The 144179-nt window shown below is 40.6% G+C and overlaps 8 protein-coding genes across 13 annotated transcripts; 7 read left to right on the top strand and 1 right to left on the bottom strand.

The window, feature by feature from the left end:
• Window positions 1–11199: 11199 nt before the first annotated feature.
• On the top strand, window positions 11200–56218 carry flrt1a (fibronectin leucine rich transmembrane protein 1a). Of its 2 annotated transcripts, none has more exons than XM_019259568.2 (3): window positions 11200–11855; window positions 37561–37765; window positions 51875–56218. In XM_019259568.2, exon 3 carries the CDS (start codon window positions 51952–51954, stop codon window positions 54010–54012), a length of 2061 nt encoding a protein of 686 aa, XP_019115113.1. In that variant the 5' UTR covers window positions 11200–11855; window positions 37561–37765; window positions 51875–51951; the 3' UTR covers window positions 54013–56218. The 2 variants fall into 2 exon arrangements, with proteins under 2 accessions (XP_019115113.1, XP_010738468.1); XM_010740166.3 differs by having other exon boundaries at window positions 11201–11851.
• Window positions 56219–73270: 17052 nt separating this feature from the next.
• On the top strand, window positions 73271–78042 carry zfpl1 (zinc finger protein-like 1). Its single transcript, XM_010740165.3, has 8 exons — window positions 73271–73497; window positions 74897–75004; window positions 75111–75222; window positions 75324–75517; window positions 75614–75692; window positions 75780–75971; window positions 76478–76601; window positions 76696–78042. The coding sequence occupies exons 2-8, from the start codon at window positions 74903–74905 to the stop codon at window positions 76880–76882; spliced, it is 990 nt and encodes a 329-aa protein (XP_010738467.1). The 5' UTR covers window positions 73271–73497; window positions 74897–74902; the 3' UTR covers window positions 76883–78042.
• Window positions 78043–84245: 6203 nt separating this feature from the next.
• Window positions 84246–86558, top strand: LOC109138662 (tight junction-associated protein 1). Its single transcript, XM_019259546.2, has 5 exons — window positions 84246–84292; window positions 84515–84676; window positions 84851–84917; window positions 85091–85195; window positions 85439–86558. Coding segments are annotated over exons 1-5 (1149 nt in total). The 5' UTR covers window positions 84246–84290; the 3' UTR covers window positions 86252–86558.
• A 2384-nt stretch (window positions 86559–88942) lies between these two features.
• On the top strand, window positions 88943–92943 carry rom1a (retinal outer segment membrane protein 1a). Its single transcript, XM_010740163.3, has 5 exons — window positions 88943–89165; window positions 89412–89645; window positions 91322–91752; window positions 91834–92080; window positions 92337–92943. Exons 2-5 carry the CDS (start codon window positions 89496–89498, stop codon window positions 92538–92540), a joined length of 1032 nt encoding a protein of 343 aa, XP_010738465.2. The 5' UTR covers window positions 88943–89165; window positions 89412–89495; the 3' UTR covers window positions 92541–92943.
• A 2014-nt stretch (window positions 92944–94957) lies between these two features.
• On the top strand, window positions 94958–105639 carry frmd8 (FERM domain containing 8). 5 transcript variants are annotated; one of them, XM_019259571.2, is made up of 11 exons: window positions 94958–95290; window positions 96530–96628; window positions 96722–96889; window positions 97240–97341; window positions 99543–99601; window positions 99749–99915; window positions 101641–101850; window positions 101968–102091; window positions 102188–102337; window positions 102871–103099; window positions 103188–105639. In XM_019259571.2, exons 2-11 carry the CDS (start codon window positions 96538–96540, stop codon window positions 103298–103300), a joined length of 1413 nt encoding a protein of 470 aa, XP_019115116.1. In that variant the 5' UTR covers window positions 94958–95290; window positions 96530–96537; the 3' UTR covers window positions 103301–105639. The 5 variants fall into 5 exon arrangements, with proteins under 5 accessions (XP_019115116.1, XP_027129452.1, XP_027129451.1 ...); XM_027273651.1 differs by having other exon boundaries at window positions 96536–96628; XM_027273650.1 differs by having other exon boundaries at window positions 94958–95275; window positions 96536–96628.
• A 1173-nt stretch (window positions 105640–106812) lies between these two features.
• vps51 (VPS51 subunit of GARP complex) lies at window positions 106813–114312 on the top strand. The gene is made up of 12 exons (XM_027273814.1): window positions 106813–107006; window positions 107078–107291; window positions 108905–109034; window positions 109123–109269; window positions 109367–109586; window positions 110076–110988; window positions 111088–111303; window positions 111441–111524; window positions 111646–111780; window positions 111867–111988; window positions 112820–112907; window positions 112993–114312. Exons 1-12 carry the CDS (start codon window positions 106954–106956, stop codon window positions 113251–113253), a joined length of 2583 nt encoding a protein of 860 aa, XP_027129615.1. The 5' UTR covers window positions 106813–106953; the 3' UTR covers window positions 113254–114312.
• Window positions 114313–114598: 286 nt separating this feature from the next.
• Window positions 114599–124914, top strand: tm7sf2 (transmembrane 7 superfamily member 2). The gene is made up of 11 exons (XM_010740160.3): window positions 114599–114675; window positions 116180–116262; window positions 117168–117364; window positions 117480–117534; window positions 117948–118142; window positions 119482–119585; window positions 120889–121008; window positions 121097–121265; window positions 121739–121819; window positions 121951–122073; window positions 123608–124914. The coding sequence occupies exons 2-11, from the start codon at window positions 116190–116192 to the stop codon at window positions 123766–123768; spliced, it is 1278 nt and encodes a 425-aa protein (XP_010738462.2). The 5' UTR covers window positions 114599–114675; window positions 116180–116189; the 3' UTR covers window positions 123769–124914.
• A 5019-nt stretch (window positions 124915–129933) lies between these two features.
• cnih2 (cornichon family AMPA receptor auxiliary protein 2) lies at window positions 129934–143487 on the bottom strand. Its single transcript, XM_010740159.3, has 6 exons — window positions 141851–143487; window positions 139368–139436; window positions 134426–134473; window positions 132716–132828; window positions 132491–132634; window positions 129934–132376 (listed from the first exon to the last, which is right to left on the bottom strand). Exons 1-6 carry the CDS (start codon window positions 141929–141931, stop codon window positions 132349–132351), a joined length of 483 nt encoding a protein of 160 aa, XP_010738461.1. The 5' UTR covers window positions 141932–143487; the 3' UTR covers window positions 129934–132348.
• Window positions 143488–144179: the final 692 nt, after the last annotated feature.

A 144179-nucleotide genomic window follows, 5' to 3' on the forward strand; every position in this document is an offset into this window, starting at 1 on the left:
TTTATTGATATTACTTTACAAAAACAGAATCCTTACTCAAGGTTGAGTTTTTCCAGCTTTGTCTGGAGCCTTCCACCACATTTCAGCAGATGAATATGTTCAAGTATTTATCTCATATATTTGAGTTGGCAGGACATACAGATGCAGATGTTCCATTTATTTATGAGCAATAAAATGATCTTTTCTCTTTAAAGCAGCTTAGAAAGTGACAATTTTTCATGCCGTGGTGTGTGTTTACACGCTGTAACAAGTTAAGCCGACATATGTGAGGAGTCGTGCAGTTAGTGAGACGTTTACGCTCCAAAACAAGCCACAACTCTAAAAACTATGAGCGTGAATATAAAAAAATCAATATTTCTTGCTGCTTGAAGAGTCTTTTGATCACAACATGCTGTTTAATTTTAATTGTAAATTAAGTATACCTGAATAAACTCATTTTCTGATCACCAGTTAAATAATCTATAGTGTCATGGTTCCCAAAGTTTTTTAGATCCATTCAACCCCTGACATAACATGCATGCTCTGTTTTCGGATTCAGTAACACTCTGTTATATTGTTTTATATCAAAATTAGTTCAATAATATATTCTCAATCCACACAGGTGCTTTGCAGGGTAAATATTTAACAATTACAGCATTTAAAAATCCTCATATGTTCCATGTACTTAGCTCATATCTACTACAAGGACAAACTAAAGGCTTAGGGCACTGTCACGGGACATGTGAGGATGCTGCTGCTGCTGCTGTTGTTGTTGATGTGGAGAGAGAGATCAAAACCTGCAGGTCTGCCTCCACTGACAGCTGGTTTCAGATTCAGTCCTGTCAGACCGCGTTGAGGGCTGCGATGTGTCAGCCCTGTCGGACCGTGTTGAGGGCCTGATGTATCATCATTTCTCTCTGCTCGTCTGTGGTCATCATATCTTTCATCCATCTCTTCCTCTAACCATCGTTATTCCTTCTGACTGCTGAGCTCCCAGGGCCGGGGAGAAAAGCGTGTCGTGTTACTATGGCAACCGGTAGTGACAGTGACAGTGAGTTGTGCAGCATTTCTGCATATTAAACAGGCTTCATAAGGTGTGATTTTGATATATATATTTAACTTCTTTTCCTGTTTTGAAGGGTAGAAAATGTAGTCAATGCAGCTAAATGTCACAGATTTTTTAATGAGGTGAAGCCTCATTACATTGAGGTGGTATATCTTGCGGCCTGCCATTAAAGGCATCCCAGGGTGCGCCCACTTTGAGAACCGCAGACGCTTAATGGAGACTGAGTTCAGTTCTGACCTGGAAGGAACTGTAACTGTGAGTTAACAAACCAAACGAACCTGTAGGGGAGCAAAGAAACTTCTCTCTCTCACCTGCTGTGATGCATACTGCTGTCCGCTGATGTATGAGGAAAGAGGATTTCCTGTTAACACTCACTCACACCCCCCCACAATATGCATCCGTGGTGATTTTGTCTCCCTTCCCTGCCTCCAATAGTTCTGTCCCGTATGTTGTGGGACAGAGTAAGTCAGCTCAGCGGTGTGGAAAATTAGATCATTAATTGGGAATCATCAACAAGGAACCTTTGATAAGTAATTTAGCAAGTCTTCAGCGGTTGCGGGGGGGATGAGCTTTATGCTGAGAATAACTCACCATCTATAGTCTATTAAAGGTTAAGGTTGCCAATATTTTACGTTTGTTATTGTTTACAAATCCAATTTAAAGACCAAACCAATAATGCTTATTCTCTGTCATTGTTCTTTGATTTTCCTACCCTAGCTGTTAGCCGCAAACCCATTTATTCCCACTGAGGGCATAATTCATATTCATGTACATCCATTCTTTAAAACAGCTGGGCACTGCCGTAGCTGTAAGCAAATGTCACTCAGGCAGGAGTAAACAGTGCATTTGTCTGGGGACTATTTCCACTTGTGGATTAATACACGTTCATTCATGCACCAGACTGGACTACTGTAACTCAACTGCAACACCTACACAGACATGCAAGAAGTAAATAGACACCTTCATTCAAATTCAAATTAAAGGTGTCTATTTACTTCTTGCATGTCTGTGTACATATATTTCCAAAGTTCTCACCCCCGTACAGACCCCAAAAAGATTGTCCCATCTTGAAGAAAAAAGGCTGGGGACAGGGCGTCTTGGCTGTACACCATTAGACGAGCTGATGGTTTTAAGATGCACCTTAAGACCTGCTTTTATTTTCTGTCTTTTAACAATGTTCAAACTGTATTTCAGTGTGTCTGTCCTTGGTGCCATAAAGTACTACATAAATGAAATCAACTTGAACTTGGCACAATAATGAGTGTTTACAGCAGCAGGACTGTGAGTGTGCAACTGACTTAAAATAAACTACAGTGGCCATGTTCACGGTAACAAAGAAACATGTCACCCAGTTGCTCATTAATGTGTTTCCTTTTAAACATTTGAGCTCTTCTTTGCACAGGCGAATAACATCCATCAGACACAAACAATATTTGTCGAGGACGCCATTGTTGGTTTTTGGTGTTTTCCTGGGGTTTGTTCAAAAAAATTAAAATATCAACAGACATATTTTTGGCCCTCCAACATGCGGCGGTGCCCAAACACCTACTTAACCCTGAGTTTCTTTGCCTTTCACTTCCTCTCTACCTCACTCGTCCTGCTGTGCCAGCCGGGCCCCCGTGCCAAGAATACTTCAAATCTGTCTCTGTGGGGTACAAATAATGGCTGCGATGTGGATTTAAGAATGTGTGCCTCTGTAAATATTTGGTTGTGCCTTGGTGAGTCCCCCGGGAGGGGGGATGCCACTCGGTATGGTGAAATAACAGAAGACTGTAGACGGTAACCACCACCCCTCCCCACCTCGATTGTAATCTAAAGGAGTCCAGCCTGACAGTAATTCCTCTCCCCCCTGGCAACACCAGCGGGAGGAGGATCCCGGGAGTATTTAGTGAAGTAGGAGAAACAAGGACGGACGAAATAGAGACCGACGTCAGATGTATGAAAAAAAAGAAAAAATGAAATTACCCACAAGGACAAACAAAACATACAGAGCTGTTAGGATTTATTAGCAGGTCATGTCATTTTAGTTGAGTTTGACAGCTGCTCCGGGTTTAGTTGAGTGGTCTGACTCAGTTCATCTAGCCAAAATGACTGTTATCACGCTGTAATGGATCGCTACCCTTTGCGGTGCTGTTAGATGGTGTGTTGATTGCATGAATGGGAAAAGAGGATATTAAAGTCTGGAATGAACATTTTAACTCTTTCCGTCCCTCTTTCCACGCTTGCTTTATTATCCAGTGATAAAACATATTTCTTTCTCCACCCGTCCAAGTGCTGATTAACGTGGTTTACCCATCTATTGCGTATTTTATGTGCCTCCGACTGCTGGATGAATGGTTTAAAGGGAGAACGAACATTGAAATGTGAATGACAGAGCGGAGACGTGATTGTGTTTATGGTTTGCGGCCCTGCTGAAAGGTGATATGGTTGGAAAGCACATTATTATGGCTCTCACAAAACCCATTTATTTTCACATGAATGTGAAATATCCAGCAGTCCTTTGAACGTTACATGTTTTTTCTCAGTTTTATCTCACTGTTTAAAATTGGATGATGTGACAGGTAGGGACGTTTCAACTCCAGTTCTTTAATCTTTATACTGTTACGTTTCTGAATATGTAAATGTGTTTTAAGATGAAGGAGTCTTTGAGCCATTTGTAGTAAAACTGGCTGTGAAACGTCCCACTGTAGCGAGCTTCACAGACTGTACGCTAAATTTATTATCCACAAATTGTTCTGTGATTGTGTTTTATGATGTACTCGTATTGGATCTTGAGGGTTTTTGTGGAAATTTACTGCAATGATTTATACCTTCTTTTTTTTTTTTTTTTGCAATTCCTGGGTTTACCTAAAGGCGTATAAAGAAAATATCAAGAAACAGCATCTGAAAAAAAAACCACACTCAGTGTTTTTCACATTCTGGACACAAGATTGATCTGCCTCATCTCTCTGCAGCGTTATGTTCCCGTTTAATGGCGACATCACACTCGAGGAACGATTGGCTTCCGACATGTACAGTAATTATTCATCAGATGAGCAGAAGTTTTTGTACTGAAGCATCCGCGAGGTAATGACTCCGCACTGAAATGAAAAAGTGGGAGCCAAAATGTGTATATGGCTTGTGTTGTATTTGTTTACATCACTATCATTTCCGATAACTGGCACAGGAGGGGGAGTGGTTGTGTGGTTTCACCTTATTTTACCTGAATATTTTCGTTACATTATGCCAAGTTAAGTTGTTTGTTGTTCTTGTTCTTTCTACCATAAAACGCTTGATAGTGTCCATGCGACATATAATATCACAACGATCATTTGGAAGAATGAATTGAATTATTTTGGTGACACGAGGCCATGCAGAGGTTTTGTCGTTACATCTGGGCGTTCATATCTATTCAGAAACCCAACAATTGGTGACAGTGGCAAGGCAAAACAGTGAAACGAGCAGAACCCAGTTCATTGGTCGTAATAAGGAAAGAACAAACATATCCTGATCCAAGATTCTTTACGGTGGAGCTGGAGGCGAGGGTGATCCCATCTGGACAAACTAAATATCTTTAAATAAAGATTTTTGTTTTAGAATTGCTTGCGTCCCATTACAAGAACTTCAGTTTTTCCCGGGTTTAACATCAGAATATTGCAGGTTAACCAGGTTTTTATGTTCTTAAGGCGTGCTTGGGGTTTAGCTAACGGACTGGTTTCATCTGGCTTGATCGAAGAATATAAATAATAAATCTCGGCATTCGAAAGCCCTGAAAAATCTTTTTTTCCCAATGAGCAAAGTTCAAGCTGTTCTGGTTATCACACTTGACAGATTTGAGTCAGGCTTGTTGTCAGTCACACAGTGCTGATGAAGCAGATTAGTTTATTTCTTTTAGTGTAATCAAACCACATTTTGACGGGATTTCAGAGACTGTGTGGAGATTATTAGCCGGGGGGGGAAATGGGTGAGAAAAATAGGATATTGGATTTTTTTTTGGGCTGAAAGAGGTCGATGTCTGAGCCTCGTAGCCTTTTGTCTGATGACCGTTTAGCCTCTGGGGCCAACGGACTTCCTCTGCAGTCAACCTGATACACGAGAACGGTGAGAAACACATTTCTGCTAATCTCCATAAACAGACAGGTCTATTACGTGCATATAAATGCAGATAACTTAAAAAAAAAAAAAGCTAAATCATCATCAGACGATAGGCGACATGTTCCAAGATAAAGGTTTTATTTTGTAACTCTTCTCTCTCTGTTTCGTATATTTCTACTTCCTGCCTTTGTTGTGTTTTCCCACCATTTTCTGACTCTGCTCCACCCTAATTTGTTTCACCTGTCCCTCGTTAGTTTCACCTGCGTCTAATTGTCCTGCCTTGTGTTATTTAGTCTGATCGTACTGTGTCTGTTGCACCATCATGCTCTTCTCCAGCTACTAGTGGACCACTGTTGACTTGGATAACTTGTACTTTTGGACTTGCAGTTTGCCAACCATGTAGTCGGTCATTAAAGTTACTTTTGTTCCCCTCAGCTTTAAGTGGGGCCACTCTCACAGCTGAATTCATCTGTGAGACAGAAGGAGGGTAGTCTCATTGTTTGGGGGAGTAGAGGAGGAGGTCTTTGAAGGAGAAAAGTTGCTCTAAATATACTGTATATTATATTTCTATGCCCGCATGTGCCCAGTTTTTAGTTCCACTCCTAAAATGCACATCAGTATGTTTATATATTTTATCACAGACCGTAGCAAAAAAATTGTAGTCACGTGAGTCTGTCTCAGTTGGATAAAAAGTTTGATAATTAAAAAAAAAAGAAAGAATTGAGCTTACTAGACCTCTGTAGCCTGCTACTTACCTGAGGATAGCGGCATTGTGGGTAATGTAGGCAACAAGGAAGAACAATACATGGATTAAAAAAAGAGGATGTCTGTCAGTCATGTGTTGATTATGGAGTACTCTTGTACTAGGTATAAAGTATAACATTATTTTGAGGTATTGCGAAAGGGTGTTGGATTTTTTGGCTTTTTTTTTTTGTTGGTTTATTTTTGTGGAACAAGATTCAGGCCTGATTATTTTCATACAGTTCCAAATTGTTGTTTTGAATAGATTTATCACGTATTGCTACAAATTGCCATCCAATTTGCCTTCCCCCATCCTGCCTCTTTCAAAGGAAGCCAAACTCAAACCAGGTCGCACTTAACATGGCGTGTGATGACCAACAACCCGGCGGTATCACTTAGTCTGCCCTAATTACCGAAGAGACTTGCCAGATGAGCCGACTCTTTGCCAAATTTGTGTGGTTTCATCGTTGACATGTGTGACCGGTGACAGATGCGGCCTATTTGTTGAAGTGCACATGATAATTCTGAAGCAGAAACCAGCTCTCTCCTCCCCTGTGGTCGTTAAAAACTGCAACTCCAACCAACGTCACATCGACGTCTTCATCGTCAGTAGTCGGCTTCATGTTCCCGGGCAACAGCACAATCTGTGCCTCTATTATATTATCTGTAATATCTTCATGTCTCACTCTGCACTATGGTCTTGCCTTTAAAGCACTAAAAAATTCCTGGTTTCTTCAGTCAGTGTTTTTCTATTATAAATGGTCATTTCAGCCGCACAGGAAGATTTGTTGCATTCATTGTCAGGCCCCTGCGGCTTTGACTCTTGCACTCCTACTAATGGTCTTGCCTTTCTGTATTGTTGCCCGTTGAAGAATTTAAGCTTATTCTACATTATCTGCAATTTGCCTTCTGTCTGAACACAAGCTAAATGTAAATCAGGCCCGCCTAATTTGGAGAAGCCTTTACGGTTTATCAGTGTTTGTTTTCTGCATGACAATACAGTCCGGGAAGATGACACTGCATTTAACGTCTCTGTCAGTGTAAAACTCTTCACGCAGACTCAATTTCTTCCTTGAATATATCTCTTTAAGACTTCCCGCGACGCAAAGATTTGATCTGTGCTTTCTTTTCCACTCCGACTCTCGTTGCTGTCGCAAATTGCTGTCAACAGCAGCATCAATATTGCACTTTCATACTGGTATGGATGGAGGGGAGTGTTCCTCCGCCAGCTGCTACAGTTCAGCAAGCTGTTTTTCTTGGGTATCTTGACATAATTCTTTTTGTGCAGTCGTCATTAAGGTTTTGTACATTGCCTCACATACTTTCCAAAAAGTCAATAAGAACCATTGTAGCTGTTGTGAGGCCGCTGTATGAATGTAATCAATGCCAGTTTTCTCACCAGTGTTCACAGCTTCAGAGGGCCCTATAAGTTAAGAAAACACAGGAGTGATGCACTTTTGCCTTGTAAAGACTCACTGTTTGTGGTGAATCACACCTAGAACCAGTCAGAGACCTGTTTACAAGACGAGAAGTGCAACACATTGGTGAATTACTACCCAGTCACAGATGACAGCACAAACTACCCTTCACTCCTCTGCTTCACACGGTCCACAGTCTGACCCGACATGAAGACAATCATCTGTCAGCTGAAGGATGATGGTGATTACTGGACAGTAACGCTGCAAATGGTTCTCAGCTACAAACAACACACCCATGAACATATTTTTTTTGTTGTTTTCCACTCCCTCCATTATGGAGCAAGCTAAAAACCCACCATTGACTGGAAGAAAATGTGCAATAAAACCAACGGCGATGGCTTTTTTACGTGTGCGTAAGCCCTGTAGAAGTTGTCTCCAACTGCATTCTGTAATATAACGTCCATATGCTCCTTCTCTCTCTCTCTCCTCCCTCGTTCTCACTATCTGCTTCTCTTGTTTTCCCACTGGGTGGAGGAGCTATAAATTAAAGTGGGGAATTACTGCTAACTGTTGGAATAAATTAAGGCGCTTTTGCGTCTGTAAACACCGTCTGACTGCGTAATTACACTCCCACTCCCACTGAGACGCCGTGGAGAGGGAGGATAAGGGAAGAAATGCAGCATAGATTGAGAGCATTGGCAGTGGTAGAGAGAAAGCCCGAACAAAATGTCACAAGGGAGGTCAGATATTAGATTCTCTGAGTCCTGAACGCTGGCTGGGCACTCCCACAGATTAGAGGAAGGGGGGGAAAGGTGACTTTGAACATCATGATCTCAATCACTATATTGGTCACTGCGTGTTAATGATACAAAGCAAAACACTGCAAACTACCTCAAAATACCGCTCCACAGGACACGACTCTCTCTGAGTGATGTCTCTGGATTATTGGTTGCGGATTTACATATTTGAGCGATTGCAGAAAATGTATTTAACATCAAGCTCTCGCTCAGGCTGCAATCTAATTACAGCGAAGCCCTGTTAATGACAGATCACATTTAGCTGTACAATAGTTTAATGGATGGACTGTCGGCCATAAACCAGAGCTGCATGTGCACGGTAACGTCATTAGACCCCCCCCCCCGACCGTATAGACCACCACAGAGTCTGAACACTTCTGTACACCTACATCAGCTGACGACGGCGAGTCAAACAAAGTTGTTGACATAAGCCGGGTAAAACACAACAGGCGTAGCCGTCCTCTCAGTGTTTCAACATGCAGCGTGGAGTCTATAAAGGCTCAGCTCACCTTACTATTTGTATAGCAGCTGTAAAAAAAAAAAAAAAGTCAACAGTCAGCCTGCAGAGCTGCTGAGATGTCTGGAGCTGCCAGTGTGACTGCAGCAGTGACTGGACCTATTGATAGTTTGGATGCACACAGTGACAGATAGCTCCTCTGATGGTGTGGTGGTGTATTTCTGAGGATGCACTAGTGTTGCAACTACAAATGTCTGTAGAAAAAATAATCTGTCACAACATTTGTGTGACATCGTGGCAGGTTAATGAACAGGTCGGAGGTTTTTTACTTCACGGTACACATCATTCAGACGAGGATTACGATGTTGCACATTCCTGTGCATACTAGATATCGATGTACTTTTACTCTGCTTCGTCTTGGTCTCTGACAAAGATCACTAAATTGCCTTTTGAACAAAACTTAAAAGGGTAATTGGTCCTATGTCTGATTTGTTTAACATCTACTCTGATAAGTTGAGTCATTCCAAGAAAGTGAATACAGGAGATGAGACTGTTTGTGAGGAGTTGTCATCCAAATCTTCTGTAATATAATTTGGCTACCCGATCCAGTGGTCCCCATCCTTTTTCTATCCAACAGACGACCCCCCTGACTAAGTGACATATTTCATAAAAGATGACAACTGATAAACTGCAATTAAACCTAATATTTAATGAAATAACTGCAGGAACGTGTGAAGATTGCCTCAAAAATGAGTTTTCCTGATATTTTTTAGGAACTAAACAATTCTATGTGTGTATTATGTTTTTATTTTTGTGTTGTGTTTCAGTGCAGACCTCTTTGACCCGTCTCTCTCCTCCGGCAGTCATGTCTTTGTCTCCATTATTCATGCAACATCTTGTCCACACTCCACGTCACACTCATGCATACTGATAAACACCTCATCGTTTCCTTTGCCTTTTGTTTATTTTTATTTTTTTCCATTTGTTAAACAATAAATTACTTTTATTTTAGCCTTTAGGCTGTTTACCAGAGAGTCTCTGTGAATATAGTTTGTGTTCATATCTTCACTGTGCCCTTAATCCTGTGAGAGTTTAAGTTTATATCTTACAGGATAATCTAAACTTTAATAAAAGCATAATTTAAATTCTGAGGCGTCTCAGACTGTGTCAAACTTTTATCAGCACTTAACAAGCAAAAGCTTTTGGGAGTCTGCCTCTGCACCAAAACTCTCCAGTAATCTATTTACCCAAATAGATCTTTCAAATATTAGCCATACTATACCTTTTGTATATAACACCTGGTCCTGGTCTTGACTACAACACTGCCAGATACTTCAGGCATCAAGTGAAGAGACAAGGCCCGTCACAGGGCTGAGAAACAACACCTCAAGCAGGTTAGTTTAGGTTACAGGCCTCCTCGCCTTCCTCTCTCACACGTGTAGGTTACGGCCTCAGACGTAACAGCGATTCATTCCTAGAGAAACACTGACATCAATTTGATGCACACAAAATTACATCAAACGCACTGTGAGCACAGGAGTGCACGACGGTAGCTGCATTTTTTTTTATTTCTCAAGGTCTTGCTGAATCATTAATGTTCTACGCTGACGCGCTGCATTGTAATTATAGGAGCCAGTGATCTTTGCTTACATTTTTTGCCTTTTATGTATAAAATTCTGCTTTTCTCTACAAATCACGAGCCTGGCTTTTCACTGGAACATGATTGAGGGGCGTAACACAATATCAAAACTGCACAGATGGCATATTTTTGCACGTTGAAACGGTTCAGAAAGACTGTGCCACACCTAATCACACCAGCTGATTCATGGTGGAGCTCCCACGCTGACAAGTGTTGGGTTTTTTACTTTTGATGCACAACTGAAATGTAAGCAGCTGGTCTGAGCTCAGCCCCACCGGTGGGATTCACAACACTCAAAGTCCTCACCTCGCAAAACGTTGAGGAGGGGAACTCGATTCCTCCCACAGCGAGCTGTGGTCCACATCACTCTGGGGACTGGAACAGATGCCCAACCAATTTGAGGACCACTTTGAAAACACTTTGCTGTCAAGGCTCGGACTAACGGTGCCATGATTGGACAGAATCATAACCTGCCCAACATGCTGTGCAGATCAGAGTGGAGCTCTAATTAAAAAAACAACAACATCCATCAGTCTGACAAAGAGGGGCGAGAGAGAGACTGAGACCAGCAAAACCTGTGGGGAACTGTGCAAAATGCAAGTGCACAGAGACTCCCTGGTGATGCTGTTATTAATCCACAAGGGTGGATTGATAGATGGATGGATGCAACATGTACAAGTCCAAGCTCAGTGAGATAATCCGAACCTGTGGGGAACTGTGCAAAATGCAAGTGCACAGAGAGCCAGAGTGAGTTTATTGATTCAGATAGATAGGCGGATAGATGGATGGGGGAAAAAAGAGGAACAGCTGAGTGAAAGAGAGACAGAAAGAGAGAGAGAGAGAGAGACTCGGGGAAATATGCATCGTGTCTCAGTGTTATTCAAATGACATACAGAGGAAAGGCTTTCACAAGCCTCCTCCTCCGTCGCCTTTAATCCTCTCCATCCTTTTTACGCCTCAGTCTTTCTCTCCTCTGCTCCTCATCTCCAGCCTCAGCTGGCAGCTCTCTCTCTCTCTCTCTCTGTCTCTTTCAGGAAAAATAAAATAAAACGTCTCCTCTGGTGGGCACAATTTATTCAGTGCAAATAGCTGAGAGGCAGCAGAAATTTGCACACACAAAAAAAAGAAAAGAGAGAGAGAGAGAGAGAGAGAAAGGTGCGCGGATGAGCAAGCACCGGACCGGTCCGGCGACTAATTGCCATAATAAGGCGCACAAGTTCGCCAGCGAGTCAGGCACGTTTTATTTCTCCGTATTACCATGTAGCCAGTGCCGCAGCGGGGAGATAATCGGGCGGAGGGAGCAGTTACAGAGAGGAGACAGAGAGAGAGGAGGAGAGAGAGGAGGAGAGAGAGGAGGAGAGAGAGAGAGGAGGAGAGAGAGAGAGAGAGAGAGAGAGAGAGGAGCTGGCAGCACATGATCACACAGGCTATCCAGTCACCGATCAACTGGAGCATTCATAATTGCGCTGGCGACAACATATGGGAATACAACAAGGCGAGATTGTGGTCACACCTGCCTTTTTGGAGGACACCGGAGGACCAAACATACACACACACACATACACACACACATATACATACATACACACACACACACACAAAGGGCGTCCAAATCTGAGGGGACTTTGCATCAAACACAACCGAGAGAGGAAAAAAAGCGTGGCAACCGAAGACCATCCGGTAGGTGAGCCTTGATTGATGTGCGCGGACTGCCAATATGCTCTCCATCATCCGATGGAAGCCCTGAAATAAATAAATAAGTAAATATTTAAAAAAAAACACCCCCTTTTTGGTGTTTTAATGCGCGTTCGCTTTTTTTTTTTTTTTTTTTAGTCCAACAAGTAGGCTATTATTTGGCACATTTTAATTTTTTTTGGTGCTCAGTTTGTGGCACGGTTTGAGAGAGATAATAAGATCTGTCTGTGAGACAATGCAATCGCCTCTTTGCAGGGGGGAAAAAAAGCCACTTTGATTGAGGTGGCTGTGGATATGTGTCTGTCAGACATATTTATATGTGTATATATAAGATGTGGATTCTGGTTTAGAGGGGCCCAGTCTGGATATAAATTCAAACAAAGGCGAAGACACAACATAAAAGCTACATGGATTAGGCATTGATTGGCGCAGGTCTTCATGCAAGAGAGAGGGAGAGAGGGAGAGAGCAGAATATTAAAGCATGTTGTAATGTTTGTCACATTGTAATCTGCATTTGATGGAGCAAATGTTTGTATTTTAGTCACAATTAGGTGCAGAATGTATGTTCAGTCTAAACGCAGGCCTGTTCACATCATCATATCTCGCTGCTTTTCTGCTATGAATGAAGATTGTAAAGTTGCTAAGGTGAGTTCTGGATAGAACCCACATACCCTCCTCCCCTCATTGCCAGGTTTCCATTGACTTATCTGACTTGTGGACAGAATTACTGCATATATTACTCCTGCAGCAGTGCCTCCCACCGTGCACGCCTATTAAATTATCATTAAGTTGGCGAAACACACACGCCAAAAAAAAAAGAGGAAAAAAAAAAGCTGAAATCAACAAAACATGCCTTGAATCTAAATGTGGAATTGAAATATAGGATGATCAGAGGTGCTCCTGCGTCCATAGCTCGCTCTAATAATGCAGCCGATGAGATAAATTAGTCAGGTTTCATCATGTGTCATCAGATCAAAATGAAGAACGTTCGTCTTCTTGCTGTGGACCAAACGTAGGTGTTCCAGCAGCTCTAAAGGAAACCAAATTTCAAGCATTAGTGTCTGATTAAAAAGGATTTTAATAGGTGTTGACCAACCCAACACATCCTGTGTGTTGAATAATCAGGACTGAAAGGTAGATTTGGCGAGTGATGAGGACGCGTATTGAGACATATGTGCTTCAATAACTTCTCACCTTACAAAAAAACAGATGGCATCGCCAAAGGAATTCATCTTGAGAAAGTTGGAAGAGACATTCTCGGTTGGACTAACCCCCACTGACACGCTGGCACCGAGGCCTGCGTCTGGCAGTAATGATGGCAGTCGTGGTGAATGGCCTCCCTGATTACATTGCTCAGTCTTACGACTTACCCGTACCTTTTTTTTGTTTTTTTTAAAAAGAGATCCCTCTTGTTGCTCTGTAACTACGACGCTAACGCTGCAGAGTGTCGCTGAATCGATCTGCGTGGCTCCATCATGCATCAACGCTGTAAATATGCAAGCAATTGAGATTTGCAATTGGATGTCCAGCTCGGGCACAATGCAGCCTCTTCCAGAGCTATTAGACGCTCGGCCATTAACGCGGTTATTGAATGGCGCGGCTTTCCAATTCATTCATTTGTAGATGCAGCAGGCACATTATAGTCCAAGGTTGTTTTGTAGTCTCAGGTCTTTTCAGGAGTGTCTTTATGTTTGTTGATTTGAAGTGGTAGTAAAGGCAAAAATACAGATTTTTGCATTTATTTGGAGAGCTTAATACCCTGTGCAGCAGTCCTGTTGGATTTGTTTATGTTGCTGTCCAGGTCTTTCACAATGAAGCAACTGATGGTAACATTTGTATGGCTGCAGCACCTTCCTGGCATTAAAGGAAAGCATTGAAAATCAGTGTATTGTGTCAGATGATTAATGTCTTTAGTAAGCAGCTGTGTAATAAGGAAGATAATGTATAGGGAGCCATTCATTATTGCATTTTGCTTAGAGGTTTACTTTCAATAATGACCAGCTTGCTGCAAGCGTGCTTTCTTTACTTGGCAACCTGTAGCAGATCAGAGACTCGTGTTGTTGCTGCCAGTGATAGGCCAGTCCCGAGTCATTACCGCTCGTTTCAATTGGCTGTGAATGCAAGGTAACATTACTTACTGACGTTTGACTTATTGGATGTTATTGACGTTTGACTGACGTCCAGATCATTTGGTCCTGATTGCAGACGGATTAGTTTCAACGCGTCACGTCACACAAACACAGCTTTCTCATGGAGAAATCATTCAAAAAAACAGGTCAGAGAAGATGCTGCATCAAGGATTTTACAGAGGCAACCTTAAAGATCCGTTGTGCTGCAAGCCAATTCAGATCTGCTTCATGACATCCTCCTCACTTTGTACCATCACAGGCTGCTCAGTGTTGCCACGAAACAACCTCACAAAATCAGACAGAAATGGTGCAACTTCAGCCCAGCAAAGCGAGCTGCCCTCAGCCACCGAGTACTTCTTGCTCACGCAGGGAATATGTGAACTTCCTGTCTATAAAACATAACAGCATAGCCATTATATTCATGACAGCACAGTCATTATAGGAATGACAGCCTTCCCGCTACCCATTGTTGCCATTACAGCTGAAAAATTGATGGTTTGCAGTGTCTGTGTTGGGCAGTAGGTGGAAACTTGTCAGAACAGACGTGGAGGTGGACTGAAGAACGGGATTAAAACAGCTTATAAAAATTAGTTTAGAGTGATTTTGACAGAAAGCACCTTAAGTGATTGTATTGACTCAGATTGTTAATTGTAAGGGAAGTCATTCCAAGAATGCTAGTGTTATTTTCAGTGCCACAGTGTTAAAACAACACTGATTAAGGAGACGCAGGAGTGCCAATTAGTACTACTGTATAACAAACTGGAAGATGTATGTGCATGAAGCCGGGCGCACGATCAATTATCTGCTGCAGGGAAACATTCGCAAAATCTAATATTATATATGAAAAATAAATCACATTTTAAGGTGAAGGTTTAGACTTGAGCAATACCTTTCCCATTAAAGAAACTTACAGTCTTCCAGCGACCTTTCAGCCTCTTTTTAGAGATCTAATTTCTGCAAAATCTCCAGTTTGTCATATTTTAAATGGATTTTGCACCCAACTGTTTTTGCTCTTTTAATGAAAGCCGTTCCTGAGCCACTTGCTCTTTTTTTTTTTTTTTTGCAGCAGCAGCAGGGACAGAAACACAGTCCCTCTCTTCTTCGGTGAAAGCATTAGAGGGGAGGAAAGGAAGGGAAAGGAAAGGGAGGGCTTTCTGGAACCAGTAGAGCCTTTGGTGTTGTACCCTTGCCACAGGCCTGCGCTGAGCTGGACAGCCTCTATCTTTGGCCATGACCACAAATTAATTAGTTGTACATTTGCAGGGTAAACAGCACGTTGAACTACTGCTGACAAAACCGAGGTTCATTGGATCAGTGTTAGTCGGCTGGCTGGGAGTCCAAAGAGTGTCAGCTTGTGTCAGGATGTGTCTCTCTACCTTAACTCCATCTCCATAACCACTTACTCTCCAATCACAGCATCCATCCTGCTCGTTTTCTATCATCATAAACGCTTTCATTCTGATGATGAACACCTATTAACTAAATTTACATGTAAATTAAGGGACGTCTTCTTTGTGTGACTTTTTGAGCAGCCATTAGTGTATTTCATTGGAGGAAGAGTTGGCAACACTGTCTTTCGTGGATTTATCAGGACATTTATTGTAAACTTTCTGCCATCCCGTGCAGCAGACGCCTGAGTTTTATGAGTGCTATTTATTTGGCAGAGTGGGAATGGCGATATCAGCACATGCACTCCAAAACGAAATCCTTCCAAGGCAAATAAAACACAAATGGACACGAAAACATTTCCGATTGTTCCTTAATTGCTGTTGATAGTTGTAATGCTGATTCCAAACTAGCATGGAATATAACACACCTATCAGTCAGTGTTATCCATCAGGAAGTTATAAATACTTTGAAAAGTATGTAGTGGTCACGGTAAGGCTCCGTTTCATGCAAGGTTATTCATATTTTTGGGTTTATTTGGAGTTTTTGTAACATTTTGGCTGTTTAACTGTCTGTAGATATTTAACAGATTATCTACAGCAGGGGTCTTCAACCAGGAGTCCACGACCCCTAGGGGGTCCACAAAGGTACTGCAGGGGGTCCGACAATTTTTGTCATAATAATTGCCAATTTTCACCAAAATAATAGTGAATGTGAGTGTGGAGATATTTGAGAAACTACAAACAACGGAGGCATTTACACTGCAATTGGATGAATCAGTGGACATGTCCAAAGAGACGCAGCTCTTGGCATTTAATAACCAACAATAATTATGCGTAAACCTTTTTTTTATCATCATAAACACATATAGGCTAATAACCCAGTATATAAATTGATTAATAAGATGAAATAAAAGCTGAATAAAGTAAATATAAAAGTTATTATAGGCCAGGCTCCCTGTTCTGTTCTCGTCCAAGGGGTCCTTGGGTTGATCTACAGAGTATCTGTGATAATTCATGAACATACTAAACGACAGCGGTGTGATATCAGAAAACAGTTTTTGAATCTCGAAGGATACTCAGCTGCAGGTGTACTATCCAAATAAAGTGTTACCGAAGAATTTGTGCAACAGCAGCTCAAACTCGGCCATGTCAATCAATCAAAGTCAGCCTCTTCTCTACATTGACTTTATTTCTGCAACCCGAGCATCAAATTTAACAACCATCTAACAAAAACAAGTATTTTCAGGTGCTGTGATGCATAAAAAGGTTTCCCAGAGTAGAAATGTAATGAAGTCGAGCATAATTATCACTTATTACACGATGCATGCATGTCATTAGTGCTGGAGCTCCTTAGAGTCTGTTTTGACATGTAAAGATTGTAGACATTTGGATTTGATTCGACACCAGACTGTTGCGAATGTTGGTGCATTAAATCACTTAATTTATCATGATTATTTCCACTTCTATATAATTAATAACATTAAACGGCACAAATCAAACGCATTGTGAACATGGTGGGTGGTTAAGTGCGACGTGAGCTCAGTGTTGTACCTGCACTCGCTCTAACAGTCGGCCCTTCAGTTCTATCAGATTTTCAGGCTTTGGTGAATATGTAAAAAAAGGAGTTGCAAGGTCGCAATCCACATTTAAAAAAAATTGAATCTAAAGCCAGCACAGGTGCACAGATGTGAGATTGGCAATTTCATGATATGACTAAAAAGACCAGACAGGAACTGCTCTCCCTCCCCTGCTATGCCTCAATCTTTCTGTGTGTGCAGTGCATATCTTTCCCTGATTACATCAGCTGTGGTGCAGATACAACCATTAACTGTGGTTTGGGGCTGTAGAAACATGGCTTCCTGCATTAATTTAGTCTTTTTTGACTATTTTGAATGCCAATTTTACTGAAAAAGAACAAACTGTCTCAGCCTTTAAGACAGAAAGCTGCCAGTTCCTTCAACGGTGCATGCAGAACACTGTGACCAGTTTACCCACACTGTAGATGTGAGCTCCGCAGATGAAAGCAGTGTGAGGACATGGGGTCATAGCTCCATCGACGTTGTCCAATATGCGGCTTTACTTTTGAAATTTGGTGTCCTAGAGTCCCTGGATTGAATTTCCAATAACAATAGTCGTGTGAGCAGACATCAATAGCTTGAAGCTGCTTGTGAGAGTGTGCCGAGCTGGAATACAATCACAATTCTTCTGTCTCCAAAGAGCCTGTGTTGTTCTACCACAGGCAATATCATTTCCTCCTTTATGCATTACACTGCCATGTTGAGAGACTGGGGAAAAAAAGCAAACTAGGTCCTCACTCAATTTTCATTTGTCCTTCATTTCTACTGAACAGACTCTGGGTGCAGAGATGCAGGAGATGCAGCGTTGATTATATTCAATACTGTAATGAAAAAATCAAACCTTCTGCCTGCTTGTTGGAGCCCAGCATTCCCATCGGAAATATGTTCTCCTGGCATGTGAACTTGGAGCTTTTTATCCTTGAAAAAAGAAAAGAAAACACCACTCGAGCCCACATCGACATCTTTTAAATAACACTAGCTCTTAACTGTTTATCTGTGCAATATATCAATATCTCTCTGACAATGCAGCCTTGAATAAATGTTTCATTTAGGCTTGTACGCGTACGCACTAGGCCCGTTTGTGAAATACTGTAATGTAGCGTTCCGCTAATAAATCTTATTGTCTAACACAGGAGAGACCGGCGGAGTTTGAGGCATGAAGTGAAGTGAATGTGCTGATAATTTGCATGAACGATTTGCAAAATCACAACAGTAATTTGAACTGAAAAGAGACATTTAGAGAGCTGAGACAGACAAAACAACAGCGGTTAATGCTTTCGGGTTTTCATTTTTTATGTCGAGGCTCTAAGTGAGATACAGAGGACGCCTTCTGAAGCCCAGTAGTATTGACATTTGCAAACACTAAACTGTATAAATCAGGCAGAATGCGTCTTCTAAAGAGAATAAGTGATCTGGCAAACACCCTTGTAGTCTGTAAATCACAAAAATAAGCATTCGTGCTGAGTTTAGTATATTAGTAATAGAGATGTATGTGACAATAGTTGACGAAATATACACACAGATTTAAAAAGCTGTCAGAATCAACTCAGCTGCAGATTGCTGCCCAGTTGTAAACTAATGTATGGGCCAAAGGTATTAAATATTAATGCTTCCCATGAGGTGGAATATGAGCAAGTTGTATCTGCATGTGTCTTGCCCAGTCATGTAACATGAAAGGCTTCAAGAAATCTATTAATCTGCAAATCTGCGAATATCAAGTAACTGCGTGTCAAATCCAATGTACGGTGCGTGCTGATATACGGGATTTTCAGACCCAAATGTCTGCTTGCGTGCTCACACTTTTTTTTTTTTTCCATGAGTAACTAAGCTCTCCCTGTGCAGCGTAACCGTGACTGTGGGATGATTGATGGACCCAAAGTCAGAGAGAGAAGTCATGACATCACATTTTGTACAGTGTGTCGTTAGTGCAGCGGGCTCCATTAGGGGTTCACAGCAGTCTTCATTCATCATACTGGGAGGATAAAACAAGCATTTCTTAAAAAAATGGATGCTTAGTTTTTCTGCTGTTGTTTTTTTTTTCCCCCTGCGAGTAATTGTAGTTTACTTGCGGCCGGATCCTAATGAGGACGGTCGCTCTGAAAATGACTCGTTTTATGCCAATGTGGCATCAAGACGAGACCTTTCACATCTCATCTTGCCACACATGCACAGTATGCATAAAAGTATGCATAAAAACGGCACATTGTTGTAAAGTTAATGTCACGGTGAACCCCAGGGTGCGCTCATCTGGTCTAAAGCTTTAAGAATCCCAATGCTGTGGCTTGCATACATAATAATTTTGCCATAATAAATGTTTGTCATTCCTTTCCACATCCCTCTCCTCTCCTCTTTCTCTCTCCTTCAGCATTGTTTTCTCCTTTCTTTTCCCTCTGATGTCGACCTCTCTTCTTTTCGAGCTGCCATGTTTTTTTGTTATCATCAGAGACAGATGAAAATGAGAGAGAAAGGAGGAGGAGGAGGAAGAGGAGGAGGAGAAAAAAAAAAAATAAAAGCCTCGGGGCTCGTGTCCTCACATCATCACCACTCCCTTTACCCACCCCCCCCTCCCTCCAGTCTCGTTCTCTATCCTCTCTATCCTCCATCTTTCCGTCTTCCTGAGTGACAGCTGGCAGCCAGTAGGGTACAGTGGGCATGCCAACCCAAGTGCAGATATTTGCCAACTGCCTTGAGAAAATACACATTTCGAACGTGACTGACTCATGCTCAGTGTCTTCTGTCGCTGCTCTTTTTTTTTCTTTTTTTTTTGCAGCACATATTACAATCACTGCAGCCCGAAGAGCTTTGCGGCCGTTAAAACACAACGCAACAGTACGTTCACAAAGGGCCTGTAAATGAATCCAGTGGGACGGACACGAGGCCACACAAGGCAGCCGCTATAAAATAAACCACTGAAAGCTGCAGAGCAGACGACTAACAAACTATTTCATGTGGACTGATTTAACATTTTCATTGATTCGTTGTCTAAATATATATTAATCGAAATCCTAAAATCTGTCCCTCCCCCCCGTGTGTTAACATCTAATCATGAAGATGTTCGCTTCTGGAAGGCTATAGCGATTATTATTTTTTGTTTTGACTGGAACAATAATTAATTTCCGCTTTGTTGCTCATGTGGCTTTTTTCGTTCTCCTGAAATAAATACATAAAAAAGGACGCCGGTGCTTTGCTTTTAAAATTCAGGAGCTTCATAGCACACAGCAAAATGAAGACATCTCCTGTAATGACTCTGCAATATGCAAACAGCACCTTTTGTGATGCAAACAGAGAGCACCGTCCTCTTACCCCATGCGGAAAACACACACACACAGTATATGATACTCTGAATCTGAATATGTGACATCCTGACTGATAAGTGGTGTTAAAGGAGCGAAAATGAGCTGCAGTTATCATCGTTATTCATTCAGAACTTCACCAATTTAAAATCCCCAGTGACAGACAGTGGGAAGTGACATTTGGGTCAGTTTCTCTGCTCGATGTCGACTGAGCAGCAGCTCTGGAAATCCAAGATTTGATCAGTTCTCTGGAGGGTGAGTTGCAGAATTTGACGACAATTTACGGAGCTACAGAGGTCTGTGATTGCAAAGAGGAAATTAAAGGGCACACGATTAGATAAAAACATACATGGAGAGTGAAAGAAAAAACAAGATTTGTGTGCCATACACACACTTAACGTCGATGTGTAATCTGGGATTATTCTTGTGCAGAAGGAGGGCATGTTTAGCAATACATGCAACGCAGAAATACACGAAATAGACAAAAAAGGAATAAACCCAAAACACGAGGCTCAGACTTAAACCTTAAGGGATCAAGCAAGACAGGCAGTAATGAAAAATCAGGGATACAGAGATTTGTTGTTTTGGTTTGAAAGGAAAGACACACACATAGAAAGAAAGAGAGAGAGAAAGAGAGAGAGAGAGACGGGAAGAATCAGAGACAAGAACACCGGCAACAATAATCTCCTGGAAACCCGAGAAAGCTCACTGAGACTTCTATAAAAATCTGATATCTGTCTGAATGTCGTTCTCGCTATTAGGCCCAGTTAAATGTGTTAACATCGAGCATTTAAACGCTGATTACTCCCATTACTACAATGGCATTTGTATAATTACCAAAGCAAACAGGGGAAGCTACCACAGAGCATTTACACTACAGATGACAGTATGTGTCTTTGCATTTCACTGAGAAGCTCATGAATTGTTTTATAAAACAGCAGATTGGTGGCGGTTGGTGGCACGAAACAAGACGAGAGTTTCAAGCAAATATTGTGAAATTATCGTTATTATTATTGCTCGTTTTCTAATGACTGTGAGACTATTAATTGCTAATTGCAGCCCCCAGTCTTTAGCCTCTCCAGTTAAGTGACAGATAACAGGTTTTTCATCCCTCTGCCATTTCTAAAAAATAAACCACGGTGATGCATTTTAAGCCAGCATGTCGGCCTGCCGTGTGGCTGCTCCGCCTTTTAGTCATTTAGGTCACACTTAGGTTTCAGTGGTCATTGGGATTCCTCTTTACGAGCCCAATGATCAATCAATCCCGTAATTCAATCCCCTGGTCAATCATGTTTAAATGAATAATTCACAAACCATCACAGAAAGCTCAGTGAAATGGTTCACAGGCAGGACGCTGCTCTTATCCTGCAAGGAGACCCTGAATGGATTCAGTCCAAAAAATAAAACAGGATTAGGATCAAAATGTACGAAACAAAAGGGAAGATTTGTGCGTCAGTGATCGACATGTTAGCAGAAATGTGATTACACTTGCTCAAAGACTTTGAGTCCTTTATAGCTTTATGCAGAACAGTTTGCTTGAGGCTGACGCTGACCATGTAATTCCAATGTCTCTCAGTTCGAGACTTTTGTTGCTTTGTGTCACACCTCCTTTCTCTCCACTCATTTCCTGTCGCCTCCACTGTCTCTCAAAGAAAAAAGCACCGCTCAGGCTTTTCAGCGCCTCATACGCATTGAAAATGAGTTGCAAGAGAAGTGCTAAAGGCCGTGAAAAGCCATTCTTTCTCAATCAGATGTGAGTCAAGTCATTCTAAGCGGTATTGTCTGCAAAGGTTAAGTTAGATTTGGTTATTTCATATTTGAGATTTCTGTTTTTTTATTTTTTCCTTTGCTCTGCTAAGTGGCAAAGTGTCATTGCCATGCCTTGTTTGAGCACACAGGCATCATAACGGCTCTTCAGAAACCTCGTCATGGATACAGCCTCCATGTTTTACGAGTTTTATGTGCTCTCTTCACTGACTTTGAAGGTTATGTCACATACATCTGTGCACCAATCAGGATCAAGTCGACACTTATAACCACACCAAAAGTGTTAAACTCTCAATAAATAATTCATATTCAAGATTTTGCTAATTTAGTCCTGAATATTTAGAACTATACAGCAACTTTTTACACCACCTGAGATAAATATGAGGCTCTCCAAGCACCACCATTATGACAGGTGTAAAAATACAGTAAGCGTAGGCTGATCCTATTCAGCTAAAGACACAGGAGGCTGGTTTATTCCTAATAAGAAGATTTATTTACTGTTGTTGAATCCTCAGTGTCTTCCTAATATTCACTTACTATCTTGTCACATTTTAGTCTGCTAATCATGGATGTATATGAGCGCTATGTGCATAAATACGACTACGCAACAGTCTAATACTGAAACCAAGTATTAAAGTATCTCCAAGTATCAGTACAAGAAGTTGTCAGGACAGGAGGAAACAGAATGAGAGAAAGAATACTTACCTGCTCCGTCATTTTGAGACACTTTGGCCCTGAAACACATTTAGTGGTAGAAGGTAGGCGGTTTGATATCCGACTCCTCCAGTCTGCATGCTGAAGTGTCCTTGGGCAAGATACTGAACCAAAGGCTCCCACCGGTGTGTGTGTGAACGCTTATCAACTGTCTGAGCTGGCACCTTGCATGGCAGTCAGCGCCTTCGATGTATGAATGGGTGAATGCGGTGTGTAGCATAAAAGCACCTTGAGTAGGAAGACGAGAAAGGTGCTTTATAAATACAGTATAAAGAGTATTTAGTATATTTATAGCCACAAAGCTGAGACTTTCCTCTTTGCAGGCATACAGAAAGTGCTTCTTGTGGTTCATGCATTAACATAAATTTACCTATATGACCCACATCATCATTTCCTGCTCAGTATTTTATAAAAACAGCTTTATTTTTCTTGTGTCAAACACATTGTTTCAGATTAATGCTTCCCATTTAGCGCCTTGCGTGCAGCAGCTATGGTAATTTCAATGGTAAAGCAGCAATAATTTGCCGGTTTTAAACTTTGTTGCTGCTCAGGACCAGAACATAGAAGCAATCAGAGCAATCTGTTGCACTGCCCACACTAGGTCAGATTACAGCGACACATCAGCCGCTCACAGTGTGGACGCCCTGTCAGGGTGCAATAACCAGCAGCCCACACAGACTGGGGCCCAGATGGACAGGTTTACTGTTTCTGATTTCCTTCCCCTCCTCCTGCCACCGAGCAGTCCTCTCTCTGCGCTTCAGGCTTTGTGCTCTTGTGAAATGAAGTGCGATGATCAATTGCGCTGAAAATTTCTCAGAAGGTTTAAAATGGAGTTCTGTGGCCCCCGTCTGCCTCCTGAATTTTTTAACTTTTCCTCTGCGCAGAAAGACAAATGGCTGCCCTTTATGGAACAGCCTTAAGGAGTTTGATTGTTAATACTGGGCGTGTTTAATATTATAGAGGAGAGTTGTTAAATATATAAACACATTACAGTACATCTTATGATTTATGAGCTTTTTAGAAAATTGCATTATACGCTTTTTTATACACGTATCTGTTTTCTCTGTTTTCTAACTAATAAACTGAGTTCTTATTTATTTATTTTCGACTCCTCTGGGAGTCGTCCATATGTGCTTTTTTACGACGTCACAGTTTTCAGAGTCACAATCAGTCATATGGACGTGGATCGCTTCCAGAATACACACACACACTCTGAGAATAAAGGAATAAATTGATAATAAAAAATAAAAAAAATGCCAGGAAAACATAAAATTTCTTGACATTGAGGTTATTGGCTTTTGTGACTGGAGAGAAAGTTTATTGCGGGGAGCTTTTCAGAGGCTAAAAGGAGACAAAGGAAGCTAATCTCACTTAGAATGGTAAAACCTGCTATATAGCTAATGAAGTATTATACTGTGGTCAATGAGGTAGAGGCACTGCAGAGAGCCTACGCAGTATGTGTGTCTGTGTGTGTGTGTGTGTATGTACAGTGCAAGTGTGTGTGTGCGTCAGTGTGCTTTTGTTGTATGAGTGGGGGTTTGTTTGTCAGGAGGATGTGGTGATAATGCCGCCATCAAGAAGTGAAGTCTTTCAAGGGAGAATGAGCCTGCATGGCAGGAAGAGGAAGGCAGAGAGCAGAGAGAGCTTTCAGTGGAATAGAGAGAACGTAGGCAGGCAGTGAGAATAAAGAAAAACATGCATTATGACAAGAATTTCTATCATGGTATGGAATAGTATGTAACAATAATGTGTTTTTGCTTATTTTACCGGGAACTGCAAATTATGTAATGTATGCTTTAAGGCCCCAAAGCCATTCATTTCCATACAGTATAGCAAGACTAATGCTGTGTCTCAATTCGGATACTTCTACTGTATGTAGTACACTGTGTACTTCCTCCCACAGTGTGCTAGTAGTAGTGTTGTCTCGATTTGAGTACACCCCAAGCGGAAACCTCTGTGGACATGCTAAATCTATCCTTCCCTAGTACTGTCACAGTACTTTTTTGCTGCACTAACATGTCCTAGTCTCACTTGTACCCCGATTGTTTCAGCTAAATGACTAAATGCAATGCAGTGAAGTGAAACCAATGCAAGAAGTGCTAAAAAAAAAACTGCAGTTCCTCAAACGTCCACTTGAGGCTGGCTACAGAACGAGTCAATCTCCATAATATGTTAAAAAGTCCAACTTCACAGCAGAAATGAACATGTTTACAGCCTGGTACAAAAAACAGTTTTGGCCTCTATAGCTAATTTTCCTGCTCAACAACTGTACTGAGGGTGAATTTTTATATAACTCGCATGTTCAAATTATATTAAGGCTTAAAGTTATGCAAAATTAAGAACATAGCCGCTTTGATTGACAGGTAGGTGCTGCTACAGATGGCTTGGTTGAGCACCCAGACTTTATTTAGCCCGCCTCAGCTCCACCGATGATCCACGTCTTAGTTTGGATCAGTCGGGAGGGTTAGGGTTACACTGAGCTTCAAAATGGCTACAACGTTGTTTCTTGATGCTGAGTATGGCTGTTGTGCACTTACTAGAAATGACAACTCTATTTCCTTTTTTCGCCAAATTGCAACCAAAGCATCAGCGCCAACATTTGACTTCCAAATTGTAAATATAAAACTTTTATTTAACTTTTATTCACCACAACCGCTTCCGCTCCAGCAGCTTTGTCGGCAGCCATTTTCACACTGCATGGCAACGCCCTGACGGCGAGAAGTTTCAAGTGTTTCACACTCAACAGTTTGACCTAATGAGCGTACCATCCAGGAGCTCCCAGCACACTGCATGCTCTGTAACAATGGAAGTATGTGAATTGAGGCCCAGCATAAGAGTCTACAGTTATTGTGGCAGCTCTGCGAGGCTGTATTTAGGCCCATTGGTGCTTTGAGCTAAACGTTAACAATGACACCGTGACAATATGTGACCCGTGGCATCATTTCGAGTCACTTTGACCCAGAAACAAGTTGTGATAATGTTCGCCACAAAGCTGAGCCTTCTCTCTTTCACAGACGTGCAGAAAACTCAAAATGTGTTTCTGGGTCAAAGTCACTCAAAATGATGGAGCAGGTCACATATGTTAACCGTCTTAATTTAGTGTGTTAGCATACTAACGTTTGCTAATTACAGCCAGAGGCTAAAAACCAAAGCCATGTAGTAGACAAATCAAAGATTTTGGACTGATGGTAGTGCTAGATGAAAAGTTAGGAGTTCGCCGAAGTTATTTCAGTTTGTCCTGAGGGTAACATCAATGACTGCACCACATTTGACGGCAAAATCGTGACGTTAGTGTGGCTAAAAATCAATTAGCAGCCTCTTGAGACTTGAAACTTAAAGTGTGTCTTTCTTTTGTTCCGAGTTCCCGTTATTGTTGCATGATAATGTAATTACTATTGTTTATTGAGTACAATGAATGCAGGATTAGAGCAGCTACGATCAATATTGTTACATTAACAACAGATTGGCTTTTATGTGAAAGCCCACACAGCAGTTCCCTGAACTCTACAGAGCGCTTTAGCGTCTTTCAGGACATTGTTTTGGTATTTCAGCGCCCAGCTCTCATGCTGTTGTTTTCTGCCGCTGCAGCAGTTCGGAGGTGCTGGACGTAGTGCAGCATTTATCAGCTAAAGAGCCAAATATTTAATTGAAGAATTGGTGGAGACAAAAACGGAGCTAAAAGGAGAGTAAATATTGGATTTACATTCATCAGTTGGACAGAAACACAACTCCAAATTACTTTAATGCTGCACTTTAACGGCTGGATGTGTAAATAAGCAACTGTTAAGCCACATTGGTGATAATAAGTGAGTCCTATGGTGGTTTGCAGTTCATTCAGCAGTTGCTGAAGTACATTTGAGTGAAGTGAAGTGACTTGTAAAAGACATACAATCATTTTTCAAGTTATTTTTCAATCTTAAATCATAAATAATCCTTTACGTGTGTGTGACTAATCTCACATACCATGGCACCCATCAGTCTGGTATTTTTCGTGCACATTTATGACTTTTATGCTCAAGGACCTCTTGTGTTTGCGGTGATTCACGTTTTTGAAAAACCTGTTTTATTGAGTGCTCTGTTTTATACCTCCATCGACTGCTGACCCTTCAGTCCTCTTCACTGGCCCGTAGGGGCGTAGTGTTCGCCATTTTACGATATGCGACGTAGTAAAAGGTGTTTTAGGCTAAAAACAAGGCTTACCTGACATCCATAGAAACGTTTGGTCTTGTTTTGGATCTAATCTTTGAACTAAAGTTAGGTGTGGTATGAAATTTATGAATCCCTGTTATGTTATCTTGACTGTAAAGGATGCCCGCTGTACTCTGCCTCTGATTAGCTAAGCACACCAGCTAGAAAATAATAAAATAACGCCGCTGGGACACACCTGGCCAGCCTCCTCTCGTTCAGTTCTGCAAAATGTTTTCATCGTGACGTCCGGACGCAAGTCAAGGTTGTGTTGCTCTGTAAGCTGAATCAAGGGCGTGCAGGTTTGAAAGATGACAACTGTACTTTTCTCAGCGGGAGCGCAAATGTCATCAGTCCTGAAAATATGGCTGAGCAGCAGTGCTGCGGTCAAAGGTCGCGACTGTATTCACACGTGGAGCTTTTTCCCCACGGAAACTTAATGACTGGAACATGGACACCAACCGTTTTAATGACAGAGATAAAACCTGGTTGACCTGACCTCTGGGGAAAAAAATAATCCTTTGATTCAGTCACTGCCACTGTAGATAATTGTCCACTCTGCAGATAGATGCATGCACACTGACCCCTGCAAGGAGTCTGTATGTACAGTGTGAAACTGGAACAGTAATAAAAACAGCACAAAATCTAAAATAACATTCAAAATGGAAATGGTGCACATGTTTATTTTGTCTTGATGTGCTTGCATTGGCACGCGTAACTGTAATTTTTGAGGCTCCTGATGATCTTGGTCCCTGGGGGCCATCTGAGGATACTCTAGAGGCTCCTTTTTCCATCAAGAACGGAGGAAAACCTCCACCGTACCTCCTGTTCTTTTCCTTCTGTTCCTAGTTTCTGCCATTTTCCATTTGTCAAGTCCTGCTGTATCATTTTATGCTTGACTTTCTTTTCCTATTACCTCATGTACAGACGGTATGGCAGCCCGTGGGATATGTCAACATGCGGACCCATTAAATTATTAGACCTTGTTTATCATGAACTCTGTGGCATACAGAACTGACTGCATCATTTTATTATTCATGCGGCATGACTGTTCCCAAATGATGCTAACAGGACCAAGTGGGATCAGATTAATGCTGTCACATAATGACACGGGAATAAGACAAGCACGTACACATTTTGACATGTCGCTTTTTAATAATTAGTGGCGTTCGGGGGGCCAGCGTGGACATAGTGTACTGTAAGATAAAGTCTGTTGTTTTGTGCTGCAGCCTTGGTCAGATTGACGTGGCCAGTTGGATCAGCTTTGGCTATTTCTGTCTTTTTTTTTTTTTTTTTTTTTTTTTTGTGGTGCGAGCTTGCTGCAGGCAGGAGGAGGTTGGAACGCTGTCCGCTCGACTGAGTGGTCGAGTGAGGGCGACCCGTCTCGCCAACAGGAGAAGAGACTTTTTAAAGGAAGCGTTTTGTAAGGTGAAAGCCCTCAACGAACTGCACCTCCTGTGAGCTGCAGGCCTCTGTATGACATGAACGACCAAGCGTATAGTGGTCAAAGCAGGCCAAAAATCGAAAAAGCTGAAATATATAGTTTGCTCTGTGATAACACGGTCTGTTTCTCGTGCTCATACGGCTGTAAATATGTCATTAAACAGGCCATCCAGACATGAGTCATCTGTGAGATTAGTCTTTGTTTTCTGCATGCCCTCTGTCCTTCTCTATTCTTATCCTGCCTAATTTCCTCTCTGTCTCACACGTTTTTTTTTTTTTCCCACCCCAGCATGTTGACCTTGTCCCTTATTCCACCTTGTTCGATTGTGAGATCGTCCACAATGTATGTGTGACTGTGTGTGTGTGTGTGTGTGAGTGGACAAAGAGGAAATAGAGGATAAAGGTGGGAGAGAGAGCAGTGGAGAGAGAAGGGGGGGAAAGAGAGAGGGAGCAGTGAGGTGTCCAGCACTTAAATTGCCTGTTTATTTCCAGTCATTGCATCAATTACACTGATACAGCTTACAAACGAGTGCACTGAATGTGTTTGTGTGTACGTGTGAGATGGGGGTGGAATAGAAAAACGATTAAGAATGATAGATATGGAGATCTTTGTGCTGTAGTGAGCATTTTCTGGCTTCCGGCGAGTCCCCAAAAAAAAAAAAAACACACACGGGCAGAAAAGATCTTTTTTTTTTTTTTTGTTCTGTTACAAGCGAGGGAAGCGAAGGAAAGCTGAACTGTATTTTGATTGTGATCCCTTTGACAATCAGTAAATCCATGCATAGAGAGCGCACGGCTGAGTGTTTGAAGGGGTCCGCAAGGGTGTGTCGGCCTGTGGCTTGCCCTGAGATCAGGAGCGTGATCGTCGGCTCTCTGGGGAAGAGGGGCGTGTCTGTGACAGGCTGCAGTGATTAGTGGAGCTCGGCGGACAGAATTTATCAGACTCAGCCGAGGCCATGAACCATTTCGGCCTGCAACTCTGCAATTTGTCTCCCACTTCGCGTCATATAACAGCCTCGGTGTGGCTTGCTTTTGCACGTTTTTTTTGCGACATGCATGATCGTCTCACCTTGTGCATTTCTGTTTGTGCCTCGCATCGTGGAAGTATATTTGGATTCATCGATGGTGAGATGTTAGCAAATCTCGTTTGGATGACAAGGCACTTTACCTCAGGGAGATATACAAAATTGCTGTCAATATCAATATGATGTGATATATGCTTACTTCAGTTATTCTGCGATTGTGCGAGTGCATGTTGCATTTAAATCTTGACGGATAAAAAAAAAAGATTTCTCAGGAGGATCTCCGGAAGAAGTGCTGAAACGAAGAGTCAATTTTACAGTTGCAAATAAATATAGATTAGATTTATTCTATATTAATCTGCCAATTACTGTATTTTCTCAGTTAGTTGATTAATCATTTAGTCCGTTGTATGGCTGCAACTAAAAACACTAAAACACCATGCACAGACTCATGAACGTAAAAATTATTCAACTACGTAGTCGACTGTTAGTCAATTAATCGGATTGTCTATAAACAGTCAGAAAATAATGAAAATACCTGGCAGAATTTCTCACCGTCCAACATTTTCAAATGTTTGATATTCAGATATTCAGTATACTGTTGTCTAAAGGAAGGAAAAGCATCAAATGTTTTCCATTTTGGCCTTAAAAATGCTAAATTGATCGTTTGATTAATAAAAATGTTAATAATTTTCTATCGATTGTCTAATTTATTTTCAAGAGACTCTGTGTTACCAGAAAAGACAGACAAATAATCCATTTTCAGTTGTACAACATATAGATTATATTCATACTAGATCAATTTTCCAATTATTTTCTTTGTTAGTTCATCAATCCTTTTGTCTATAAAGTGTCAGAAAATAATGAAAATACCTGGTAGAATTTCTCAGAGTCCGACCTCTTCAAATGTCCAATCAATAGTCCAAAGATATTTAGTTTACTGTAAGAAACGAAGGAAAAGCATCAAATGACACCAGAGATGCAGGAATCAGAGAATGTTTTCCAGTTTTGGCTTTTAAGAAAATGCTAAATTGATCATTCAGTTATTAAAATATTCAATAATTTTCTCTGGCATTGTTTCGGTTGCATCGCTAGCACAATAGATCTTAGCACAGGTACTCAATGAAACAATGAGACGTGGATAGCACGCTATGAATTTCGTTGGTGCTCAGGATTGTTGTCATATTGAGCAAGGTGAACCAGAAATGGCTTCTATAAGACTGTCCATCTATGCTATATCACACTTTCTCCATATGAAATCACCAGTGATCTAACTTGATGACTTAAACTGAGACACAATATCTGTCTTTCTTTGCAGTTACCATTTCATGCTTTGGGAAGGGAGCACTCTATGAATAAGGTTCAAGCACACAGCTATATACATGCCAGATGAACACTTGAATATGCTATGAATATATACATACTCAGTATACAGTATGTCCAGAGAAGGTGGGTCAGAGAGCCCTCTGCAGATTTACATCGATCACATGGAGAGAAAATGGTTAGAATGATTCTGTGCAGTTTAATTTTTGAATAATAAAACTCGTGCATCACTTTAACTTGGATTAATTGGTGCCTGGCAATAATAGAACACGATCGGATCCTCCTGAGGCCCTCCTCCCAAACGACATCCCAAATCTGCATTCCCAGCTCCTCCTCCCAGGATTTTTTCAAAGACTGTATAATCCACTTGTTGAGAGGATATATTTACAAGTCTGAGACCAATTTTTCGGATTCAGGTGCTTATAAAATAAGCTTATGAATCATTGTTCCCTCAGGGAGAGACAGTGACTCACATAATTCCTAATCTGCAAATATCAGAAGAAATGTGTCATGGGAAGAGAGAACTTGTTTAATTGCCAGAATTTTTGATAGCCAATTAATTTTTGGCAAGTGTTAACCAAGTAAAAGAAAAAACACTTTTTCTGGCTCAAACTTCTGAGAAATAAATATATTTGTTATGATAGATTCATCTGGGAGGGACAACTTTCACACTGTCACATTGTTTTTCACATTATCACATTAAGAAGGTATCAAATAAATTCTTAATATAGAAATCTTTGCTGCTTCAACAAGTCACCAAGGGCTTCAGAAACCGTGATGAGTCCCAATTTTTTGACATTTCAAAGATGAAACGATTCATTTGTTAATCAAAGGAACAACTCAGAGATGAATAGCTAATGAAAATGTTTACTTTCATTACTGTTATGAAGCCATCGGGTTTTCCTGCGTTAGAAATGTCAAAGTAAATCCGTGTATTAGAGGAAACTACTTTTAATCAGCTGCTGAGCAGCCAATCATACTGGCCTGGCTCATTACTGTCAAAAGCAGAGAGCATGAAAAACATGGGTGACAGATTTAGTGGCCTGCCTCTATCCCTCTGGGATGCATACACAGTTTTTATGGTAAGGGAAACAATTCATCACGGGGCAATTCATCAGTTTATAACTTTTAATTAATGTTCAAACGCGCAGACCTTTAAAACGGCAACCTCAGCTCACGCCCGCTTTCAAGTGTCCGCTCTGCTTGTTTCCTCCTCTCAGCGTCCACACCTTCTTCTTCGTGTCCTTAAAGTGTGTCTGGTCTATTTACTGATCCGCTTCCACTTCAGCGCTAACCCACTCTATTTTCACAGCTCCTCTTTCCCTCTCCACTCTATATTCCCTCCATGTTTACATTAGTTTCGCTGGCAAGTCCTTGCGGCTCAATCCCCTGCCAATATTTGTGTTGTGGTGGATGCTGCCCCCTATTTCCAGCGTTTTATCATCTTAACATCTTTCCCAAACAGCTCATTTAGTTTCTTAAATCCTCTTCCCTCCCCCCCCACTCCTCTGCCCTGAATTAGCGACATCAAGGATGAAAATGAAAAGAAATGGCCAATCAGAGAGTGCAACGGAAAGGGGAAACCATTGAAAAAGGCTCAAAATGGAGCCCGCATGAGCAAATTGGACAGTCATAAGCACAGCCCAGACGTAGAAAAGTCCACATAATAGGGAAGAAAAGAGAACCCGACAGATTGATTCTGAGTGAAATTAAAGAGGACGAGTGGGAGAATGAGATGAGTAAATTGAGCATTGCATACTGCATTACAGTGTCTCTTAATTAACCGTGTAAAAGCTTTCTTATTAGGACTGATGCACTCCTCAGTTAACGAGGGAAGAGAGAATGCTCTTTCGGTTGTCATTGAGATGGGCCTCAGAGGAAAAAAAAGTGAAACAGCAAAGCACTGAATAGGAAAGGGCGAGAACAACGCGGGGACAATGATAAAGAAAGGACTGAACTAACTGTTCGCGTAAAATCATCTGACTCTGCGCGTTTTGTCTCAATTATCTGTCATCTTTGTCATCTCAGTCCACGCCGCTCTCCTCCACCACCACCACCACCACCAACACCACCTCCCTGTCAGTGAATAGACATTATGTGCAGCTGTGTTGAAAGTCTGATCACATCGCAGGGTATCTGTGTGTGTGTGTGTGTGTGTGTGTGTGTGTGTGTCGAATGATTTCAAGCGTCAGGTTCTGCACCTTTCCTGTCTATCATCACTAAATAACAGGGAGGCATAAACAATTTAAAAACATACACACAATCTTTTGAATCTTTTATTTACACGCACATACAAACAGTATCTGAGAGAAATGCACCATAGCAACGGAGAGATATAACAAAGCCTGACTGCGACATGGACACTAGATATTTTGGAGCCACAATGTATCACTATATTAATGTTTCCAAAGCATGACATGCAGATTATGACTTTAATGAATAGTTAATGTTTCGGAAAATACATTGATTTGCTTTTCTTTTCCCGAAAGTAAGCTGAGAAGATTGATATAAATTCCATGGCGTGTTTTTAAAAAAGCAACTTGGAGGTTGGATTTCTTACTGTATCTTTACTTTATATTTCATAAAAATGATCATTTGAACAGTGATGCATGATTTTATATGTTTTAATTTAGAGAAGAAAATAACCTTAAAGCCTCTTTTATCTTCTACATTGGTCACATGAAGGAGCCTGCTATAGCATAGTGCATTGCTCCCTTCACAGCACTGAGCTGGAAACAGGGTGAAACAATTAGCCCGGCTCTGTTTGAAGTTGTGAAAACTATACCAGCACCTCTAAAACCTTGTCTTATTTACATAATTACAGATCAAGTAAATATTGTTATTTTTTTGGTCTGTTCGTGTACAGGGCTAAAACAAAGAAGATACATCTTGTAACTAAGTTTTAGAGGTGTTGGTAAATGTTTATTCAGCTAACAGACAAGAGCCAAGCCAGCTGTTTCCCCTCTGCTTTATGCTAAGCTAAGCTAAAAACATCCCGCCTCCGGCTCTGTGCTTAACACAAGAGATACAAGAGTGTGTTGCCAGCGAATGTGTGTATTTCCCAAAACTAATTGGCTTAAATGTTTTTGCTGATAGTTGAGAAGACTGACACCACTACAGCCAGGAGATAGTTAGTTTAGCGTAGCTTAGCACGAAGACTTCCAGCTGAAGCTTCATATTTACGACACAGACACAAGAGTGGTGTCAGTGTTCTCATATAACTCTTGGAAAGAATGTAAATAAACATAATTATCCAGTTATGTTGAGCTAAAGAACAAAGGGACGATAAACTGACTAATTTACACAGATGCATTTTAATTGCATTTAAAAATTGGCTGGTTTATTCCTTTGAATTCCTCTTTTGGGAAATATTAATCCAAAGTTTCTCTTATTTGAGAGTGTAATGTAGTGTGAACGTGAAGACGCGTACGTCAACAATTAAAAGTATCTCAAACGAGACCTGCGTTCAGCATGTAACTACTTTTTCACGACACTAATAGGAAACAAGCCCGAGTACATTCTGAAGTTTCGTTTGACAACTGTCTTGCAGTTATTTTCAGGTTGCTCAGCCACATCGCAGCTGCAGCACTCCAGATGGGAGACAAAGACTGTTTTTTCCACAAGCAACTGCGCCTGAGTCAGCAGATTTCACACGCAACAAATCTGCAATAACAGCTGTAGCGGCGGGCTGTCTTAAGATCAAACTTAAACGTCAGTCTGGGCAGGAGCGACTGTGCGGGTGTCATTGTGATTGACGGCTCTTGTTAAGGGCAGGATTCCTGAGAGCAGAACAGCGGCTCAGTCTTGTCAAGGTCAGTCGGGAAGTGTTTGGCCGGAATCCAATTGGAGATTTCAGCTAGAAAATTGAAGATATGCAATCCAACCTGTGTGTCAGAGCTGGGAATCAAAAGGTCAGTTAAGTGTCATCGCAATGATAGAAGGAATTATGGCATGCAGTGACAGAGCCAAGAGGTTTAGTGTAGCGAAAGAAGACAGTTTGGTCCTGTTGGACCTCCACGGGGAGGAAGATGTGGACTCGTTTGTACCACAATTTCTTCTTAAAGAACTCTTTCAACAATAACTGATGTCAGTCTTGATTTGAAATGTATTAATTTTAGAAGCTTGGTGCTCACAAATCACACAAACAAAAACAAAACAACTTGAAGTGCGATATAATACATTCACCTATGTTTTATGTCTCACTGCACAATCTCTGCTCCTTGCTGTCTCTTCCTGCAATATGCCACTGTGCTTACAATGAATTAGAGGCACTCCCCTTATGGGCATTGTGAATTACGACAGTTATTCCCTCGTGTGTGCTGGTTCCAAGCTATCACAGGTGTGTAAAGTTGTTGTTTTAGTACCTGGTCTTAACTTGGCCCTCGTATCGCCCCTGTGTCAGTTTGATTTGACTCGGTATGCTGCAGTGACATCTGGCATGAAATTGAGATTGTTTATTATCATAATTCCAACTGTATACCTGATGGTATACTGGAATTAAATCATAGCCAGGGGTGCACTGTCAGCTCAACACGTAGATATTTGGCAACAGTTATATTTGTATCAGTTCCAGTTCAGTGCCAAGATTACATTTCTGACTCTACTAGTTTTCATCCACGTCTGTGTTAACTATTTATCCACATCAGAGATTTTTGAAGGGTTGAGGCAAAGATACCACGTAAGGACAAGTGCTCACTGGTGTTAGTAGTTTGGCGAGCTGATTTGGCCCGGTCACAAACCCAACAGAGAGTTGAAGCAGCTGCTCTGGCTGTGACGCAAATGACAAAATACTTGGCACCCGATTGTCCAAAATTACACTTGATTGCTGAGTCGACAGTATAAAGAATTGTATGTGTGATGTCACCCAAAAGTTTCTGAAGAGCTGTTTTGAAGCTCAAAGTACGTGGCGAGTCCTGCCTGTTCTGCCTCATAGCTAATCTAAAATTCGTAAAGATGTGGATGATCAGCAGGCAAACTACACTTGGGTGCTCAAACAAACCACCTGTAATGGCACCTACCTGCCAATCAAAGGCAGGTAGGTATATTAAATATGAATGGGTCAGTTCTATACAGTTGTTATGAACAGGCAAAGTAGTTATAGAGACCCAAACTGTTTTGTACCAGGCTGTAAACATGTTTATTTCTGCTGTGAAGTTGAACATTTTAACATGGGGACTTATGGAGACTGACGTTCTGTAGCCAGCTTCAAGTGGACGACAAGAGGAACTGCAGTTTTTGCCACTTCCACACTGGCTTCACTTCATAGCTACAGACGTTGGTGTCAAATCTGAACATGATACACATAGGTCACAATTTCTAGTGATGTCTTGTCTCGAGTAATACAGTAAATAGTCCATAATTTAAAAAAACATTGTGAAAAAATGCGTATGGTCACATTGTAACCTTAGTTCTCTGAAGACACTATCTCTCCAGCTTTCCTATATAAATATGTAGCAGAGTTTTTTGAGATAACTGTTTAAATTTCCTCAGTCATTATGTTTTTTCCAGAGTTCCTCAGTATTAATCTAGTGAAAACTGGATCTGCTAATAGCCAATTTAGCATAGTTTTTATGGTGCCAAATTGAGTAGGAGCACTGCTGTCAGTGTCAGATTTTGAAAACCTCTCATCTACATAAATACTTTCTGCAGATACCTTGTTGAAGATTTAAGAGGCTCATTCACAGAATATGTCAGCGATGGAATGTAATATGCCTAACTATCTTTTGAAACGTGTATAACCATCTGGAAATAAAGATCTTTTTGTTTTTATTTTCTTTAGAATGAGCCTTTTTTAAAGACGTGTACATGGAGCCAAGGGTTTAGAAAATATGGCACAAAAATATCCAAGTGTCCTTGTTTTTTTTTTTTTGGTTTGCTCTGAAACTGATTTCGCAAAGAGCTATTTGTGTTCCAAGACTTAAAGAATACGAATGTTAAAGGAGCAATGCTGCTCTGTATTTTTAGAAGTCTGATCAGATGAGGTTTGGTTTCCTGACAGGAGCAGTAAGTTGAACTGACTAGAAGGAAGATGGCGTGCTGTTTCGTGTCACAGAGCAGTCGATGTTAGCGATGAGAAAGAGACCCGAGATCAGCATCAATGTGAAGGGAAAGAGATCAGGGCAGAGGGGGCTGCTGGCAGAGTTTCAAGGCCTCGTCAGGGGGGGAAAAAAGGGATGGTTGGAAGTTGGGAGTTTTAGACATCATTCATAATGTAGTCAGTTTTAGATGTGTTGGTAAATGTTTATTTAACTAACAGACAGAGCCAAGAGCCTCCCCTACAGAGCCTCTACTTTATGCTAAGCTAAGCTAAAAACATCCCGCCTCCAGCTGCGTACTTGCAGAGACACAAGAGGCATCAATGTTCTCGTTCTTGCAAGATACAGTGCTACAGTACAGTGCAAAGGTGCTGGTAGGCTTATTTTATTTTACGTGAGCCAGTCTGTTTCCTTGAACCTCCAGCCTTCGTGTTGCTGTGTTGGATATTTTTTATGACTACATATTTTATCCGAGATTGATGCCATTCTTTGACCCTGTTTTGATTTAACGACCTGAACGACTAATGTGGCGCAATCATCAGCGTAGCAGAAAAGAGAACATCATTAAATTTCCTTTAAAGTTTGCTGATTTCAGATTTTTCCTTGATTGGCAATAAAACAACACGTTCAGTCATCCGAGTCATCTGATTTATTTGCAATCAAAGTTCGCTAAATGAAGAATAAAACACTTGAATCCTCTAAACCAAGAAGGAAAGAGAAGACGAGTGCTTAAAGATCTGTAATGCAGTTACAGTTTCATCAGAAAATATGACATTTGATTGACATTGATGCTCAGCTGTCATCGTCTCTCTCCACAGACAACTGATCTGAAGCCAGCGGTGACAACTCATCGACATCAAAGCCGAACGTAGAAGAAAAAGTGAGAGCGTGCCGCTACGCAGCAGACTTTATGGACTGCATGTCGACAGAAGCCGGAGTAGATACAGTCTGCAGGCTTTGAAGGGATTGTGTCGAGCAAATGGTGCTGCAGCACCTTCATCCCTGGCAGCCCCACTTCAAAAAGTAAGCATATGTTCGTCATTTGAAATATCTGAGCAGTTTGTAGCTTTTGTTCTGTGTTTTCTGATCACACCATCGTATAATCAAAGTATTTGAATGCGTCACTGACCTGTACGTGTGTTGTTTTAACCTTACAGCCCCATTACGTTCAGTGTTTGTCTGAACAATAAATACCTGGAGTCCTTGAAAATGTATTAGGCAATCATCTCTGCCCTGAAGAAATTTTGGAATTTATCAATGCAAACAAAGACGGTGGCTCGAAATGACATATTCTATTATCCAGATGGTTAAAGGAGTCTGTTTTGGATTCTGGAAATACTTTTAAGCGTTGTCTAACCACCTTCTTGGTTTTTCAAGGATCTCAGAATAATTAGAGAAGCAGAAGCACTGTGAGTGATGTGCGATGGCAATAAATGAGAGGCGTGAAGCTCTTTTAACCCATCCGATGTGAATGAACCTTTTTGTATTAGACTTTAAATTTCAATTAAAATCATCTGCAACTGACTCACTTAAACAATATATCAGATTATAGAACTGAATGTCCACAAACATCAAACCATAAACTACAGATTTTCAGCGTGACATCTCATTATTCTGTAGTCTTTGTTAGATTTAAGACGTTTTAATGATCTGTGCCCCGCTGTCTGACCTTGATACCCATCAGACACTGAGGTGTCACGCTCTCTGCCTCTCCTGTCAAATCCGCCCGGCAACAAAGCATCAGTAAGGTTGCATGTGCTTGATCTTCTCAGGCTGTTAATAAACTCGCTATCATGGTATATATACATTTGTTAGCAGCCAGTTTGCTAATAGAGCTAACAAAGCTGATGAAGCTAACAGAGCTGAAAGCTAACAGTTAATAGAGATACTAGAGTTAAAAGAAAAACCAGATCTTAGAGCTAATAGAGTTAAAGCTAATGAAGCAAACAGACCTAATAGAGCTAACAGTGCTAAAAGCCATTATACGTAGCTAATAGAGCTAACAGAGCTAACCGACCTAAAAGAGAAAACAGAGTTAATAGAGCTAAAAGAGCTGAAAGTTACCTGAACAAACAGAGCTAATAGAGCTAACAGAGCTAACCGACCTAAATGAGAAAACAGAGCTAATAGAGCTAACAGAGTTAACCAACCTAAAAGAGAAAACAGAGTTAATAGAGCTGAAAGTTACCTGAACAAACAGAGCTAATAGAGCTAACAGAGCTAAAATTCAACAGAGCTAATAGAGCTAAAAGAGCTGAAAGCTACCTGAACAAACAGAGCTAACAGAGCTAACAGAGCTTAAAACTAATGGAGCTAATACAGCTAACAGAGTTAAAATCCAACAGAGCTAATAAAGCTAAAATCTAACCGAGCTAATAGAGCTAACAGAGCTAAAATCCAACCGAGCTAATAGAGCTAACAGAGCTAAAATCTAACCGAACTAATAGAGGGAAAATCTAACCGAGCTAATAGTGCTAACACAACTAAAATCTAACTGAGCTAATAGAGCTAAAATCTAACGGTGTTAAAAGAGCTAAAAGCTAATGGAATAAACCAAACTAATAGAGCCAATAGTGCTAACAAAGCTAACAGAACTAAAATCTAACAGAGCGAAGAGAGCTAATAGAGCTAACAGAGCTACAAGCTAACGGAACAGACAACACTAAAAGTATCTGCAGTTTTCTTTTATCCTTTTAGCATTTCTATGAACAATATAAACAAAGTCATGAGACCTTGAAGCTTTGGCAAATAGAAGCCAGAAGAGCACCTTGACTGTATCTTTCTCAAACGGTGACACTAATTAAATACGAGATAAATGAAGCCATTAAACAAACCAACACTTATCAACGGTTAAACAGTAAGCAATAAAGCTCGATTATCCCCCTCATTTTCTGCTTTTGGGCAGGAGGCCAAACAAGGCAATCAGTAAAGGTTGCACTAACAGCCAGCACCTATTAATGAAATATACTAACTCGCTGCAAGTCTTTGAGGTGGACTGTATCTCATGATACAATGACTGTCTCGATTTGTTTTTCAGTTTGAAAGCCAGCACAAAAGTACCTGCTTTTCTGGTCCCCAGATATGAGCTAATATTTTGTAATTCTAATACATAATTTTCATAAATTTACTTTGTAAATCAGGAAAAATGCAATATGTTCTGAACCTGAAGCCTGAGGAGATTTCAGAGGTGAAAGTGAGATCATATGGAGTCAAAAGAGACTGTGAAGTGTTTCAGAGTTTAAATAAACTTTTCTTTAAGATCTGAACACTCCTACAGATGATATTTCATGCAAGAGAAGCCCACACACACACACACACACACACACAAATAAGTCAAAGTGTACACTGCACCGGATCTTTTCTGAGCCCCGGAGGCGTCCTGTGTCTATTTATTGACCGTGATTTCTCATATGGTGAAAGACAAGTATATACAGCTCTTAGAACAACAACACAAGATCATATTTACTTTATTATTAACAAAAGCATGCATGCATACACTAGTGACTAGTAAAAATCCTCACATTTACTTAAATTGGATTTATTTAATGCTTCCGTAATTAATTTTCTAAGTTGCATTGCTGCTGTAATTTTCCTTTGAAGTGGATTTTATTAGACAAAAGTGGATTTTGACTGTTGCCAACGTTTGTTATTTCAATCAGTCAGAGGAAAAGCAAGTATTTGTTTGCCTTTGGATTTTTGTTTGCACGACATAAAGGCTGTTCAAAATGGGATTAAGCGAACGTTGCATAAAGAGAGACGGATATAGAGGGGAAAAAGAGGGAGAGAGAAGCTGCTGCAGATTGAATGCTAAGGAATAAAATATGCAGGAAAAGAAAGAACAAAACCGCAGATGGAAAGATGAAATTCAGTCGATGTCGATGTTATGTTATGTCCCAGCTTATGTGGGGAAAGGAAGTATCATAAACCAGTTGTATCTGGTAAAAACCAAATTATTTATTACTTGAAATTCAGATTTATTATACAACCAAAACAGGTGAGAAAAGAAATACCTCAAGAATACGAGTTAACTCAATGGTTAACATTCACAATCAAACGAAGGAGAGCTCAACACAAAACACAAGCCTCGGTTCTCATTTAAATAAGGCTGATCTTCAGATTGGAGACTGGAGATTGGTGGTTTGGGGCCAGGTGAAGTCAATGCAGAAGTGTCTAAAAACAGCGTCCACTTGAGGCAGGCTACAGAACAAGTCAGTCTCCATAAGCCCCCATGTTAAAATGTCCAACTTCACAACAGAAATAAACATGTTTAGGGGCGGTCGGTAGCGTAGTGGGTTAAGCGGCCGCCCCGCGTGTGGAGGCTATAGTCCTCGATGCAGCTGGCGCCGGTTCCAATCCTGCATCGGACGGCTAATTTACTGCGTGTCTCTGCCCCCTGCTTCCTGTCTATCTTCAACTGTCCTATCAATAAAGGCATAAAAAGGCCAAAAAAGGAATCTATAAAAATAAAAAAAAAGAAATAAACATGTTTACAGCCTGGTACAAAAAACAGTTTTGGTCTCTATAGCTAATTTCCCCATGCATGGCAACTGTACTGAGGGTGAATTTTTATAGAACTCAGAACTTGTTCAAATTATACTGAGGCTTAAAGTTATGCAGAATTAATAGTGTGGCTACTTTGATTGACAGGTGGGTACCATTACAGATGGCTTGTTTGAGCATCATTCAGCCCACACTTCACACATGCAAGGTGTTATCAGTGGGAGCCGTAACAAGGCCAGACACAAGTAAAGGGAAGACATGGTTGTAAAGGGAAGTGTGAGAATGACACAAGAGAAAACCAGGCTTTAGCCAGTCTCAGCCTCACTGTTCGATAAACTACACACGAGAGGCTACACAGTGAGAGAGCAAGGAGAAAAATATCCTGCTTTTGTTGAATCAGTGTTGACTGGAAGTGAATCACTGGATGTCCAAGATGTGCGTATGAGGACATGCGCAAACATGTTTTGATTTTGGAAAGTACATCGTAGGATCTGATGTGTAATGTGTGTGGTTGTGGTGTCGATGAGAAGATGAAGATCCAAGTAGTTGACAGGAAGATGAGTCATACTGTAGACTTGGATCAAGGCACCAGCATGTGATGCAAACTGGCCTATAATCAGTCCAACTGATAAAGTTATTTGATAGATTTTCAGGTTTTATTTTCTATTTTGGTGGATTTGTGGTAGGATGTGAATTTAGTTGTTGTTGGCTGAGAAGAAATTGAGCTGTATCCATGATTATTCAGTGTGAAAAACTGTATTATGTTGGAAGATATGAGCTACAGCAGAGATAAGTTAAGCTGAATTTATGCTTGACACAAATGCTCCTGCTGTAGATTGCAGGTTTTGAGTTTTTAATTCAGCATTAGCACAATGCATCAGACATGATTGGGCCGTATTGTGCTCTGATTATAATCCCAAAGAAACTGTTTCACTTCTCTTTATAATACAGATTGACATTGGGCTACTCTCACACAATTCATATAAATGGAGTTACACCCAGGTAGCTCCCGTTCGCCTTTTCTTATTACTGAATGGAGACTGCTGCTGTGCAATCAGCATGATGTATTCATTCATTTATAGGAGGCGGTGAGCGCGGTGAGCAGAAGGTTTGCAGTGGAAATGGCTTTGCAACATGTGTGTTGCTGGAAAGAAAAAAAAAACAGCAGAGCAACCTTCATCAGTTTACTTAATGTTGTCTTCACTACCGGAGAGGCTGGAGCTCAGGCAGTAGAGCGGGTTGTCTAATCGAAGGGTTGATGCTTTGATTCCCAGCTCCCCCCAGTACAGTTGGGAACGTAGACAGTTTACCCGAAATATACACACACACACAAAGGCAATGCAAATGTGGAGAGAGATGATGGAGTGATGGGCAGCCACACAGAGCGACGCCCCGAGAGCAGTTCGAGGGTTCGGTGCTTTGCTCAAGGGCAAGGGCACTCCCTACGGAGTGAGCTTCTGCTGCCCCATAAAGTTACAGTGGGCCAGATTACGCTTGGGTGCTCAAACAACCTGTCAATCGTGGCCACACTCTTAATTATGCAAAACTCTAAGCCTTAATATAATTTGAACAGGTGAGTTCTATAAAAATTCAGACTCAGTACAGTTTTTATTGCACTATGTAGAGGAAGATTGCTATATTTGTATATTTCCATGTCTTTACACTTGTGTATATTTTATTTATTTAATGTTTATTGCTTGTTTTGCACTGGGGATATGAGGGAAAACAGAATTTCAACTCTCTGTATGTCCTGTACATATGGCAGTGTTGACAATAAAGTTGATTTGAAATTGAGGTTAACATGGGGGCTTATGGAGATTGACTCATTCTGTAGCCAGCCTCGAGTGGATGTTTGAGGAACTGCAGTTTTGGCACTTCCATATTCACTTCACAGCCACAGAGGTTGCTTGGGACACAGTTCACCACACCTAACCCTGAAGGCTGTGCCGTCAGTGTGTGTGTGTGTGTGTGTGTATAGGTGAGCTTTGTATGATTGCGAGCACTTTGGAAAGGAAGGAAGTGCTATATCACTCCTGATGAGCAGTTGGCAGCATGTGTGAGTGTGAACAGGTGAATGTGACAAGTGTTGTAAAAGCACTTTGAGAGGTCAGTTGACCAGAAAAGTGCTATATAAATACAAGTATCATTCACCCATTACACTTTTCTTTATCCGCATGGTATCTCTGTGGCTGTGCAATTACCCCTGAACACACTATAGCCCAGCATAAACCAGATAAACTTGATGTGGATTTCTTAGATTTGTTAAGAATTGTCACCAAGATACATACTAAGTGGGACATTTTACAATAAAAAATCATCTTGTCATCTTTCCAGATAACTATGGCATACTCTTTAATGGTGACAGAGTTTCTAAATGACCACAATACCTATAATTAAGCTTTACTTTGAAAGGCCTTAGAATGGTTAACCCTCCTGGTTGCAATTGCCATTGCTTGGACTTGAGAGGATTAAAGCAAAAAAAAAAAAAACTAAACATATTTCCTCATTGCTCGTTGTGATTATAATGTCAACATTGTGACAGCTGCCTGCCAGAAACTGAAGTCACAACAGCAAATAACATTTTAGCTGGGACTTTAAATGGAAAGAGTGCAAAGAATGTTAACTTTTCTATGAATGTGTCCATCAGTTTCTAGATCCAGATAACAGAAATTACTCTTTTATTTATTTGAATTTTTAAAAAGAAATGCTGTTAAAAAGATGTTTAAGAATATAAAATACATAAATAAATTACATTCATAACAAGTTCTTTGATTCGTTAGAGGTTGCAGTGTAACTAACACCTGCCGCTGCTGCTGATGTGTGAAAATCAGGTGTTACTACCTGACAGTGATTTATAATGAAAGGATCAGTTTATACTCAAAAGCACATACATGTATAGTTTCCACATCTTTAAAGCGGTGGTGAGATTTTAGGTGTTCTCAGTACTCCGGTATTGCTCCCAGATATAACCTGACAGCCCTGCAAAGGTGTCAGGGAGGCTTTTCATTGATTTTTTTAGCTTTTTCCTTTTTCCTCTGTTGTTTTTTCTGATGTGAAGGTTCATTTTCACCCTCAAAGCACAGTGTTGTCAGGTGACTCTGTGGCTGTCCTGGACCTCCCACAGTCCTCTGTGTTCGTATTGCAACTTGTCAGGGTTGAATTCAAAATTAACCAATTAGGCTAACCAACCTCCCTCTCTTCTTTCCTCACAAATAAAAAAAAGAAAAAAGAAAAATCCAATCAGAGGCCTAGCTGAAGCGTGACAAGCACAGCCTGACTCCTTGACTTAAAGGCAGGAGATAAATTTCCTTTTATAAGTCCCGTTTAAAAAATGATCAACTATGTTTTCTCAAAACGCGAGAAGCTTGACTCTCCTTGAGAATAAACTAGTTTCCTCTATTTTATGTAGCAGCAACATTAGTGGAAAACAGCAGTGCGGATGATTTCAGAAGCCAGTGAGGCGCTGATCAAAGACTGCTTTATGACCACTGACACGGACTGGCACATCTAAAGTTTACTTTCCAGCTAGTCTGCCAAGCTCATGCTATCTCACTGTATCATCCACCAATGTGGACCTCCCATTAAATATCAAGTCTTTTATTTTAAATGGCGTCATAGATAAAATCCAGAGGCCTGTAGGTCAGTTGTTTATTTCGTTAATTAGCACAATAACAACTAAAAAAAAAAAAAAGGCATGGATGCTTGAGAACAATTTTTATCTAAATTTGTTTGACAACAAGACTAATGCTGTGTCTCAATTCATATATTTTAGATAAACTGTATACTATTAGCACACAGTAGTCTCATATATTTGCTTAGCGCACTACAACAAGAAGTATCCAGTGTTCCAGTGTGCCAATTTGGGAAAGGTCTCAGTTCGAGTAGAGCCTTCTTTGCCAAATTGCTCCGTGTGGAACATTAGTGCCAAAATATAAACGTAAAACATGCAAACAATGTAGTGAAACTGCAGTTCCTCAAACGTCCACCTGAGGCTGGCTACAGAACGACTCAACCTCCATAAGCACCTATGTTAAAATGTCCAACTTCACAGCAGGAATAAACATGTTTACAGCCTCATTATAACTAATCTAACCTGTTATATTATGAACGTGCTGTTACCGGTGGCTTGTTTGAGCTCCCAGGCGTCATTCAGCCCATCTCAGGTCCACCAGTGAGCCACATCTTTGCCGACTGGCCAGGAGGCAAAACATATTTTTGCCAATAAAATTATCCTGTTTAGTTCAATCCAGGTTCTGTAACAGGAGATGGAATTATTGACCAGGGTTAGCATGTAGTACCATTTGAACATAACTCCCTCAAAACGCTGTCAGCCTCATGTAAGACCTGTTCTTACCTTTGCACACAGTGTGAGGGCATATTACTACAAGGAGCCGCAGCCCTTTTGTTAATGCTGAAAGGATTTACCTGCAATCTTGCTGTCAGCAGGAAGAAACACCGAGCGAAAAGAATTCAGGGGCTGCAGCCGCTGCAGTGGAGAGGACAGGGAATTAGACTGGTGGCACGACAGAACATATTATAGTGCTGTAAAAATAAAACATGTCAGCGTGCTGTAGAGCTATATATCAAGTCACTTCAGGGCCTTGTGAGCTGCATACCCATCAGCAACCACAAACCCCCTCAGGATAAGGGTACATCTCCAGCTGTGAGTTATGTCGAGCCCTCTATAGCTGTTGTACTACTCTATTACTTTGCTACCGATATTATGGAAGCAATATTTAGTAACATACACAATATAACTGTTAATGTATAGGTCCAATCATGATTCATTTCCACATATTTAAATGGAAATTGCAAGCAAACATATCGGACTGTATTTAACTATACAGTTAAATATGTGCACCGAAGGCAGATCTATTTAAATGTTTATTGTGTCATTTATTGAAACCAGAATTGAATCTTTGGCTTGTTAAGACAGCCAGGTTTCCAAAAAAGTTGGCACGCTGTGTAAAATGTAAATGATGTGCAAAACACTGACACACCATATTTAATTAAAAACAGCACGAAGACAACTTATCGAATGTTGAAACTGCTTTTGAAAAAAATGATATGCTCATTTTAAATTTGATGCCAGCAACACGTTTTAAAAAAAGAGTCTGTACAGGGTCATGTTTACCACTCTGTTCATCTGCTCTTCTTTTCACAACACTGTGAGCGTATACAGTATGAACTGAGGAGGCTTTGCTGTAATCTTGAAAAGTCTAATGTTTTCACATTTTTGCCTGATGTGGGATTACAGCTGCTCAACTGTTTTGGGGTCTTATTTGTCTCCTTTGTTTTTATGTTTCCATAACGTGCCAAACATTTTTAATAGGTGACAGGTCGAGACTGCAAGCAGACCAGTTTAACATCTGGAGTCTTTTACTACGGAGCCACGCTGTTGGAATACATGCAGGATGTGGTTTTGGATTCTCGTCTACTTGGCAGCATATGTTACTCCAAAACTTGTGTGTGTATATATATATATATATATATGATATCATATCATATATATATATACATATGTTGCCTTCACAAATGTGCAGACTTCCCACCATGCCATGTGCACTAATGCACCCGTATACAGTACCATCACAGTTGCTGGCTTTTTAACTGTGGACCCGAATGGTCCCTCTCGTCTTAAGCCTGGAGGACGCGGTGTCCATGATTTCTCAACAGAATTTTTAATTTTGACTCACAGCAGGAGATTTTTCACCTCACCTCAGAAGGCAGCGACATTTCTGGATCTGGTTTATACACGGTTTCCTCTTTGCATGGTATAGTTTCAACCTTTATTTGTAGACGCAGCGACTAACTCTGTTCACAGACAATGTTTTTGAAGTTTTCTTCAGCTCATGCAGTGAAGTCGTGTCTGTTTTTGATTTTTTTGATGCAGTGCCATCTGAGGGCCTGATTGAATATTGGTTTTCAGCTTTGTCTTTTGCTTTCAAAGCTTCCTTCTTTTAATAAAATTATGTACTGTAGACAATGAAATCCCCAGATTCTTTGCAGCTTTACATTGTGCTATTTTCAATTACATATGGGGCTTCAATGTTTTGCAGATCATCACATTTTGCTTTTTCTATTTACATTTCGCACGGCATGCCAACATTATTGGAAACGGGCTGGGTTGTACATGCAATTGAAGAATTTAAGCTTTTGGAATAACGCAACAGAAAATGGAGATGTTTTTCATTGGAGCGTTAATATAGACTATATGACAAAAAATAAGAAAATCATTTTCATCCGGAAACACAAATCTTTATATATGTCACATAGGCTGGGTCTTTGTGTCAGCAGCTCAGATGAGAAACTGCTGAGTGCAAATCCAATCACTCCTTCATGCCAGGAAATTGGTGCATAAACCACGAAAAAAAAAAAAATCGAGTTTGTATGGGTGGAAGAATCCATTACTCATTAAGCCTTTTAACATGTTATTCAATCTGCTTGTATAGCATATTTACATGGCATGTTTTCAAAGAAGAGATGATGATAAGAGAGTTAAAAGGATTGTAATGCATTGGCACAACAAATAATTCATAATTACAATTTATTATGAGCAACAAACACAAGGACTCATTGGGTTTGAAAATATGCGAGGCGATGAATATAGATGGCTTCATTCAAAGCACTTGAACGTAACTTGTGATAATGAGAGTCTGTTTATTTTCACTGAAAAATTACAACAAAGATCATACATTTTATGTTTTTCATGTGTTTTGGTGCCTTGTTTGTTTCTTTTGGGGATTAAAGTCGATTTTTTTGTTTTAATAGCTTGAAGATTATAGTACATTATTGCAAAGACATGTTCTCTTAGCTTAGAGATTTTACAAGACCAGCAACCTCCAACGATTAACCAAAATGAATAGGCCGTGCTTTTCTGGCCCGTCTTATTCTTTTCTATCTCAGATCCCTCGATTTATGTCTGTCATCACCGTTACCGTCCCCTTTTCCACACGTCCAATCTGTAAATCTAAAATATGATCCATGAACATGGCATGTAAGATAAGCTGTGGGCCACTATTATCTTTTCCCTGCCATCAGTAAAGTGGATTTTCTGATACATCAGCAGCCCCTTCGGTCATCCAAAATCCTTTTTTCCAGATTTCCCAGTCCTATCCCTCTGTGGGGTCTTAATGGAGAGATGGGATTCAAAGGTCTTGCTCAAAGCTGCTTTCTGTCACTCTCTCGCTCTCTTTTTTTATGTAAATCGATCCGGTCTTGGGTTCCAGTATTAGATTGGGGGTTGCTGTGTGTACTGTACTCTGCCTGAGGCGGCTGACTGTCTGGCTAACACATTACCCCACATCTCTGCTTTACTCCCCTCTACAGATAACTGAAATGTAGACTGCAGACATATAGATTGTCCCCATATGGGTTAATGTTTGCAATTTGATCGTGCATGGACAGACAAACACACTGTACTTCCGAAGCAGAAACATTCACACGCACAAACACAAAGAGCAAGTGCTCTATATGCTTTTAAGAAAAATGAGCAACTGTGAGGGGGAAAAGAAATCCTGAAATGACTGTCTACCATTATTTGTAGCACCTGCTTAATCCAGAGAATCACAGCTCAATATGCTCCATTAATCCCTCTGGCTCTCTGCACCACTTCAATCTCACACCACATCTATCTTGTTTTTAAAAGGGCTGACCCAAATACCCTGGTGTTCAGACTCACTGCTCTGGGATCCATTCTTAAGCACGTGCATCCACTGAAATCTTCTGAACATTTAAGGCAGAATAAGGTGTGAAGTCCTCTTTATTTAAAACTGCACAAAGTGTGTAAACAATATCAGACTTTTAAATTTCATAATTGAGTTTTCGGTGCACTGACACCACTTCACTGTGTCAAGAGGTGGGAGGTAGAAATGGGTGTAAATATGGTGTTACATGATTAGTGAGTACTAAGTTGGGAGCATGACAGTATAAAGAATAAATGATGTATGCGTGACAGGTTTCTAAAGAGCTGTTTTGAAGCTCAAAGTCTGTGGCTGGTTGGTGAAGACATTGATCATTGTGGACCTAGGACAGGCTAAATGAAGCCTGGGTGCTAGAACAAGCCAAGTGTAATGCCACCCACCTGTCTATCAAAGCGCCCACACTCTTAATTATGCATAACTTTAAGCCTTAATATAATTTGAACAGGTGAGTTGAATACAAATACACCCTCAGTACAGCTGTCATGAAGGTGGGAATTAGCTAAAGAGACCAAAACAGTTTTTTGTACCAGCCACGGAGGTTGCCACTTGGTTGGGAGATATTAATAAATCCAAAACAACTCACACAAGAAATATAAAATAAAATTCAAACATGGAAAATTGTGCAATGACAAATTGTGACTTGATGACTTAATGATGGCATTATGATGTATTTATTTTTAACTGAAGCTATTTGTCTAAATTTCTAAGTCTGATATCAAATGAATAAATAAATGAATAATATAATATCTGTCAGCATGATTGATACAGTTTTACATGTAGATTTCTATAATGGGTCAGGGTTATAAATGTAGAAATGAATGGAAAGATATCTGGGAGAGCGCAGGAGAAAGATGCACAAAATGCTTAAAAATATCCCAAATAGAATAAGATGTGATGCCAATCAAAACCTCACACTAAAAATGATGTTCCTGTGTTTTTGTTGAGGGCTGACAGAATAACTCAAGCACACTTTATTCACCCAGCATGAATCTCAAGACATCAATTTTCCAATTGTCTTCTTATCTTACAAATATTGTCAATTTTATTCTCAGGAGAGATTTGTGTATTTTACACGTTTTTTAGTGTACCTGACCTGCTATAGAGAGAGTGGTGACATGATGATAATCGTATATACAGTAATCATCATTTTCAACCGACGGACTCATGATTTGACAGAAAAAGTTGAGTCAGGAGTTAAAAAAAAGAGAGAACTAAAGAGAAAAGTTCAAACCCAAGACTTTTTTCTCACCCTCACGCATCTTTCCAATCACTGCCAGTGGGAGTGAATCTAAGAATTTATGGTTTTAGATAGCAACAGAAATTGTTGGACACAGCCACACCATTTCTAATATCGGAGAGATGTGAGGAGAGGGTGCTGTGGAAGCCATTTCCTCGTCTTACAGGTACCTCTGAAGAAGCCAGCAAATCAAAAGTATCCAGTTAGAATGGTCATGCAATGTCGCTCAGAAAAAGTGCTGATAAGTGGTAATAAATCCTCTACTTGAAAGGAAAGATTATAAAATGTTTGAACCCAAAGGATACACAGTGATTGCTTTTCCATTAAATGATCCCTGACGAGCAACTTTTGGAGGGTTTGCCGGTCATTTTTTCCATCACGTCAACAAAATTTCCAATATTTCTGTAATGAATATGCACATGCAGATGATTAATGTTTGTAAATATATATTCAGCCAAGTCAACTCCCAGCAGAGTTGTCATTTATTTGGTTAATTATCTTGCTGTCTAACTTACACTCCAGGGAGTCCTGTAATCTGCATGAGAGCCGACTTGCTCTGGCAGATCACCTCGGATTTGTGAGAAAATCAATACTACAGCCAGACTATGTTTGCTGCTGTATGGGCCTCAATGGTTTGACTAATGGCCCTGGCAATTGAAGACTGTGATGGGCTCAAGTTGTCACTTTGTTGCAATTTACCAATTTTCCAAATCTCGTGTAGTCAATAATGTACTTCCTGTTATGACATCTCTCAGTTAATCACTAACAACAAGAAGTTGTGATGACAATCAAGCTCTGTGTACGGGCCATGTAGCCTCCCACAGTGACTACAAATAGTTAATTAGTTGTCACATCATCTTCATTCTGCTGCAGATTATATCTTTCCATTATTATTTTATTGCAACTCATTTATTCAGTGCAGCTAAATTAAGAAGACATGATAAGTGCAGAAGTTTTTATGAAGTTTTATAGTGCCCGGCCGAATGGAAATTTGGCTCTTGAAGACAATGGCTCTGTTGTTCCTTCATGATAATGAAAATTATCTTCAGTTCTGTCTGGCTAATGCAGCCATCTGCTGGTAAGCCCTGATGGAGTAATGGAGCCTCTCAAGATCTCTTAAATAATTTAGAAGTGGAGAATGTTCAAGACTTCATATTTATTCACACGGCTTAAATCCAAATGTAGAACTGTTTTTTGTCAATTCCAGAAGTGCTTTCCCTTCCTGACACTAAATATTCACTATGCTCTGAACATTCAGTACAGGAAACACTAAAGTTTAGTCTTATAACCGTCTCTAATCTTGGATTACTGTTGTTAATTCTTGGCTGTACACTTATCTTGTCTCTTTGTTTCTGGCTTTTAATCGATAGCAGAATGTTGTAATAAGCTGTGATGGGGATCCTCATAGATCCATCCATTTGTGCTCATTTCCCCAATGATTTGAATACTAATTCTAAAAGAAACATCTTATTATCGAGTGCAAGATGTCTCTCTAGCTTCTGTTTAGATGTGATAATTGTAGCAGATTCCTAGATTGTAATATTGCCTAATAGACATAAGACAATAAAAACATAGCGTGAAGCTGAGCTCATGAAATCTCACTGAGATCACCTCATTGTCTCATCACATGGGACCATAAATTAATGAATTTGTGCATCAGTGCTGATTGTAATTTCTCTCTTTGTCTCTCAGGGTGGAGGTCACAGGATTTCAGCTCATTGCAACAATTTGAGGATTAACGACCGACCTGGAAAAGAGAGACAGCGCTAATGTTCACCATCATGGCACCTGTAGGTGTGGCTAAACTGCAAGCTCAGCTCTTTTTGCTGTTCCTTTGCTTGACACTACGTGCTGGCATGCTTCAGTTTGCAGCAGCCACAATACAAGGGTACATTGGAGACAGGGACATGATATGCCCATCTGTATGCAGGTGCGATGAGGACTTTATTTACTGTAATGATCGTGGCCTGAGCTCCATCCCGTCCCTGCCTCCTTCGGCGTCTGTCCTCTACCTTCAGAACAACCACATAAACAACCCTGGTTTGCCCACCTCCTTGGAGCACCACCTTGCTGTCCGTGTGGTCTACCTCTATGATAATGAACTGGATGAATTCCCCCTGCACTTGCCACCATCTGTCCGTGAACTGCATTTGCAGGACAACAACATACGCACTATTCCTCGTAGTGCGCTGGCTCGAATGCCCTTGCTAGAGAAGCTCCACCTGGACGACAACTCTATTTCCACTGTCAGTATCGAGGACCAGGCCTTTGCTGACAACCCACGGTTGCGCCTACTTTTCCTTTCACGTAATCACCTGTCTAGCATCCCCTCAGGACTGCCTGCCTCTCTGGAAGAACTCCGTTTGGATGACAACCGAATCTCCACCATCCCAACCCATGCCTTCCGGGGCCTCGCCTCACTTAGATGTCTTGTCCTGGACGGGAACCTTTTGGCAAACCAGCGCATTGCTGATGACACATTCTCCCGCCTTTCCAACTTGACAGAGTTGTCCCTAGTTCGTAACTCCCTCCAGACCCCTCCTGTCAACCTGCCCAGTGCACATCTGCAGCGCCTGTCTCTACAGGACAATGCTCTGATTCATATGCCACGTGGGTCCTTGGATGGCATGCGCAGGCTGCAGAGGCTGGACCTGTCAGGAAACAACCTGACCACCCTGCCCAGGGGACTGTTCAAAGACTTGGAAAGCCTTGGGCAGCTGCTAGTGCGAGGTAATCCTTGGCACTGTGGCTGTAATCTACGCTGGCTGTATGACTGGCTACATGCCCGTGGTAACTCCATCACTGTGAGAGGTCTCACCTGCCATGGGCCTGACAGGGTACGAGACATGGCTTTGACAGACCTCACCAGCGAGATGGAGGAATGTGAGGTGGTGAGGACAGCACCAGGGACCAGAGACAGAGTGGGCGGAGGTGGAGTTGATAGCTCTACTACTCAAACACCTCCACAGGGCTCTCTCTTCACCCTCCGCTCAAAGCGACCTGGCCTGGGGCTTCCCGACTCTGGCTTAGACTACACTCTTAGCAGCAGTGGTGTGGGGAAGAGCCTGGCTCTCAATGTGAAGCCTCTCTCTCACAACAGCGTTCGTGTTACTTGGAGTGTGGCCCAGCCCAGCTCCTCCTTCAGGTTGAGCTGGCTCCGACTGGGCATTGGGAATGCCATGGGATCAATCACAGAGACTCTGGTCCGGGGTGACCGTCGAGAGTACCTTCTCACCTCCCTGCAACCACGCTCCAGCTACATCATCTGCATGGTGCCTCTTCCTGCTAGTTCAGAAAGCAAAGGGGGGATTTCTGGAGATGCTGACTCTGATGAATCTCAGGTGTGTGCAAAAGCTGAGACATCAGACCTCAGCCCGTTGGAGGATGAGGAGAATAAAGACTCACAGGAGATGACAGTGCTGCCACTGGCAGGGATTATCGGTGGAGCTACCGCCATTGTATCTCTGGCTCTTATTTTTTGTATCTTCTGTTGGTATGGACACAGGACTGGGCATTTGTGTCCTCGTGACCACTATACTCGCAGCAGTTCTCGAAAAAGCAAGACCTACGATGATTACATCGAGTCAGGCACCAAGAAGGACAATACCATCTTGGAGATCCGTGGTCCAGGCTTCCAGATGACACCTATGGCAGCTTGCCAGCCAATGCAGCCTAAACCCCTTCGAGAGGATTACATCATTCATACCATATTTCCCTCTAATGGCACTGGCCTGTACAAAGGTGCCAACAATGTTTCTAATGCAGGACATGGCACCAACCGTGGTTATAGAGAAGGAGGAATCCCAGATATTGACTACTGTTACACATGATGTACTTAACCAGATCCTGTTCACAGTGTTATTGGTAAACTGTATAGATGCACAATTTCCCTTCGCATGGACACTTCTGAAGCACCCCTCTGTGCCTTCTTCTTCTGGTCTCCCATTCCAAATTATCTGCTGTTCACTGCACTGAAAAGTACTGTATGTGATTAAGTGGAACTGAAACCGTATGGGAACAGTTCACTGCAGGAAGCAGCAGCCAGTGCCCCAGGTGTAAATGCACAGCTGACTGTTTTCTTCACCATCTTAGTAATGGCCTGTGTACGTTTTCTTTTTCTGCTCTTTCCCTGTGACATGTAAGCAAAGAATGTATACACTGGAAAAAGGTCAAACTTAGTGTAAGGTGCAGGTAGAGTTCCTCTTTCACACACGGGAGCCACAGCAGTCAATTCAAAATGGATTAAGAAATAATGAGAAACTGACATTTTTGGTACTCCTTCCTGCTCACCTGTCATACACAGTATGTAGTCTCATCAACTCATTGTTCCAAATGCCTCAACTATATTGATGTGCCCTGCCAGCTATCCAAGGAAAGGGCTTTGTAAAGCTGTGAATTGTTCTATTTCAAACGACCCAATAACCACTTGTCTTAAAGTAGGCTTGTTATTACCTTATTCAGTAGTTGGCAGGGTGAAGATTAGATCAGGGCTGTTCGGCCTTGGTTATACCTCTCGAGATCATTCACCTGAGATCAGTATTGTAGTGCTGCATCGGATGAGATGCAGCACAAGCGTGTAGATAATTTACTTAGATACCGACTGGGCTGTGTTTGAAAAATGCTTTGCTATTTTTATCAGTGGTTTGTTTAGTAATCAAATCCTGCACAGCTCTCTTTATTTATTTATTTTTGTTCCTTATGTGATGGTTATTTGTCTCTGCTAAAATTGCTTTTTGTCTTATTTTCACCCTCATGTTTGTCATTGCCGATGAAACACAGCTTTTGATGAAGACAGTGGATTTATTTCATCTAAGCAACAAAATACGAGGAGAAAATATCCTGATGGCTGTTTCCAGGTTCATGTTTTCTTAAATGCAGCAGAGTGAATTCTTGAGTGAGACTGTTTATAATATGTAATTTGAAAATTAGACCCCACCCAAAGACTAGCATGTCAGTCCACTGAGACAATAGAGACCAACCTAAATCCCTCTTCTTCAGATTTATTCCCTGTGTGCTTAACCTGTGTGACTTCAGTTCGTGACTTTTGGTTACAAAATGTTTCCTCCACATTCTTAAAGCGACGCCGGCGCTCACACAGAAACCAGACTGGACAAATTACTGATGTGGATCCTCCTGTGTGAGGCAGACTCTTTATTAGTGAACCTCGAAATGAGGGCGAGAACTGTGAGCGAGACTGAGGAGACTCAAACCGCAACACTGTTGACCTGCACTGTGGAGCAGCAGCCAAGCTGCGGGTGGGTGGATGTGGACTGGTGGGGGAGTTTGGAGGGCGGGGGTGACTCCTCAGTGAGGTGAGTTCATTGATGTTTGTTTTAGCAATGGTAAAATGACTCCGCTCATTCCACCTCTTTTATTACTGAGCAGCACTAAAAATGTAAATGTATTAGCACTTAGCAGAGAACAGGGATAAATGTAATGACAGGCGCGGGGAGACGGAGGGTAAAGAAACATCTCCAGGCACTGAGAAAGATGCAGAATTGATGGCTCTGGCACAGTGGAGTTCACCCATGCATAAATCTGTTTGTCATACTCAGCTTCTCCCCTTGGGTTTAATATTGTCCATCAGTTGTTTACCACTGTGTTGCTTCCAAAGGGGAAACCAAGTGTGCTTCCTTGACTGTTCTGTCTGCTAGAGTTTTACACTGGTATCAGTGGAATGTATATTTTATCTTGCACCCAAAATCACTGGCTTAAACAAACAAACATTTTACCGGCCTGGCTAATTTTGTTTTGGGGAATGTTGATATAGTGTAATTACTATTTTACAGTGGGTCTATTCAAGACACGTACTTCCTCATCATTTGTATAAATAAAACCATGGCCACAGCCACATGAATATTTTTTTCTGGTGAAATTATAGAAAGTAATGGTGCCATAACTTTGCGTACAAAAACAAACAAACAAACAAAAAAAAACTATGTGAACCTGAGATATGTGTGATATGTGGGGAATTATGTGTGGCTTTATAAATTCATCTTCAGAGGGGGATCAATAAAAAGTTTTATAATCTTGTTATTACTGCAACCTGTCATTTCACCTCATGCCTGAGGAGAATATTTTCATACATTCATTTATAGGTTTTTGTTAAGGGATAAATTATATTCAAAGAAAACCAGCTTACAAGCAAAAAAAAATACACCGACATATCTGGGATAAAACCACAGCCTTAGGCCAGACACTTGGAGCTATCTGAGATGGTGCTACCCTCAGTGACTTTATGTTGGATCCCATAAAGCTGAATGAGGCCAACTTCATGAAAATACTTAAGATGGAATAGAGCAATCAGCCTCTGCTGGGCTGAAAATTCACTTAAATTGAGGGACAGCTGGATACCCTTCTGACACAGCCACTGGCTAATTTATTAAAGGAAAACAAAGTTGTTTAATTTGCTATACAAACAAGTACAAGTCAGTTTATGAAAGACTTTAGGAGTGACTTACAGGGGCTGCAGCGTGTGCCCCATCCATCAAGGCTAAAGTCCGTACCACGACCCGGTTTCAGCTCCAGTCTGGGTCCTTTGCATTAAGTCGTCCCCTTTCTCTCCCCTGGATTTCCTGTGCATCTGTTACTGTCCAAAAAAGTAAAAAAAATATCTTTAAACCTACAATAACACCAGGCTTGAATAGTAGTATTTTACAGCCCTCTCTGGTTGAAAGTTTCACTGAAGGGTGCAGTGGATTCAGAAATGTTGCACCTGTAACTTTAACCTCAACCCCTCTTCAGCTGTCCACAAGCTGTCCAGAGTTACCAGCGAGTCCGAACTGAGTTCTTTCAGCCATGTCTTAATCACACTCTCCATACTCCCCGTGCAGCTTGGTTTAGCACCGTTATGAAAGGAGATCTTACTTTCCCAATGATAACAGATGGTACCCATGGTTTGCACCATCTTTTTCCACTCCTGGCGCTTAGATTCCAGCACTGCATCCTCGTCTCCTTCTCCTCACTTCAGCAGGGATCTTCGGTCTTTCCACAGAGGGTATCCTAGCACTGTCTATGGCTAACGGCTGTGTTCGAGTGTAAACAAGAGAGATGTGATAAATCACTAATCTCCGTACTTTCGAGTCCATGTTTGCACACAAAATGGATGGCGACTGGTGTAGAAGAAAACAACAAAGTACTAAAAATACTAAAAAACACAGAGGTGTTCAGAGCTACTATAACTGGCTGCCAACTACACAGTGCCAAAAAAATGTCACAGTGTACTACACGTCTACATCACTGCAGCTAGGTGAGAAGAAACCACTGGTCAGCAAGAACAGAACTTCCCTGCGGGTGTTAGTCCAAGCACACCAATAAACAGATCCTCATGTGTGACTTTGTAAATTTCAATTTATCGCTGTAATGAGAAACGTGTCTCAAAAAATAGATTCACCCACTAAAAAAAGCTAAATTTTGTTGGTTACATTATTGCACGCAGTAAACAGAAGAGAGAGAGGCAATGCCTCAAATTGAACTCCTTTTCTTGTAAACAGTCAAGATTGATTGAGTAGAAATTTAGACTTCATTGGCAGCCTTTGTGTACCCACAGTCCTGTTGTGTTTGGCTGTGTCAGAGGAAAGCTTATTCCCAACGTCTGTGGTCTGAATAGTGGAATTACAGAGGGTTGGATTGAAAAGGCACTCAAGAGAACCGCCAACTGTTGACTTGAGGTACAAAATGTTGAAAGGAAGTCAACCTCCTTTTGTTACTTTACTGCCATTGTTTTGTTTTGTTTCATCTTCCCTCTTCAGTGCAACTTGAATTTCTCGCCGTCACACATTTTGTTGCCATAAAACTACAATGTGCTGCCCTTTTTTTTACTGCCTATGCCCATGGGAGTGTGGTATTATCACAGATCAGCAGTGTAACTACATTTGCAGTAGTACTGTGAAAAGTCTGAAACGGCAGCTGAAGTCTCCTTTCAGAGCAACAGAAGTTGATTACGTTATCTCCTCTGCAACATACTGAAGCTGTAAGTCAACCCAAGTTAATTAATTACAAGGGCGATAGAATTATATAAAGTTTATACATACCTCTAAGAATCTTAATGAATGAGGCCAACAACATTACATCTTGTTGGCTTTGGCCAGGTATGGTTGAGGTAAAACTTTTTGAAACAAAGCTATCACCTCCTATATGACCAGTTTTTGTAGGTGTGGAGTTGCAGACTAACCCTCTGTTGAAGAGCAAGTGAGCTCACCAGACCTCTGTAGTTTCCTCTGATCTCAACTTGAGCTAGTAGCATTACACACCAAAAACTCTGGTGCCAGTGGTTGAACTTAATTGTGGGTAATGTGGACGCCAAGTGTTGATAATAAAGAAGAACACATAAAAAAATATGATGGTTTTGTTGCATCACTTTTGATGCCCATTGAGAGTTCCACAATGTTAATGCATTGTTATGTCTTGTTATATTGGGGGTGTACTACTACTACACGACCAAGGATCACAATAGTTATCTCTCTAAGAGAAACCAATTTATTGTGGGAACTAAGAGGTGGCTCCTGTAGAGCAATGTTACCTTACACTTCCAGCAGAAATCAGTGGCATTTTATCAGTCCACAGTGTGGAGTGCAGACTAGTAGTTGGAGAGGTGCCATTTCACCCCCTGGCCACTGCCGAAGCTCCCTTGAGCAAGGAACTGAACCCTTAACTGCTTCCAGGGAGCCCCTATATGGCAGCCCATCGCCTACATTTGCATGTCTACAGGCCCTCTGTGTGTGAGTGGTTGTAATTTGGGTTTATATGTGTAAAACTTGGGTATAAAAAAGAATTTCCCCATTGAGAGATCCCCACCACTTTCAATGATTACAACGACTTCAAGAAAAACTGTTAAGAAAGATTATTCTTTGCCCATTTCAGCCTTTGTCTGGAGTAAAGCCCTCTCTGGCCTAATGGTGACCAAGCAAGGTTTCATTGCCAACAGTACATATGTCTCTGCTGGTCTTGGACACCCTCTCAAGCACCTTTTGTGCTCACAGAGATAAAAGAGTATCCTATTGTCATGGTCAGCTGGATCACAACTCAACTCACTCCTGGACAATTTAAGACCGCCCTCTGTAAATCTCATTGTGCAGCAAGAAAAAAAAAGGCGAGGGGAATGAAATATGAGAAATACGATACTGGAAATGAGGCCAAAAGGGGGGGACATTGCAGAGAAAAGAGATCGTGGGGATGTTGGCGATGCGAGCCGTTGGGGAGTCTCACAGCAGATGGGCTTGCTTGGTTTCTAACACAGATGGTTTAATAATGCTTTTTCCAAGATTTCAACAGTTAAGGGTTGATAAGCTGGCAGTCTGATTATCTTGGATAAGCGTAATATAATACTGCATGGATTTTTGGAAGGAACATCTTGTCTAAGCCCTCAAGATCACGAAGAGATTGTAAAGGCCACAATACAATAGCTAAAAGTAGTGAGACAATAATTAAGTGCATTACTAAAGATCAGGCAAAGACCTTTCTCTTTCTGCTTCATCTGTAATCACAAAATCTAACCCTCTGGTATAAACAAAGAAAACAGTCCAAGGTCTCAAAAATACTGTCTGTGTCTCAGGAGGTGATCGTACAAACAGATACTTGAGAGATACAAATAAAAAGGTAGAGAACATTCAGTACTTTCTGTATCAGTAGAAACCCTGTTTCTGATGGACCCAGATTGTGTTGACCTCTCAGTACGATGGCACTGCAAAGACTGAAATGTTTCTCTCTTGGACGCGCCATTTCACTCTCGACAATGACCAAAACAAAGGCTGCAGATTGGGAGTCAGAGATAATCCCTGTCCAAGAGAGACATAGCTGAAGTTGTTAGCTGGTGCAACTGTGGTATGAAATGGTCTCCAATGACCTCTAATTGCTAAATGTGATGCGATTGTTAAAACATTATAAAACCACACAGTTTTCCAGATGGAAGGGAGCTGAAAAGAGTTCAGCTTTTAAAAGTTTTAAAAGTCTTACGCTGTATATTTTCCTACTTTAGATTAGATTAGATTTGATCTACTTTATTGTCATTGCAAGAAAATGCAGTTTAGGATCTAACCATAAGTACAAAAGCAGTAAAGTGCAGAGTAATGTACAAATAAACAGGGATATATAAATAACAGAACAGATATAAATATGACAATGTTATAAGATATATACAGTGTGAACCAGGGTTTTCGTACTTGAGATCGGTCTTGGTCTCGAGACAAGGAGGACTTTGATTTTATTTCAAGGCTGGTCAATGATACACTGTGGGAGAGTAAAACAAATGTTGGCGAAAGCAGCTGAGAAACAGTTCTGTCTGTTTCTGTTTCACAGTCTGTAGTGGCACAGAAAACTAAAGAGAGGACAGGAGAGGTCGGGTCGAGGTTTAACCACAAGACCAAGAACCAACAGCCTCAAAGTTTTTCCAATAAATCAAACTCAGTATTTTATGAAGCAGCACTAGAAAAAGAAATCAATGTGAACTAGCTCGGTTTTGGGACTGTCTCTAAGAGAGATAGTTGTACATGTTACTGTCTGGTCTTAGTCTTGACTTGGTCTCACCCTGCCTTGGTCTTGGTCTCGACTTTAACACTGGTACAGTATTAACAGTATGGACACATGAATACACTAAGACATATACAGTACAGCTTGGCAGCAGCAGCAACAGTCACGATTGCAGGTATAAAAGTAATTATAGGTGTAATTATACAGTGTGGGTTAATTAAGATACATACAGTATGATCAGTAATTATATTGAACATGTGAAAATTATTAAATTAGTCAACATTATATACAGAACAAACAGCTGGATGAGAATAAACTACAGGTCACATATACACTATAGTAGGACAGTGTACATTATTAGTGGGTGGGTGCATAAATAGTCCAGGTAAGTGTGCAGTAGTGCGGCGGTGGAGATGTGGGAAGAAAAACAGTCCAGCTCATGAGGTCTGGATGCAGCGGAGCGGGGAAGTTCAGTCAATCTGTGGGAGTTGAGAAGGTCTTTTATCCGATTACTTTACTTTAAGTGATACTTCAACATTTATCAGGCTTTATTACTGCACAGCAATCCTACAGTAACACTATACCAGCCTACTCTTGCTATTCTTGTCTGCTCCAAAGTGAGTCTGTGTTATGTATGTTGAGCTGTAAGCTGCAGACATACTGTATCATTTTCTTGATTTGCTACGATTAAGCTGGCATTCTTTTTTCTGATTAATGTAGGAGACAAATAGTGTATGTGTGTAGGTGTGAGAGGTTTTCTCCAGGAGTGGACTGAAGCAGTAGTAGCACCAAAGAAAAATGTATTGCAGCACAAATCTACTGTACGTAGATGTAGGTACCTGACATTTGTATTGGAGTGCACTATTTATTCTGAAGTGGTAGTAATCACAATGATGTGGCTCAAATTACTGGGGTGGTGCTCCAGCCTGGAATAAAATTACATTTTGTAAACCAATTTAGCCTAGCTGTTTTACAATTAGATCAGGAGGGGCGGGGGGGATATTACTGACGCGGTTGTTTTGGATGGACTCAGATAGTCACTTAATAAAATTAATGGCATTAAGAAAAAGCTTGTGTGCACGCTGAATGAATTTGGACGCTCTTTGTGGACAGGTGGTGGTGGTAGTGTGTGTACGCTCAAACTTGGTCTGCATAAGGAATAATAGAGAGCACAAATGTTGCCCGAGTCTGTTTCTATGTAAACGAAGCGTTATCGTTGCATCTTCCCACTGCTAAACCGGCATGTCACCGGGTTTTTTAAACAGGATTATCTGTTTTTTTTTCCTCCAAATTTAAATGAAAGCTAGTCCAGCTTTTATCCAGAGGGAATCATTTTGTTTTTTTGGTCTAATCATATTTCATTTGTGTGTTTTTTTGTAAAAAAAGAAGAAAAAAAAGTAAATTTTCTTTTGTTGGACACAGAGGGGAAAAAATAAATACTTTGTAGAAAGGATGTCTCCTTACTATGTGACTAAACGTGAGCTGTGGGAAGGAAAATAAATTACATTTTGTTTTCTCAGCAGCAGGATGTATTGTTTGTTTGTTTTTTCTTCCAAAACAGTTTGTATTCTGAAAAGATTACTTGAAATTCAGCACTCAAAGTTTAGAATCGAATTCAACACTTATAAATGTCTCTTCAAACTGTTTTGTTCCTTAACCATCTTCAAACTGCTGTAGAGTTAGCAGTGTTAGTCTATCATCCATGTCCCTCATGTAACGGCATTATCAGGTCAACGTTTCAATTTGATTTTCAATTCCATCCATCCATTTTCTGTAACCACTTATCCTCAACAGGTCTCAGGCGGTTGGAGCCTATCCCAGCTGACTTTGTGCGAGAGGTGGGATGGGGCTGCCTGGATAATTGACCAGTTAGGGAACACAGAGACAAACAACCTTTCACACTCACACACCGTGGGGCAAAACCGGAGCACCCGGGAGAGGAGGCAAACTCCCCAGCCATTTGAACCTTTGTTGCAGTGAGGCGACAGTGCTAACCACTGCACCATCATGCCGCCCTTTTCATTTCCATCCATCCATCCATCCATTTATTATCTCTAACTACCTATCCTCAACAGGGTCACATATGGCTGGAGTCTATCCCAGCTGACACTGGGCGAGAGGCGGGGTACACTCTGGACAAGTCGCCAGTTCGTAACAAGGCACATAGAGACAAATTTACACTCACATTCACACCTACAGCAGCATTTAACCCAAAGCAGCCTCACAGAGCACAGCTGTCAACTCTTGTTTAAATACTATACAGTACTATATGATCAATATAGCAACCTTTTGTTGTGTAAGTGTCATTCTTGATGCTTCTTTCGTGGGTGCGGTGAACGTATTTTACCATTTCTTGTTGCTTTTGTCTTTGTATAGATTACTTGCTGAAAAGAAAGAAGTGGTAGCACCGTGGCTGCTCGTAGAAAAAACATTGATTTCCATTGCTGTAGTCTCCTAGTTTAACTTTTGACATTTACACCCCACACAGCCCAACTGTTGAAATCATTCCAGCTCCCGTAACTGCTTCGCCACCTCATTATAGACTCAAATTTAAGTACATACACCTGTTTTGCTGCATTTATAATGCGCTGTACACATTTTAATCTGTCTCACTGACTCTCAGGTAGGTTTGTCTTTCAAAACAGTTTTATGTTTTAAAAAATCTCAGTAGATAAAATATTACCAGGCCACGAGTCAGAGGAATTGTTGTGACAAATTCATAATGACTGCTCATCTTAATATCGAGAGTTATTTTCTCTGGGCGACAGATCCAGTGGAGTGTTCAAGTTTAATCTTTTCAGGCGGCTCTGATATTCAACTCAAAGGTAGGTGGTACTGACACATCATATTAATGGTTCATCTCCCACCGCTCTGAGTTTATCCATTACACTGATCAAATGATTGTCATCAAATGTGCTGAAAACTTCCTTTTCTCTCTAAACTTTCCATTAAAGGACAAAGGGTGACGGTGTGATGGACAACAAGTATCTAAACAAATGGCCCGAGTTTTTAGCATGACAGATGTCTTTGGTGTTTGTTGACTGTGCTTTGACATTGAAAGGTCAAGTGCAATTTAAGCTTGGTTAAACTGGGCCTAACAGAGCCACTGGGTGAGGCGAGACACAGATGGCTCACTAACTCTCAGACAGCTGCTGGACATTACATCGGACCAGGGAGTTCACAGATCACAGCCAGCAGAGATCTGCATTCTCCCCTTGTCCCATATACACACAACAAAGCCATCGGTGTATTAATAACCAGGGCTCAATAAGATCCATCTCTGTTCTTTGTCTTCACTCATGAGGAACAACTGCAGTGAGGGATCTGCTAAACTGAGCTCAAACTGTTAGTCAGCAGTGTTTCAAAGGCAGAAATAGCCAGCAGTGGGCCAAGGATGCTGATAGCAGGTCAGGGTCTGATTTTATCAAGCATACCACGGAGTGAGTCAGACCATGAACAACAGCTAAATAAGACATCTCTGAAGGCGTTGGCCATCCGTCTGCTCAGTGAAAGGTAAGGACGACCAAACAGAACGTGCGGAGGCCATTTTTAAATAGAAATAGCTAAATATGTATTAATTGTGTGGGCTTTTTTATGATAATAAAAAAAAACAACCTTTGGAAGCAGTGGCTTCTTTTATAATGCGAGGTAAATTCAGCTTTCAGCTGAGAGACACAACACGTGATTCATCTGGCCTAATTAACGCTAATGCAGCAGCAAATAGAAACCTGGGGAGCTTCAGCGCATCCTGTGAAGTATGGGAACGTTTTTCCGAGGCCCATATATTTGTTACTATAAATAATGTATCAAACAATACATAGGAGACTTCATGGCACGATCATTTTCACGAAGACTGATTGTACCTGTACCTGCACCTTTTTTTTTTTTAAAGTCATGTTATTGGCAATGTCGATCAGCTGGCCGGTCCACCACTTCGGTCAGATTAAATAAATCGCTGTGAAAACTGGAACAGACGTTTATGTTTCCCAGAGGATGAATCCCAGCGTCTTTAGTGATCCCCTGACTCTTCTTCTCTTCTTCTGATTTGTTGCTTTGAGTGAAATGTCTTAAAAAAACCATTGGAAAGATTCTCAGAAAAAATGACTGAGTGTCTGCAACAGTAAAGATCATCAACCTCAGCTCTACTTTGTTTTCTTTGTGTGCTAAAGTTCATGTTAGTATGCTAAGTGAAGGCATCAGGTGTATTTACATGATTTGTATATCTCTATACATACATGCTCACAAAAAGTTACCAATATTTGGCTTTCAGGTAAAATTTCAGAATGCACCTTGAACTTAATTTGACCTTCTCTAAACTTTTTAACGCACACGTCCAACCATCATTGTCAAGTCACTGAGACATTGACATTTTTTGTTGTGGTATACTCACCACTAGTGGTGTGCGATACTACATATTTTGGTATCGATCCGATACCAAGTAAATACGGGCCAGTATCACCGATACCGATACTGATACTTTTCAATAAATAAGGTGGTGTCATTGAATTGCTAAATCTCAATTAATTTTCATGACCTTAAGTGTTTTTTGTGATGTTTTTAAATAGTTAAAACCCAGGACAGAATTAAGGGCATGTTTTCTTTTGGATGGTTTTTTTTATATGTTTATATAAATTGGTAGTGTTTCCACTATACTTAACTAGCTTTTTACAAATCTTACATTTTGCTGTTGTCTCGCTTTTGGCTTGAAAATACAGCCACATGGCACTCCTTTTCCTCTCTGCCATTCTTCTGTTGTATTTTTTTTTAGAAAATAGGCGTGTGCTGATGAACATGAGCCAGCAACTTGCTTGTTTGTTTGCTTTGCGTGTCTAAGTCACGCCACGTGACGGCGCAACATCTAAACACAAGAGGGTGGAGGGGCAGCAAAGTGTGCCTGCTCTGCACTGACACAGGAGCAGCGAGTCCGGCGACCTGGCTCCTGTTTGCTGAAACCGCAGCATTGCAAATAAGAGCAGAACTTAAAGTAAAGAATCGATTTTACCAGGCTAGTATCGATCCGATACCGATACCGACTCGATACTATCGATATTTGGATCAATCCACCCACCACTACCCTGCCACTGTTGCTATAGCTTTTCAATAAATTGTTTGAGATGAAGAAATTAAATTATTGCATGCTTCTATTTACGATACTATTTATTCACTTTCATGATATGATATCACTTTAATGTGAACGCAATGACAATAAATTTGAATATAATCTAGAAACAGTATAAAATATAGACATCGTATCCGTGACATCACCCACAGGTTTCTGAAGAGCAGTTGTGTAGCTCATCTGGCCACTGCTGCCTCCCGGCTAATCTAGAAATGGCCCAATGAAGCCTGGATGCCGCCTGTGACAGAACCCACCTGTTATTCAAAACCGCCATGCTGCTAATTCTGCATAATTTTAAGCCTTCATATAATTTTAAAAGAGTTAAAAAATAGAAATTCACCCTCAGTGCAGTTGTCATGAATGGTGACATTCTCTATAGAGACCAAAACAGTTTTTTGTACCAGGCTGTAACATGTTTATTTCTGCTTTAACATGGGGACTTATGGAGACTGACTCGTTCTGTAGCCAGCCTCAAGTGGACGTCTGAGGAACTGCAGTTTTTGGCACTTTGCATTGGCTGTTTTTGAGCCACAGAGGTTGTGGTTGTTGTGGTTGTTGCTCGATCTAATCTCTAATCTCGTGATGTTGTTCACATGTTGATGTTATCATTTTAGCTCAAAGCATCACAGCGGCAGATTCTTCATCTCATTAACCTCATTGACTCAACAACAATGGTTGGATGGTACCCTGCGCCATCAAAGTGTCTCACCCGACTGTTCTCATTGTGTTTTATTCATGTTCTGCTCTGTTAGCAATCAATCACAGTCGGGGTGAAGCCCACTGTGTGACACCTTCCTCAAGGTTTCTAACAGTTCTTGGTCCATCATGAAATCGTCATAGGAGCTTTATCTCGTACTCACTGAGGATCTCACATTGGGGAGTATCAATTTAATTTACGGTCTCATAAAGTGAGGCCCTTTGAGGTTTTAATGGTGATTGCAGGCCATCCAGAGAACCAATAACAGCTGAGTGCTGGGATGGGGAGGGTACCTTCATCCTCTGCACAGCTTCACTCCCTTTCATCCAGAGCACTTGATCCTCGCCTGCATGCTGTCTGCCTTCACGGGTGAAGCTCCACTGTAAACATTCTGCTTCGTCTGATCTGGGCTGCTAATGCGATGTCTTGATTTCACAGAAAGAACAAGGGCAAAAAATTTCTCCTTTTTCACCTGCAGAGCCGGCGTTTTCACTTCATGTCTGCCATTTCAAGTATTCTGGATAATTGAACGTTGGGTCGGTGTGGTTCGTTATGTGCTTTGGATTTGAATAGAGCCACGCTGGGGCATCTTCTTAATTGGCTGAAGATGTGTGTGGATGTGTCTTAAACGGCAGGAGGAGCCAATAATGAGGCTGATACGGGGGTGAATCCTAGGTGGAATATAAAACATTTTAGTTGATTAATAGAAACTTTGGAGAAATCTCTACTGGGGAAACACACTGCTCAGGGCAATATAGAGTATACAGCAGGCATCTGTCAAAGAAATTAATCCTTAGAAAATGCTGGTATCTTTTCTCTGTCTGTGTGTGTTTATAAGCGAATGAGTGGGAGACAGTCTGGCAGTCAGATAAAAAGCACCTACCATTCGTTTTTGTTCTTTGCTATTAATTATTTTGTGTGAAAATGCAGCTCTCTCTCTCTATTTATTAAACCAATGAAACAAGGAAAGCGTGTGCACATTACGCGCAATACCTGAGAACGCATATGTAATTTGTGCAGCAGTGATTTTTTATGTTTTTATCTCCCACTTCCCTTTGCCGAGCACGGTGACGAGGACAGTCTAAGTGCTCCAGACCTCTCAAGTCTTTTATTGGATTACAGAGTCCAAAATTAAATAGAGGCATGTGCAAAGGTTGCAAGGCCAGAGGGGGGAGTCAGACAGGGCCGAGGTAATGTCACTGTGTTTCTGATTTTTATTGGGAGCGACACAAACAGAACCTCCCTCGCTCCAAAACAAGCACACACACACACAAACACACACATGCGTTTCCCCTGCCGTATTGATTAGTTGAAGAGAAAAAAAAAAAGCGGTTGAGGTCAGCAGCCATATGTCTGAATTTCTTTCTCTCTGTCTCTCACACTCCATTTATCTCTGTCTGATTCAATACTCTCCTTCCCCCATCAGGGGGCCGTGCTTCATCCATATATCTGCGTCTCCCCCCGCCTGACCCGCTCTCACACTCTGCGGTTTCTTTTTGTCCGTCTCTTTGCCCTTCACTTGACATACATAAATCAATCACTCAATCCAATTTCGTTCAGAGCAAAGTCTGATGGATTCGCTTCTGAGCCCACCGACCTGATAAAGTAACACAGTGTAATTACATTCCAAATTAGATGATGTGGTTATGACCGTGGATTAGATTTGACTTCATTTTCAGTTATCACACACAAGAGGAACAACAAAAACAAATGCAAACAAGTACAATCAGAAAAAGAAAAGCCTTTCACAGCCCGAGCTCTCTGTGAAATGAGGTAAACACAGTAGTTTTCGTCCTGGAGACTTGGAACCCCAGAGAGGCGCTAGATTGATTCAGATACTCCAGACGACTTCAGAACATTTTTAACTCTTATTGTTTCCTCAGACATCATTTTTATTTTTATGTGTTCAAAATTCTTAACACAGTTGGAGCAGCAGGACTTCACACCAACCAAAAAGTTATATTTTCTTCTGCTTCTTTGGCCCTGAAATGCATTCAACTCCTTCAAACAAGTACAAAAAAAGATATACATATATGCACAATATGTTTTTGAAATGAAAAATAGCTGCACGGTTTGTGCAGGAATGTGCACAGTACTTGCCGGGTAGTGTGCAAAGGTTCACAGTATGCAGAATCAACAAAACAAGCTATAACTATAACCCCAAGCTGAACTTGCCTGCTAAATAAATAAACCTGAAACTAAATGTCTCTGTGGACACAGACGTCAAACAGGTAGAAAACTGCGATTTAATGACAAAATAAATGAGGTCCCACCATCCAGCCTATGCCCCCAACATGCCCCTGCATCCCCAACAATATCTGCATTATCTGTTTTTAAAAAAGAGGCACATATGCTCAGATCTTCAGAACCTTCATGAGTTTTTATAAAAGCAACAAATTATTCTTTTAATCTTCAGATCTCTCTGCAGATTCGTAGAAAAAGGCGCTGAAAAAGCCTCCCATCTATCTATAAAAAAGGGATGAGAGATTAAACAAATTCACATTTTGTGCAGCACACGGTGTGTCTGAGAGTAGATGTGTAGAAAAAAAGCATAATTAGTGTGAAAATCATCACAGGATGTGCAAGACCTGTAATTAAGATCTGATTTTTAAACATGACACGACACGTCAAGTCTTAGAAACTGTGACTTAAGCTTTGAAAATGGAAGGGTTTCACGTGACGGATCTGTGTCATCCATCCAAACTAGATGAAATTGTGATGTCAAATCTTCTTTTGCAGTATAGTAAATGCAAAATGTTTTACACTTTAAAACATCGCTCCCAATAAGCAACAGCCACCACAGACCTATCTGGATTTCCAGCTCTGATTTAGGGTTACAGTAACATCATAGAACCGATTCACTACACAAGCCATGGCTGAATCTTAACACTTCTCCTCACAGATGGAGCTGATAGCTGATCAATAGTTGCCAGACTAAATCAATCAATGCCGCGCCGCCTAACCCGACAACCTCTCCGGTCACTTCAGGCCCAGCTGCCTCAGCTCTGGGGCTGATTTGTCCTCCAGTGTCTCTGTCATTTGTCTTTAGATTTCCCTTCCATTTGATAGCGCCGATGCTTTTCAGACGCCCTTTCCACATGTCCTTTCCCCCCTGTCAGTGATTTATATGTGTCCCTGCTCGTCAGTGAGGGACAATACAAGTTCGTGCTCGTTTAGGCTCAGATGTTAAACAATTTGCTACTGCAAAATGGGATGATCCAGGCATTTTTCGAGAGTTGTTTAAGTGTGCTGTTTCACACAGAAATGTCTTGTAACGAGGGCGGATGAAACTGTTTAGCTCCTGCACTGATAAAGTCTAATTAATGGTTAGATTTAACTGTATTAAATGCATTAGGGCAAGTTAATTAATTTGCGAATATATTTCAAATTTAATGCTGCATTAAACAACTTTTTATTTCACGCAGCATGATTTGATTCACTGCTTTAAACCTCGGGTTGATGTACAGAGCAGCTTCCGTGTCTTTTCCTTCCTCTCGGACTGTAGCTGTTTTATTTCTCATTGCTTTTTCATTTTCTCATTTGACTCCCGCTTCCCTCTACAAGCAATTCCCATGTGCCGTGAAGTGTGAACAAAAAAAAAATTTGTACCCTCATTGTCAGATCTATACACGGCCATTTACACACTAGCACACGACATTATATGCGTACTGTAAAGACAAAAAGTCATTATTATGCATGAACAGGCAGCATCATCGATGTCATTAACGTGCATTTGAAATAACGCTCGTCGTGGCCGGATTCCGGACTCTCATGGCCGCCTCGCACAAGCTGTTAAGTCACAACTTTTTTTTTTAAGACGAGCTGAATTATTGTAACATTATTGTTGATGCCAAGTTTTTATGGCAGTCATTTCCCACATTTACACTCTCTTACTATCTCTTTACGTCCATTTACGTTTACATTTATGACATTTGGCAGACAGAGCGACTCAAAATGTTGCTCATTAAGGACGCCATCAGATCAATTGATGACACACATTTGACTGCGATCAAATCATCCCAGTGATGTGCTGATGCTGCACAGGAGGAGCTACTTTATCCATAACATCTGTTCCTCTCCGTCTTTTCCTACGTTTAATTATGTCATTGCTGTATACTTATGATCACAGGCCCGAGAGATCATTGATAATCTATTTAAAACATCCACACACAGACGATCAATAATCTATATCTGTGATAACTTCATTTCGGGGTCTGTTCTGCTGATGAAAGGTTAATATCTTTCTCTGCACAGACACTGCTGACTGGTGAACAATTGGACTTCTTGGCATTCTGGGTGCTTTTGGTAATAGCCAATACTTTATTGGCTATCAGTTTGTACACCATCTGCTGACTAAACACACTAACTGCAATCTGACACAAACCTGCCAAGTACAAAAGAGGCAAGAAGCAAAACAAAGAGCCTTTTTTTTTTTTTTTAACTGCTTGACAAAGATGTGAATGTGTTACACTAGATAAGAAAGTGACGACAGTTTCATCACTTTGATGTCTCTCTTCCACAGTTCAGCATCACATACAGGGCTGGTATAAATAGTCTATGCAGTTGTTTAGGGGCCACACATTCACTGTGACTTTCTATGTTTTTGCACGATGTTAAGCTGCGGCTGCCACCGCTTATGCAATGACCCACACAGCAGCTCTCGCGTCATGCGTCCATTAACCTACAGATTCTCGCTTTCCTCCTGATGGCGATGCTGCGCAGTTCAACAGCAAACTGTGAGTCACTGTGAGCTTCGAAAGCAGCGCTGACATAATAAACGTGGAAAAATGACTAATCCAAACAAAACAGATCAGTTCAGCTCGTCTATTTCTAGGCTGTCTGTCTAGTTTAATAAGTTTTCTGGGCAAAGTGATCCTGCAGGATTCACAGAACTTTGATCTATTTGTTTTTCTCCTCTTCACATAATGTTTCGTAGCCAAACCTCAAATCCAGCACAGACAAATGAATTAACATCAAATCTCTGTTTGATGTTAATTAATTTGTCCATCTCTAGTTTGTGTCTGTGTGCGTTCATTCAGTTATTAGCAGTGTTTTATGGCCACCAAAAGGCTTGGGCCGGCCCTGATTACATAGATATTATACCTGAGATTATATCCTGAGATAATTTTCTCTAAATCTCAAGATAATGAAACTTTGAATGGTGTTTCCTGGAGTTATTTAATATATTAGACTTAGAGTTAATTTTGGCATTATCTCAGGAAAACAAAGTTTCTGTATTTTAAGATCTGGAGAAAATTATGACTATTATTAAAACAACATTTTTTATTTCAACATAAATAACACAACATAATAATAATAGAGCACAAGAAAACAAATAATATTAACTCTTCTGCACACTTAGACACTACACTACACTTCTATTTTGTTATATTTTATATTTCTTCTTTAGCTTAATTTTTTTATCCTTTATCAGAATCACTTTAATTCACCAGGTATGTGTGCACACACAAGGAATTTGACTCTGGTTACACTTTGCTCTCTTAGTACAAACGTCAAACATATATAGACACATGTACAGTTAAAAACAAAACAGAAGACTTGACAGGTAAAAGTGGGCCTTGAGGTCCTCGGCAGTATTAGTTGTTTGGCTTCGGTTGGGAACAGTAGGTGCCAGTCTACCTCAACACTGTGGTGGCCAGGGTCGAAGAGACCTATTGCTGCCTTCTTAGACATAATAGATAGCTGCTGTTGATGTTCCAATCTGCGTAAACAGACATCTGTGTCTCCAGACTAGAATATGCTGACAATAACACCTCCATGAATAAAAACATTCTGTTTGACTAATTGGGCATGTAGTATTTGTGGTGTTATCTTGGGGTTTAAAGTCGATCCACCAGGATGAGTTGGACAGAATGCGAGACCGACTCAGGCACTTCTGATGAACTTTGAGAGTGTCTCTAATTCTATTTGGCCAAGCGTCAATAAATAATACAGCATAAGACATCAGAGGCTCCTGAACACTTTCTTCCTTCCTGACCTCACCATTGACTGGCACCCCTCCAGCTACCAGTCCACCTTCCATACTTTGGTTTATGCTGGACTTGAACCGGCCACCGGTCCCTACAGACTGAACTAGTATGCACAGTATGAGTGTAGTGATGATATTTACATAAATAATCTATCATTTACAGGTTTTATACAGTATATGTTGAATAGAATAGAATAGAATAGAATAGAATAGAATAGAATAGAAAACTTTATTGTCATTGTACAACAAACTGTAAGCACAACGAAATTACAGGGGGCTTCAACAAGGTGCTGGGCCTAATATAGGTAATAGTATAGTATAGCATAGCATAGGTATAGACAAATATAAAACCACAATATAAATACAAATGCAAAAATAAAATAAAGATGCTATACAAAGAAAAAAAGGGGGTATTCATAAAAAGTCAATGCTGCATTCTTGCTTTTATTTGCATAGCAAATGGTAAAAGCAATTACACATGTATTTCACATGAGGTTATTGCTTATTCCTGTGCAATAATTAATATAGTTGTCACTCATATACATATATTTACTCATTATTAACAGAAAACGGTCTTAATCAAATCTGACCGATTTACAACTTAAAACACTCATAAACATTGTGTTTTACATCTGACTGCCACGAGACCTTATGATGATTTCCTCGACACTATGCACTTAAACATATAAAAGTGATGATCACCTCTTTCATTGAATTTTGAGTGTTTTAATCAACCTTGTTACACCTGTGCTGTTCCAGGTGTTTATGGGGGAAACCCAGTGCTGGAAGGGCGCGTGCACTCCGGGGCGGTAGATGGCGCAACGCACGTGACGGTTTGTCACAGAGAAACACACACGCACGAGGAAGAAGAAGAGGCCGAAAGCGGAAGAGACGTGGCAGATAAACAGAGAGAAAGCAGCTGAAGTTAGCTCATGACAGCTCCGGGAGCCGCCTCACGTGTGAATTAAGTCCACGGGAGCTTCAATGACAGCCGCGCTACATCACCTGAAACCAACGGGACTCGACTGAAGTCTGTGTGACAGGTAAACAAACGTCATTTCTTCTTCATTCGCGTCGCAACTTCCTCAAACAGCTACGATTAGCTCACCTGGCGTTAGCCGCCTCACCTGATAACTTCCAGCTAAAGCGGCTCAGGTACACAGGTAAGAAGAAAGGTGTCAACTTAAAGTCAGAGGCAGGAAAAAAAGGTCCTGAAATGTCAAAACGAGCTGAAACAACGACATGAAATCAGCCTGAGAGGCGTGTAGCTCTCTAACAAGTTACCAAGTGAATCACAGGTGATGTTTGACTGTTAAATTATCTTCTGCAACACAAAACAAACCTGGTCTGTGTCTGTGACACCCAGCAGACAGGATACACAGGCAGGACACGTAACCATGACAACCACATATATAAACATGATTAAAAAACCCTGGAGACACATAAATAAATAAATCTGGGTAATGTGATTAAAAACAAACTCCATCACAGTGATGTCATTTTCTATTTACATGCAGGTCATTAGTTTAGATAGAGACAGATGGTTTATTGATCCTGAGGGAGACTCAGTAAACAAACTAAAGTAAACAAACATTAAACATTAAATCTGTCTTTTAGAGATGCAAATAGAAAACTATATTAAAAAAAAAACTAGAAATAGAGATTAAAGTTATATACAGTTGAATTAGATTGTAGAAAAAACAGAAAACTGTGTGAAATTGTTAATTTGTGCCATAACTGAGAGGTGTTGCACAGTATTGTGGCCACGAATCAGTTCCTGAGTTTGTCTGTCTGCTATTTCACGTGGCATTGGCTGCCGCCGGGCATCTGTATCTTGGTGGTTCGATCCCGTCTCCTACAGCGTGCAAGTCATGCAAGTGTTCTTGAGCAAGATACTGATGACTGTAGGAGCCAGGATCAAACCACCTGATCATCTGATTAGTGACGATTAGACGACCCGTTCACAGCCACCCCAAACGATCTGACAAATAATGTATCTGCAACATTAACCACAAAGGTTTTATCTCTGACAAATACAGTCACAGATATTAATGGTGTATATATCTTGCGTTAAATCATATGTCAGAGTGTGTAACGAAGTTGTATGATCCTGTTTCTAACTCAGTACTGACATATCCGTTATGTAAATGCGAGATGTTTATATTCTGATTGTTATTGCCACTCCACCCACAAGGTTAATATTTCTGAATGCCTTTCTGATGACTGGATTCAGACTATAAGGAAGCTCTCTACTCTTAAGTGATCGCAAAAGCAGCCAGACTTTCAGGGAAAAGGGAAGCGAGACAAAGATTGATGTGACTTTATTCATGTCAGTCTTTGCCTCTTTAGTGTCTGTATTCATTCATTCATTGCAAACGTTGCTGCTCATAGTAAACAGGCGAGCTCAGCGTTGTTTACATAAGTCTGTTTGTGTGTCCTCAGCCGGCTATGGGTCTCTGTAAGTGTCCGAAGAGAAAGGTCACCAATTTATTCTGCTTCGAACATCGCGTGAACGTGTGTGAGCATTGCCTCGTCTCCAACCACAACAAGGTCAGTGGGTGAACACACACACACGTGCACATAAATTATGTTTGTACCAAAAAAAACACGTGTCAGATCACATTAAAATTCTGTGTTTCCGCTCGTCGTCCTTCAGTGTATCGTGCAGTCGTACCTGCAATGGCTTCAGGACAGCGATTACAACCCCAACTGTACTCTGTGTAATACTCCACTGACTGCCCAAGACACCGTCAGACTGGTCTGCTATGGTAAGATTACCAAGCTTCTGCTCGTTACTCATTAGTGATTGCATTAAAAAATGACATCCCACCTTGTCGCTTTGACCTGAAACCGTCTTCTCCGTCCACAGATGTGTTTCACTGGTCCTGTCTTAATAACTTGGCGTCACGGCTGCCCCTCCATACTGCTCCAGCGGGGTACCAGTGTCCTACCTGTCAGAGTCCGGTGTTCCCGCCTTCCAACCTGGCCAGCCCGATTGCTGATGTGCTGAAAGAACAGCTGTCATCTGTTAACTGGGCGAGAGCTGGTTTGGGGCTGCCGCTGGTAAGGCCGTACAACCATCAGACAGTCTTCCTGAAAACAGAAAACACACATTCGAAACTGCACAGATGTTGATAAGACGTCATCTCTTACTGACAGATTGAAGAGCCAATCGGGGTCCTCGAGGAGACAACAGCTAATGACGTCACTGATTATACCGACTGGTCAACGTTTGATGGTGAGCTTTAACGTTTTACTGTTTTATAGCTGTTAACGCAGCATCAATCAGTCAAACTGACTCTCTTTCCTTTTTTTCCATCCACAGCACAAGAGCAAAGTAACATTTACCCCAGCCACTCTTACAACACCAGCCTCAACCAACCACCAAACTCTGTCCCGTCTCCAGCACAAGAAGACCTCGGAGGTCTTCGTAAAAATGGGGATCCAAATCCGCAGGGGGAAACTGTGGTCAACTTTACTACTGCCAGTACCCGTGACACAATTACATTACACGCAGGTAACAGCTACTACAACCTTTCACATACATCTTTCTCTTTCCTTATGTGATCTTTCAGTTTTTGTTGACGCTGTCAGAGAAGTTTGTTATTGAGGGTGTAGCGTGTGTTGTTGTACTGGAGTGCATTATATTGAAAGGTTTCTTATATTATGACCCTCTCATGTATGTAATATTAGATACACCTCTCAATATAATGGTCCAGTTCAACAACTGTTACAAACTACAATATCGATAATAATACTTAAGCGTTTCTCTGCTTCACCGAGAATATGTGGCCGTTTTTATTGTTGACAGATGCCGTAAGCAGCCCTCATCAAACTGCACAGAACAGAGCTGGGTGGAAGTCAGATACACAAACGGTGTTAGAGAGCCAGATTTTCAAAATAAAACACCCTGGCCTTTAAAAAAAAATACCTTTTTATAGTATCGATAAAAACTGAACATTATTACCATTGACAGACAGAGTGTTGAAAGATTAAACACAATTATTTGTTGTTCTCTTCCAGCATCATCACCGAGAAAGATCTACGACACTCGGGACGTCGGTCACAGCTCCGTCACACAGATCGACTTTGATGACGACAAGTACCGGCGACGACCAGCGTTAAGTTGGTTTGCTCAGATTCTGAAGTTAGTATCACGACACGCTGTGGAACTTTTTGCTTAAATCATTTATACAAATGTCATTGTGATCTCTGATTATTCTATATATTTATCATTTCAGAAACCGCACAGGTGGAAAGCGGACAGCTTTTTCCTGGAAGCAGCGAGTCTTCATGCTTCTTCTGGTCGGAGTTCTGGGATTCTTTACGTTGATAATCATCATGGCTAAACTCGGACGTGCCTCTGCTGGCTCAGACCCAAATCTAGATCCTCTTCTTAACCCCAACATCCGTGTGGGGAAAAACTGATAACAAGCATTGATTTCTTCTTTTCATTCTGTGTTACACAATATAAGTCTGTGTAGACCGATCTGAAATGGGACTGTCCACTTCATTGGTTAGCCCAACAGAGGGAGCCATTTACCCAAAATGAATGTGGGGGGGAAAAGAGAAAGAGTTGCTGCACCTCTTTTAGAACGGAGGCTCCGTTCATATTACAACAACATGTAAGGGCCAATAAAAAAATTATCTCACAACATTCAGGAACATTCCTGTGATCCAACAAAACAACCTGCAAACTCCAAAGCCCTGATGCGTATAGACGAAGGATGCTGTAACTGATTTGAAAAGCTAAATGATGAAGGGGAGTGGTATTTATATTTACGGTTCCATCTAACATTTGAGTTTCCTTTTTTTTAAACTTCAGTTGAAACTAAACACTGTCGATGTTGAAAGAACATCTTATTGCTGGCAGAAAAGTCAGAGCGTGTATAAACGGCACAGAAACGTTTATAAACCGGTTCTACTTGCTTTGTGCGTTTCTCCTTTGAGAGAAGAACTGGAATCAAATTTACTCCACACATAATTAATTAATTACATAAGTATTTATGGGTGTATGAATTACTTCTAAAACTGAGTGCATTGCTTTTAGATTTGCCGCACAGACTGTATGTACATTTTCCTGATGTTTTTTTTGACTGTCTATTAAACGGGAATACTACAGAATTTCAGTATTATGTTCTTTTAAAGTCCATAAATCACGACCATTACCTACTGATGTATAGGAGATGTCAGCTAAGTTGTTCAGCTTCAATGAGAATGAATAATGTCTTAAAACATCCTAAATTTATATATGAATATTGCTCATTTGAGCGACAAATATGCTGTTATTCCATTGCCCACTTTGCATGAAGCTGTAAGCAGCATATTGATGCGTTCGCAGACCAGCGATGTGAGTAAATGAGATCCCGCACAATAGATGCAGTACACGGCTCTCTGTGTACAGCTCTGTAAATCGCTGCACTCCTTTTCTATACAATATTTGCACTACAGTGACAACATTTATGAATAATTAATTCAAATCCGAGAAGCTGAGCTGTTACTGTACGCACTCTCTCTTCTTTCAGTTTCTCACTGTAACAAGACACCACGAACATGTCTGTCTCTAATAAAGCAACTTGACTTTCAAAGATGATGAAGTTTGTAGCTTATTTCAAGAGGTGGCGGATAAAAGATGCACCTCAACTACAATGCTACACTACAAACTACAGTGCTGTAAATGCAAACTCTTGTACAATCACAAGTTGTGTGCGTATGAATCGACATCATAATGATTTATATGTTGTCAGCTTCTTGATTGTTTGGTGAAAGAGCCCTACTCAAAGGAAAAGAAAATTTTATTTCTGAAATTAATTTTGTGCCTCATGTCTCTTCAGTTATTCTTGTGTAAATGGTGAGGAATGCACTCTAAATAAACTTGGATATCAGATACTCTAATCTTGAGCTGAACATTGTGTGTACCCAGACTGTTGCGAAAGAACAGGGCAGACCTGCCTCTCAGATAAACCCTGATGAATGGATTCACTGTGGTGCAACGCCATGACACTGCCCTACTAATATTCTGCACACTACTCCACCTGGTGGTGCATGCGACTCCCCAGTGAAAGTCTGTGAGCTCAGAGATAAGACAGAGGCTAAAGAGGATCAGGTCTGTGGACAGGCAGACATCGATTGACAACAGATTCATTGTTTGTCGACTTGCACTGGCTGTACACTGTACTTCTCTATATAAGATAATTAACTCACAAATCCTTCACCTTATGTTGGGTCTTTCTCTAAAAAAATCTACAAAGGTTATTGTAAGTTTACTGAATTAATAGCGTCACCTTGTATCTATGGATGTTTCTCACTATTTCTTAGTGGAATATAGGTCTGTGCTGCTGTTCATCTGTTTATCACAGCGATAACTGTATTATTGTGATATCTATAGAAAAGAATAATGAGAAAGAAACAAACTTTTGTTGTGTGTTTTGTCAAATGAATTACACTCAATGAGTGCAATAAGGTGCATTACCTCCACCTGTGAGCCATAAAGCGGGATATAAATTAACAATTATCATCAATATCAACACATCATGATACCCCTAATTCAAATCTGACAAACCAGTTGAACGTCCTAAGGTTAAAGTTGTGAGATGGCGATGTTCCTTCACCTGAAACAGACTTGTTACTGTTAGATATCAAATTTCTTTTATTCAATTCATGGAAATAATAACATAGGACATTGTCCTGGTGGTAGTGTTTCAGCAGCACGTGCATGAGTGCTGCAGTCATCATTGGGCCTATGATGACATCTTGTATGATGTAACTTCGTCACATGCTGTTCTTGGGCATCCTCGCAATAATCCCCTTCAAGTGTAGAAATTGGTGTTGTTAATATTCACCAATACATCACGCGTTTGCGTGTGAGCGTTAGTTGCCTCCTCTAATTTTCCATTGCGTTTGCCAAACTGTCACAGCAGCGTGAGCTCGGCATTGACTGTCAGTGGACCTGAGCCATATTAAATTGATTCAGGGAAAGCTGCCGGCGGCAATGAAGACACATGCTGCAAAATTACAACGGGGATGACAGATCTGGCACTTGTATACACCACAATGCCGTGGTCTGTATTGTCCGACTTGTTTCTTGATATGAAAATGGTTTAATTCACGAACGGTTTAATGTAACATCCTGATATCTTGTCATGCGTAATTGCCTTTGTCACTCTATTGGAGTTCAATGTGTTTCTCTGTAGCTCTGAGTTATTAGATTGCCCATCACACTGACATAATAGGGACATCATGATCGATAACTTAACACTGCACTTAACATGCAGACTGTAGGGCAGCATTGTTCCTCTGTCCTGCTCTCATGATGGCAATAGCAGGTGGAAAAAAAAATCTTCTGTTATATCCATGTCTTTATTTAAACATGTCTTAACTCTGCCTTTTCCCAGCATCAAAGCAGGCATGAATATATTCTGACTAGAGCAAGAACATTTTGTGTATATCCTAAAAACTTAAGCAATACAAGATAGCCGGCGGCATCTGACATCCACCCACGACCAAGCTTCAAGTTATGCAGGCTCACTTCAGCAGCAGAGTTTACCTCTTAGCTTTCTGCTTTCCTGCTGTTACCACTTTTGATGTGTCACGCTGGTACAAGTTGAAGAATGAATGCTGGAAGCCAGTTCTTTTTTTCTGGCCGATACATGACTCAGATCCGAGACATTATGACACCCACATATCGTTTTGTGCTCAGGACATTGCCAAAAATATCAGTGAGATGTGCTGGGAAACAAAACAGCACACAATTGTGTTGTTACATGACTGTTTGGCAGTTTATTAAACAAAATATAAAATATTTGATTTTTAATTTGGGTTCTTTGAAGGTTTGTAAATGTAAAGTGTGAACTATAGTTATGTTACTCAATCATGCATGCACACGACATCATATCCAGAACACTCACAAGTCGAGTTTGACACAGTTCAGAGTATTTGCGTGCAACAACTTGCCCCCTTCTGTCATTGGATGGCACAGGAGTATATATTGATGTGTGAGTGAGTTTCACATGTGCTTCCCAGCTCAATTACAGAGAGAGTCATTGTGATTCAATGAACAACACTGCCCGTGCCATTCCTGTGGTTTCTTACAGAACGTAAGTACAGATGTTAACTCTCTGCTAGATTATAGAGAAATATCTGAATAAACTTCTCTGATCTAGAGTTAACTTTTATTAGACACCTAGAGCTTTATGATTAAATGTTTCATAGGATTGTTTGTAACTTTACAAAGCTACATTTTGCATAAAAAAAAGTCTGCATGTGACTATTTGTTACATTTGACTTTTCACTGCATATAGTGTTGTATTACTTGTGTTTAACCTTTTCTTTAATTCATACTTAAGCATGGTTCAGAAATGATGTGCATAAATCTGTACACTAGTATAAACCAGTATAGTTTGCTGAAGCTGTAATTATTGATCATATAATATCATATCATGTTTTTCCTAATACTGCAGTAATAGTATGAACTGAAATTTAAGTGTTACCATGGTTCTATTTCAGTGGAAATAGTCACGACAGACAATATATATATATATAAATATTTCCTCAGACGTCAATATTGAGGACAACTCAGCTGCAGCACCAGTTGATGAAGAAATATTTCAGACCTTTGCATCCTCATCAGGACAAGTCTGAAATGTGTGACCATCCAGAGAAAGACCACAAACACGGAAAGACTGCCAACTCAAAATCTCAACAGATGAAGCACCACCGTCGGCACCACAACCAGCAAAACCTACGTCACTCAGATGACAATGATAGTCATGAGTAAGTTTTAAAATGGACTATAGTTTTTAAAACTTACTGTTATTATTATGCTTCATTTTGTATGTTTTAAGCAGATATGTGTGTGTTTCTGACTCCATGTGTTGTAGTATTTTGATTAATAATTGCTCTTTTCTTCCAAAAAACAATAATGAAATAAAAATAATTAACCAGTAAGTAATTATCATCAGCCTTGTACAGAGATCAAATTTGTCTTTAACATGCATGTTTTCTTCTTTAATTAGCACCCATTCAACAGCAGAGGACAGCATTTTCAGTGATCATCACTCCGACCATCGACATGAGTATGACGATGACAAGACTCATCATTCACACTCTCACCACTACCATCGCAAGCAAAACCGCCATGTTTCTCCCTCGAGTTCCTCCACTGGTTCCTCGTTCACCTCATCTTCTTCCTCTTCAACATCCTCCTCCTCCTCTTCTTCTTCCTCCTCATCTTCCTCCTCCTACTTTTCCACGTCGTCCTCTAACCTGTCCTCTGAGTCTAGCAGTGAGGGTTTAGATAGACATTCACTTAAGAAGCCCCAGCATTCACAGTCTTGTACTGACATTTCCAAGAAACACAAGTACTTTGAGGAAGGAAACGACACGGCTCCCTTGATAGATAAAGGCGGTTATCGAAACAGGCCCCCTGCCAAACAGGAACGGGAGAAGGGCAAATCCTCTCAAAGTGGCACCACTCAGGGCACCCAGAAGAACTCTCAGAGGATTACAAGAGGTTCGGGAAATGCTGGAAGTTTCCGCAAAGCCAAATCAATGGAGGCTCTCACTAGACCCAAGGAAAGAGAGTGGCCTGGAAATGAGGATGGCAGAAAGGAACAAGAGAGGAGAAAAGGCGAAGTCAGAAACAATTTGATGAAGGAAAAAATGAAGTTCTCCGCCTTCCTCAATGAGATCACTCGGCAGGTGCTCAGCCCGATGAGACTCACCACTCTCGGGGTTACTGATGCTCAAAAAAAGGTAAACAGCAGCACTGAGAAACTCAAACAGCAGAGGAGTCGGCCCGCCAGTCCAGAGTCGACCAGCTCATCCCATACCAGCAAGCACTCTACAGGATTTTCTAGTTCTAAATCTTTCCACCACGATCACGGCCACCGTTCTGGAGACTCACCACATCATATGTGTCACAAGTCCAGAAGCTGCACGCCGAGCTGTTTGAAAAGACGTCACTCATGGTCTCAAACTCCTCAGCATCGCTCTCATTCGCCTTCTTACAAACACCACCACCACCGTCACCAAGGTGAACATCACACTTCTAGTCACCATGGTGACCACAAGATCCCAAGTGATCACCATCACCACAGGGACCACCACAACTCAAGTCATCACCATCACTACAAACGTCAACACAGTCCTGCCTATCATGATGGCGATCACCATGACAACACATCCCATCGCGATCATTTTGAAGACCACTACAGCCCAATCCACCACCATGGTGTACGCCACACTACAACTCATCATCATCACCATGGAGACCATCATAGCCCTGCTCATCACCATCACTATGGAGATCACAATGACAATGCTCATCACCATCGCCATGGAGACCACCATGGCCATGCTCATCACCACGGAGATCACCATATTAAACCTCATCACCACCACCACGCAGAAGATCACAACCCAACTCACCATCGTGAAGGTCGCCCCACCCCGACACATCACCATGGAGACCATCACAGTTCAGGTCACCACCGCTATAGCACTGAATACCCGACTACACCATGTTGCCATAGACGCCACAGCCTAACCAGTGACGCTGGAGACCACCAAGGCCCAACAGTTCATCATCACCATAGCAACAACCATAACCAAACACGTCATCACCATGGTGACCAACACAGTGAACCTCATCATCATCATCATCACAAAGACCACCACAGTCCAGGCCATCCCCATCACCATGGAGACCACCACAGTCCAGACCATTGGCATCACCATGGAGACCACTATAGAGACCACCACAGTCCAGACCATCACCATCACCGTGGAGACCAGCATAGTTCAGGCCATCACCATCACCATGGGAAGCACCACAGTGAATCTCAACAGCATCACCATGGAGACCACCATAGTCCAGATCATGAGCATCACCATGGAGACCACCATAGAGACCACCACAGCCATCACCATCACCATGGGGACCACTACAGTGAATCTCAACAGCATCACCATGGGGACCACCACAATGAATCTCATCAGCATCACCGTGGAGACCACCACAGTCCAGACCATCAACATCACCAAGGAGACCACCAGAGTGAAATTCATCAGCATCACCATGAAGACCACCACAGTTCAGGCCATCACCATCACCGTGGCGACCACCACAGTGATTCTCATCAGCATCACCATGGAGACCACCATAGTCCAGATCATGAGCATCACCATGGAGACCACCATAGACCAGACCATCAGCATCACCATGGAGACCACCACAGTCCAGGCCATCACCATGGAGATTATTATGATACATGTCAACACAAAGGACATCACTCCGAATCACATCTCAACCAGCCCCACTCTAGAAACAATGATCTCGACCATGGTGACCACAGCACTCATTCTGCTGGCAGCCCCCCTTCACACAGGAAGCTGGAGTCTTTTTCCAGCAAGGCAGATTCACAGAAGACTACCAGCAGCTCCTCAAGTCAGGAAGAGGAACAGATAAGCTTCAGCAGCTCATCACTAAATAAAGTATGACATTTATCTTGAGGTTAAGACTATACTCATGAAATCCCCCATTACAGTATGTACGTAAAGTAATTGTTGAGAAGTCAATAGTTGCCCATGTTATACATGTTTGATTAACTGGTTATGTAATAATGTTCCACTCATTTGTTTGCATATTGATTTGGGCACCAGTGTGCATGTTACTGTGGACAATAGATCAGTTATTAGAGAACAATAGATTAGTTAGCGTGCAGAAAGTAATGGTTATCCAATTGACATAACTTTTTCACTTTATTCTTTGGGCTTACTTCTGAATGTCATTTTGTTTTCTTTAATACAGGACAAGACACATGAGCTGGGTAGAATCATGTAAGTGTGATGAATTTCTTTTGGGATTGTTCTTGGAAATGTTGTCGATCTTGGAAAAAGTCCAAGCGACAACCATAACATGACATAACATGTTGTCCATAGATGAATTGGTTGAACACTCAAATAATTTTCGATGCGATTCTCATAGAAAATACTGACTTTTATAATTTTACAGCCAATGTATAAATTGAGAGTAATTCTTTTGTACATCTGTCCTGACAGGATACTACAGGAGCAGAATGTAGGACTGCATCAAAATTTGCTAGAGACAGCAGTGAGGATGGAGTGTTTGGGAGAGGAGTTCATGAGCAGCCAAAAGCTTTTGGAGGCTGAACTTCAGAGGACACGTATGGAGCTTAGCAGCCTCACAGAGAGGTTTAAGAGGTAAAGAATGAAACCTCTGATTTTACTAGCTGTCTCAGATTTTAGACCTAAAATGAGAGTTGCAAATTATGCGTAGCTTTAGTTCTTCATCTGTAGTTAGGGATATTTCATGTACACTGAAATATGTATTGTTGAGTAACTTCTCTTTTCTTCTCTGTCTGTGCTTTATTCTAGACTACACGACAACTGCTCTTCCACACAACAGACTAATAATCTTCTTGAGCAAAAGCTTCATTCAGTGGTAAGATTGGAGGCATTTCTATGTTTCTTGCATGACATTTAGGAGCCTTTTTCTACTGCATTCTCTTAGATTGAATGAGCAGTAACAGTTATTCAAGCTCTTGGGTGGTGATGCCTTATCCCACGCACTGAAGGTTTATCTGTGATAACTGTCTCCTGTACTTTCTGTGTCAGGCTCAGAGTATGGAAGGAGAACGTGAGAGGTTGAACGGGCATATTTCAGCCCTGACGGAGAAGCTCGCTGATGTAAAGTTTGCCAACAGTGTGGAAACATTCAATGTAAGATCTTTACATCCTTACATTCACAAACATATTCAGAGTCAGGGGAAGAAAGCTGGAAAAGGGCACTGCCACAATGAATAAAAAATAGTCTGGTATTCTTTGTTTTCCCTAGAATAGACAGACCAACAAATGAAATATAAGTCTGTGTTAGATGGTGTAGTGCACATATAGCAAGTTCTTCCTTCTTTGACTTTGCATCATTTATTCAGTTGATCAGTTTGTACCCTCTACTTACTGTAGGTAACATCACTGCTACACAAAACCGAGCTCCATTTTCAGTCAGATGATGGCATTAATCAGGTGGTTCTCCCCGTCGCTCCCCCTCCGGCTCAGTTCATGGACAGCCATAATTATGGAAAGGCCAAAGCCGGTGGGCAGGAGCAATCTCTAGGTTCAGTCCCAGAGGAAGAGGAATCTGACTGGTCAGAGATTGGAGAAGAGATGCCACGGTTTATTATGACAGGATCAAACAGAGGGCAAGCATGGAGACACCAGGAAGGAGACGTGGACAAAGACAGCGAGTCAGGAGGTGACGAAATAATCAGACGACTCCCTCCACGCCCACTGCAGACACCTCATCTCCAGTTCACTATCCACAATGAGAATCTGTCTGATAGCACAACAGGTGATGGCACCTACAGGATCACCACCACAAGTCCAACCATTGGCTCTGCCATCCTTATCCGGTCAGCTAGCCTGGAAGAAATCCCTCTGGCACGCCATCACATGCAGAAAGAACTAAGAGGCACAGAGGCCATGATGGACCTTCACCACAGAGGGAACCACGCCATCGGCGATTTAGATAATGAGATCATTCATCACTGGAGAGAAAGCAAAGACAGGGACACAGTTATCGAGAGGCCGATAGCAGAAAGCAGAATGTCTGAGGCAGATAGCAGCCTGGCCAGCCTGCAGTCAGCCGAGAGGATGCTCAACCACTTCATATGTGAACCACAGAGCGGTGAAGGAAAAGGGCAGGGCAGGGCTGAGGTGCACGGCTGGACAGGAGGGATCCCTGACAAGGTGTTGAAAGGGGAGCGAACACAACTGTGACAGAAACAGTGCATGTTCACTGTTTCTGAAATCATAATTTACATTGATCTTAATTACCATGGAAAGGTTCAATGAAGACCTGCTACAGAGGTTCAGCTCTTCTTATTAATATGTGGTCTGAGGAGAGTTAACCTTTGAATTTAATCTGTAAGACTAATTCGCTTTGATAGCCTGTGTCCAATTAACATTTTTCAGAATGCAAATTTGGCTCCATCATTTGTTTCTCACAGTATTACATACTCTACATTCAACACACATTTGCAGTTCAAATAAAATATTCAAACCAATATTTGCCAAGTTGAATTAAAGCCAGATGAATATATATATATATATATATATATATATATATATATATTATATATATATATATAAAACTTTAGTTTTCTGTAAAACTTCCTCTACAGCTTAAATTTAGTCATTTAAAGGTCTGGTGTGTAAAATGTAGGGGGCTCTACTTACACAGTGTGTAATATAATATGCAGAACTATAGGGGGCTCTACTTACACAGTGTGTAATATAATATGCAGAACTATATTTTTTCCTATATTAGTGTATAATCACCTGAAAATTAGGAATCCCTATGTTTTTGTTGCCTTTTATATCTAGAGATGCCGTGGGTACAGTATCCCACAAAGAACAAACTACACGCTGGTTATAGTTAAAGACTACACTACTAAATGTTTATGTTTGTTGTATAAATGCAGATTTCCTTTTCTGTTCTCTCAACACAAGAAGTAATTATTCTGTTCTGTTTTTGTTGTTTCTTCTGTAACTGCCTAGCCTAAACACGTTGAAATGGCTCCTACAGCTTCTCTATATACAGTAAGGTGTGTAGGTAGCCACAATTAAAGCTATATACTGTGTTAACCACAATCCAAACACAGCTGTGTTTTCCTGTTAAGTAGTTTTAGTAAGCAAGTATTATAATCATAGCATAATGTAAACTTATAAATAATCAAATAGTTTTAAATATATGCATAACACAAAACTATTGTCCTGTTTTTGTTGTTACAGTAATTAACCTGCCTAAACAAATGCATGTAATTGAACACATTTGTCAAGCTTGTGTAAATGTCATCTATGTAACTGTGTAACTGTCCAATAAAATACAATAAGACATCACTGTCTCACACAACTGTCTACATTTGTTTTAAGATAACATAAGACAACATAAGATAAGATAAGATAAGATAAGATAAGATAAGATAAGATAACATGACATGACATGACATGACATGACATGACATGACATGACATGACATAACATAACATAACATAACATAACATAACATAACATAACATAACATAACATTACATAACATAACATAACATAACATGATGTTTAAGGCCTCCACAGTCTCGTGAGAGGAGTTGTTCATGATGGATGTCAGCTTTGCTAACGTCCTCCTCTCCCCCACTTCCTCTATGGAGTCTAGGGGGCAGTCCGGGACAGAGCTGGACCTCTTTGGACCAGTTTGTTGAGTCTTTTTCTTTTTTATATATATCTGATCCACTTTCCTTGAAAAGGAATACATAAGGATAGATACAAACGTGTCAAGTGAATGACAAACAGATGGAACAGTGACATAAGAAAGAGGAGATACTCAGCTGAACTCGACTTGCCAGGTGTTCCTGTGAGACATACCTTTTTGATGCCAGGTTATATAAATATAGTTGTAGTAGTGACTGTGACGCACTATCTTGAACTGACCAGAGTCTGGAAAGTCTGAGCCTATCTCCTTAAAGGAGGTCATTGAGATTGTAGCTGGGTAGGATGTCAGGATTTTTCCAGCCTCAGGACTGGATCTCATCCAGGATTCAGAGCAGTGGTTCAGCTCTTTGCTTTCTGAGTTACTCGAGTTATATCAATGGAGATAAGCATTGCAATGCAGTTAGTATAATTCAAATATAGCAGTTGTTAATGTACTGATCAGTTTCCACTCTGAGAGTACTGATCAGTACATTAACTTTAGAACTGTGGCTCTATGGATCAGTCTGTCTGATCAGCCTTTAGTCCAGGTTGAAACGTCTCATATTATACAACATCATATAGACATTTTTGTTCTCCTCAGGATGAATATGAAATGACTTGATGATGATCCATAACTTGGTAGTCATGCAATCCTTGGTAGTAAATGTAAGCATGTTAACACTTTTCATGGCACGCTATAGTTCCTCCTTCACGCTATGTAGGAGAGGGTGAGGTGGTTTAAGTTTAATTCTACCCATATAACAGAATGCTTACAATGTCTACATATTCATAATGAATTCTGACTCTGGGTCAAATACCGAAAAATGGACTACATCTCCCTGTGATCCTGACCTGGACAAGCAAGACGACTATTAAATGGACCTGTACATGGTTGTGGTTTGTGTAAAAAGATAAGGTAGTACGAGTTTCAGGGTGGCAAAAAGAGCATCTTCCTGCTCTCGACTCTTTCTGAAACCTTCTGAAATTCTGCAGACAAACCAACGTTATGATGATAATTAAAGAGAGGATTATCAATGTGTGAATTTATTTCACCGACCATAGACATTAATGTTTTCTGACTTTAAAATTCACACAATTCTGAGGAGCAGGAATGGTAAAGTTCATGTGTGCATCTGAAGTTGTGTCGTGTGCATAAGTGTTACACAGTTAATGCCTCATATTAATATCCACCTCCCTGTCAGGTTCAATTTGTTTTGTCATTCAGGTCCCTCTATGTATGAGTGATGCGTGCTGAGCAGACAATGGCCTGGATTCACAGACCAGTTTAATAGGATAGGTAGGCATTAGTGATAAGACGCTCCCAGCATCCAGGTGTACCAAATCCAGTGTGCCAAATCCACTGTGTGGCACACTGGATGGTACATAGTGGTCGGTGGAGATATCTGGACCTTTTTTTCAGCACTTTTTGGGGAGACAAATAAGGTGAACTTTGTGGCACCGCTTCAGATGTGACGCTGTAAAATTTTATTCTCTGAGGATTTTTCTGTAACCTGTTTTTGATTTTTTTTTTATTTTTATTGTCAGATAAAAGTTTGTTCTTACAGAGTTATTATCAGGATCTCTTTGAATTGTGCTACTGGTTTATTTTTCAGTGTTGAATTTGAGTTTTCTCATCTTCATCTCCAAGTCTTCAGCGTCATGCCTTTCACCTCTCCTTCTTCTTCGCAGACAAAGAACAGCATCTTCCCTCGTTGCCTCGTCGTTCTCCTTCCCCTATTCCCCCGGTAAGGTTCAGATTCCCTCGCTGCAACCATGGTGGTGATGAAGATGAAGTTCCCTTTTCAGAAAAGGGTGAAACTGGCCCAAGGACTGTGGCTCCTCTCATGGGGTGCCACAATAGCCGGAGCTGTGACCTTCAGCCTGGGGTGCATCCTAAAGACAGAGCTCCACAGGAGGGCAGAGGTACTTCTGAAGTTTTACATCTTAGAACTTTTTAGCTTCATATTTCAAAAAGCTTTGTTGTTTTCGACTGTTTTACATGTAAGTTAACAACCAATACAGAACAATAAGTAGCGTAAATACTTACAGTTTAATTGAAAAAGTGAGTAATGATTTCTCTCATGTTACTATACACTGTCCAACTCTGTTTAGGCTGGGAGATAATCAGTATGCCTAGATGCACACACACAGTTAATATCCACACTGAGGGACAGCATATGTGCAAGTTGTAAGGTGACACAGTTGTTTACGCACTAATGTACTGCTTTACACGAATAACATCAAGTAAACCTGACAGATGCCATCTGTGCCTTTCTCGCTTTTACACCGTTGGCACAATCTTTTGGGAAGAAAACTTGTCTTTAAAAGGATAGATTAAATCTGTTTCCGTCAAAGAAATGTCTTTGTTAATTGAAGACAGCGTGTGTATCAACAAGAGGTTGATCAACAGGAGGTTGATACACAAATGACCCACTTTGGATACTGACTCAACATTTAATAAACCAGGCTTTGTCAGTCTTAATCACTCTAATCCCACACCAGAAGGCGGTCATCACAACTTTGCATTATTTATTTATTTACTATTATGGTGAACAAACCTGCATAGTTTTTAGTTTGTTTGCATGTAATTTAATACCACATTTAAACTGTGTAATTATGTGCAACTATGTTACAGTTATTACTATGTTATTCACACTGTTTCAGGTATTTTAAAGGAAGCAAAACATTTATTTTCAATTATAAGACTTTCATGATCTTTTGGCCTGCATAGCTATAAAAGATCTAAATGGATATGTTAATATTATATATGAGAAAAGAAGAAAGAAAATGAAAGAGATCGGATAAGTAAATAAGTCACTTATCTCTCATGTTATTGCGTACATTACTTCATTTAAACTACTGATGTTCACCATTTTGCCCTGAAGGTAAGTCAGTATAATCAATATAAGACAAGATGCTGTGCAATATTTCCTCCGTACATTAAAAGACTTGTAATCTTTCAAGTTACAGCTACAGCAAATTTCCATTTCACTAAATGAAACCACTTTGCACATCAACAAGAACCTCACTTGGAAATACAAAATTTAACTGGGAACAGATTATAACTGTGTTTTTATATCATCGTGTTCATGTACTTGTTTTTAGCATAAGAGAAACATGTTTTTAAACGTGGATATGAATCCCGCTGGCAAAATCAGGCTCTGTGCCTCGTCAGCAAGTGAAGTAACTGTAGGTGCCCTTGAGCAACACAGCTGAGCCTCGATGGCTTGGAGTGAGCCACTCAGTAGAGTCTGATTAAACTGAGATGCTGTTTACTCTGAATTATAATGTATCAATCATACACGTACAATCATAGTGAAATGTTTCTCCATGAGCTCCTACATTGTGTTCAATTAAAAATAGTGTGAAAGGATAGTAATAATGTAATAAATAGTAATAGTTATAATGGAAGTTATGTGAGAAAATAAGTAAGTAAAAAGTCATATTAATTGATATTAATGGAAATAATAACATTTTGCAGTGTCTTAAATAAATGTGTTTTTGGCATGGTAGAGCACCACCTATTGCATGTATTCTCTTGTCCTAACAGCAAAAAATAGAATTTATATTGATTATATTACTGTGTGTCTTACTTACAGGTAATGGACAACTCAAACATACATATTGTGCCCAATACCCTCATGATTGTTGGTCTGGCCTCCTTGGGTATCAACTACTTTGCATCAAAGATCTGTCAGGATGCTCTTGATGCGGGTCGATTTCCTCGCTGGAAAACCTTCTTGAAGCCCTATTTTGCCATCTCTTCTTTCTTCACTGTCCTCATGCTGCTAGCTGTCATCATGAGCTATGTGATGAAGGGCAGTCTGGAGTCTTCTCTGAAGGTTGGCTTGAAGAATGGCATCCGTTTCTACAAGGATACAGACACCCCGGGCCGCTGCTTCCAGAAACAGAACATCGATCGCCTGCAGATGCAGTTTCAGTGCTGTGGAAACAATGACTTCAGGGACTGGTTCGAGGTCCAGTGGATCAGCAATCGCTACCTTGACTTTAGCTCTAAGGAAGTTAAAGAGTAAGTTGACATATGATTACAGTACAGATGGACAATTATAAAGTAGAATGTCAGTAATCTGGTTTCATCTTGTTTCCTTAGCCGTATCAAGAGCAACGTGGATGGTCGTTACTTGGTCGATGGAGTCCCATTCAGTTGCTGCAACCCCAGCTCTCCGCGGCCGTGCATCCAATATCAGATCACCAACAACTCGGCTCACTATAACTATGAATACCAAACTGAGGAGCTCAACATCTTTCTCCTGGGCTGCAGAGAAGCTCTGGTCAACTACTACATGGGCCTAATGAACGCCATTGGGGCTGGAGTACTGTCAGTCTTCATCTTACAGGTATTCAATAAGTTCAGGCAGCTGGTGGTGCTAGGGTGACCTTTTAATCCGGAAGATGGTGCAGGGATTGGTATAGCAACACCAAATTTGACATTGCGCCATGTCTTTATAAGCATATGAAACACTAGGCCACCATATCCCATCATTCTCTATATAGAGTAAGCACATGCAAGGCTTTGTAATTGTATAACTCAAACATTTCATCCACGTGAACCTTTTGATGATGCTCTCTCTTCTCCACCTTCCTCCTTCACAGGGCTCTGTGCTGGTGAGCCTGCGCTTCCTGCAGACCTCCATGGATGCAGTGGAGGGGAAGGAAAACACAGAGGTTGAGACAGAAGGGTACCTGCTGGAGAAAGGAGTGAAAGAGACCATGATGGAGTACCTCCAACCTGTCCTGTCGTTCTTCCTGCTTACAAACCAAGTGGAAGAGGGCACCCCAACTCCTGCCCCAGCCTAGACCTCAAATGATGTACACACATGTAAATAATTTTTACACAGAGAGGGCAATTAATGGATAATTATTTCAATTTGAAAACAGAATGTTAATCACACATTTCTATGAATTTCACAGATCTAGGGATAGCGTTTTTTTTTTATTGTCAGATGATCATCACAGGTAATATAAATATATACTATACTACTGTACCATGCCATTCAAATTCCACTTTCTCCCGGTCAGTGAAAGGCATAGGATTATGAAGATTGACTAATCGGTGTCATTAATGCAATGAAGGCCATCAAGTGTGTCCTCTGTTCGGACACCTCTGTGAAAGCTTTTAATCCCATTTGTTAATACCCAACTTGCTGCCCTTGCAGTTAGACTCCTGCGTCAGGTGGAAGATGCAGAGTGAACTACGGCTGTATTTGCTTATGAAAATCAAAATAAATGAAATTATAAAGTTGAGACATATCTTTTTAAATGCAGATATGGTGTTAAATATAAGGATAATTATTTTACACTCTCTCTATTACCAGAAATAAAACATTCTGGTAATAATTTATTAAAGGTCCTTTTAAAAACACTGCTGTGTCTTGAGTGATTTTCTTGGGTCAAACCAGACATATCTGGATTTAGAATCATCAACAAAGATCTCAGAGGCTTTACATATATTCTGTTCATCTCAATAATGCAATTGTAATAATCAATATTGGTTAGTATCCTGGTTCTCTGGATTGTAAATATGTTGTTATTCATGCATCATTTTGTCTTTTTTTCAAGGTGTTGTTTCTGCTCACAGCTAGATGTTAAATATTTCCATTATATAATTGTAATTGTCATTTGATATGTAGAATAATACAAACAGGGTGATTTGTAAGTCAGAGCAATGAAATAAATATTACTTTTGGGAACTTTAGTGTACACTTTTGACGTTGTAGCTTAGAGCAACCTTTGCATCAGAATCAGAATCACTTTATTTGGTCAGGTATACACACTCTCACTAAATTTTCAGTTTACTCTCAATGTACACACACAGATATAGACATAAATACACTCTACCATAAACTCTACTTTTGTGAAGCTTTATAATTTTTCAGTTTTTGTTGACACTGTCAGAGATTTATCTATTAAGTTTACTATTACTAATATTTTCCTCAATTACATACATGAGAGGGCCATAGTAACAGAAACACCTTTTAAATATAATGCATGATTTTAATTTAATTGAGGATAATTTAAGATGTGTAAGATTTAGACACTGCACAGTGCAAAGGATGTTGAAATAAATATGATTCATGTAGCAGGCTGTTTTATAAACTTGATGTAGGTGGATGTGACAGTATATACAGTATGAAAAGAATGAGTAGATTGTAGATTGTGTACGAGTGATGATGTTTACATGTTTAAAGAACAAAAACTGAATTTAAACAGTGAGAATAAATAATTTACAGGTACAGTGGATGTTTGAGACATAGGATTTTGCTGTTTGTCAGGTGTTAACTGTTTATCAGTTATATTATATGAGTTATGGAATTTTCTATCCTTAGGTTACACGAGGTCACATGTGGGCCTTGAGGTCCTCAGTAGTATTAGTTGTTTGGCTTTGGTTGTGAACAGTAGGTGCCAGTCTATCTCAACACTGTGGTGGCCAGGGTCGAAGAGACCTGTTGCGTCTATCCTAGACATAACAGATAGCTTGCCATTGACGTTCCAATCCACGTAAACAGACATCTGTGTCTCCAGACTAGAATATGCTGACAATAACACCTCCAAGAGTAAAAACATTCTCTTTGGCTAATTTTGGGCGTGTAGTATTTGTGGTGTTATCAAGTCGATCCACCAGGATGAGTTGGGCAGAATGTAAGACCGACTCAGGCACTTCTGATAAACTTTGAGAGTGTCTCTAATTCTCTTTGGCCAAGCGTCAATAAATAATACAGAATAAGACATCAGAGGCTCCTGAGCACTTTCTTCCTTCCTGACCTTCACCATTGACCTTTGACTTCAGCAATTTCTCCACAACAATATGGAGTTATAAGCTGTAATATCTTACAGGACCAGCTCCACAGGCTTTGGTTTTTTTATTCTCAGTATTCACCATCCTCTCTATCTATCAGTATTACAGTATAAAAGTTCTCTATCTATCAGTATTACAGTATAAAAGTATACTGGAGAGTATTCTGTCATTGCACATTTATGCAATATTCAAATACACCAGCAACAACAGCCTGCATTAGATAAATAAATAATCCGCTGCTTACGTAGGCACATGACGTTTCGCGCGTCACGTGACGTGAGAACGCTGCGCGCTCTTCTCTCCGTGTGCAACGTCACTGTTCGACTCAATTTTGGGATCAGATTTTTCGAACCTCATCTCACGTCAACGCGTTCAAACGTACACAGTGCCGTCAGTTGTGGCGAGGTAATGTCACATGATCGCCAGACACTGGATTAATCTCTGTTAGATGTTTTAACGGTTACTCAGATCACGACTGCTTGATTTTTTAAAAGCGGTGTTTTGTTATCTGTCTTAGAGTGCCTGTCACACCCAAGTGGAGACCGGTTCAAAACGAGCGGATCGTTCACCGGTCGCCCACTCTAACTGTTGCAGCTGCCCCGGAAAGCTAGTTTTAGACAAGTGGCTAGCTGTAAACAGCCGACGGCTGACTCGTTAATGCTTTAAACCAGCGTGTTTACAAAACTAACAGGGTATTAACACCACACGTAAAGGGGAAATCCACCAGAACTGGCAGGTAGGCGAACAATAGGTACATTTAGTCCTCTTCACGTGCCATTAACAGTATAAAAATGTAGCTAAAGTGACAAACTCGTTGGCTGTAAATGTGTTTTTATTATCTTTAAAAAGTGTCATGTTTGGTGACAACCCCCCTCTCATGCCTTTTTTATTTTTTTAGCTAATTCAATGTAACGGTGTTGACATGTTCCCACGGGTATTTGAACCATTGTTTGTGTGTTTGTTTACAGGACAATGCAGTTTGAACTGGGCACACAGGCCTCGTTTTATTGCTGTTATGTATCCACATCCTCGCTCCTTTAAGGCTGATATGTTAGTGTTATATATCATACAGTCAGGGTTGAATAACAGTGACATTATGGAGCCTAAATAATCATTTTAGTTCAACAGGGTGAGGTCAGAAGTAATGTTCAGATTTAATCCCACATGGTGGCGCTGGTACTGAGACATGGGCTAAATTAACTGTATTTAATCATGACTAATGGTTGTGGATGAGGTGGCATGTGTCAGTGAGGTTAGTAATGTTGTTGATATGTGTAGTGTAGTCATCTTCAAAGCAGTTACCACACATTTATTTCAACACACACACACACACACACACACACACACAGCCTTTTAAAGCAAGCCTAGATAGATAGATAGATAGATAGATAGATAGATAGATAGATAGATATACTTTATTTATCCCAAGCTGTGAAATTACAGTGCAGCATTACACACAGTGACGATAGACAACATAACAACTATACATAATAAAATATCAAAATAGCAATAGTAAATAAAATATATTGTACAAAAGTATGTACAGCAAATTGGCAGTGTTGATTTGGTGCAAAGTAAGAAAGGAGAAATGTGCAGTGAAACTGTAAACTGTTGATGTGCAAGACTGTTTTTTTTTTTTTTTTTTTTTTTGGTGTCCCCTCCCATCTTGCATGTAGATCAAAAATGTCTCTCCATGTCCGATGTCCCACATCAGACAGTTAAGCTAAGGCGGCATGGGTTAATGCATCCTGCATGGTTAAACGGTTAGATGGACGAGGCTGCAGGCATGTTCTTGCCGTCTGTGCATCTCATATACTTGAAGTTAAAGCTGAGAGTTTTAATTTGAAATATACTGTATATCAGCTTTGATGTTTTTCACCGCTCTGGACTACTTTTTCAGAGACTTTTTTTCCTGGACGTTTCTGAAATATGTTGCTATGTAACTGTGCATATTGTGTGACTGATCTAGTGTTTGCCTGTTGTGTTTCAGGGTTAGAGATGGAAGGAGACGACTGCAGTTTTCCTCCAGATTCATCAGATGATCACTCGCAAAGAGGAAGTGTTGCTTCCTCTGCAACACTCTCCCGTGGTACAGTACAGCAGATATTAATAAAACTGTACTATCTGTAGTGCTGTTGTTGTTTCTCTTTAGCTTACTTGTATTTGTATTTTTTTAATACAGCTCAAGATGTGCTTATATACCTGTTTGGTGAGAGTGCAGTACACTTAAACGTAGAAGGGCTTGGCAGCATCAATGTGCAGGAGCTGGGTCGCAGTGTTCGTGAGGCTCTCCATATTCCTGAGTCTGTGCAGGATGCTTTTGCCTTCTGGCTTTGTTCTCCGCTGCTCGGTAAGAACTTTTTCCCACATTTTGTACACTCAGAAATGAATGTTAACGTGTAGATATAAGGATGCTTCCTTCCGCCCCCCCTAAAAATCTCATAGTCCGATGACAGAATATTATATAATTTATGATATTTTTAGCAGGATATGTCCTCAGTTGCCTGAACAATACAGATAGAGCTGGTATACAGTACTGTACCGAGATTTAATGCAGGTTTAAGTTATGTATTCACCTATTACAGCCAGAAAAAATCAGGGCATATACTCTTTAACGTGATTGTATCTCCAGTTTCACAATAACAGGAGGAAAGCAGACACATCTCAGTGCGTTACATTTGCCTCTTCATTACTCCTCAGATTTGCAGTTAAAGGCGAGGCATCAACCGTACAAACTGTGTCGGCAGTGGCAGGACCTGCTGTACCGCTTCACTGAGGCCTCAGAGGAAGACATTTCACAAGGTGAGAGTTTAAGGCTTGTGCGTCAGTGTGTTTACATGCACTCAGTAAACTGCATTTTTGGGGGGAAATCGGCTAAACAAGAAACTTGGTTTGTAAAGACAGATTTGTGCTGGAGAAACATGATTTGTTGGCACACATTAAGCTGATTTCTAAGTTCTACTACTCATCTAGTTTTTACAGAAGCACTTGTACGTGATAAAACTCAGATATAAAGGAGCAATGCAATGAAAGGAAAGATCACTACTTGGTGCCATAAATCCAAACTAAATGTCTAAAATAAAAAACAGCTCAACGGTAGATAAAGTAAAGCTCTACAACTTGGTTCTAAATCTGATTTTGTGTAGGGGAGAGATGTGATAATGTACCAGCAACATATAAATGTCAGTTTAGAATAACAACTATTTACAATAACGCCGTGCAGCAACAAAACGCATAAACACATTCTTTGATTTCCTGCCTTACGGTGGTTTCTTAACAGAGTGTGTGTCCGTATGCCAAGCACAGCCAGTTCTCTGCAGCTGTTTTGCTGTAGATTTACAGCTGCACTTATAAATTGTTGGTGCTTAGTAGCTTACTCTCCATAAATAAAGGTAAACGTGCTGTCAGGTTTGTATGGAACAAATAAAAGGAAAAGGAGGGAGTTGGCATGATGGGCAGTAAACGCCTGCGGCTGAACGAGTAAAGACTGACGTCGAAATCAAACAAAATGAAGAGAAGCCGCTCAGAGGAAGAGACCAGTTGTTACATTTTAGTGAATATTTCCTTGAAGTACTTTTAGGATGAGGGTTTGTCACATTTGAAAGTAAGAACTAGCCTATCATACAGGATTGGCCACGTACATTTTAAGTTAGTTCATTTAAGTCGAGCTGCGGTTTGTCAATAAATTGATAAGTTGGTCAAAGAAAATTATTAACTGTTTTAGTTTAATCATTCCAGTTGTTTTGTCATTTTATGACATTCTATAGACAAATTATTCAAGAAACTCATCTGCAGATGTACAATTAAACAGTTTTTTCAACCATTTGTTCCCCTGGTTTGGCACCGTGTTCCTTGTTCGAGCCTCGGCTGGCGCCTTTCTGTGTCGAGTTTGCATGTTCTCACCGGTTGCTCAGGCTTCCTCCCACAGTCCAAAGACATGCACTTAATAGGTTTATTGGTGACTCTAAATTGCCTGTGTGGATGTGAGTGTGAATGTATGAATTGTTTGCCTCTATGTGCTAAGTCATCTGGGATAGACTGCAGCCCTGAAGAGGATAAGCCGTGACAGAAAATAGATGTTCCTCCTGTTCTGGCTGCAAAAAAAATTCCTCCTAATGTGAACTGATGGGGGTCAAAATCCACAGTCCTTATCCTGTGTAAAAATGCATTCTGAAGTTCAGCTGAAGCTAATGTGACGCTTTTTGTTGGACAAATTTAGTGAATATCTTTTACTATCCCTCCACCACAGCTCAACCTGAAAACACTAGTTAAGGAAACCTGAAAGACAAACTGAATTTTGTATGAAGACTGTCGAACAAATGTAAACCCATTCTTTAAGTGTTTAAGCAGTTTAAATACATCTCACATCTATATTATGGATACAAAATCCATTCAAATGCGAGTGGTATGCATTAGTATGGTTGCTACGCACCTTTATAATGTAATCAGAAAATATAATCATATTTTCTGATTCTGAGATGATGCATACTTACAACTTCTTTTGACTTCGTAATTAAAAGTTACAGCAGCTCCCTCATAATGTGGTGACATAATACTGAGTGTACGCTGCAGTTTTATTAAGATAACTAAGAAAAAAACAGAATTGAGATAATACAAAAGTTTAATTTTTACAAAGTTTGTAGAAATGTTGGTTGTCAGAACTGTAACACAGTTTGAATAAGTTGTAAATGAGGCGTCAGGCACTGACTCAAAGTCTGGTGTTATTTGTCATAACTTTACAGTCAAAGTAGAACAGGCTGCGCTTGTTTGTTTGTGGAGTTGTCAGGTCCTTTTAGGAGAACTGGTGACACTAATACAAAGTGCATTGCCAAAACAACTGTTTTGCATAATCTCTTAAAAGTTGATGTGTTTTTTTTGTGGAGTCGATGAAGTGTCACAGTTCAGCACCGTGAGTTAGAGCAGAATCTACCACAGAGTTCTCACCCAGAGATGATTGGATAAACTGAATCCTAATGCATCACTGTCGTCTGCTTTTTCCTCAGATGAACCGTACCTCCAATTCCGTCGGAACGTGTTTTATCCGAAATGTAAAGAGCTGCAGGTACGAATACGAGCACTCTTTAATGTTAGATATGATTATTAAGACATTGTTCTCCATCAAATAAACTGGAAGATGCTGAGTGGGCTTTAAAGAAGATTTTTGGTCGTCTAAATTAATAATTGCTGTCATCGTCTCACTCCTGAGCAGATCGACGATGAGGCCGTGCTGAAGCTTCTGTACGAGGAGGCGAGGAGCAACATTCTCTCAGGTCGATACCCCTGCGATCCCGAACACTGGACGGGTCTCGGAGCCTTGTCTCTTGCTCTTGATGAGGGAACTGGCCTTGACGGCCAACAGTTTACTTCTGTTATAAGGTAAATTTGAAAGGTTGGTTAAAAGAAATGTTTAGCGAAGGAATAGTTGTGTGTCTATTTTTTTTACTTGTTTTCTGTTAAGACTGGAAGCAGTCCACCCTGATTTTTGTACAAAGGTTTTTAGACCTTTGCCAGAATGTTTCCTGGCTGTGACTTTCTATTTAACAGGAAGACTACAGGTGTATTTCCCAAAAATGTTGAACTATTCCTTTTAATAAATGAGCTGATTTTGAAATAAATTACAGATTATATCCAGAGTTGGTGTTGAAACCTATTATTAAAATGAAAATACATAGCTGTGGTTTATCTAGTTCAACATACACTCACATTAACTTGAAGGTGGGCCAGTTGTGTGTCATTTTCTGGCGAGATAATAAACACTTTGCAGTTTTTTTTTTCTGATCAACACATGATCCTACTTGACCTTCTGTACTTTGGCTCGGGCACTTGCTTGAATGAATGTTTTGTAGCTCAGAGTTGACTTCAGTTCACCTTTTTTGGAAAATGAAGAAGTATGGACTGGCCCCTGCTGTTCATTTTAGCGAGAGGACGCCTCGTTTCAGCTTAGTGGACCAGAAAAAAGAAAGAACAACCAAACTCGTGTCCCTCAGCCCACGTATTCCAAAGGGCAGCCGGTAGATTGAAGTACTTCAGAACAATCAGCGACAGCACATTGTAATTTGATGACAATCCACAGGCATTGTGAAAAAGGTCAAGAGAGTGCTTCTTTTGTTAGAATGGAGCTTTGATTTTTTATTTTTTTTTTAAGTTGATAACACTAATTTTCTGCCACAGAGGTGCTGCCTGCTGGTTTGTGAGCGCAGTGCGCAAGAATGCACAAGATGACATTCATGATTGGAGTAGGATGATCATGGCAGTGTGTGTCTTTCTCCTTTTGTTAAACCTTTTAAGGCTTGATTGTAATTAATGGGCTGAGAATAATAGATACTTGTCCGTGCACAGGTGTGTAGGCACTGTTCTTATTTTAGGTATTTGCAACACACATTACAAGTCGCCTACAGTCAGCGTTGCTTAGATATTTATGAGGAAGTCTCATATTTGTTTGCTCGGAGTGTTGCAACATTGTTTTAGCTTGATGCGTCTACTTCTCTTTAACTGTTTGACATCTTTATTTGGTGTTTTTCAAACCAAAAGTCTCAAATTCAATGAGCATAATGTTTCCCAGCTGTAGAGGTGATAAAAGACGTTGTTAGATAATCCTCTGCATATAATTTACAGACGTTAGCCTGTCCTAAATACAGTCAAATCAAATCCTTTGACACGATTAGATCATTGAGAAAGAAGATTGACATGACATCTTGATATCTACGAATGGAGTCATTCTTTTTATTATTTATTCTGGGTGCAGATTACACTGTAGACCAAGAGGTTCTGTTCAGATTATCTCTAGGTCAGCAGTCTACTGTCAGTGTTTGGTTTGTCCATTCTGGGACTTTGTGCTCCTTCTGCAAATATAAAAGATTCATTGTGAGGTCACAAAAACATAACAATCCTTATTTTCAGGTGATTTATACACTAATGAAAACATAGTTATGAATATTATATTCAATTTCTGACATATTCTAGAAATCGAGACCTTTAAGAAGATTTTGCAACTCCTGCAAGAACAACATGAGACTAAGCAGTCGACGTTTGTTAAAACTCCAGGTTTGCACGTTTGAGATGCTCTAAATGCACAAACTCGTCTCGTCTGCTTTTCCGCAGAGAGAAGAAGCTGTCTTCGTTTCTGCCTGCACATGTTGCCATGGGGAGCGGAGGTTTGCTCTCCACTCTGAGGGGGAAGTCGAGCCGTCAGGCAGGACTGGAGCAGAACCTCCTGCAGGCGTACAAAAAGCTCAGCACATCTGCTGGGAGCTCTCCCACACAGCTCCTACGCCAGTACCTCACCACATGTCACGCTCTGCCTTATTATGGGTAAGACTTTGTGTAATGAGCCATTTATCCTCTATACAAAAGTCAGTTTCAGCTTAATAAATTTACGTCAAATCACTTCATATTTATTATGTTTTATTTGACCTTAACTACAAACAGGAGTGCTTTCTTCCTTGGGGAGATTGACAAACCAGCGCAAGGGATTCTCCAAAGGGGAAAACGCAAAGCTGTCAACGTTGGGATCTGCCTGGAGGGAGTTTATGTGATGGACGCCAAAGAAAAGGTGACTATAAGTCAACGTCACAGTGCCGTGTGTGCATACTAATTTCTCTACACCGATTCTATCCTGACTTCTCTTGCCGAACACGTCTTCTTGCAGCATGTGCTGCTTGGCCTGCGTTTCAACGAGCTTTCCTGGGACCACAGCTACCCCGAGGAGGAGGGCGACTCGCACATTCTGTGGCTGGAGTTCGATGGAGAGGAAGACGGCACTCCCGTCAACAAGCTGCTCAAGATCTACTCAAAACAAGTAAAGATATTCACAAATCACCTGTATCATCAACCGGCTTTAGATTGCCTCTGAAATGTTGAGTGTGTTGTGTTGATTGGCTGTTTTTGGGTCGCACCTGCTGGGTTGGTCTCCGCTGTAGTTTGAACCTCGGTTTTTAAGAACGTCTCGCCCGCTAGAGAGAGGGCGACAGATGTAGTTCTGTTATGTGTGTCTCCCTTGAAATGTTTTTAACAAGAAGAGAGGGGATACACAGCCATCTCCAGAGAGCGTGCTGCACCTGGTGTTTCTGAGAGCTTCATGATCAGGTGCAGCTGCTCTGCCCATTTGTTCTTGGAGCAACTTAATAGATGTAAATCATTTTTGCGCTTGCTTAGTATAGCATCCTTACTCAACAATTGTTGGGATGAAAAGCACTGCGTCAGCCACCAGATGGTGAGATGTTACATAACAGTAATACATAACACACCAGGCCCTAATCCAGAGCTAATGGACCATGAAAAAACTAAGGTACATCTGTTTATTCTGGATACTATGTCCTTTTTTTTTTTCAGGCAGAGCTAATGAGCGGCTTCATCGAGTTCTGCGTGGAGCTGAAGTCTGCGTCCGAGGGAGCGGCTGCAGCCGAAATCGACGGCGAGGCGAGCCTGTCTCAGCAGCCTGCCGGGAAAGAAGGCGGCAACAAGAACGGACGTGGAGGACGGCGCGGGATGCTGCACAGGCAAAGCAGCGTTGTGTGCAGCCGGGTCCATTCACTTAACACTATCAGCTACGTGGACAATGGTGAGACTAATGGTTATATTTAGTCATACTAGCAGAAGATGATCTCCCTGTGGTAAACTACTAAACTTTTGCTGTTGTTGTCTTTCAGGAAAAGAAATCAAACGCTTGAAGCCGAAGAGAGCCGCCTCCTTTTTCACCCGTCAGGCGTCTGCAGCCACGTACTCTGCTGTGCAATTGACGGAGAGCCTGGAGCAGGGTTAAACTCTGCCATCAGCTCCACCTACACGCCTGTCAAAGACCAAACCTGAACACTTTACATTGAGATTTAAAGACTTGATACGAACCCAAGACATTTAACTGATAATATATGAACATGCAAAAGGACCAAGCGAGGGATCTAAGTGTGAGTGACAATATTTATCTTTTGAAGTTGTGTATATTAAGAGAGTACAGTAATGTGAAAAACTAAACTGATCGATGAACAGCGACGCTTCCGAGGTTAAACTGAAGTGGCCATTCATTAGATGGCTATTGATTCATAAGTCTGAGACAAGCCTTAGAGAAATCCTCAGACAGTGACTTCGATCGATCGATGACTGTATGATATCCTTCAACCTTTCTGCAGTGCTCTGGAGCTCTGTATACTGCTATTCAAAAATGTTAAAACCTCATTTGAGTATAACCACTGCATTACCTCTTTTTTTACGTTAACCCTCATTGGGGGTTGAACATCAAGAACGCCTCAGTGTATCCCCCGTATAACATTTTGTAACTTCTCAAAGCTGTAAGAGTGACCACAGACTCTTCACAGTCACAATGACAACACACTTTCAGGGGACGATCTAAAGGGCGTGTTCCCACTGTTCTGCTCTCTCAAGCTGCCAGTGCCTTGTTCTCACGAAAGGGTGAAGACACTTCAGAAAAGTGGCCGTAGAAACGTTAAGTGGTTGGTGTTACTGATCATAACGAGTCCTGTATGGAGGCACATTTGTTGTGCTGTGGAGGTTTCTTGTAAGTACAAACTTTGATTAAAATTTGACACATCTCACTTTATTAGTGAGAGCAAAATGGCTTGAATGTAGTGTAAACATGTAAAACAACAGGATAAAACCGAAAATATTTTATGCTCATTGGGGAACATTGATTAATTTGCACCAATAAATTGGTGTCAAAAACCTCCCAAACCATTCTGAGTCAGTAAAAATAAGTATGAATTCATCTTATAAAAGAAATCTAACTTCCAAATCGTCGCTGGTACAAGTGACAATGTGCACTATTACTTACAAAGTAAATCTTATGCAATGCCATGGTGCAACTTCTAAATAATCCTGTTTTGCTGTTATCAGCACGACTTTAACCTGCTGACTCATAAACTTCTGCAGCCTACCCGTCTGTGTTCTGGTCATCCATGTGTAATGATTGTTTTCGTTGCAAACAATCCGTTGAAATTATCTGAAAGAAAACAGGGAACACTGTCAGTTATTCAGCTTCGTGACAATGAATTTTTGCATACTCCTGTGGGGTTTTATTAAAAATAGGACAAACTTCTAAACCCGTAAAGGAACGCTTCACTTTATCTGACATGGACAGCGATTAGGTGCTCTGTGCATACGCCGCAGACCTAACCGACCAGTAACATGTTGAAATCTCTGTCTGTACACCAAAGCAAGCCTGTCTAACATGCTGCAACACAGTATGCTACCTTAACAACCAACCCAGACTTCAGTGTCCTGAAGACTCCTCCAGGTTTCTCTCTGAACTTCACCCTAACGCAGGCAGTTTCTATCTTTGCTGCGCATTTAACGAACAAGCTCGCCTCACTAATGATCACGAAAGAAGGTAAACCATAATGATAATAATGTAATACTACCTTCCACATGAACATATGTCCTGATTTTGAGATGTGGCAGCATCATTTATTCTTCCTGACTCTCCTGAGCATGCAAACTGCAGAATGTTTTTACTTTTCTACGCTTCGACTTGTTATACGTCAGCTACAGTCTGTAACCTAACCTAACCTAACGCAGCAGTCCGATATATTGTTGCTAACTTACACTATGCATGTCACATTGTAGAATAGGCATTCCGACAGACTACACATCATGTGATACTGCACTATTAATACTAATGTACACTGTTTATACATTTGCAGATGTTTTTTGTATTGTTGGCTTTTATGAGAGAATATTTTTACTTTCATTTTCATATACTGTCACGGTTTGTACACGAGAATGAAGTGAAGAAATAGGTCATTATAAGCATTATCTTCTCAAGCAATCACTTTGGAAAAGCATTAAGTGCCTTTTTGTTTGTACTGAGTTGGAATCTGAACGACCGTTTTGGTAATCAGAATGATTTTTTTTTTGTTATTGCTATAGTTTAAAAAAAACAAACTGTCTTGTAATATATATATTTCCCACATTTTAAACTAGACCATGCATTTCACCTTTCCTAGCTGATGTGAGTATATTGATATACTGAATAACTACACTGGGCTGCTGTTGAACAGTGTATTGTGGTTCCTTCTGCCTTCATTAAAACATGTCTGATATGCTTTTTTTTTAATAAACAGGTGCAAAGTGGGCCCATTTCTCTGAAAATATGTTAGTGTGTTTACTACTTCACTGACTACAGCCTGAGCAAACTTATTTTCACTCCTACTGTTACCCTGTGTTTGATTTTAGTGAGGCAATAGGTTTTTGTCAGTGCATATGTTTGGTATCTATATGTTTTGACCTATTCTCACACTTTATCCAACTTCTGTTTTCTGCAACTCTTTAGTTTGCCTAATTTTTTTTTGTTATTTACTCTAAAATCTCTTTTTCAAGGGAGTCTTGAGCAAGAAAGGAAGCAGCACAGGCAACAAGTAAAATAAAACATACAACACAAAACAGACAGTATAACAACACATAGGAATCTAGAAAATAATAATAAAAGTGTTGTACAAGCCATGAATTCAACAATATTAATTTAATGACAATGACACCCCTACGATTTTGTGTGCAGATCTGTCAATATCGATTTAAAAGCATTTAAAAAAAACATAATGATAAAAACTACAAACACACAGTAAGAAAATTAAATAGTACAAATAAATAAGACAGTTTCAATTTCACATTAAATCCTGTCATTTTAATAACTTAAAAAATACTCAAAGCAAATCAAGGATATTATTCCACTGTTACAGTATTATTCATGGTTCATTAGATTTTGAAGAAAAGAAAAAATAAATAAATAAAAATGTGTGTGTGTGTATGACATGCTGTTCAGGAAATTAAACCTTTGAATATATTGAATTAAGTCTGAATATATGGAATGAAACCTTGAATATATTGAATGAAACTTGACTGACGTCAGACTTCACGGCATCTTGTGTAACGTGTGGATGCTATAGCTAAAAGTGAGTGACAACGAGTCAGTCTGCTTGTTGTGTGTGTGTATATATATATATATATATATATATATATATATATATATATATATTAAATAACATTGCATTTGTTGCACTTTATTTAATGTTAATTAAATATATATATATAAAAATAACATTGCATTTGTTGCACTTTATTTAATTAACATTAAATAAAGTGCAACAAATGCAAGTTTTTTTCCCTCAATGCTGATTTCATGTTTTGTTTTACACAGTATATAGTTCTCAAGTTCTTTCCAAAATGTACTACTACATGGGCAACCATAAAATAAAGTTAAATTTTCAGCTTTTATTTATTTATTTATTTATTTATTTTCTGGTTCTCTGACAGCATGTGACATGCGCAGTGGTGACGTCCTCGCTCTTTGTCGACGTAGCACCGGATAGGCTGAACAGACCCGGAAAGAGTCCGGGTGTAGAGCTAGCTGCTGCAGTTACAGGATAAATAAAGACGTTTTTCTTTTTAATTATTTTCATATTATTCATGAACTCTTCCTCACTGAGAGCAGACAGCCGCGCTACACGCACACCAGCCACGTAAGCACACGCAGCTCTTGTTTCCAGGCAGCTGTTGTCGGTTCAGTCAGCTGTTGTTTACCGTCTCTCAGCTGGCCGCTGCTCGGGATGGACGGCGAGGCGGACGGCTCGGTGGCGGTGCCCGGGTCCGGGCCGGAGGACCCCAGCAGGAGGCGCAGGGTGCACGGCATGCTGAAGCTTTACTACGGGATGAACGAGGAAGGAAAGGCCGAGGAGCGGCCGGAGTCCCTGGATCCGTGCGACATCAACGGGCCGCATTTCGACCCCGAGGTGTTCCTCAACAAGGTGAGACTGCTGCCATGGTGACACTGCTGCCATGGTGACACAGCTGCCATGGTGACACAGCCCAAAACACCTGCAGTGCATGAAACTACAACACCTTTTCTACATGATGTTATTTAATTAAACTAAAGAGTCCCATTGTTGCTCTCTCTGCACTGCAAGTAAATACACAGAGAGACACTTGTTGGAGAAACTATGATGATATGTGAATGAAAAGGACATTTTAGTGTGAGACTTACCTTGGACAGGGACAGGAGAGCGAGCTCTGTCCTCTGGACTCCATAGAGGGAGAGGAGGGATGTTAAGTTAAGCCGACATCCATCATGAACACCACCTCCCATCCTCTACATGACACTATGGGGGGTCCCTGAGTTGCTCCTTCAGCAGCAGGCTCTACAACACCTGCACCACCTGATCATTTCTGGCCCAATAATAATGACAAAGATTTGGAAAGAGCTGACCCACCCTTTTAGATTTAGGTCTCTGTAGCAGTTCCAGTCTTGTTCTAGGTTTCTTGCCGTCCCATATATGAACGAGATAAAAGCTTTATCGTTAGATTTAAAGAAAGATTTGGGAAGAAAGCGTGAAACACACTGAAACAGATTCGGGGAGAACGTTCATTTTAATACAGACACCGAGCATTTTTCAGTCTAAAAGACATCTAATAAACGTCCAAATGGTCCCTAGACGTCTAAAATCAGTCTGCCAGTGGTCTAGAAATGAATGTTTTTTAGACGTTTAAGTTTAGACTAGCCGTCTAATAGACTGTACATTATTCGATGACTGTTAAAAATGTTTGAATCCAACATTTGGCCACCATTTATACAATTTACAGTTGTTTTTTTTTATTTAATATTTAATAATTAATGGATTAAATTCTATTGTCTAGGTTTGGGCTAAAATATAGACCGATTATAGACTTATATATATATAAACTTAGACTAGACGTCTAATGCTCAGTGGGCAGTTCACTTTCCCTGCCAATGTGAGATGAAGTGATTTCCATTTCTTCAGATCTAATTTGCGGACAGAAGTTGTCCTGATAGAGGACGTGTCTCTTGTAATAGTAATGCCCAAATACTAAGACATCTGGAACAGGGGAAGGTATTGTCCTGTATTTGAAGAGCCAGATCATTCACAGGGTAACACTCACTTTTACCAAGGTTCAATTTGTGCCCAGAAATTATACTGAATCTGCTTAGAGCATGGATACTAAAAAAAACTTATGATTGATCATGTTCATGTCGCCTCGGTTGCCTGATCATGCCGCTTTGCACTTTACAACATCAGAAAAATCAGACCTTAACATGCCTAACTCAACTCCCGACACAAGCTACGGTCACCTCAAGACTAGATTTACTGTAACGCCCTCCTGACGGGCGTCCTCTCAGCCTTCACATGGTCCAGAACGCGGCACTGGCGCCGCACCTGGTCTACAATCAACCCAAAAGGTCGGAGATTAAAGAACCGCAAAACTTTATGGGAATATAATTCAGTTTTTATGACCAAACAGGGCATATTGAGCGGATAAGCTGCTTTATGAATAACAAAGACGTACCCCATCGTTGGTTTTTAAGTGTGACTGTGACCCTTGTTTGTTTTGTGTCCTATCGCAGCTCAGAAGAGAGTGTTCTCTTGCCGAGCTGATGGACCAGGAGACCTGCATGGTCAAGCAGATCCGCTCTTTGGACAGCGACATGCAGACGCTGGTGTATGAAAACTACAACAAGTTCATATCTGCCACAGGTGAGTTACTGGTCGAAATGTTGGTGTCAGATTTTGTTGAATCGTGCGTTTTTTCTGACACGTTTCGATGTTGTTGTTTTTTGTCCAGACACCATAAGAAAGATGAAGAACGATTTCAAAAAGATGGAGGATGAAATGGATTGCCTGTCTGCTAACATGGCGGCGATCACTGAGTTCAGTGCTCGTATCAGCGGGACTCTTCAAGACCAGCACACGCAGATTACAAAACTTTCAGGTGAGACTGTCCGCTTGTTTTGTTGAGTAACTTGTGCAGGACTTCATTGTTGCTTTTTGGTTTTGACGTTTCTGTCTCGCCGTGTTCTTTTTTTCAGGGGTTCACACCTTGTTAAGGAAGCTGCAGTTTCTGTTTGAACTGCCTGCTAGGTTAAATAAGTGTCTGGAGCTGCAGGCCTACGCTCAGGCAGTGAGATCCCACCGCCGTGCCCGCTGTGTGCTGCAGCAGTACAGTCACCTGCCCTCCTTCAAGGGAATTCAGGACGACTGTCACGCCATCATGGACAAGCTGGCGCAGGAGCTTCGACAGAAGTTCAGGTGGGAATCCGTCGACTTGAAGTACATTCAGATTAGAGACACTTCACATCATTTCTAACACACTAAATGACACTTAAAGGTCCAGTGTGTCAGATTAAGAGGGCTCTCTGTACAGAATACAGTAGCTCAGAACAGACAAACTAAACACCAGCTCTAGATACGACCTTTCCTCCTTCACCCTTAGAAGGAGAGGCTGAGGTGACAGGTTAGCAAATACACTGCTAGATACTACACAGGTCCTTTTTAAGAGTCACATTACAGAATTGTGACAAAGTTTTTTGTCCAGTGGCCAAATGGCTAGTTCAGATTTTCCCCGCCTGTCTGGTAAGGCGTTTACCATATCCTAATATTATGCGCTGACCTTATTTTACACAGATTTTACTCCAGCTATCATTTCAAATCTTTTTTTGTCATTGGATGCCATCCCGAGATTTATTGTGTCTGATTTTTACATCATCAATCACCTTCTACCTCGTTTTGTCGTTACAGGGATGGCGGATCAAGCGCCAAAGATTTATCAGAGTGTGTGGAGCTGCTGCTACAGTTGGATGAGCCAGCGGAAGAGCTCTGTGATAAATTCCTGAGCCACGCGCGGTCTCGACTTGAGTCCGACCTCCAGGGTCTGGAAGCAGAGATAAGACCGTACCCGTCTGCACCAGCCATGAAAGATGCGTCTGCACAAAGGGCATCTACTCCAGCTGCTGGATCTCCGACTGATAACTCCCCAAAAATGAGCGCTACACCATCTCCCACCTCAAACACTGACATCCTGGAATTCATCGACAGAGGCTGCAATGAATTTGTCAGCAGCTTATGTTTAGTTATTACATCCTATCAGGAACTGTTCATCAACCACGCTCCGAAAGGCGAGCTAGCATCCAAAAATATTCCTCAGATGGCGAACGGGAAGTTGAACGCCTTTGTAGATGATCTCGCTGCTCGATATTTCTCGCTCGTGGAGCGGAGAATACAAGAGGAGAAAGGGGTCGCAGATAACTCCCTCTTAGTCCGCGCACTCGACCGCTTCCACCGCAGACTTCAGGCTGTCACCAAGCTGCTGCCGGGCTCTGCCGTGCCAAACAAGGGGACTGAGATTGTGATCCGGGCAGCAACCGAGCGGGTCAAGCAGTACCTCTCTGCCCTGCAGAGCTTCTACATGGACAGCTTGACAGATGTGAGGCAGGCCCTGGCAACACCTCGGCTTTCTGTGGCCAGCGCTTCAGTGGGCGGAGGCGGAGCTCATCTAGGAGGGCCGACATCTGGCAGAGACGCTCCAACCAGCCTGCCAGAGCTGCTCTCCTCCCTGTCAGCCGCTATTCTCAATCAGATAAAGTCAGTGTTGGCATCAGTGCATCTCTTCACAGCTAAGGACATTACATTCTCCAACAAGCCGTACTTCAAGGTGAACAGTTTGCCCCTCAAAACTCATTTTTTGCTCTATGAATCTGAACGATCCCGTGCGATAGACTGACAGCTGTTTCTACCTGTCTTCTCCTCATAGGGTGAATTCTGCAGCCAGGGTGTACGCGAGAACCTGGTGGTGAGCTTTATAAAGTTTGTGTGCCAGTCTTCTCGACAGTTTTGTGAGAGCGCTGGAGACAAGGGAGGCTCGACTCCTCCGGCACTTCTGTTGCTGCTGTCCCGCCTCTGCTTGGACTATGAAACCTCTACTATCTCCTACATACTCACTCTCACAGATGAACAGTTCCTTGTGCAGGTATTTGTCAGCTTATAAATGCAGCCGCGGGCACCAAAATATCATGTTACACTGTTGAAGGCTCGTATTTAACTGCAAATAGATGTTTTAAAATAAACGTTTAACTCTCATCTAAACACACTTCTTCTTCTTTTCAGCACCACAACCCTGTAACACCGGTCACAACTTTATGTGCAGAAGCCAGGGAGGCAGCACAGAAACTGCTGAACCATTACGTAAAGGTAAACCTTCACTGAGTTGTTTTTTCTTACTGAGGGAAAACAGAGACCTCACTACAAGAAAATACTCCTGCAATGAACCTCTTCTCATAGATGTGTGTATTTGCTTGTGTGTTTTTTGCAGGTGCAGGGTCTGATCATCTCCCAGATGTTAAGAAAGAGCGTGGAAACACGAGACTGGGTGAACACCATCGAGCCACGAAATGTCCGCGCCGTGATGAAGAGAGTAGTAGAAGACACCACCTCGATTGATGTGCAGGTGACTGTTTGCACAATCACAACATCGTCATGTCCACTCAGGTGTATGAGTAGGCTGTCTTATGAACCCTCTGTGCTCTGCTGCAGGTTGGTCTTCTGTATGAAGAAGGTGTGAGGAAAGCACACAGCAGTGACTCCAGCAAAAGGACTTTCTCTGTGTACAGCAGCTCCAGGCAGCAAGCACGCTACGCTGCCAGCTACACTCCAAGGTAAACGCATCACACTCTGTCAGGGGTAATTAATGTCTTTCCGTCATTTCTCTGACGTGAAAGATGCATAATTGATGATTGAAAATATGTTAACTCATGTCATAAATCCTAAATCTAAAGGCAAGATCCATCACAGTCACAAGTTAGACGTATCCACCAATACATCTTCTGCACAGGGAGACTTGTCATTTTTTTATTGGATAAATATTCTCTAGTTGGAGCCGGTTGATCGCCTTACACTGTCGCCTGGTTCCTTGTCTGTGTGGCTTCCTCCCACAGTTCAAAGACATGCAGGTGAACTGGTGACTCCTGTGGGTGTGAATGGTTGTTTCTCTCTATGTCAGCCCTGTGATGAACCGGTGACTGTGACTCTGATAAGGTTAAGCAGTTATGGGAAATCAATGGATGGATCTTGACCACAGTACACTGAGCATAAACTTACCAACTTACAAACAAAGCAACATTTTTTTGTTTTGTCTTTGATGTGTAAATGTCTTTTGCAGCCGAGGTCGCCACGCCCACTTCATACTAAAACAAAACCATGTGTTGTTTTAGAAAAAAACTGATTCATAGTAGAAATAGTTGTTATAATTGTCTATAAGATAAGGGTGAAAAGAAGAGAGGGAAGACACAACATTGTTTAAATATGAGGATGACAATGTAGATTTTTCAATGCCGGGGTAAAGTAACAACAACAAATCCATATAGTGAGAGCTCATGTAGCTTATCTGTATTACCTCCTTCACTTCCACTGCAGGGGGTGAGTTGTTGACTTTAATTACAAGAATAAGGTCGTTATTTCAGTTGTGGTTGCCTTCTGTCTGTCTGCAGTGCTCCCATGGATACTAATCTACTGAGCAACATACACAAGCTGTTTTCTGAGAGGATTGACATCTTCAGCTCGGTGGAGTTCAACAAGGTGAGTGCGTGTCTTTGTCACGCTGTTGCATAATGTGAAATCATCCATCGCACACAAACTCACACACCCTGTTCCACTGCCTCAGGTCTCTGTGATGACAGGAATTATCAAAATCAGTTTAAAGACTTTCCTCGAGTGCGTCCGCCTGCGCACCTTTGGCCGTTACGGGCTGCAGCAGATCCAGGTCGACTGCCATTACCTGCAGATGTACCTGTGGCGGTTCGTCTCCGATGAGAACCTCGTGCACTTCCTGCTGGACGAGATAGTGGGGAGCTCCGCCCACCGCTGCTTGGATCCCGCCCCGATGGAGCAGAGCGTCATCGAAGTCATCTGTGAACGAGGTTAAAGCTCAAAGTGCAGCTCAGGCAGCTGGTACGGTTTTTACACTGGAATCAAGGATACAAAATTAAATCCTCTTTCTGTAATTACTGTTAAATGTTAAATTTATTGATTCAGACTCTAATTATACTGTAAAAAAAAATGATCAGAAACATTTGTGGCGATCTCAGTAATCCTGTCAGAAGTCAGCTAAAGCAATGAAAGTGTCTGCATTAACAGTCTTTTCTTTTTACTTGTGTTTTATACGGAAGCCCTAAGAAGTCACGCATTCATACATTTAGTTTCCTCCGTTTTCTCACGATAACATTAATTTTATTTGTTCTCTCGAGTGTCGAGATAAGAAATTATGTCACGAAATAACAGGATAATTTTCTCAAGATCTCAAGATAACGAAACATTGTCTTCTCACGCTAACGCCATAATTAATTCAAGATTAAGACTATACTTTTGTTTTCTTGAAATCTCAAATCGATGATGGCATTATCTCTGGAAAACAAAGTTTCATTATCTTGAGATCTTAAGAATATTATTCTATTATTTCAGGATAACATTTGTTACGTCAGGATAATGAGAAAAATTAAATGAACTGTATGAGTGTATGACCACTTAGGGCTTCTGTAGTTTGAAGTATAGACATTGCATTTTACTATGAAGGTGAATAAATCTACCAACACTTAACCAACCAAGACATTCCAAGCGCCTGCCATGCAAAGTGAACATGAGCCTCGATGTTTAACGTCTCATCTCCTATTTCTGCAAAGATGGAAAGAAAAATCAATCGTCCGTGATGCTAAATTGCTTGTAGCTCATCTCCGCCTTGAAGGAAGACGTGTTTTAATCTGAATGACTCAATCTTGTGTATTCATGAATGCTTTTTAGGGGTCTTTTTGCTGAATAATTTGCACTCTGAATGTCATCTGATTACGTAACACGTGTAACACTAAAGTAACTGCAGCAGATTTACTGTGTCTCTTGCCTTCAGGTCTGTCTGATGAAGTTTCCAGTATGTTTTTGGAATGGTTTAAATGTGTTATGTCTACAATAAAACTGTATGAATGAGCTTTAATGTGTTTTTTTTAAATATAAAACCAGTGGAAACGAGCACATATACAAATAAACATGTTGTAGTCATTATATTGTAATTACACAACCATTAAAACAAGATGTAATTCAGATATATTTCACAACGTCTGTCAGCCATGCCTCATTGAGGTACTCTGCTGACTGTCGCCACCTGATGCGCTCACCTGATTGGCTGAGCTCTCTTCTCCCCACCCTCTTCTGATGACAGCGGAGGGATCTGATTGGCTGAGAGGCAGTTTCGCCCTGGTAAACGTGTTTTCGGGGGCGTGTCCATCCTGCAGCCTGCAGATGGTTGCACTGCTAGATTATTATTACAGTACTGTCTACAGCTCCATGCTTTACGCCGGTAAGACTCTATTTACTGTGTTATACAAGAACAGATTTGTGCTCTTTACAGTGTTTTTTTTGTGTGTGTGCAAAACCTTTGTTTCAGTCGCGCTCAGGTGATTTCAGCATCAGCAGGTAAACAGCCTTTTGTCACGACAGACAGACACAGACACACAAAGCAACTATCAGCAGCTGGACCTGAACTTTGTCTCGGCGATTTATGACAGCAGTATGCATGCACAGAAGGTTTAAGCAGTGTTTTATTGAAACATATCTCTGATTCTCTTGATTTTCATTCAATTTTCATCATTCCCTGTTTTATTTTCATCTGGATCATGTTTTTTTTTTGGTCTAGGGGTTTCTTAAGAATCCGTCCTGTGCTGGAAGACTTAATTAAACTAGAAATAAACATCATGTACAGTAAAAAAAAAAAGAAGCAGTAAATAGTTTGATACAATATTCTAAAAAGTAAAGAAGGGTGACCAAAAATGTGTTTATAGCATCTAAAGTGGCTGAATAAGTGAATAGAGGACATATAAATATGGACATATAATTTATAACTTGCACTGACTAATAATACTATAATAAGTTACTGTACAGAGTTATATGTAAATTTTTTATTTTACACTGATCGAGCTATATGTATATGACTTTTTAATATCTATTTATACTGTGGTCACTTTAAACGTATCTACCTCATGCCTTGTATATATCATGAGCATCCTTTGTGTTGTTATATATGTGACTGTGGCTGCAGCATCATTATCTGTTGCCATGGCAATGACATCAGCTGATCTTCCTTAGGTCCCAAAACCAAACATACAGTGCAGTACACATTATGTAATATAATATAAAATAACTTTCATTGCTTTAATATACAGAAACTCAATCATCAAAACTTCAAACATCAAAGCCAGCGGACGCTCTGCATACCTGTAGATATATTTCTAAAAAAAAATCCAGATAGTTTGCTAATCATAATAATAATATATAGCAAGTTGTGAAGTTGAATTATTTCTATTTGGCTGATTTGATGTAAAACACAAGTTTTGCACGACTCTAAACTGAGGAGATCCACCCGTGTGGATATAATAATGCAGCATATTATACTCTATGAGGTGAAAATCAAAGTCTCTGGTAATTATAAATGTTAGATACACGTGTAGTCCATAATAACATGTACAAATACCTTGTGGCTGATGTATGGGACCCCTGCTACGTGAACAATGATTTATGCTCATATGTAATGAGGCTTACACTGCACTGAGACCATTTTGTTTAAAGAGAATCGCTGTGTGTTAACATGTAATATTCAGAGGTTAATTGTAATACATTATACTGTAGATTATTCCAAGGATTATTGTAATTATTGGATAATATTAATTCTAGGAAATGTATGCAGCTTTTGTTACACGTCATCATACTTTGATACTTTATTGCCTAATCTATCCTACTGAATGTTTTTGTTGTTGCTCACATGTCTGAAATGTATCTTTAATAAATCTACATTAATATTTTCACAGGAGACCAACAATGAGGCCAAACAGTCAAGAACTCAAACGCAAATCCTCCCATGACACAGAGAGGGAATTTGGAGGAACCCTTGGTGAGTCACTGCAGACCAGGTTACCTTACATCACATCACATCACATCACATCACATCACATCACATCACACTACTTCCACTGTCTTCTGACATTAACAGTTTAAGATACACACACACTGTCATGTGTTGTTTCCATAAGTTGCTCAAATCAGCTATTCCTTTGATGGCCTCTTTGGTAGATAATAAAGCTGCTGCCACATCATAAATAATAAGTAATAAAACTCGCTGCAGTGATAGAATATAGAGTTTCACACAGCGTGAACTCCATCAACACACAACTGTTCATTACAGCTCTAATTGAGAATCATCACTACCACCCAAAGTAGGATTTGTTCTTGTAGACGTGACACGAAATGAGACGACAAATGCATCACAGCTTCCGTCTGTGTGTGTGTGTGTGTGTGTGTGTGTGTGTGAGAGCATCTCCTGCTGTGTTCCTTAAATTGAGCCTCACATCCAATTTGCTTTTAAAGTAAATTCATGTTTATAACGTGACGGCTGAGCTCTCGACAGACAGCAGGTCTGACAATACTGAAGTGAACCACGACTTTTGTTGCCCTCATGCTGACAGCTAATCTAATTGTTTTGCTACTACACAGTTGTTTAACATGCTTAATTATTCACAATTAACATATGTTATCTCATATTCTGGTTTATTGCCAAGTTGGTTTTCACGTACAGGAATTTGTCTTGGTGTTCTGGTGCCTAACAAACATTACGTGATCATTTGAGGATGATATAAATCAAGTAGTAGAAGATGTGTGTGTGAAAAGAGCTGCACAGTTTGTGCAAAGTATTCACAAGGTAGTGTGCAAAAGTTCTTAAAAAAGATATTTTTTAAGACATAGTAATAGTAAAATGTTATTTAAGGTCTCATCTCACTCTTACCTGTAATCATCTCTCAGGTGCCATAGGCATCCCCATCTTCCTTCCATTGACGGTGCTGTTCCTGATCTCTACGAGTCGATCCCCTGAGGCCAGTGTGCTCCAGTGGCCCCCTTCCCTCCCCAGCACTGACCAGCTGTGGGACCCTCTGGCCCTCGTGGTTCTGCTGTGTTGGATCGCTCTGCATGCTCTCCTCTATTTGACGCCGTTAGGAAAGGTATGGCACGTTCATCAGCCTTAACTCATTTCTTATATGTTTTGGCTAAGTGTATGACTCTGTTCCAGTTATTAGTTCAAGTACAAGATGTCAAAATGAGTTTATTTCCCTGCAGGTGTCTGAAGGATTAGTGCTGAGGGATGGAACACGTCTCAAGTATCCCATAAATGGTATTGTTGGCTTTAGTGTTTTTATGATATCATCATGTTAAAGTCACAGTTTTGAAGTCTTTTAGTCATTTTTTAAGTGTGATTCAGAGACATGTTGATGACAAACAACCAGCCTTTGAGTAAGGGAGGATAATAGTGTCTATCATGATATAAATTAATATGATAATGCTGTAGTATTTCACAGCTATGCTCAGGTTTTACACACTTTTAATGCTTGACTGTAGTACCTGCTTTGACATTTTATTTTAAGTTTAACCTCCACACTTTCCACACTTTGACCTCCAGATAAAGTTTACTTAAGTTACACAATCTGAAGTTCTACCTTTCACCTGTTTTCATATCCACCTGTGCCACTCTGTTTATCTCTCTCCCCCAGGCTACAACATTAAGTTTTGTTTCTTTGTCTCCCTCAGGTTTTCATGGCCTGTGCATCACTGGTGTGCTGCTGATGTTTTTAGTGGGGCTGGGGGCTCCTCTGGGGTATCTGTTTGAACTCCTGTTGCCTCTGGCAGTGTGCGCTATAGCAGTGTCGTTCCTGTTCTCCGTCTACCTCTACATCCGCTCCTTTTTGGCTCCTTCTCACGCTCTCGCTTTGGGGGGCAACACAGGTGAGAGTTGAGGTTCGTCATTAAATGATTAATTGGTCCTTAAAACACTGTTCATACACAGTTACTGGTGTTGCACAGTGAATTTCTAGTCCTGTTTTATTGTGGTGGATTCTGGTATTCCTATGGGTAATTACCTAACAGCTGAGCTCTCCGGGAGCCCTGCAGGTATCCAGAGTACTCTTTCAAGTAAGCCGACCCTGCTACACCGGCTATGCTCTGCTGCATCTGAAGGCAGAAACCTGAGAGTATACAGTATTATGATTCACCTCCTGCCTGCTGATGATTACGTTCATCGCAGTCTGTGTAAAGAAAAAAGGAGAAAGGCTACGACATGTTGTTTCCAGTGCCATGCCATAAAATCAGGGGGGAAAAAAAACAACCTTCTTGGTGGTTTAGTTACTGTGATTGACTGATGCACAAAAACATATAATTATATATTCATAATTGCAGGAAAAGGTAGAACTAGCACTGTTAATGATGCATCTGTTCCATTTAAGTATCCAGTATTTAAGTAAGCCAAATAAAAAGTGGACAGTGGATTTAATTAAACAGACGTTTTGACTACGAATAGATTTCAGCTAATTGCTGATGACTGCTCGAAGATTACTTAAAAAAATACTGGAAGTCACTGACTTCGATTTTATTTACAGTACAAACCTGTAAAAGCACAGAGTTATATCTTTTTCAAATTGTAATGTTTATTACGTTTTTGTTCATATGTACAACAAAGAAAAAGCTGAAAAAATACATAAAAACAAAATCAAACACAGTCAGAGCTGCAGGTATCCGTCGTCAAACCGGCTGAATACAAATCTGGTTTCTTGGGTTTATACAGTATTCAGGTCATACATATGTTTCCTTATGTCATACAGCACCAATTTTTCCCATTTAGTAAAAGCACAGATGTAATTTATTCTATAGCCTGCTATAAATCTCTTACAATTCATAGCCATTGTTCTATGGTGGGGGTTCAGTCTTGTACCAGTTTTTTGTCATTGCCTTCTTACTCGCAATAGTAGTATTCTGTCATTTCTAGTGACACATTCAGTTACATTTCCAAGGTACATAATGTTGCATTCATTTGGTATTTCATATCGCAAAAGGAGCGCAGTGTAGGACATATTTTACCTGTAAAATATGTGCATGATTTGGTCTTTGCTCCCAAAGTACTGAGCCACTCTTCTGGAGATATATCATCTCCTATTCAGCCTGAATGTATGTGTTAGAGGTGCCCCCTACATTCTCTAACGTTTTGGAACACTTTGTTTCTTGTCCCACTCTATAGTCGCATTACTGTGGATTTTGTTTTTAATTCATTCATCCCTCATGTCCTGTCTAGGAAATCCACTGTATGACTTCTTTATCGGACGGGAACTAAACCCTCGGATTGGAAACTTTGACCTTAAATATTTCTGTGAGCTCAGACCGGGTCTGATCGGCTGGGTGAGTGACAAATAATTTATATTAAAATATTGTGTACTGCTTAAACTTTTGTAATCTCACACAACTTGTTTGTAAGTTTGTATTTAAGATACATATTAGTAAACACTAATGTTGATCTCTGTTAGAGAACACCAACACCACCAACAGGTGGCGATGTCGCTCTCCCCTGATCCTCCACAATAATCTGAAAGTCAGAATCAGAAACTTTTCTCTCTGATGACCTGACCCAGTGAGACATTTGTTGCAGGAGCACTTCATTATCTGTGAGTCATCCGACTCAACAAGACAAAATATAGTTTCCAGTTTCACCAAAAAGGTTTCATCACTTACAAAATACAGCATAGAGACAGTAAAGTTGAGTCATACTGCAAAATAATGATTTAATGTGTCCTTCATTTAGGTTTATTTTTCTCTGTATTTACTGTATAAACAGTAAAACCTTTGCACATCTGAATGTTTTATAGCCAGGTGCGTAGGAGAGGACAGAAAAAGCTCCCACCAACTGGCTACAGACAGTGTGTGGGAGATGTACGCTTCCGTTGTTGAATGTTAGAACTATTTACTTTTAACTTTTAACGTCTTACAATTGCTGATAATGTTCGAAATAAGAGCTGTTGATGACGCAGTGATGCAAACATGATTTTCTTTCTTCTGTTTACTCACTGAATAATCCAACTTTACTACTGTTATTTGTGAGTTATGTTCTGTTCTCATCTCAAACGGTCCAACCTGCAAGTCATGGATAAATAAGAAGGTAATCTTCACATAAAGAAACATTGTAGTTAATGCAACTTTCATATAAATGTTACATTGTAACATACAGTCAGTGGCCCTGCAACTATTGGACCTGTCACTAGCTATTTACTGGGAGGGGGTGCTGTAAATATTGGGGTACAACCTTCCCGCCAACAAACACTCAAAGCCAACAGCGCAATAAATCTACCTGTACCTCAACAACACAGGATTTACAGTGCAGATACTCTCAATTAAAACCAACAGCACACCTCTAATGTTAAAGAAAACAAGCAAGTTATGGTGTCACATATCGCATGTGTGATAAAATGTCTAATGGACACTAAGATTTTTAAACCTAGATTAATCATAGCATAGTTTTACCTTACACAGTTTTTCTGGTTCTGCTTGGTACAAAATCATACATAATATTGTCAAAGACCAAAATATTTGTCAGTTTGCTCTCAGTTGCCATGAAAAAAAGTGATTTCAAAAATAAATCTTATAGTGAATTCCTTCCAGCCTATCTAGAGATGTGAATCAGTGTTCACGTCACCCGTTCTCCTCTCAGGTGGTCATAAACCTCGGCATGCTGATGAAGGAGGTGGAACTTCGCGGTTCCCCCTCATTAGCCATGATACTGGTCAACAGTTTCCAGCTGCTGTATGTGGCAGACGCTCTGTGGAACGAGGTGAGCAGCCGACACAGTCAGAGATACAGACTGTGCTGAATACTGTACATCAAAATGTCATCAACTTAATCTCTTTGTGTTGCAACAGGAGGCTGTTCTGACAACCATGGACATTGTGCACGATGGTTTCGGCTTCATGCTGGTCTTCGGGGACCTGGCCTGGGTTCCCTTTACATACAGCCTACAGGCTAGCTTTCTGGTCGTACATCCACAGGCAATAAGTTCCTTCAGAGCGGCAATAATAATAGCACTGAATGGTAATCTCTTATTTCTTCAGGCTGTAAGACAATATTTTGTTCATTTCTGTGAAGAAAACTGAATTAAATTGTTATTTTTTTTAAAGTTTAGATGATTATTTAAGACAGAAACTTTAAAAAGAATATAACAGGATGAACATGAGCTATATTCACAGAGGCTTCACAGCCTCACCTGCATTAGAAAAGTAAGCAGTTAAAACAAAGAACATAGAACATAGAACAAAAATCTAATCCAAATCCAAAAAATACATAATTCAAATTTATAAAAAATTATCAGGAAAAATATCAGGAAAACTGATATTTGATGCAGTCTTCACAGTAAATCTGCTCAGAACTCATCTAAAAGGCTTGTTTGATACAGACTTTCTGGAGAAAGGGGGTCCCTCAAGGTCGGAAACTGCTGGATTAGGCTGTAATATTTTGTGTCTCGTGGTTAAAGATGGTGTTGTTCCTATTTTTCTCTCTGCCATCAGGTATCGGATATTATATTTTCAGGAAATCCAACTCACAGAAGAACCAGTTCAGACGAGACCCTTCACATCCAAGTGTTGCAAGTCAGTAACTTTTTCGTGTAGTTTCTAAATGATAAACATATACTCGCTCTAATGTGTTTCTAATGTGTCTCGACTCTCTGAAGTGTCCACTTCTACTCAGAAATATTTGTGTTTTCCACGACTCATTGCAGGACTGGAGACCATCGCCACAGCAACAGGGAAACGCCTCCTGGTGTCCGGGTGGTGGGGTCTCGTTCGTCATCCCAATTACCTCGGTGACCTCCTCATGGCTCTGGCGTGGTCCCTGCCATGTGGTAAGACAGATTTCACAGGACGTGGGTGAAGTCATAGACAAGAGATTAATGTCAGGCTGAGTGTTAATCACAGCCAGCCGTATTTATCGCTCGAACAAAGAGATGTGTTGGTGTTTTTAATGACATGAAACAGATTTTAAAAGCGGCGCTGTCCATTTTTTATCTGACTCATATAGTCACTTCAGACATGTACCTGCAGTCCAGCTGGAACACAATTTAAAAAGTATACCTGCACAGATGTGTGAATCCAACTGTCGCTGTCTCCATCTGTACTGTATAAAACTGACAAGTTTTGATTTAAACCAGCTATAATTATATATATATATTATATATAGATATTATTGCATGCTGTTTCAGGAATTAAACCTTTGAATTATTTGAATGAAACTTTGAATATATTGAATGAAGTCTGAATATATGGAATGAAACTTTGAATATATTGAATGAAGTCTGAATATATGGAATGAAACTTTGAATATATTGAATGAAGTCTGAATATATGGAATGAAACTTTGAATATATTGAATGAAGTCTGAAAATATTGAATGAAACTTTGAATATATTGAATGATAAAAAAAAACCAAGGCCAAAAAAACAAACAAAAAAACAGATAAAAACCAAAACAATGAGCATAAAGGTGCTAAAAAAGCTCTCTAGAGCCTAATGACCTGTGGGTTCATTCTTAGGAGCAAACCGTTTCATATGCAAATAATCCTGTGATCTGTTATTGCTATAAAATATTGATTTTATGGGAACTACATGACCAAAAAAAGCAAACTAACGAATCTAACAAGGCATTTAATTCTAACTTTCAGTAACTCGCTGAAAAACTCGATAAATTATTGAGGTTTGATACACAGGCTTTAGCCATTTTATTCCCTGTCCACATGAGACAGTTATAGAGTCTGAAGGCAGCAACAGCCTGTTCTCTTTGTTCCTCTGTAAGCTGCCTTATGTTCCCTTGAAAAAAACTGACTTCCTAAAACGTCGACTGTCAGACTTTTGTTAGAGCTGACACATTCTGCTCATTGGTATTCAGACTTCTATGTGACTCAACCTGTGTAGCTGCCTTTGTAATTGAGATATACTGTAGCCTCTGCTTTAATTTCTGCAGCACAAAAGTCACAAACTTCTAAAATAAAAAGTCACGTCGTATTCCAGACGGATGAAAGCTGCACTGACAAAGAGGACGCCGACTGAAAGACAAAAAAGATATTTGCTCAGAAACACTATAAAGTGCAAAAAAAAAATTACCATCAAGATGAATCAACACTCAGAACATTACGAGCTCAATCAAACGGGTATTCACTGCAGGGCTTTTGTGTGATACACACTGAAAAGAAACAGCTATTTGCAGAAGATGGGCACTTGATTACAGCTTGTTTGATGTTAATAGAAGAAGGTGTTACTTTTTCTGTTCTGATGACTTGAAATTCGTAATCTCGTCAGTGACTCGTGAATATATTATATTCTGCCATTATGTTGGTTTATTTTTAAGCAGCTCACAGTCTATGTATGCTTCTCTTTTCTTTAGGATTCTCACATCTCCTGCCTTACTTCTACGTCATATATTTCACCGTCTTGCTGATTCATAGAGAGGACCGGGATGAGAGACAATGTAGGACCAAGTATGGACTAGCGTGGGATACCTACTGTCGACGTGTCCCCTACAGGATCTTCCCTTATCTATACTGAAGGGGGAAGCAGATTGGTGGAACGGGACCAAAACTGTCACACAATGTCCTTCAAGTCGACACAAACTTTGCAATAACTTTTTTTTATTATTATTAGTAACCAGATTTTACAAAATACATTTACACTCTAGAATATCAGGAATATACTTTTATGTATGCCTTTGCAAAGCCCTACACGTACGCTCATTCAAACACACGTACACACAAATGCATACACATAAAAAAATAACAGTGACAGCAGCAGTGATCCTTCCACACTTGCAGTCATCCATTGCAGGCATCAAGGGGAAGAACTGGTAGGAGAGATTGTAGTCAAGTCACAGCGCACACATGGATATATTGTAATAAAATCAGTCCATTTGATACAAATATTGGAGCATTTATGCTGTTGTGCTGTCTGGGGGAAGATGTCAACTTCTCCATTGTGTATATTTGATGAATTATGTCTATCCAGTCCTCATTTGAGGAGGATTTGAGGCTTCCACCTTCGAGTTATGACTTATTTTATTCCTGCAGAGTTATTAAAAGGGTTTTGTCTTTGGTGTTATCTTCTGTAGGATATAGCTCAGATATAAAACATCAAATCTAAAAAGAAAAATGCATCTGAACACTTCTTTTAGAGTCTGATGGACAAAATATATGATAGTAGTTTGCGTTATTGGCCTGGACTTTGTCTCAGCTGGAAGTTCTGTGTTGTCTTTGCTGAGGAGTGATGAAATAGTGAAGTAGATCCTTACAACATTTTCCCCCTCCGAAGTTTGCACCAACTTTCAAATGTAAATCTGTTTTCAGTTACACGGACTACAAGTAATACCTGGCGGTGCAGCTGGGAGTCTGCAGGAGGCTTATGGTTTTAATATCCAGTTAAAGTGAAGAACAATATTCAGTGGGTCGATATTTCTGATTTGTTGCATTTTGACTTTGCAGGAATCTGATATAAACAAAGTCAGACAGCATTACACACGTTATTATGTGTGTTCCAGCATAAAAGGCTAAAGATTTGGAATATCTGAAAACATCTTATTAGAAATATTTCTAAGGAAAGATAATTAAAGTGAATTCTTTTACACTTAAACAATAGTGCCTTTTTTTTTAGGTCACAAACCTGGATTTTTTTTAGTGTGTGTTATCTGTGAGATACATTTGAAATAAACAAATACAAAACAGAAAATGACACTCGTTCTTTCTCTTATTAGTTATTTGAATCTCTCTGGGCGTCGCGGGAGACAATGTGAAACAAGTTTATATTATCTATGTATGGACACGTGAATTATTCCTTTGTATGAAGATTTAAATCTTCACAATGCGACTATGACAGACGGCTGAAAGACTAGAACAGCTAGCTATTAGCTGCCATCTTCTCAAGCCTGTAAAGATGGCAGCTAATAGCAGTGTCAGTTTTTAATAACCTTTTCCAACCTGTTATCATCCTGTTTTAAATGGATTTTCTTTACAGCCTACGGGCTTTAATAGCAGACGTTCAGCAGGCCTCTGGGCTTCTTTAACGTCTGTCAGGCTTCAGCTCTGCTTAAAATTACTCTGAAGGAACAAAAGGTGCACGGGTTGTATTCGTACGGGGTAAATCCAGTCAGAGAATCAGCATGAAAGCAAGCGTTCCTTCTGTTCAGAGCTCTTTGATTCACTGTGGAGTTGACAGGTGGCCGTATTGTTAACGGACTGTTTTGTTGCCCCCCTTTTCCAAACACATTCAAACACCCATTCTATTAAAAGACAAATAAAATATGTGCATCAAATTTTCCCTCTCACATTATAAATCACCCTGCGTTTACGCTGCACATCTTGCAGGTGTACAGATGACAGAGCGCTCCGCTGATGCACACCTTCATTTTTCACCTTTTAAGCCCATCTATAGTACATTTGTCTCGCCTACACAGCACTCAAGCCATTTGTTGTTTTTCCTATGCTAAGTGCTAATTAGGAATGTGCTTGTGTAATGCCATGGTTGTCTACATAGTGGCTGGATTAATGCCGGATTGATAAATAAGCTTCTTATGTTTTATGGATATGTTCTATTTTTTCATTTGATGGCTCTTGAACAGCGTCATAATTCTGTTAAGGAAAGCAAGATTAGTCGTTTGAACGCTGACGTGTTATAAACTTTAGTTTGAATGTAATTCAGTGTTATTTGCCTGCAGACATGCCAATATTTGCCAATATGTACACACCGATATTTCATTTTTATACCGCCCTACAAACTTGTGATGGAACGCAGCAAGTATTGCAGGTTTGTCTATCCCTCGACCCTCATCCCCTCATCCCTTATCCCTTGACTGTCATCACTTCATTCCTTTTCCTTTCCTCATTCCTCATCTGTTACCTTTTATCCACCTACCCTTCATCCTTCAACCGTCATCCATTTATCCCTCTTGCCTATATTGTCGTCCCTTCATCCCTTCAACCCTCATTCCTCATCGGTTACCTTCCATCCACGCACCCTTCATCCAGCAACCCTCATTCATTCATCCCTTATCCCTTGACTGTCATTCATTCATCCCTCATCCACAATATTCAATTAGTCTAAATCTATATCCATACTGGCGTGGTCTTTGTTAGTGGACACTACTTTATCCTTCAACTCTGCAACAATCAAGAGAAATATTAGACTTTTTTTGCTTTATTTATGATTTATATGTCAGCTCTAGACAGCAGTTACATGTCAGACTTTAGATTTATTTAGGAAAGACATCATGAACTCATAAAATACAATATATTTGTAAAGATTGTCAGTGGTTTCAACTTTTTTGACAGATGTTTATTGATTGTTTTGGCCCATGCATTAAAGATCTGTTTATTATCGTCTAAACTGTCTAAATATTCTCAGGATCAGCTCGATGTGTCTCAGTCTGATTGTCTGATCTGACAATCAGGCAATCAGTGTCTGTTTTCACTGAGAAAAGTTGCCACTGCCCTTCTCACTCATCGAAAGTTATAACGATCTTTCGAGCGTTTAACCTCCGTTATGATCAATATTTCAGTGGTCTGTCATCAGGGATAAAATTAGACACTGTTATGATCATTACTAAGAGCAAAAAGGAGGAGCTGAAACCTCGGATATAAAAGCCTCAGGCCCTCATTCATAAAACATATACTGTGATTTGATCTTAAAATTTAATTTTAAAGTTAGTTGTGAGCCGACATCTCTGATTAAAATAGACCATTACAATTGAGCTTAATTTAGCCTTAAAGGCGCCTCAAGAATAAGACCATACATCAACATCCTTCACGTGCTACCTGTCGCATATAACTGATCAGAAACACCAGCATGGCTGCAGACAATGAAACTTTTTATCCAAATCACATTCATAGTTTAGAAATAACAGCACTGATTCAGCAAAAACACATTTTGAAGGTCACATTTCTCATTTGTTTTCAGAGCAATTTGGAAATAATTGACAAATGAAATGATTTGTCATAAATAAGGCCAATAATTGAAAACGAGCTCGGTTATTTAGTCACAGATGAAAGCGATGGATATTTTTGTAAGAGCAGAGACAGCAGCTGATGGCAATGAGTCACTCTCAAGTCTCTCTGTCGGGGACAGACGATTCACGGTCCAAATAAAAACACAGAGTGTGAACGAGGTTTCGACACATTCTTGGACACAAACAGCCACTGTTAAGACGACACATCTGCTCCTGACACTTTATTAAGACAACATCTTCATTTTGTAATGATAAAACGATCCAATTATAAAATAATTTGTTAGTGAGTTAGTGATTTTTCTCTCAGTCTTCTCGATTCTCATCCCTTCATACCTTCACATCTCATCCCTTTTATTTTCCCTTTTTCTTTTTTTAAATTCAATCCCTTCTTTTAATGAAATCATTAACTTTTGCGTCATGTTTTCACCTCTCTGTGTCTCTAATTTTCTCATAACTGTCACTGTTTTGTCATCCTGCCAATGAATCATAACGTGAAGCTTAAATGACATGTTTACTTATCAAGTGCATGAGCCTAATATACAGTAAGCCCTTATGGTTCCCCTATTTGTGCGTGTCTATGCAGCCATAATTATATGCAACATCCTGGAGTGTCTTGCATAATAATGAATGAGCAAAACATGTGTGTATATGTGTGTGTGTGTGTGTGTGTGCACCTCTGCGTGTACGTGCCAATTGTGTATGCCAATCGTGACGTTTCAGGCCCATCAGTTGTAGCCAGTTTCCATGGTAACCAATCTCAGAGAGCACAGACGTAGGAGAGAGGGGAAAAGGGTTGGAGACAATTATCGTGGTGGAGGGTGCTGAAAAAAAAAGGAAGAGCCCGGCGTGATGAGTGTGAAATGATGTGAACCGTGTGTTGAGACGAGAAACAGATGCATGTGTGTGTGTGTGTGTGTGTGTGTGAGCAAGCATGTGTGTGTGTGTGTGTGTGTCCACATCCTGGGATTAGCAGGTGTCACGCAGAGACACATCGGGGTGGTGGTCGTCATGACTACATGCATGAAACTGTTATAACTGGACTGGATGTAATATAAATATAAATTTTTCAAAAAGTGTTGTGCAAAAAAAAAACAGTGCTGCCGGGCATGTGAACCAACTTGAAATGGTTGAATTGAATTTCTGTGATTTGAGTGAGCGCCTCGTGAGTGAGTCAACAGGAATCTCTAATACAATTTAGTTTCCATGGTGACAGCGGGGGAATGATATGTCCTTTTCAAACAGAGGGAAAAAGCCAGCTTGAATCCTCGACGTTGCTCTGTTTTTCTGTCTGAATCATTATTTAGACAAGCGATAACCTGGCAAACCTTACACGGCCTACAAATGAGTCCCCGAGTCGACTTAGAGATGTACTCAGCAATTTTTTTCTCTTTTGAAATCAGAAGAAAGAAAACTGTTGCTGAGCATGAAAATGTCGACTGCTGTGCATCTATAATTTGATGTGTTAGTATTCTGGAGGTGTAGGCTTTAATGACAGGTAATCATCCTCTATAGTCGAAGCTTTTTTCACATCAGCGATGTTATTTCTGTGCTTTTCAAGAGGCTGTCTCTGAAGCCACCTCTAAATGCAGCTGTTATTTCCACATCTTTCGATGTGGCAGGTCCTCTTTCTGTTTCCATTTCTCCTTGCTTATATATTCCCCTCATCATCCTCAGAGTGATATTTCTCTCTCCTCTCCTTCATTCTCTGGGATTGGCAGAGCAATCATGTCTGCATGGCTCCTCACAGATGGGTGAAATCCTGACCCCTCAAGCAGACAGGAAATAAGAAATCTCGGAGACAATCTTTTTGGTATTACTGTTTTATTAGAATATGGCATGAGAATCGCTGTTTATTAACTGTACATCATAGTGTAACCTAATAAATATAAAGTAATCCACCAAATTTACTGTAGCGTACATTGATGATAAATGTATAAAAGACAGATACAAATAGATATACTTAAATACAATTTTCTAAAATGCTTTGTTTAGAGCAACTACATAATGACATTCAAACCGAGCGAGTTCTCCTCCTTTCCTCGAGTTCCTGTGCTTTAATAGTGATTGTCCATACTCAACACACTCACATTGTTGGCAGAGTTTTGAGGTCTCAGTGTCCCGTGATTATTTGAATGGGAACATCATTTGGCACAACATGTACTGTCTGCTGTGTGTCGTCAGGAAAAATTATAGTCTATTAAAGTTGCTTCAGTCAAGTGAATGTTGCAATTTGGTTGGAAATTCACATCACACAAGCGGTTTGAAGTTGCTCCCTCTAAACCTCTCATTAGTACCAAAGTGACATGAAAAGGAGCGTGATTGACACAAGAGGTGTGTGCGTGTGCATGTGTGTGTGTGTGTGAGTGTGTGTGAGCTTTCTTTAATTGCCGGGGTTTCATTTGTGGAGTGATTATGAAAGCTCTGTCACGTACAGATATGCCTCGACTCATTGTTACAGAACGACTGCTGTGGCAGTGAGGACAAAATGTCTTTTATGCTTCAAGTTATTACGTGACATTTCAAATAAAAGCGATGTATGCATGACTTTTAAAAACTGGTTTGGACTGGGAATGAAGTTCATATTTAAAGAGTAAGACTGATGATATTCTGAATTTCTCTTATTGTTATTAAAACATATGGAAAGACCAAAAACAACAATGCCTGGGTAGCAAATGTTTGATCTGACGTATTTGTCTGTCATAGAGCTATTAAACTATAAAAAAACACATTAATGAGCTTGTTGAAAAGAGGTGAAAATGCACTTTTTGCTCCGTTTAGGAGGGTCGAGGGATGAGGGAGGAAGGGATGAGGGTCAGGGAATAGATGGTCAAGGTTTGAGGGTCGAGGTATGAGGGTTGAAGTTCAAGGGATGAGGGTCAAAGGATGAAGGTATGAGGGTCAAGGGATGAGGATTGAGGTATGAGCTTCAAGGGATTAGGGTAGAGGAATAACAGTTGAGGTATGAGAGTCAAGGGATGAAAGGATGAGGGTCAAAGGAAGAGGACTGACGGACGAGGGACGAGGGTCGGGGTATGAGCTTTAAGGGTAGAAGGGATTAGGGTCGAGGGATGAGGGTTGAGAGAGGAAGGATGAGTGTCGAGGTATGAGGTTTAAGGGATGAAGGTATGAGGGTTGAGGAATAAGATTCAAGAGAAGAGGGATGCAGGGATGAGGGAGTCGAGGTATGAAGGGTTGAGTGTTGAAGTATGAGGGTCGATTGATGAGCGTCAAGGTATGAGGGTCGAGGGTCGAGGGATGAAGGGATGAGTACTCTTAGCCTTTTTAAAGATTTACATCAAACAGGCCACAGACAGGATAGGGAAGTCTAAAAATATAGATATAAACACTAACAATCTGTCGTTTTCAGTCAGGATTTCTTGACAGTAACTAAAATATAGAACTATGCCAGCCTTATCCTGTGGTATTGCTATTTAACTCATCGATAGCTATATGCTTCCAATTTAAATGTTGAAATTGGTGTAATTGTGCCATCATACATACACAGATGTGAAATTTAATTGTAAACCCTTCAATAGGCTGTAGTCTTCAAGACTGTCCCACAGTTTACATACCAGACGTGTCACCACCACCATTTACTACACATGGAGCCGGCGTATGACAAACACCACAGTTTGTTCTCGGGCTCCAGGAGTTTTTCTACTGATGTTAAAATGTCACATTGAAACCATCACTTATCTACAAATAGATCAAACTAATGAACACATGATGGCAAAGGCAGCACCAGCTGAAGAAAGGCTTTGCTGTTTACAAATCTTGGTCATCGGCAACATTAAGGTCCCTTCTGAAGCTGTGTGATTGTGTTGAGGTGACTTCTTTACACTTTTGAAATAACGGAAACGTCACAGAGTCATCATCGTCTCATCTGCCACTTGTGTCCCACTCACTGTTATTACAAACACTGAATAACACGGCATCGATATGTCTCATGAATCATATTACATTGCTAGTTTGCTTGTTTTTAATTGCTTATAGTACATGAGATTTCTACGTTCTACCTCGGATCAGAGAAAAGTTGCTGTGCTAAAAGGACGATAGTATAGATGCAGATGAGTAAACGTCACTGGAAATAGGAATAAGGCGTTCCCCGCACACTAAAAAATACAACAAAACTAAGTTGTTTTTTTTTGTTTTTGTTTTTGTTTCAAGAAAAAAAAAAACCCAAAAAAACATTGTGCCAAAATTAAAATGTGTATTAAAGAAAGTGAAAATAAAGGCAAGGCCTTTACAAAGCCTTAGCATGTAGATGAAGATACCGCAAGCACTTTCTAGCCTAATCTTTGTTCTTTTCACTTGTTCTAATTCTTAACTTGGCACAATGTTTTTCAGATATAAACTTTTGGCGTTATGTCCGAGCATGGCGCTCTTTGGAAAGCATGAACCTAGCATGTAGCGTAAAAAATACGTCCTTACAGCTATGGACATACTTATTTTTGAATGCACATTACAAGCGTTGACCCTTTGACGTCAAACTTATGAGTAATTCCTTCGTTTTTTGTTGGTTAAATTTGACTTTTGGCAGAGGCTGGCGTCAAGGAGATGTCGAGTTGGTCTATGCTTTATCTCCATGCCTGATGGGCCTTCTGCCTTTCTGACATTGCTTTAAAGTTTCTTATAGTTTCATGTACCTGTAACACAATCAAAGCAGTGGTTTGATATTAGAGGTCATCTTAAATAAATGGAATGATGCCAGAACAATCCAGCTTTTAGTACATTTTCAAAGTCAAAGAATACAGACGTATTATTTTTGTTGTCCAGCCCCTAAAGTGTTTGGAGATTCACAGTGAGTTGAGCGACTGGATCAGTAAGAGCAGCATGGGGAAAACTCCAAGCCCTTCAGAAATATATTGTTATTTCTCATAACGGGTCAAAGGCAACACAAACACCTGCTGCGTCCTCTGTTTGATTTCAGTCTTTCAAATATGTGTCCAGCCGTCCGACAGCAGTATCTGGGATAAAGTGATACCATGTATAACACCTTTACATTCACATTATCACTCAGATTGGTCTTGTTTTGTCCAAAGTTCGACGGTTGAAAACCCAAGCCAGTGATGGGAAGGATAGTGTTGATGTCTCCATTTGTTACTCTGTGTCTTTTATTCCTCCAGATCTCCTGCCTGTTAGAAGCTCACCAAGGCATAGACCATACTTCAGCACGAAAGAGGCCGAGGCAATAGATGAAAAAATGAGCAGAAGTTCATACGTCAACACAAATCCGAAAGGCATTGCTAAAAGCTGAGAAGATTGTGAATTTACTCTTACCTGTAGAGATAATAGAAGAACGAGAGCAGATAAAAACCCAGCTTACACCAGGACTCCTTCTGGCAATAATTGAGAATGTCGGCGTTCATCACACTGACGGGATCGTACATGACCTCTGACCCGTCGGCTGGCCGATGAAAAAACCTGAAAAAGCAGAGAGAGAGTTTGGCTCACGCTTGCACCGGACCAACAGAAGCTCATCAGACATCTGTTATGGGACTGTACCTCCACAGATGGTAGAAGAGGAGCGGGATATTTAGGCCAAGTGTGACCCACTCTCCGGCACACATGAACATCAGGCAGAAGAGCCCGTGGATGGAGTACTCCGGCACCACCAACTGAGCAAAACAGACACAGGAAGTCAGATTATAGGTCAGCAAATTATTCAGCAACATCACACTGCAACAAATCGACTGAAACACACATGGGTTGTATGTTGTGCGAAGTCTACGAAACCGAAATGACACTACGAGGCAAACACTTTCACACGGAAGGTGTTGATGTTACTCATGGCTCGCTGCTGTTACGAGTGCACGTGTAACACATGTCGGCTGGTGTTCAGATGTTAGAGGAAGTTGATGTAGTTTGACATACGTGCTTCGAGTCGCTCAGAGCTTTGAATCAACACGGCATGAACTTGATAGCAAACAGTTCCTGGTTATTTGCACATCCAGCTGCAAACCAGCTGAAAGAGCAAACATACAGTCTACTTTTAGTGGTGTTTTAAAGAAAACTGCTGCCTTCTTGCAGCCTAAAGGAACTCATTCATTGTAAATGTTAAAATGGTTTAAAAGCTTCTTTGTTTTTACACCACAACCTTTGAAGGACTAGTGTGTGTAAGATTTAGTGGCATCTAGTGGTGAAGTGGCTGATTGCGACCAACTAAATACCCCTCACCTGCCAAGTATGTAGGAGAACATGGTTGATGCTCTCTCTGTAGATAAAAACAACTCATTCAAAGCTAACAAAACCACAAGAGTTCGTGTTCTTCAAGTTCGGATTATACACAAACAAACTTATTCTGCCTGTAGATGCTCATAAATGTTACAAACCGGACCTTTAACTGCTCCAAGTAATCGTTGACAATATCGTTAATGGGACCGATATGTCACCAGACGACAAAGCTGGGACGGCACGAACACGATGTCAGACTGAATAATAATGAAGTGAAAACAAATAGGCCATTTAGTCTGATTACCAGGCTGGATTGATGATCGTTCTATTTGAAGATTGATCAAGAAACTGATTTTTTTTTTACTGCATCATGCTCAGCATTTTTTAAACGTTTACGACATCGTCTCCCTCTGCAACATTTAAAGGTAACTGAAATTATATTTGCACAAACAAATATATATTCTCACTTCTTTTCATATTCATCTCACTTCCTTGCAGTGCACAGCTCTGTAATTTAACCAATAAATCAAACTCAGTCAACAGTAGAAGTCCCTTCCTTCTGAAGCTATCAGACTTTACTCCTATTACTGTTCCTTCAATCATAAAAACATTTTTTTATTCACGGTTTTAAAATGCTTCACGGCTCAAATTATGATCTCAGTGCTAACCTTCTGTACTCTGCATGAATACAAGGACTCTAGTAGTACGGTTAGCACCTTCCCTGATGAATTTAAGTTGTTGTTGCATTATGTTTTTATCCTGTCTCTTGCTGCACACAATGACACACACATGTTGAAAATGGCCTCGACAGCATGCCACATTTTAAGGACACTCAGTTCTCTTCCTAAAAGCTTTAAATTGTGAAGCAAAAAAAAAACATCACAACACATAAAACCTCCTTCAGTGTTGTCCATCTCTGCGTACGTGTCTGCAGTGATGGCGGGTTGTACGGGGCTATATGTGAAATGAATCAGTGTGCGTCATGGTTCTCTCAATGGTTAGGTTAGGTAAGGCAACTGGTGAGAAACAGCTATTACTCACTCTGCGAAGCAGGTTGCAGATTCTTTCGATGTTCAAGATCCTTTCCCTCTGCGGAGAGAGCAAATAAAGAAAGTTTGATTATTAGTCTGCACATGTCTTTGTTCTTATAACTCACAAAGCAGAGATAATGGCTGGTTTGGAAGTTTCAGATAATTGTGAGAGAGATTTCTGCTTAAAAATAACTGTCTGTTTAACCTGAAAGCTGGCTATGGAGTAAAGACTTTATTAGTTTTAGATAGAACAAGTGTTTTTCATCAGAACAAGTGTAAGAGCCACTTAATCCACATAGCTCTAATGTCGTTAAGTAGGTCTTAGTGCAGATGGGTACAGAAAAAGTTTGGTTTATTGAGTGTGCCTGCAAGGTGCGCTATTTACTATTCCCCATACTTATTATTCTTACGTATCACAGAAATTTCGCAGTTTCGGTCGCACATACTGAAAAAAGGTATCAAAACATGCAGCTCGGCCAGGCGATGCGAGTGATGACAAATTGCCAAAAAACCACAGCAAAAACTGAATGGGTGTGTATTGGTAGGATGTTCGAGAGCTAGAGTGCGTGACATCATCACTAGAGTGGAGAGGGAGAGAAACATTTGTCAAAATTCAGAAAAAAAAAATTTGTCTTAAAATTGAGACTTTTTTTTTTTTATAGTTTCTGGGATTTGAACACTTGGCAAGGACAGCTCCTTTGCATATGAGGCTGATGTTCAACCCACTGAGCTATTTTTTTTCTTAAGTTTCTGACTTTTTTTTAATTAAAACTTATGTTTTTTTTTTTCTGGGATTTGAAACCTCGACTACTGCAGCAAGGACTGAGCCTTTGTACATGGAGTTGATGCCCTACCCACTGAGCAATTTTTCCCCTTAAAATTCAGATTTTCCCCCCAAAATTCAGTCTTTTTATTTTTCCTAAAATTCTGCCTTAAACGCTTAGAATTTCTTTTTTGTTAACTTTTTCTGGGATTTGAACCCTCAACAAGGACAGCTCCTTTGTACATGGGTTTGAGGCTCAACCCACTGAGCTATTCCTTTTTGCTCCAAATTCAGATTTTTTTTCTACAATTCAGACTTTTTTTTCTTAAAATTCTGCCTTAAAAACTCTTAAAATGCTGATTTTTTTGGTCTCAGCAGTTACTTACACTCAGACACATTTTTCACATTAAGGACAGAATCGAGTCGGTAGTGGACCGGTTATGTTTTGTAACGTTATAAATTGTTAATTTCTAAATAAATCATCCTTCAAGATCACCTCCGTGATCGCAGAGGAGAGTTAGTTTCATGGACATGTGTCCAAAATAAGATTACTCAGTTGACTAAGTGGTCGAGGCGCATGACGCATGACCCAGACCATCTAAATCCTCAGCTGACGTGACTGCTGCCAGGGAAGAGACTTCATGGTCTCTTTGTGGCCACAAACAAAATCTCCCAAGTTGTCTTTCTGTTCTTTAGTTACAATATATTTATTTCACGCAACCGAGCATGAATAATAAATGGTGGGTTGTTGAGGGAAACTGATTGAAACTGTTCATCAGCACAAAAACACAGCTGCCACATTTGAAGCAATAAGGACGTCGACGTTTTGTGCTGTTCTGAGTCTCCTGTGAGCCATGAGAGAGGGATCAATGGACAGTTTTTAGGAATGAAAGACATCCATCTTCTGTTGCCTCTACCAGCCAGCAGCTATGGTCCCCTATGGTGATGTTTTATTTAGGTGTCCATTGATTAGTTTGCAAAGCAAATGAGATGTTTTGCTGCAGCTCATCCACCTGTATTAATCAACATGCATCAGCAGAGAGAACAAAGTACCAATATTCAGGGAATTAACAGACGGATATGAATGCTACATCTTTAGTGCTCGCCTCATATCAGCACGTGTGTGCTGGTGTTTGTTTCCTCCATATTTAATGAAGCATCATTTTGTGACATATTGAGACATCTGTCTTAGCTACAGGATGATTTCTTCCAGTATCGTTGCCCCTGTGATTGTCCGTTCCCTTCAGCCAGAGCCACAGGCTGCACGTTTTTATGAATGTGTGAACATAAATTCATAAACTCCCCCGGTGACCTGAAAGTGGATTTTGCCCTGAATCTACAGCATCCAGCCTCCAAACCAGATGCCGGCTCTCCAGGCTCACTGTTTTATTTGCAGCTGTTGATTTTGGTCGATGTCACTTTCTTTATTTTTGCTTGCTTTGTGTCCTACATCCTTCTACGAACACCGAGCTTCAAAATGTAAGAAGCACAGAGATCCTGTAATTGCAGTTATAAATTGTTGTCCAGTAGTAACTCTGCTCGGATTTTACAGCCCTCAGTCGTCCTGATTAGTGTCAGGTCATCCAGTTCACTCTGAATATTTAATTGTCCCAACTAACGAAACATGACTGAGGACATTAATCAAAGGCACTGCAGACATTAAACAATGTACAGGACACATAAAAGAGGCAGGACAAAGAGTGTGGATGTTCAATTGGCAGGCTAATCAAGGGGATTACTGTGAAATGAAGTAGAAGGTAAGAAAACAGCCAAATAATGTGTCGACAATGTGTCTCCCTTTCAGACTGTAACTGTGATTAATGGCTATGCACATAAACCTCATTTGCAGACACGAGTTTAGTCCCCTACATTATGTTCTTTTGTCATTTCTGTCTCGGTGACAAATATTTACTGGTGTCTTTTTCTTTGCAGACAGCAGCAGTTGAGGGAACACGCGTTGGTCTCAGAAATAATTCCTGTTTATTTTCCCGAGGCTATGTTCTGTGTCTTGTTCTGTTAGAGCAGTTTATTGATTTTGGGAGAGACTGGCAGCATCACATCCTGGCCGATCGTGTTCTTTCTGAACGCAGCTGACATGCTGACATCGGTTAAGATGAACCACTTAGGTTGTTTGTCATCGACCGAAGAAAATGCAATCCAATACAGTAGACCTGTAAATCCTGCCACCCTGAAGCTTGTCACGCTCGATATGTGAGAATACTTTGTCAGAGAAGCCCTCCATCATCTTTCCGTGGTGGGAAATATAACACATCCGCTCTGAGCTGGAACGTTCAAGACAGCTTTTGTTGCAGAGCTACTATATTTTGTATGATATTTTACAGGTGTTGCAGCTATTGTGTCCACCCCCCTGTAGCTGGCGTGCCTCCACACTCCCACAGTCGACTTTCGCAGTTTCCTCTCCCACTCCTCATCACTTTGCAGTTCAGATGCAGGTTCGCATGATTGCTAGCACATTAGCTAAGTTGTGAAAAAGACGTTCACAGCTGCTGTTGTCTTGCTAAACGAAGAATGGCATTTGTTCGTCACGTTTTCTGCTTTGCAAAAGATTAGGAAAGAAGTTTGCATGATGTAGACAAGCAACACTGCAAGAGCGGAAGACAAATTCTTTTTTTTTTGGCAGAATATTTTTTCACTTGCGAGCATGTGTTGAATCTTTCCAACGTGACTCGAGTGAATAATGTTCTTGTTACAGTGAGGTAAAACCTCGTGTCTGTACTTCGAGTGCAGCGACAGCTCAGTATCTCAATGTATAAACAGTGATTTCATTTGCATCAATCTCTTTAATTGATTAAGCCAACGAGCCGAGGTCTTTGCGGAAGGTTGATTGCATCAATCTGCATACAAAATGAGCGTTGGAGGTAAATGCTGCCTGGATGTTACTGTTGAAATCACCTGGAAACGCGGATTAGTAGGAACTGTTTTAGAAAGTAGTACAAATATTTGATGAACATTTACAGAGTCTAACTGTAGCTGAATACAACATTTGATTTCATTCCAAAACATGAAATGATGCTTGCTTTTTCTGTATGATTGCACTGTGCTGTGGCTTTCTCATGCAAAGACTTATTTATAAACTCATTCTGTTGATGAGGAGTTTATTAACTCTGTGCTGGACTGATAAATGGACAACGATAAAAATAAAGTTCTGAGTCAGAACTTAAAGTGGTTCTTCATGGTGATGCAATGTGGGGAACCTTTTTCTGCAAAGAACAATTTATTATCAGGTTCTTTAAGAACTTTCCTTTTTGAGTCAATATGTCTGGCATATAAGCAGCCAGGAGTTAAAGCCACACTGTAAAAAAAGCTGTAAAATGAAAGTAAATAAATGTCAAAAACTATAATTATTATAATTTTTGAGATAAGATTTTACAGATTTTATGCTGTTATTTTATAGATGTTCCCTGAATTCTGATCAAACAGCTACATATTTAAATACAGGTCATTATTATCGTTTTGCATGAATCTGAATGTAACCTAAGAAAGCAGATAACATGCTGTATAACTAATGCCATAAAATAACAGTTTCGGATGTTTTTACAAAACTCAAAAATTACACATTACATTTTCTGCAAAGTCCAAACTGTTACTTTAAGTATTATGCCATTAATGGTATTAGTTATACAGCATGTTATCTGCTTTCCTAAATTACATTCAAATGTATGTAAAATGATAATATTTAAATTATGTTGGGTCATAATTCAGGAAACATCTGAAAACTGTAAAACTGTAAAATCTTGACTGATAATTTCAGTAAAAAGTAAAAAGTTTTACATAGTAATTGAACTTACATTTGACCGTTTTTGGCTTCTGTATGCTGAACATTTTGACTAAAAATGCAAAGTTCTTAAAGGACTTTATAATAACTTATATACTTATAATAACAAATAGGTAAGATGTTCTTTGCAGAACTGAAACAGTTCCCCTGTGCATTAACCATGAAGATCCACTTCAGGTTCTAACTCTTTATTTTTAACAGTGAAGGATAAAAAAGGTTCTCCAGAGCACTTCAAAAGACAGTTTTGTAGAGTGTATGGTCATGTGCAACATTTGTAGTGATGAAACCCTCAGTTTGTTCTGCATGTGGATCGTTGAAGGATCTTCTTGGATCTAAAAAAAGGAACACGCGATGGTTTGATCACTCTTGAAAGACGTGAAGCAGGGTTCTTACCGCTCTGGTGGGATTGCTCTGATCAATGGGATTTTTGAAGTCTGTGCGAAGCTCATCAAATGCAATGATCTGAAAAATAACAGACGTGAATTTGTTAGTTAGTTTAGAACACCATGATATGAATGCACATAGTGTAACTGTACATACATATATATGTATTAGATAAAGACATCGATGGTGTCTTGGTGTGACGGGATGGTAACTTGGAACGGTTTACTGTACAGCTGCAGCCACATTGTTCACGTTGCCAGAGCACACATGGTGATTAAATGGTGGATGAGTCCATGTATAATTACTTACAGCCTTGCTCTTTATCCTTACACTGTATATGAGCCCCTATTGTGCTTATACAATGTCTGATCATGTAGCTTCTTATCTGAGGAGATTCATTTAAATTCTACATGTGTTGTCACCCAGTGTTCATTTGGATGTTTTGGGTTTTTGGCTTTATTCGACAGAGACAGCTGGAGAGACAGACTGGAAATTCAGGGGACAGAGAGGGGGTGACATCCAGCAAATATCCAAGCTGGAATCAAACCAGGGTGACTGTGGCGGGGACTTTAGCCATGACACATGGGGCGCATGCTCAACTAGGAGAATTACCAAGGTGCCCCAAGGTCATCGCCTCTAAAATGATAGAGTCTGTTTTTATTAAACCTGATAGTAAAGTTACATTAGGGTTCAAGACTAAAAATAACAATTACAGGATTCATTTGCAAGAACAGACATTTCTTTCTTTGATTATCAATCAAACTGGTGTTGGACTGTTTTGATGATTTATCATTTTTTTTTTTTGTTTATTCACAGTGCACACAAGGAAATATCAATCAAACTGGTGTTGCTTTGTTTTGATTAGCTGTGTCAGTCTTTTGTCATTTTCATAAATCATGTTTATTCACGATGCACTCAGGGGAACATCAATCAAACTGACTGTTTGGTTTATTCATTTTTACGGGTGTTAAAACTTCTAAATATATTTTTTCATAATCGGGGGGAGAACTGAAACGATCATTAAGCACATAAAAAGTTATGCTCGGGAAAAGTTTGTTATATTTAATAACATGCACGACTTTACATGCACGCTTTGTCGAGTTTGAATTCGAGAGGAGAGCGTCCCGGAGATGTCTATAAAATCTAAAACATATTAAACTGTAGAGGAAACAATGTCACCGTTGCTCTCTAACTGCTCCCCGTGAGACGAGCATGAGTGATAATTCTTCTCACGAGCTCCCTGATTAATAGCTCTATAAAAATACTAACAACCCTCAGTGTAAAGGCCACCTGCTATGCTTATCGTCACTCCAGCTTTTAAACAGTGCAGCTCCACTTTGACGGCTCATTGAAAAGCAATAAAACGACATTATTTGCAGATAAGTAAGCGTCTGACTCGAGCCTGTTTGAAGCCGGTGGTCATTTCCCCCCTTTAATACGAGCCTATAAGGCTCCCCCTAGTCTTCTTTCACACTTGTTGTAAACAGATGCAGTTTCCATGGCGACATGGTGAGCCCCTTAGTTGCTTCCATGGTTACTATAGCAGTGAACAAGCGTTCTGATTGGTTGAGAGCCACATAGAATTGGGGTGCTGTACCCGTGGGTGGAGGCAGACTCGGGGAGGGCGAAGGGTTGGGAGGGAGGTGAACAAACTCAGTTTGATAAGCGTTTCAATCACATGGTTGAGTGCCGAGCCAGACACACGCTTCTCCACGTCTATTTCACACACAGACACACTGACTGACTCATATGTAGTCTCACCCACTTAGTCAATTGGTATGTTAGTCATTTCAAGTCTTATATTCATAATGATATGTGTTGTATTTCATATTATTCCTGCCTCCGGGGGGGGGGGTGGATCGAATGTTAAAGGTGAGAGATCAGAAGCAAAGTGTTTGTCGAGCCGAGTGCAAATACCACAGAAAATTCATGTGTTTTCCCGCTTCTCTGTACTCATTTTGTACAGTTTGCTGAAGCCTGAACGTCTTGTTTGAGGAGCTGTTTGTTGTTAAATGTGCAGGGACTGAGCCGGTTGGACTCGTGGGTCAAAGCAGCACCAGGTAATTACACCAGAGATGTGTGTGGGAAAAGAAATAAAATCTCCTGCAACTCCTGTGCTCGAAAAAATGAATCTTTCTCCAGCTAATTGTGTCCTCGCTGGATGTTTGAAAATGTAAGTGTCATTTGGTGGCTCTTAAGAGGCAATTCAAACCGTCAGTCACACATAAGTGCGACTGCACTGAGGCTTTCTTTGACATATTTATGCATGTCATTACCTCTAAAGGAACCTGAGAGAGGTGTGTGTGTGTGTGTGTGCTGTGTTCCTGTCGGTGCTGTACAAGTAACAGTGTGTAGGTGGATGTGTTTGTCTGCCTGCGTGGGATGAAGCGTAGATGTTCCTACATGTACCCATTTTAGTTTCAGTGTGTGTGTGTGTGTGTGTGTGTGCGTGTGCATGCAGTGGTTTCCAGTGTGTGCACAGTGCTACTCACCTGCCATATGACAAAGAAGATGAGAGCAGCGCACAGCACCAAGGTGAGCATGTAGCAGAAGGCCGCAAAGGTGAACGCCATGGCTGTGCCAGCCAGCCTGACGACAGGATGGGTCGAGAGAGAGAAAGGGAACTTCCCCCTTGCTCTGCCTCTCTATTGGCCACTGCCCGGTCTCCCTCCTTTATTTGGAGGTTATTGTCTCTATCCCCCTCTGACGCGAGCTGAGTCTGTGTGTCGTCCAGGTAGGTAAAGCACTCAGTTTTTAGCAACAATCAATAATCAGCTTGAGCAGCGCCTTCACTGCTTCCCCTCATGCTCTGTCTTTGTCTCTTCTTGTGTGTCTCACAGCAGGATGACCCCCTTTTTCTGGCTTTGATTTAGGGAAGCACTTAAACGTCTGTTCACAGCCACAGTTGTCTGTAGTTGGCCCGATGCTCCTCTTTTCAGTCTCTGACAGGCAAAATGTCTGTCTCCTCCTCCTCCTCCATGTAGTTTCTCTTTAGATAAAGCCTACACATTTTTTTTCCTCCTCCCCTCACAGTAACACAAACCACAAAGTGTCTGACTGACACGCTGACAACAGAAGCACAGGATTCTTGTCGATACCAAGCACAGCACAGAGGGGTGTTATTATTATTATTATTATTGTTATTGTCTAGGATGGTTATGGCTTGTGATAGTTCAGCAGTTTGTCGTATGGCTTTCAGTTCATCTGTTGCTCTAAATCAAGAACACCATTAATGACGCATGTTTCTCAATCACATGTAACACTTAGTAAACAGCCACAGTTTGCAGATTAGCTGTGAGCTGTGAGATTATTTACAGAGAGTAGTTCACTTATTATACTACTAAATATCTGACAAATGATTTACCTACACATAAATCCGATCACGTGCTGAAGATACAAGATATTGCTTTGCATGTTAGACATTATTCATCCTCTGACAAAGCAAATTACTGGTTGCCACTGTTTTGCAATAAAAGCATCCGGAAAACAAGGAAACAACTACTTTATCTTTACAGAGATGAGTTACAACACTTAGCACGGATCGATATCTTGACTGATCTTAATATCGAGAAGAGAATACCTGTGTCTGGTTGGAGACGTGTCTGCCACTGAACAGTCCACTCTGTCCTCGTCTCTGTCAATTTGGGTCGGCACCATGTCAGACTTCTCTGCTCTGCATCTTTCCCTCAGACGCATCCCTCAAATTTCTCCCAAAAAACTAACAAAAAAAAAAACACACATTTAGGATTTGTCTGTGCAGGATAATTATTTACTTCTTAATAAGGGGTAGGAGGAGGAGGAGGAGGAGGTAAAGGAGTACGAATTTTAACCAGAAACCTGCAGAACATCTACATGTTGAGTTAGTCTGATTTTGAAATCACTCCAGTTGTTAAGCAAAAATCTCCACAGCCCTCAGAAGTCATAAGTTAATTTAGTCCACCTTTCTATTGTCTACCCCTTTCTTTCTTTCTTTTTTAGTCTCTTTTGAAAACCTGAATGTGTTTCCTGAGTCTGCTGTCTCTGTCTGTCTCTTCCTCTATTTCTTAGACTGCGAGAGAAATATTTCTATCACGCTTGATGTTATAACGGTCCACCAATAGCATCGCTCTGTCTCCCCTCGCTCTCTTATTTGCTCTCTCTCTTCCTCTCCCCCTCCTCTTTTTCTCTCTCTCTCCTCCTCCTTGTCTGTCAGACTCCCTCTCTCTCTCTCTCTCTCTCCCTCTCTCTCTCTCTCTCTCTCTTGCATTTATACATTTCCATAATCCCTTGTTCCCCCAGAGAGCGATGAGGGGGCAGGGCAGGCTGAAAATGTTTTTTTTTTCTTCTTTTGTCTGCATCTCTTTCTCTCTCTGTTTCTTTCCATCTCTCTCTCTCTCGCCACCAAAAGCCTTCAGTCATCCGTCATTTCATGAAATGTAAGTCTGGTTCTCGGAGGGTGTTGCTCTCAATCACCTGTCACTTCTTTTAGCTGTCTGCAACTATTAGCTCGTCACTCAACGTCTATTAAAAAAGCTCAGTTTCACCCATTGTTTCGTCTTTTTTTTTTTTTTAACAAACCAACAGATGCTGCATCTTTTGCTAAAAGCATCCAGTATTATCATCAATGATTCTCTGCGTTGATCTGTATAATCTGAAAGTGCACCACAAATACTTCACCAGTGACTTTTCTCACTGCTGTCTCAGCATCGTCATACCTCTCTGCCATTCAGTGGAAATGTCAGGTCGGTGATGATGTAATGATGTAACGCAGCGATCATCAGATTTATTGTGTGACAGCCTGCTGTCCTATCAGACGAGCTCACATCGACACCACCCGTTATA

This window comes from Larimichthys crocea, chromosome XXII (genome assembly GCF_000972845.2).
Source record: "Larimichthys crocea isolate SSNF chromosome XXII, L_crocea_2.0, whole genome shotgun sequence".
NCBI lineage: Eukaryota > Metazoa > Chordata > Actinopteri > Sciaenidae > Larimichthys > Larimichthys crocea.

What these genes read in the sequence shown, in the direction of transcription:
- flrt1a (XM_019259568.2), top strand. Translation starts at nt 51,952, where the DNA reads ATGTTCACCATCATGGCACCTGTAGGTGTGGCTAAACTGCAAGCTCAG.
- zfpl1 (XM_010740165.3), top strand. Translation starts at nt 74,903, where the DNA reads ATGGGTCTCTGTAAGTGTCCGAAGAGAAAGGTCACCAATTTATTCTGC. An exon ending in CGTCAGACTGGTCTGCTATG is followed by an intron (nt 75,223 to 75,323) that starts GTAAGATTACCA and finishes CTCCGTCCACAG; the next exon opens with ATGTGTTTCACTGGTCCTGT. An exon ending in CTGGTTTGGGGCTGCCGCTG is followed by an intron (nt 75,518 to 75,613) that starts GTAAGGCCGTAC and finishes TCTTACTGACAG; the next exon opens with ATTGAAGAGCCAATCGGGGT.
- LOC109138662 (XM_019259546.2), top strand. An exon ending in CTCACAGAGAGGTTTAAGAG is followed by an intron (nt 84,677 to 84,850) that starts GTAAAGAATGAA and finishes GCTTTATTCTAG; the next exon opens with ACTACACGACAACTGCTCTT. An exon ending in AGCAAAAGCTTCATTCAGTG is followed by an intron (nt 84,918 to 85,090) that starts GTAAGATTGGAG and finishes TTTCTGTGTCAG; the next exon opens with GCTCAGAGTATGGAAGGAGA.
- rom1a (XM_010740163.3), top strand. Translation starts at nt 89,496, where the DNA reads ATGGTGGTGATGAAGATGAAGTTCCCTTTTCAGAAAAGGGTGAAACTG. An exon ending in AGCTCTAAGGAAGTTAAAGA is followed by an intron (nt 91,753 to 91,833) that starts GTAAGTTGACAT and finishes TTGTTTCCTTAG; the next exon opens with CCGTATCAAGAGCAACGTGG. An exon ending in TGTCAGTCTTCATCTTACAG is followed by an intron (nt 92,081 to 92,336) that starts GTATTCAATAAG and finishes CCTCCTTCACAG; the next exon opens with GGCTCTGTGCTGGTGAGCCT.
- frmd8 (XM_027273648.1), top strand. An exon ending in CGAAATGTAAAGAGCTGCAG is followed by an intron (nt 99,602 to 99,748) that starts GTACGAATACGA and finishes ACTCCTGAGCAG; the next exon opens with ATCGACGATGAGGCCGTGCT. An exon ending in TCAAGATCTACTCAAAACAA is followed by an intron (nt 102,338 to 102,870) that starts GTAAAGATATTC and finishes TTTTTTTTTCAG; the next exon opens with GCAGAGCTAATGAGCGGCTT.
- vps51 (XM_027273814.1), top strand. Translation starts at nt 106,954, where the DNA reads ATGAACTCTTCCTCACTGAGAGCAGACAGCCGCGCTACACGCACACCA. An exon ending in GCAGATTACAAAACTTTCAG is followed by an intron (nt 109,270 to 109,366) that starts GTGAGACTGTCC and finishes TCTTTTTTTCAG; the next exon opens with GGGTTCACACCTTGTTAAGG. An exon ending in GAGCTTCGACAGAAGTTCAG is followed by an intron (nt 109,587 to 110,075) that starts GTGGGAATCCGT and finishes TTGTCGTTACAG; the next exon opens with GGATGGCGGATCAAGCGCCA.
- tm7sf2 (XM_010740160.3), top strand. Translation starts at nt 116,190, where the DNA reads ATGAGGCCAAACAGTCAAGAACTCAAACGCAAATCCTCCCATGACACA. An exon ending in GGAATTTGGAGGAACCCTTG is followed by an intron (nt 116,263 to 117,167) that starts GTGAGTCACTGC and finishes ATCATCTCTCAG; the next exon opens with GTGCCATAGGCATCCCCATC. An exon ending in TCTCAAGTATCCCATAAATG is followed by an intron (nt 117,535 to 117,947) that starts GTATTGTTGGCT and finishes TGTCTCCCTCAG; the next exon opens with GTTTTCATGGCCTGTGCATC.
- cnih2 (XM_010740159.3), bottom strand. Translation starts at nt 141,931, where the DNA reads ATGGCGTTCACCTTTGCGGCCTTCTGCTACATGCTCACCTTGGTGCTG. An exon ending in TCTGCAACCTGCTTCGCAGA is followed by an intron (nt 132,829 to 134,425) that starts GTGAGTAATAGC and finishes TGTTTTGCTCAG; the next exon opens with TTGGTGGTGCCGGAGTACTC. An exon ending in CTCTTCTACCATCTGTGGAG is followed by an intron (nt 132,635 to 132,715) that starts GTACAGTCCCAT and finishes CTGCTTTTTCAG; the next exon opens with GTTTTTTCATCGGCCAGCCG.